Here is a 144,179-nt window from a genome sequence, read left to right as displayed (position 1 = left end):
TTACACTTTGCCTAATATTTTTTGAGACAGTTCTTCATACCCACAACCATTACAAAGTTCACGCATTCTATTTGTAGGTTACTCTGTCGATATTTAGGGGATAAATCGTCGCATCATATGCCATCAAAAACCAATCCTTAAATGTATAAATGAAAGGGAAAATAGATCGAGACGTAAATTTTTGTATTTTTACACAGCTTAACTGACCTACCCATACACCGGCTCAAAAGTCTGATTAGTGTGGGATGAAATAAATAGAGGATATTTGATGGATTCGGTGGATTATCGATTTTAATTCACGAGTGATCATATAGAATATATATTTTCTATGATCACGAGTGAATTAAAAGCGATACTCCACCGAATCCAACAAATTTTCTTTTTATTTTAAGCTTTTTTTTTCACCGTTTATATACATTGTCAAAGAGTATAACTAAAGAAATTCGCTGGGATAATGACGTCATTTCGTCAAAAAATGAAGTCATTTCACAGTAAACAGTGAAAATTATCGACAATTTTCACTGTTAATTTTCACTGTTTGAAACAGTGAAATTATCAGTTTTAATTCAGTGATATTTCTATATAAACCACCGGAAAGCATAAAATAAAAAAATGTATTGAAGTGTTTTATTTTATGTTCCAATAGTTACACATTTGGGATGAGGGGAAATGAATGCACACCATCAATTAATTAAGTTTATAATAGTTAATTGTTTTTTCTTACTGTTATACTTTTTGATGTTTTAGTTAATTTATAGCTAATTTTGACTTATTGCAGTCTTCTTTGGCACCGATGTAACCAATTGACACAACTCAAAAAACGTGCAGATACTAAAGCCTTTTCATTTTATTTTTATTATTTCATTTTTTAGTACGGCCAACTTTCATGCAGATATTATTATCTTGTCTGTGTAAATAATGAGAGGATGTTCAAATACTTTTCCTATATTTATATAAAAGATCACATACCAATGTGTGTGAAAGCTTTCCTGGTGATACACCCCTTGCCAAAAATCGCGAAGTCAAGTGACTCGCAGAATTCCATAACGAGGCTCATGGTGTAGCCATTTCTAAAAGTGCCACGCAATGCCGCATATGATTTCAACCCTTTACACTTTTCAACATTAGACGACGTAAAGATATTGTCAATACAAGATAAAATCGTCAAAATTAGCAGTTTATATATACTTACCGTGTTAAGTGTCAAAACATCAAATTAATTTTCTTGATTACTTGTTTTTATTCAAAAAATTATTGTTTGCACAAATTTTGACACTCTTCGTTTGGGCATTTTTATCGCGGTGTTTAATCAAAGATCTAACAATAATCGTGTTTATTTATTGATCTGTGGTACCGAATAACAACATGGTGTCATAAACCGCAGATGGCAGATGTAATTTATGATACATCCATGTTTTCTCGTGGTGCTATTGCGTAATCATTTCTTAAAGTTATTTTATGTCATACTCAACTGTTGCTTAAATAGGATATGTGACATAAGTAATTTGCCCGAATAGAATGTCAGAAACTGTATAATGTACATATAGTAGCCAGTTTAATCATACTCATAAAGTGCGTGATACAAATACGGTACATTTCTAATATTTTTTTAATGTAATGCTAAACATTAAACGTTTTTAACGGGTATCGGTAAAGTAAAACTCCGTCATTACGCAGTCCAATACAAAGTGTACGGTAGTGTGCGGAACAACATAATTGAAACAAGCATGTTCGTTTTAACAATACAATACATTACAATATAGTTTATTCGTATTTAAGGGCCTCCAGACCAGAATACAGAGATTCAGCATATACATGCATGAAACAGTGATATTATAACTATACACAAAACATCGTGTATTAACATATGATACTACAAATGAGATTAAGAAATAAAGCAACACATATATTGCAATAAAAATCAAATGGTAACAAAATGTATGTATATACATATGCATTATTTTTCCGTTTCGGGGAAAATTATTCACGCGGTATTTGAATAATTATTTCCACTGATAAACGTTTTTCTTAGCATAGTTGCTTTATGCAAAAATTTAGCTAGTGACCATATATTGTCTTCGCTAGAGTCAGACATCATCCTTAAAAAACAATGCGATGCTTCGGACTCTTTCACACCAGTTTCTATCAAAGTGTTCTAACCGGAGAGGTTCATACAAACGGCAGATAACAAGAAAATGAAAATCGTCTTCAATAGTGAAGACATTATGAGTTACACAAAATACACAAAAACTCGATCTCCTATCTATATTTAAGTGTCGCCCTTTCTCAATCATCAGCGCATGCCCAGGGCACCGGAAATTTGACATCGTCCGTTTAAGAAGGAATGTGAGATCTAACAATAAGTATCTCTCAATATTAAGCATCGATTTGTATTCCTTATAGAGAATCAATTTAGGTGAATTATTGATCTTTGATTGAAGTTCCTACAGAGCATAGTCTTTCAGCCTGTTCTTGAATTGTGTAAGAAAGTCACTAGTATTTCCAACTCAAATGGCAAGCCATGCAAAGCCAAATCCGTAGTTAAAAAGCATATGTTTGACATTTGTCAACACAAAGGGGTTAAAGAATATTTTCAAAAAATACAAACAATAAGATTTATGCTATAAAATGCAATATAATTATCACTCATTATCACTTTAATGAAATATCAAAATATATGCATTGAAAGTTCAATTTGCACCACGTCCGTTTTTCCACCTGTATATAATAATTCTTCAATATTGTCATTCACTGGAAAAGAAAATGTATTAAATGTAAAAGAGAATTAAAATATTATTTGAGTTGTGCCATGTATTCCGCTTTGGTAGTGCTTTGTCTTATGATGATTCAACAAACCTCTTCCACGTTCGATCGGTAATGAAAAATTACCCACACCAACATGTATATATATCTTTGATAATTATAGCTACAGTATATAGTACTATGTAGTGTATTATACGGCTAATGTATTTCTTTGTTTTGTGCAATTATCGATGTTTAAGTTTCAGACCACCTTCACTCTGATTCTAATAGGTAACTATATAGTATTTGGATAAAGATGAAATACATAATATTAATATACACCAAAATACTAAATATTCATGTAGTTGAATTATTATTTAGTGTTGTAATGTTTATTTTATAATAACTTTAAAGTTTATTTTATAATAACTTATCAATTTATTATCTAAAACATGAAAAATATGCATAGGTTTGATGTTATTGTAATAAGTTTAAGCGCCCATGGATATCCAGAAATTCTCCGCCATTTGCATAACAAACTAAAGACATTTATAGATTCAGCCTAGTTCTGAAATTCGACTCGTAACATGATATCTAAAAATAGTAGCAGTGTACGTATTATGAAACTAAAAATAGCGTACGAAAGTGTATATCAATAATGCTTTTGCCATATGCGTCATTTGCACATACTGGTCAGGGGCTACTTTGTCCACTGATGAAACCGCGAAACCAGACTGCGCGAATGCTAATTATGGCATAAGACCCATTTTCGCATGGCGCGGGAGAAATTTGTGTTAGTCTCATGGATGGATGTGTTCTACTCAAGGGCGAATGCAGTGAGTATTGGCAATCAACTTTATTTAAATGAAAAGACGATTTGAACCGAAAAATATCATGCAAGATAGAGACACAAGATACTATAATAAAAACATATCGAAACTGAATAGTGGCTTTGAACCATGAGCTTGATATTATAGAAGTGTATCGTTAACATGTTCGACTCATGGACGAGTAACTCTAATGAGATTCTTAGTGATTTCATATGTTTATATTGAAACTCTTTAGACAATAACTTATTAGTGAAGCTTTTTTTAGTAAACTATTACATTCAGCATTCCAATAATGTACTATACACGATTATGATCACCAGATTCAGAATAAAAAAGCATAAAGCACCTTGCATTTCAATGAAAACCAGTTCGATTGGAATTAATATTAACAATGTAACCCATAGAAGTTAGAACATTAAGAATTGTAGGAAAAATAGATGTTCGTCATTCAAATGATATTTGGGGTAGCAAATATTTTGTTAGATTTTCTACTATGTATTGGCCGAGAAGTCCTGGACTCAATCCCCACACAGGCCGACAGAATTGTCGCTTTTATTCGATGCCTTTTCAGACGCCTGTCGTTGCCATGAAGGTACACACACTGTCGCCGTTGAGGGTGCACGTTAAAACCGTCTATACAGAAAACTACGGTATTTAGGTTTTTTTGGGTGAAGTAACGCGCATGTCCAAAATGGCAGCGCCCATGAATTGTAATCGTACACAATACGCTTTATCACATAAACTGACTTAACACGTTCATTAAGCAAAGTTTCCAGTTTCAACAATGCCGCCTGGGGGGAGGTCTAGATCGAGGTCACCTCTTGCCACAGAAACGGAACTGGACAAAGCTGAGCGACGGAAGGAACGTCGTTCAAGATCGCGGTCCCGAGATAGAAAAAACAAAGTTGACAAAAGTGACAAACGGTGAGTGAATGTTTCTCAGTTTTCATGTAAGTTCGTGTTGTTATTCATAAAAAAAATTCTTTGAAGCCAGACAGGAGATTTTTGCCAATAAATCAAATAGCGTGATTATTGGCCGCCGCATTGACTGTGATACAAGATACATATGGAATATTACGCTAGTAAATTTTTCCAAGAGTTTGTATTCAGTCGAGTGGCTTGTTTGATGACTCGAGTGGGATGCGAAATAACACAAGCCACGAGACTGAATACAAACTCTTGGAACATTTGACTAGTGTAATATTCCTTTTATTATATACACCACTAACAAAAACAGTTAACAATTGTATTTTTGCTTTAACAAAACTGACAAAACAATAACTTGAACGGTATGCCATAGTTTATTTAAGACGCGTATGAATACAGTTTATGTAAATTACCATGTAAACATTTGAACCGGGAAAACACAGGATTCCAACACGCTAACCTTAATGTTATCGTTAATCCAACGTTTATAACAATTAAATTGACAATTTTGATTCGATGTTTGTAACAAAAGCGTTGAAACGATATGCACTTTCACTTCTATTCTTCCATGTCTTTATCGAAACTTATTTTAAACCACACTATCGTATTGTATTCCTATCGAAATTTATATTGATGCATGATAAACACACACTCTAAAAAATGTTCTGCATTCGTTCGTTTTAAACAAATAGTTTACTGTTAAAAAACACCACATTCTGATGACTGTCCTTAAATTCAAGAGAGTTTAAATAAAACTATTGTATTTCTTCACAGAGATGACGTCACACGATGTACTACGTAATACATTGCGTAATATGGGGGTTTCCTATTTTCGGTGCGCGTAATGTGACGTCATTAAATGGATCGAAGAAAGTAGTCCCGCTAGTATGGTAATACAGAATTGGAAACAGCGAGTAGCGTAATACGGGATTTTTTATTTTAACGATTGTTACAACCTGTATTTTGTTTAGAGCATTAAACAGGTATATAATAAAAACTTTTATTTAAAGTCGGTTTACAGTAGTAACATTTCAACATTAGCTATGTATAGCTATTTACCGACACATTCAAAGGCATTATGGTTCTGTACAGGGCATATATAAATACAAATCATATTTGGTGTTAGTAAAAGTCCACATGCTAATAATTAATAGCTATATATAAATAAATAATAGATCTATATACACATATGAGATACTACATATTCTAGTAAAAAACAAGGAGCTGGCACTCATAAGTAAAAAAAAACTGACATGCTAAATACAAGTGATGAAGAGATTATTATGTAGTTTTAAAAGTAAGCCATGAGTGTTTTAAAAAAGGAAAGTGATATATATGGATTGAAAAACAGTTACATAATTACTAATTTAAGTAATACAGTTAAAATATTATTATATCATATAATTAACACATTAAAAAATATGTTGAAAGTGTATTTTACTTGATAGTATAACTTACATTAAATATTCAGTTTCCTTACATGAAAAAGTACAATCTCAGTGTGCATGAAGCATAAAAACAAGCAAGCACAAAAAACATAACTTATAAAACAAGCAAGCATCAGAGAGCCAATTTTAGCACCTTACATATTTAATAAAACAGACATATATCACAGTGTGCATGCAAAACATATAAAATTATGATGAAAGTGAATTTTACTTAATATTAATAATAATATTGATATACTTATATGTTTAATAATTATTTTTCTTGCATGAAAGAAAAAGCATATATCACAGTATGCATAAGACATTAAACAAGCAAGCACAAAAAGCATGATCATAAAGACAAGCAAGCAACAGAAAGCCAATTTTAGCAACTTACATATTTAATAAAACAAACATATATCACAGTGTGCATGAAAAACTTATAAAATTATGATAAAAGTAAATTTTTCTTTATATTAATAATAATAATATGTTTAATACATGTAATTATTTTCCTTACATGAAAGAAAAAGCAAATATCACAGTATGCATGAGACATAAAACAAGCAAGCACAAAAAGCATGAATCATAAAACAGGCAAGCAACAAAAAGTCAATTTAAGCAACCTGCATATTTAATTATAATTAGTTGCATGAAAAAAAAAGCATATAACATAGTGTGTGTGATAGCATAAAGCAAGCAAGCAAGAAAAGCAAATTTTAGCGACTATGTTTAGCAACTATGTTGGATCCATGCAATAGGAACAGCAACAACTCTCTCCGTCCTATGAGCCAACCAAACTGGAGAACTGATTGAAATGTACCTGGTCCCTAAAATGTTGGGGCAGAGAGTTCCACAGCTTGGCAGCTCCGAAACGGAAAGAGTTAACGCCGTAACTTGTTGTTCTTACTTGGGGGATTTCGGCAGTTCTGGTGTATCTTAAAGAATAGGAATTAGATTTAAGATTAACAAGGTCATGAAGATAAATGGGAGTTTGATTATTTACTATTTTAAATGTTTCTAAAATAATTCTGGTGTATCTAAAAGAATAGGAATTAGATTTAAGATTAACAAGGTCATGAAGATAAATGGGAGTTTGATTATTTACTATTTTAAATGTTTCTAAAATAATTGATCTTATTCTCCTAATTTTCAATGAAGGTAGTTATGACTTTTTCAATAAATTATCATAATTTGAAACATAATCTTCATACACGAATCTAAATGCTCTTTCTTGATTTTTTCCCATTTTCTTTGTATTAACAAATTTAACTTCTCCACAGTAATGCCATACTATAGGGCAATAGTTAAAACTTGATAGGATAAAAGAATGGTAGATGGTAAGTTTACCTAATTTACAAAGATGTTTTCCAATTCTTTTCAAAACATTTAATTGCCTTGAGGCTTTTTTACAAATGTTAGATATATGGCTATTAAATTTTAGTTGAAAGTCAATTGTAACCCCTAATAATTTTACTTCTTCATCACATGTGAATGTGATAGTATGATTGTTTCCAAAATTGAAAGATATATTTTGTTGTCTAGATTTTTTACCAATGGCATTGCCTTGAAATTTATCCGGGTAAGCTTGCATTCTATTGTTTGAAAACCAAGTTATTAATGTTTTGCTATCTTCTTCAAGAGTATTAACAACCTCTGTTAAATTATGTCCTGAATATGAAAGGGTATTGTCGTCAGCATAGTTATACAAGCTGCTATTTGAAATAAAATAGAAAATGTCTTTAATAAAAATGTTAAATAAGACCGGCCCAAGAATAGATCCTTGAGGGACTCCTTTGTATAAGTGTAAAAACTGACTAGTTAAATTTCCCATATGGACACACTGTTTCCTATTTGAAAGGAAGCTTTTCAATAAATCAGTTTAGTGTTCGGATATACCATATGCTTTAAGTTTTAATAAAATCAAGTCCTGAGGGAGACAATCGAACGCTTTAGAAAGGTCCATTAAAATTGCAGCAACAAATTTATTATCATCCAAGGATTTTTTCCAATCTTCTATTATTAGAAGGCTTTAACAAAATATGGGTCTGTTCCTGGAAACGGACTGATAATTAAGCAGTAAACAGATCTGTTATATTTATTGTAGTAGCTTTTTGTGGGTTGTGTTTATTGCAACTAAATGCAATGACTCTGAATAAGGCACACTTGGGCATTGACTTGAATTCTCATCAGGCTGGCACAAATTGTACTCAGCATACAAACGTTTCTCAATGGGAAACACACATATTCACTTGTCTGGTACAAGCCACAGAATGGCACTAATCCTTCTTTGCATACCCCTCCAGGCAAACACACACACACACAGTCACAGGATAACTAATCTTCTTTGCTATCACTCATCAAGGACACATCCAGACACGTCCACAGCCAGTGAAAAAAGAGATCGGAAATGGTTGCTTGTTCTTAACGATCCGGTGGGTGCCTGTTTCGTGGGCTGCTAATCAAAACTACAGAAAAGAACAAAAGTCCAGATCTGAGTTTTCTTGTCCCAATAAAACGCTTCATTGTAGTTTTTACAAATCAATATTTAATTTTGAATAAGAATGTTGGACATTAGTCAAATTATGTTTAAATTGTATTTGCAATCATCAAACTCCCAGCTTAGTGACCCTCCGGGTTGCATCTCCTGAAGGCTTTTTTCATGTTAACTCGCCAAAAGCAACTGGAACCCAGGCCGCACTACAATCAATAATTTGAGCCACATAAAATGTTTTCTGGTATAAATATAAAACACAAATATATCATAAATATATCCCTAATGCTCACAATAAAACAACTTACATGATCTGTTATGCTTGCAAAATAATTATATATATATATCCAAGTTTTAAAACTGTCAACGGTTCATGCGTGTTTGAATCATCGGTTTTCCTCTATATATAGTTGGTACCGTAAAATGCTACCATTCCGAATGCCACCATCTTCCCCAATTTCAAAATAAAAAATTCCCAATTTACATAAAAACATCACAAGTCGCAGAATAAATCTTTGAAGAATTAAATACGCACATTGTCAAAATATCGAAGTCTACATAATATGTAAGTATACCTGTTCTTTGTGTTTTCACAACACCCAACACTGAATCCAGTTTTGTCCTGATTTTCTGTTTAATCAGTACCGTCTTTAGTACAATTTCTCATCTATAAGACTGTAACATTAAAGATTCAGTTTGATTAGAAATTAATTTATAAGAAATGTCTATTTCAAGTCATTAGCAATATAATTTTGTCAAAATAGCATTTTTTTTTACCAAAATTAATAGATTTCAATGTTCTGTGTGCTACAAAGTGTTCACGCAAAAATCAATACACCCACGCTTTCCATGCCAATACACCCTTGCTTTCCAAGCAGTTGCCATGACAATGAATGAATGTACATGCTGCATAATTTTTGCGAGCTTTTTATTTGGACGAAAATCAACATGAAATAAATGAGTACTGTTTATTTGAAGCTAGAGTTTGATAACGCCGCGTTAACATTAACATTTGTGTTTTGAATTACAAATTAAATTTTGGTCATTTTTGAATGCAACAAAACATAAACAATTGTGTGAAATTAATTCTATAAAAATGTGTTGAATTTTGTTTAAAAAATGCTTTACGTTTAAAATAAATGTTTTAACAATATTAAGCAATAAATGCACAATTATCAGGATTACACCAGGTTGCCATGATCAGTATCCTAAGCACCTGGCTACGGTTTTATTGTTGAGGAGTACACCGTAGGGACCATTTCATGTAGCAAGTATATCGAAGCCAACAAACTGCCTCAAAACCACTGATATTATGCGTTGATAATGGCACTGGGTTATTCAGACATGACTGACTCTCAATCATTCACATCTTCAGGGCTTTGGAGCCATGTACATGTATACTCTTATACTACTCGTTAAGTAGTATGTAACCAATATCAGTGTAAAATGAAAACAGCCAAACAAATTACTGGTAATTATTATCACTCGTGCATTTATACAATTCTGCCTTTTACAAAATGAGGATAATAAATCAAATATTGAGTCCAGTGCATAGTTGTTAGATATTGGTTTTACCACGGTTTCATTGACGGTAGAGTCTGTATGTATGTTACCTGAGGCTCAGAGTTTAGATTTAGACAGTGAATGCTGATACCCTCAAGCATTGCTTCAGTTAAAAGAGTGTTTAATACCGGTATATGTTAATGATCTCAATGTTTACTCTTTATAGAAACAGGAAATCAATCACCACTTTGATATTAATAATTATTTTATGCAACTTATTATCTGTACATATTTTATTAAAATTTTACGATAATAAATAATTTTCTCACATTGAAATGAATGACCCTAATTTTCCTAATTTGACCGGTACCAGTCCCAAAGTGTTAAGGAAAAACCCAGGCCCAGTATTATGACTTTGAAGATGTGCAAAAAATAGAAACCGGTATTCTAAATTTATAAAATAATCTGTGATACATCAACTATTTGCAAAATCCTCCCCATGATAGATCTCATGTCTGATCAACGTGATACATGGACTAAATCTCTGGAATTGTCGTGCAAGAGATTGAATCGTCGACGCAAAACTTCCAATTTAGGCTAGAATTCGATCTGTCCGCATCCGCATATCCGCATCCGCAAAAAATAGAACAAGTTGAAATGCAATGCGCTTATTCCATTCATCCGTATCCGCATGCGCAAAAGGTGTCCGCAAAAGAACGCTTAAGTGAGCATTCTAATGCATATGCGGACAAGATACGGACGGCATTTAGCACGATTAGTGGGCTGTCATCTCTAAAATCAATTGAAAAACTAATCTAATTCGTGAAAAATTACCAGGAATTATTCAACCAACGCAGTTCTGCATATTGGGACTCTGATTTCACTTTAAATGTTTGAAAAAGCATAGCCAAGGCACTAGAAGAAGATGTTTCAGGTATTTACTATTTGTATTCTTTTACAGACAGAATGATGATTTGTACCTTATATCTTCTTAAATTCACGCTTGCCCATCCCAATAATCATCTCAATTATAATTTTCAGTTTTATCCATAAAATAAAAGAAAGATATGTTCAACGTATGCGGATAAATGGAATATAGCGTCCGTATTATGATTTGCGGATATGGACGCGGATACAGATGCGGATAGATAGAATACTAGCCTCAGGCTTGATAACGTTGTTTTTTTCAAGTTTTTGTTATGAACATTTCTCTACAAAAGACATGCAGATTAATGTTAATAGTAACTGGTATTGTGTTTGTTTCGATGTATGAGGTTGATCGAACTCGATTTTACAGACACACATGGAACATTATTTTTAACATGGTTTTTGCCTTTACAAGGAAGAACTTTGAGGTCTATGTGTGTACATGTACTCATAGAGGCTCAAAGCATTGATGAAGAACTGGTTTAAATTGCATCTTCTAAAAATGTTATCCTCAATTTTACTGTTTGCTTGATGTTTACAAATTCCAGCTACTAGTAGTGCTTGTGTATTTTGTGTAAATCCAGATCTAAGGCACACACAAATTACACTGCATGTACTTACAATTAGAGCTCAAACTAAAACCCAAAAACGAATATGATTTGTAGGAACAAAAACACCCTTCTTATCTGGGACAAAGCTTTTGCCAATCATTTCCGGTCAGGTTGCTAATTAACACAAGGATAAAATAAATAGTTGCCACTAAATGGTCTTCTGAATAATTTTAAGTGTGTTTTTAAGGGAATACACTCACAAAAATTCGTGTTGGTGAACGGAACTTGTCTTTAAATTCTATATCAACTTCAAGCTTGAAATGGCAATAAAAGCAAACATTATTAAGTTCTTTCATTGCATTCACATTAAAGTGAGAGGAACTTTATTCCTTGATGAAAAGGTGTATTTTTTTCTGTGATTTATATCATTCTAGCCAAAAGAAGGTGTTAAAAGATGATTAAAAAAAGTTAAACAGGCTTATTCAGCACGTTTACTGGTAACATAGCATTTGAAATTTGGCTGCTGCATGATATTTATGAAGAAAAAACATTGTTTTGATTGTTCACTTGTAGTGCGTGTGACACAATATTGGGGGATATCAGGGCTCCCCATGGCTGAAAACTTTATTGAGCCAAAAGTACCTTAAAACCAAGTAATTGTTTTCATTATTGTGGTTTTATGAGGTTTTATGATGAAAAAGCTTAGCCAAATGTAATTTACTTGAGCCAAGTTTGCTGTTTTTTAGCCATTGGCTGATTTGGCAAATGGCAGCACAAGCCCTGGATCATTGACAACATCAAGAGGAGCTCAGTATTGTTGGCAAAAGCCTTAGCTGTAATGACTCTAAAAAGAGACCTCATCTTTTTGTACCCTATATGTGTATTGAGACTGGTTGTAGGAACACCAGGCTTCATGCCTCTGCGTTAAGTGTCATCTCGGATTAGCCTGTTTGGGCTGCCCACTTTCCGCCTACACTGGCTTCTCATCGAGAATAGACTTTCTTAAAACAAAATAAGAGCAGAAAGTGTCGTCTCTTAAAGCGGAAATCATTGTCTCTGATAAGCCGGTGCAAACTTGGACTATAATTAAGCCCAGTTTTACCAGAAAGCAGATGAATTGTTTGTGTACTTTGTTCTTGCAGCCGTTCTAGAAGCCCTGAAAGACGTAGACGGAGTCGTAGCAAGGACCGCAAAAAGGACGGCAAACATAAGCACAGCAAGCCAAGCAAGAAAGAGAAGTAAGTATGGAATGTTGAGTGTAAAAATGTATTAATCGTTTGCGCTCAAAAGCAAAGTGGAAAAGACACCAAGTACTGGTTCTAGGCCCAGGAAACGGACTCGAGAGCGTTTATATAAGCCTAGGGCTTTCGATGCAATCGAGCTAAAATAAATAGGTTTAAACTAAAGTGGAAATGGCTATATGCAACCAGCAAAAAATCAGAACCGCCTGCCAGTAACTCGTAGGTTATTATGCTGTTTGCTGCTGTATCTAAGGGTTGCAAATGAAGCCTTTATAATTTGAATCTACAGTCAAAACCTGATGGCTTGAACTCGCTTGGCTTGAATTTCCAGTTGGCTCAAACTCTCCTCGAAGCACCGATTTTTTATTTCTATATATTCATATAAGTTTTTTGTCGGATGGCTCGAACTCGCTTGTCTCGAATTATCGGATGGCTCGAACTGTTTTCACAGTCCCGGCCATAGTTTTCACACGTTCTTTTTTTGGTTGGCTCGAACTCGCTTTGGGTTGAATAAAAATTCATCGATTAGGACCTTTTTATTATAGGCAGGCAATAATTGATGTCACACAGGTTGCAAACATGCCATCGACTCACTTGTTAATTGATTTCAGTAAAAGATGGCATTAATATGTATAAATGTATACATATGTATAAAATCTGACTTTCTTGTAAACACTGTATTAGTATGGATGAAACGGATGACTCGCTTCTTGCTTAGCAATTTAGAGATCCGAAGGCCCGGTACCCAATCCGGTTGGATGTCTAAATCAGCACTACACAAAGGGTCAGCTGTAGGATGTAAAGGGTCAAAGAGAAAGTTAAACGTAAAATGTTATACAGAAAAATATTAAGCCATTTGGACAGTAGAAAGAGACAAAAACACCAAAAGCGGACATTGCCGTAGAATTAAGAATGCATGTTTTGTTTTCTAAGTGCGCTGTTACATGTACCCATATACGTGCTACGTAAAACATGCTGATATTATTTACAGTATGATATTTGTTTGATTCAATCTTTAACTGTTTTAGCATATTGGTTAAATAATATTAAGGATATATTTTATTCTTATTAATTCAAAAGTAGAAAGTAGTGTGCAGTAGTACGGAGTTAAGGCAGTATGAATATATGAATACTCTCCAACTGGAGGTGCACATGTATTGCAGACTTATGTTAGTAAATAAAAGTTTATTAGAAATTGGATGGCTCGAATTCCGGATGGCTCGAGCTAATGTTGTCGGTCCCGGCGAGTTCGAGCCATCGGGTTTCGACTGTTGTAAGAAAAGTCTTTAATTTAATATTATTTACTAAGTGACTATTTTTAGTAATGTTGAAATGTTTATATAAGGGTAAAACACATTTAATCTGTATAGTTTCTCTGTAGCAAATCTTACAACTCTGTGACAAGGATGCCAGCAGTGAAGACTTTCATGTGCACAATGGAGATGGAATTCATAGACAGTTTTTATAAATAAGGATACAAGGTTATTAAACAGATTACATAGGCATTGTAACTGTAATCTTACATTTCTGTGACAGGGATGCCTAACACATTACATTTGTATAGTTTCTATAAACCTTTAACTCTGTGACAGGGATGCCGGGGGTGAAGATGGGGAGCTGGATGAGGAGGGCGGGGCCAAGACCAAGGTGCCCCTGTCCCTGGAGGAACTGCTCGCTAAGAAGAAGGCAGAGGAGGAGGCATTTGCAAAGGTTGGGAATATTAGGAATATTTTTGAAGAGCTAGTGTTTTGGCCAATTTTCGAACCAAGTTTGTGATTAAAGTATTTGTTTAAGCTTTGGCTTGAAAAAAAGGCAAGAGAAAAATGTAACCCTGGTCTTATTTATTCCTTTTTACCCAGATATTTCAGCCCAAGTTTCTAATGTTACCCTATTAGTCTGGTATTTCAGCCCAAGTTTCTAATCTACCCTATTAGCCTGGTATTTCAGCCCAAGTTTCCATGTAACTCCTTTAGCCTTCTATTTCAGTCCAAGTTTCTAAATGTGCCACTTTTTCCTGATATTAAAGCCCAATATTGTTATGAAACCCGTTTATTGTGGCATTTCAGCCTAAGCTTTTAATATTACCCCTTTATCATGGTATTTCTACCCAAGTTTCTTATGTAACCCCATTATCTTGGTCTTTCTACCCAAGTTTCTAATGTAACCCCTTTATCCTTGTATTGCAGCCCAAGTTTAGTCTGCTAGTGCAACCCAAGTTTTTAGTTGAACCCTTTTATTCTGGTATTTCAGCAAAAGTTTTAAATGTAACGCCTTAGGCTGGAAAAAGGCCCCCCCCCCTTAAAAAAACAACAACAACACAGCCCCCGCAAAGCATTTTGGCTAAACGATACTTTCAGTTGCTAAAATTGCGAACATTTTGCAATAAGCTACTTGTGCCACCGACAACGGAAGGACTGCCTGATCTAAATTAACTTCTACACACATTTTTTTTCAATAAAACTTATCAAGTCATATATCAAATGAAAGATCTTTTGATGATATAAACACATATGCAAACAGAAAAAAAATTGTAACATTTCTAACAGAGTTATGGCGGCCTGTAATAAAAAATTAATAATTTTTGTCTACCAGGATACCTGAATTGCAAATATGTCTTAGGCTCTAATGTAACCCTTTTATCCTGGTATTTTAGCCCAAGTTTCTCACGAAGGAGGAGAGAGCCGCAGAGGCGATGAAACGCAGACAGGAACAGGTGGATGCACAGAGGAAACGTATCGACGAGGAACGCAAGAAACAGGTCGGGTTCCTGCACAAAGGGAAGGATCCCAGAGGTCTGAAGACAGTACTAAAAGACTTTAATAAATGAGCTGAGCTCAGGGAAACTGGGCTTAATGCACGTGCATAAAGTGTCATCCCAAATAAGCTTGTGTAGTCTGCCTAGCTTATCTTGGACTACACTTTCAGCCAAGAATGGATTTTTTTAGAAGGGACTTACTTTTTTTTTTCCATAAAAGCATATAGCGTTGTCCCTGATTAGCCTGTGGGATGAAATTTAAGGACATGCATTTAGCTCAGTTTTCCCAAAACACTGCTTATTATTACAAAAGAAAGTTGTAATCCCCTTCCAAATCCCTCAATATGTGCATTTTACTACAGATCTGGTAATAATCAAGAACTTAAGAAACCTGTTGTGCAGAATGTTTATGTAATGCCCTATGTAAGCAGTAATTAAAGAGTGTTTAAATTGCCTTGGTGAAAATGGCAAAATGTGCAAAAGAGCTGAAAGCATTTTTGACATAAACATCCATTTTCTTTTGCATTCAATGTTAAAAAAAACAAACTTAACCGCTTCAATAATAGAGGAATTTTAAATGTTTCCAATATCAAAGCCTAGCTATTTTACTTGAGCCACCATCTTGAAGTAAATGCTTTTGGAAAAATTATTGTCCCAGATCAGCCTGTGCATTCTGCACAGGCTAATCATGGACAACACTTTTTGTCTTTATGGCATTGTTCATTTAATGGAAGTCTCTTGTTTGGGCTAATTCAGTTCAGGCCGACTGCGAACTGCACAGGCTTATGTGGGAAAACACTTTATGTACATGCATTAAGCCAAGTTTTACCAGAATTAGACTCATATGGTTTTGATTTATAAATCAGCAACATCAGTTTAATGCTCAACAGTCAACACTCCCCATTCTATTACAGATGATCGTGACAGACGAGACCGATACGACCGAGACAGGGACCGCGATCGCCGTGAAGACTGGAGACAAGGTCGTGGCGACGACGATAGATTTAAAGAACCGGCCGAGCCTGCGCAGAGAGAACGACGCGAGGAACCAGAATCTCGAAAAGAACTTAAGGACAAAGAAAAGGAACTCGAGGCTATCAAGGTTTGTTGGAAAATTGGGCTTAATTCCTGTGCATAAAGGCCTATCACAGATTAGCCTGTGCTAATCAGGGGTGACGCTCTCTGCTTTTATGGTATTTTTCATTTAATGGGAGTCGATTCTTAGGGAAAAATGCCCATTAGGTAAAATGTGTAGCCCCTGATAAGTCTGTGCGAACTGCTAAGGCTAATATGGGACAACATGTTAAGCACATACATTTATCCTTGTTTTCCTGGGCTATATTAGTCTGCGTGAACTGGTGAGGCTAATATGGGACAACATGTTAAGCACATACATTTTTCCTTGATTTCCTGGGCTATATTGGAGTCACTTGGTAAGTCAGTTGGTCTGTCCATTTCTTGAGACGTCTTCAAACTGTTCCTCACATTGAATCACATTGCTCAATTTTGCAGGAAAGGTACCTGGGAATGAAGAAAAAGAAGAAGCGAATTCGCCGACTTAATGACCGCAAGTTTGTGTTTGACTGGGATGCAGGTGATGACACCTCTATCGACTACAATGCCCTCTATAAGGAGAAACATGAAGTCCAGTTCTTTGGGCGTGGCCACATAGCAGGCATAGATATCAAGGTATTGGGTGATGTGTTGCAGTGATTTTTTTTTATCTTCATAAAATACAAATGATAATCATGTTCCCAATCAAAAAATTAAAACGTTCCTAATTGCCGTCTGAAAAATTCCCTAAAGGAGGAAATCTTGTGTTGATTTAGTTCCAAAAGCGCATTATCTGCAAGTGAACACATTAAATGAGCACTGAAACTGAACATTTCAGCTTGTTAGAGTATATTGAAATGGGTTTTAGCGATTAAGTATTTATCAATTAAAGAACACATAATTCCAAGTCTGAAGATTTCACAACACTAAATTTCCCAATATCAGGGTTTAATACGATAACTTTTCCAAATCTTTGGGTACCAGTACTTTTCCATATCGGGTAAAAAAATTGCTGTGTTTAGATATGCCAGTGTTCACCTATGAGTCTATCTGTCCATCTATCAAATTGTTTTTTTGTGTTAAGCAGCTGTCTTTTTATATGATACATTTGAGTTATTATTATAGCTTAAGCATCTGTTCGTAAGGTAATTCATTATTGTATATTTTTTTAAATAAATGATATTTTTCTACAAATGTCAAAACTGTAAAAGTGCTGAATCTGCAATAAAACATGTACATGTTTATTGACATATTTTAGCAACAAAAGAAAGACCAGTCCAAGTTCTATGGTGACCTGTTGGAAAAGAGGAGAACAGATGAAGAGAAAACACAAGAAATGTAAGCAATATCTGTTTGTTTTATTAAACACTGGTTTTGGGTTGATTGTTGCATTACATGGATTAAACATAGCATGTATTCTTGTATATGTTACTGAAAATGGGTAGTCTTATTCACAAGTTGTCAAGTAATTAATGTCTTGAAATACACATATATTGTATAAAAAAATCTTTAAAAAATCAAAAGGGACACTCTCTGGAAAATGGGGCGTATTGCATGTGCATAAAGTATATCATGACTGCGCAGGCAAGTCTTGGGCAACAATTTCTGTCTACGTTGGATTTTGGTTACAAAGAGACTTCCTTAAAATGAAAAATTCCAAACAAGCGAAAAGGGTTGTCCCTAATTAGCCTTTGAAGACTGCACATTCTTATCTGGAACGACACGGAATGTTCATGGATTAAACCCTGGTTTTTCGAGAGATCTGCTCATATACAAAGTGGAATTGTACAAGCATGTAAAAAAAACTTGTTATAGCAAGAGGCCCTTTATTTATGGTAATTGCCAAACAGACTGACATGTCTCAATATCACCAAAAAACTTGACATGACCAAATTGAGGTCACTGCCATGCCATGTTCATATAAACTATAATCAGATGTTCATTTTAAAATAACGAATGATGGTTATTCTTACTTCACACAAAAAAATGAGATATCGAAACTTGTCGGAAAAATCATGAGATTTCAAATCTTTGGTACAATTAGACTGGCATGGAATCTTTATCTTCTTACAGCAAATATTTCACAACAGATATGGAGAAAGAAATTAAACTATGTATCCTGATCTTTAAGAGATTTAAAACTATTGGTCATTAAACAATTTTTAAGCTTTTTTACCTCGTTACATCAAACATTTTACAACAGACAAGTAGACAGAAAACAAATGTAAGGACCATGATCACCCGTTTTAGGAAAAAATCTTAAAGAGATGGCAAATCATTTTACATTTGAAACGCAAATTGGATTTAATGCTTGTGCTTTAAGTGTCGTCCTAGATTAGCCTGTGCAGTCCGCACAGGCTAATCAGGGATGACACTTTCCGCTTTTATGAATTTTTTGTTTAAATGAAGTCTCTTCTTAGCAAAAATCCAATTTAGGCGGAAAGTGTCGTCCCTGATTAGCCTGTGTGGGACTAATTAATCTGGGACGACACTTTACGCACATGCATTATGCCCAGTTTTCTCAGAACCCGACTCATTTGAAAAGCATTGTGACCCTCCTATCTTACAGCAACTGTTTGAAACAGTCATGGAGAAGGAAAACAAACAAGAGAATTACAAATCGACACTTGTTTGAAAACTCATCTTTAAGAGATTATGAATCATTTATCATTGTACAATTTAAAAGCTGTTTAACATTGTTTCTTACTGCAAATGTTTGAAAAACAAATAAGGGAAAAGAGAACAAACTGATGTTCAACATCTGTCACTGGACAGAAAATCATATTTAAGAAATTAGGTTCTTGATACCTGGTTTTTAACAGCAAACATTTATAAAACAGTTGAGGAAAAAGTGAGCACATGTTAATACAACAATTGGTTCTTGTTGGAAAAACATCCTTTAAGAGATGAGAAATTATTGGTCATTTTACAATTTAATATACAATTTACAATTTAAGTATTATTACTTTGTTTTTATAGGGAAATGTCTGAAGACAGTTCAGGTGAAGAAAACAAAATAGAGCACAACAATGACCACTAAACTGAGAAACCTCTTTAAGAGATATCAAATAATTGGTCATTTTAGCATTTTCAATTGAAGAATTATTACCTTATCTTACAGCAAACGTTTGAAGACAGTCAAGGAAAAAGAAAACAAACGTAAGCATGACGATCGCCACTGGATGGAGAAGACACTTGAGGAAATGGCAGAACGAGATTGGCGCATATTCAAGGAGGACTATAACATCAGCTGCAAGGGAGGCCGCATCCCCAACCCCATCAGGAAGTGGAAGGAGGCCAATCTACCCAAGGATCTGCTGGATGCTATTGATACCATCGGGTACAAGGTATGTATACTGGTGCAGAATATATCATATGAATCCTAATATATAAAGGGTCTAAATGCATGTGCGACAAGTGTCATCCCTGATTTGCCTGTGTGGACGACACATGTGCGACAAGTGTCGTCCCTGATTTGCTTGTGTGGACTTGTGTCGTCCCAAATTAAACTGTGTAGTCCACACAGGCAAATCAGGGATGACTCTTTCTATCTTAACTGTATATTTTCTAAGGAGAGATTTAATTTAACAAAAAATACAATAAAAGCAGAAAGTGTAGTCCCTGATCAGCCTGTGGGAAAAGAAAGGCAGAGAGCCTTAATTCTGCCAACTGATCACAACCAAATGTTATTTTATAACTCTTGTTTCGGTTCTAGGAGCCTACACCCATCCAGAGACAGGCCATTCCGATTGGTCTGCAGAACCGTGACATCATCGGTATCGCTGAGACTGGCAGTGGTAAGACGGCAGCATTCCTGATACCGCTGCTGGTCTGGATAACCTCCCTGCCCAAGATAGAGAGGTATGGACTGGAGCTGTCTTTATGGTTGTATAATAGTTTTTAGGGATTTTAATACGTGTTGAAATGAAGGAGTAAAACGACCCAGTGATTTAAATATTCAGAGGTCAATAGAAATTTGCAAGGGGTAAAATACTGATGGCTTGAGTTTTAATGTCATAAGTACGTTACCTGCTATCTTATAGATACTACCTTCCAAGGGGAGTTAACTTATCCTGAAATTTACTCATGCTGGGAACCAGCCACCTCCATACTGAAACTATACTAGGTTAAACATTGTGCAATGCACCCCAGGCAAAAACCAATAACCAGCCCTCAATATTCTTTCCGCATCGACCAGGTGTATACATGCCTTTTATAGCTCTGAATTAAAATTGTTTTTTGATTTATTTCACTTGGTTGAATAGGGTTTTGAATAGATAAATTGTGTTATTTATCTTTCTACTATTCATTCAGTTTATTTGATGTGGATTTAATTGACTTTTGTTTGATTTGTAAAGGTAAGCCATGCTTGCTTTTATTGAACAAAGGTATATTTCTACCATACTGGGTGTTTTCAGGCGCGAACGAGCACGTGCAAAACGTGTTTTTCTAATACATTGCAAGAACGTGAAAAGCGTGCTCTTCTAATACATTGACAGAGTGTTTATCATTTGCTATTGTGTGCAAATAATGATTTTATTGTTCTTTATGACAATCTACTTGATGGTCATTTTATTATTTCATCTGTTTTTAATTAAACTTGTGTTTAATTAATGCTCTACGGCAATGGTATTATACGTATAATTGGCTTCTCTTTTACACTTATAACTGAGAGAATATTAATTATTTTCATTATGGGCAAATAATGATTAAATGACAATCTGGTCTATGACCAGTTTATTGTTGAATATGTTTTGCTCTTGTTTTCAGCTCGACTATTATATATGAAAAATTTATAGTGGAGCTATCCTACTCACCCCGGCGTCTGCGTTAGCGTAAGCGTGCAAATGTTAAAGTTTTCGTACTACCCCAAATATTTTCTTTGTCGCTTGTTGTCTTCTTGATTGCAATGTATTCCAATTCAAATCCTTAATTATATTTGTTACCGTGCCCGGTCTCTTGCTGTAATTATTCGTCACAAATCTGGCAGCTTGACGCCGAACATTTTCAATTTTATCAATATCTTTCTGATGGTAAGGGTCCAACACACTAGAGCAATATTCCAAGGATGGTCTAACAATGCTGTTATATGCCGCTGCCTTAGTTTATATTTTAGTAATGAACTAGGCAGCTCAATAGGGAATAGTCAGGTGATCATTTAGAAATGAAATAATCACCTGACTATTTCACTGGATTCCGGTCTTGCGCAAGTAGGGTATTTTGTCAATTAATTACCGGAAACCAGTCGAATTTTCATCCGGGTTATAAAAGAGCCTAGATGTTAACGTGAAAACAGAAAAAATGTCTCACAATAGGCGTTCATACACGAAAAAAACAACGTTCGGACTCTGCAAATACTAAACTCATGTACACATTTTTTAAGTATGATTCATCAAAAACCGTTGAAACCCAGCAAGATGCGACATCGAACATTGTGAAAGTGAAAGTTGACAATCGGCAGCTGTCGCACTTTCCCCTTCCAATACTGTAGCAGATCTAGATCGTCTACCCATTAATAATGAAACTGAAATATCAAAATTGACATCGCCTTCCGGCCCCAGTACAGAAAAACAGTTTAAAACATTTCCCATAATAAGATCCACCCCTGCAATTTTATTTTCTAAGCCAGACGAAACGCAACCAAAACGTGATAGTCGTTGTTTTAATTCTCAAGTATACGAATCCAAATACCCATGGCTATATCACAGTCTACTAAACATGGGTTTATGTGTAAATATTGCGAGCTATTTTGATCCAGTAGTGGCCCAAACATTTCCTATGTCACAACTGGTGCTGTATTTGGAGACAATCCCTCTAGTGGACTTGAAACTCACAATAATAGTGACAGAGACATGCCTCTGTAGATTAGTTATAGACATTGAAATAAACCATTATTTTTTATTTTTTCCCCAAATATGTCTCTTTCACGCTCTATTTTCCGCTTTTACCCAGCGTCCAGCATCTTCCCCTTTTTCTAAAAAAAACAACCTGACGAGCCTTCCCACCTCAGCTGCAAAATCAGCTATAAAATAGAAGGAAACGTATTTTAGACATTAAAACAAATTTTTCAAGTAAAATTTATTTTAATTATTAAATACTTACCTGCTATCGGTAAGTCCCACCTCCCACCTCGCTATGCGATTAATATCTTTGTATATATATTGAAGGAATATTGAGGGCTGGTTAATGGTTTTTGCTTATGTTGCATTGCACTATGTTTAACCTAGTATAGTTTCAGTATAGAGGTGGCCGGTTCGCAGCGTGAGTAAATTACCGGATGAGTTAACTCTCCTTGGAAGGTAGTAGCTATACGATAGCAGGTAAGTATTTAATAATTAAAATGAATTTTACTTTAAAAATTTGTTTTTCTGCATTTTTGTAAAATGCTCTGCAAATGTTGCTTTGCTTCAAGTTAAGTTAATAACTATGCTTAAATTCAATATGAATGAAATAATTAATAAATTTTAAAAGTGTGATCTGTGCAATATTTGCATCAACACGATGCAAGGCAGATAACTTTCAACAGTCAAAAGTGATAAAATCTGCAAAATGTTTTCATCCCAAAGCATGAAACTGCCTCAGTTGAATCCCTGAGCTTAATAGTGTCTATTGCCATCAAACAGAAAGTTATGTTAAAACTTGCAGAAGCAGGTTTGAAATTTGATTATCAATACATGGTCTTTAATTGCGTGGTATTCTGGGATAACTGGGCTTAATGCATGTGCTCAAGGAAAACAATTTCCGTCTAGACTGCATTTTCATTAAGGAGAGACTTACATCAATACAAAATTCAATTAAAGCAGAAAGTGCTGTCCCAGATTAACCTTAGCGGACTGGACAGACTACTTTCGGACGACAATCTAAGCACGTGCATTTAGCCCAGTTTTTTTCAAGAACGTGGTTTATTTTATGGCAGGTATTAACTTTAAAGTCATGGTTTAGTTCTGTTATATTCAGAATCGCCTTTAACAAATGTACCATTTTATGGTTAGTGTTTAGATGTTGTGCCAGACATCTGATTCTTGCTAAAGAGAGGTGAGGCATGTAGCAATGCCCCAAAACGTATAGGCACGTGAACAGTTGCGTTTTTTTTATACATAAAAATCTTATATTACTACGAGAGAGTACCGGTATGATAAATTTGAGCCTCGTAATGCAAAAAATCATGCATATTGCAAGTGCTTAAAGTGTTCCAGATTAGCCTGTGCAAAATGCACAAAGCTTATCAGTGATGACAATTGCAGCTTTTATTATTTTTTGCTTAAAGGAAGTCTCGTTTAAGCCAAAAACCCAGTAAAGGCACAAAGTAATGTCCTTGTCCAGACTGCACAGGTTAATTAAAGGTGAAGCATATGCATTAATCTAATCTAAATGTGAGTTAACCTAATTGTCATCCCCTGTATTCACACAGAAAGATCGACATCATAGACAAGGGCCCCTACCCCATTATTCTGGCCCCTAATTACTTTTGATCCCCTGTATTCTCACAAGAAGATAGATATCATAGACAAGGGCCCCTATGCCATTATTCTGGCCCCTAATTAATTGTGATGGCCTGCATTCTCGCAGGAAGAAAGACAAGGGCCCCTACCCCATTATTCTGGCCCCTAATTAATTGTGATCGCCTTTATTCTCACAGAAAGATAGACATTACGGACAAGGGCCCCTACGCCATTATTCTGGCCCCTAATTACTTTTGATCCTCTTATTCTCACAGAAAAATAGACATCATAGACAAGGGCCCCTATGCCATTATTCTGACCCCTAATTACTTGTGATGCCCTTTATTCTCACAGAAAGATAGACATCATAGACAAGGGCCCCTACGCCATTATTCTGGCCCCTAATTACTAGTGATCCCCTTTATTCTCACAGAAAGATAGACATCAAAGACAAGGGCCCCTACGCCATGATTGTGACCCCTAATTACTTGTGATCCCCTTTATTCTCACAGAAGATAGACATCATAGACAAGGGCCCCTACGCCATTATTCTGGCCCCTAATTAATTGTGATCGCCTATTTGCTCACAGAAAGATAGACATCATAGACAAGGGCCCCTATGCCATCATTCTGGCCCCTACTCGTGAGTTGGCCCAGCAAATTGAGGAGGAGACTATCAAGTTTGGGAAGCACATTGGGATCCGTACTGTCGCTGTCATCGGTGGCATATCCAGGGAGGAGCAAGGGTTCAAGCTACGACAAGGCTGTGAGGTGAGAAAATGTTGTAAATGAGCTACGCTCTGGGAAAAGGGGGCTTAATGCATGTGTGTAAAATGTTGTCCAAGATTGGTCTGTGCTGTCTGCACAGGCTAATCAGGGTAGGTGCTTTCATCTTGAGTGAATTTTTGCTAAGAAAAGGGGTCTGCACAGGCTGGGTTGACACTAAATGTGCATGAAGCCCAGTACTCACATAATGAGGCTCATTATTTGAAAAGAAAAAAAAAGTGTTAAATACCCTGGAAACTAAGTTTTGATACAAGCTGATTGAGAGAGCTACTAATGGAGTATTATAATAAACATTTACCTTGTGATAAAGCTTTCAGAAGATAAGTTTCTTAAAAAATATATATTTGGGAAAGAAAGCAATTAAATTAATTCGTTTTTAGCTCACCTGAGAACAATGTGCTCATGGTAAGCTTTTGTGATCGCCTTTTGTCCGTCGTGCGTCGTCTGTTGTGCGGTGTCTTTGCCTTGTTAACACTCTAGAGGCCACATTTATTTTCCAATCTTCATGAAATTCGGTCAGAAGATTGGTGTCAATAATTTCTTGGATGAGTTCGAAAATGGTTACGTTTGCTTGAAAAACATGGCTGCTAAGGGGCGGGGCATTTTTCCTTATATGGCTATAAATGGCTATAGTCAAACATTGTTAGCACTCTAGAGGCCACATTTATTGTTCAATCTTCATGAAACTTGGTAAGAAGATTCATCCCAATAATATGTTGGTTGATTTAGAAAATGATGCCAGTTGGTTGAAAAACATGGCCACCAGGGGTGGGGCATTTTTCCTTATATGGCTATAGTAAAACCTTTTTAACACTCGAGAGGCCACATTAATTGTCAAATCTTCATGAAATTTGGTCAGAAGATTGGTCACAATGATATCTTGGATGAGTTAGAAAATGGTTACGTTTGCTAGAAAAACATGGCTGCCAAGGGCGGGGCATTTTTCCTTATATGGCTATATATGGCTTTTGTAAAACCTTGTTAACACTCTAGAGGCCACATTTATTATCCAATCTTAATGAAACTTGGTCAGAAAATTCATCCCAATAATATCTTGGAAGATTTCGAAAATGATGCCAGTTGGTTGAAAAACATGGCCACCAGGGGGCGGGGCATTTTTTTTGCTCCCCGAAAATTTTCGAGGAACATGTAGTTGCCAGTTTGGGGTTCCTTACTTCCGTCACACTTTTGTTACAGTTTCTCATAGCGCCTTCAATATTTTACAGATCTCTTACATATTTGGCGTGTAGGCCTTGCATGGACCTCTACCTTTCGATTATGTTTGAGGTCACTGGGGTCAAGGTCACCAAGGCTAATAATAGATTTTTCCGTCACAATTTTGTTACAGTTTCTCATAGCACCTTCAATATTTTTCTGATCTCTTACATATTTTGCATGTAGGTACCTTTCATGGACCTCTACCTTTTGATGAGGTTTGAGGTCACTGGGGTCAAGGTCAAGGTCACCGAGGCTAATAATAGCTTTTTCTGTCACAATTTTGTTACAGTTTCTCATAGCGCCTTCAATATTTTACCGTTCCCTTTCATATTTGGCATGCAGGTACCTTGCATGGACCTCTTCCTTTTGATGAGGATTGAGGTCACTGGGGTCAAGGTCAAGGTCACCGAGGCTAAAAATAGATTTTTCTGTCACAATTTTGTTACAGTTTCTTATAGCGCCTTCAATAGTTTACCAATCTCTTACATATTTGGCATGTAGGTACCATGCATGGACCTCTACCTTTTGATGTTACTGGGGTCAAGGTCAAGGTCACCGAGGCAAATAATAGATCTTTTTAAGTGGTTATTAACACATCGATTGACAAAGCGCATTATCGGGGAGCATCCATCAGTTTCACTGATATTCTTGTTCCTTATATGGCTATAGTAAAACCTTGTTAACACTCTAGAGGCCACATTTATTTTCCAATCATCATGAAACTTGGTCTGAAGATTTGTCCCATGATATCTTGGACAAGTTTGAAAATGGTTCCTGTTGCTTTAAAAACATGACCACCAGGGAGCGGGACATTTTTTCTTATATGGCTATATATGGCTTTAGTAAAACCTTGTTAACACTCTAGAGACCACATTTATTGTCCGATCTTCATGAAACTTGGTCAGATGATTTGTCCCAATGATATCTTGGATGAGTTTGGAAATGGTTCCGGTTGGTTGAAAAACATGGCCACCAAGGGGGCGGGGCATTTTTCCTTATTTAGCTATAGTAAAACCTTGTTAACACTCTAGAGGCCACATTTCTTGTCCGATCATCATGAAACTTGGTCAGAAGATTTTTCCCAATGATATCTTGGACATGTTTGAAAATGGTTCCAGTTGCTTGAAAAACATTGCCACTAGGGGGCGGGGCATTTTTCCTTATATGGCTTTTGTAAAATCTTGTTAACACTCTAGAGGCCACATTTGTTGTTTAATCTTCATGAAACTTTGTCACAAGATTCATCTTAATTATATCTTGGACGAGTTTGAAAATGGTTTGGGTTGGTTGAAAAACAAGGCCACCAGGGGGCGGGGCATTTTTCCTTATATGGCTTTAGTAAAACCTTGTTTACACTCTAGTTAAATATTCACGAAGTTTAATGTAGTAATATTTATTTCGCAGAAAATTATGTAAGGGAGAAAAAAACTGTTCATAGCTTGAATTGTTTGAATTCCAATCATGAATGCACACTTAATTACTCCAACTGACCCATATCAGCTGCCTGAGCACAAATCAATACACATCTCTGAGTGAACCTTGTTGTTCTATTTTTAGATCAGCAATTTGATATCTTGTTGTGCTATTTCTTTGATGTGTGGCACCAAAGATAAGAGAAGATGTAATTTTTGAGGCACACAGTATATTGATGAGGTCTGAATTTTTTTGTGTGATTATCAAAGATTTGTGTTTTAAACCCGAATTATTGATTTTTTATTTGGAAATATAATTGCAAGGTGAGTCTGAAAATAGTTCATATTTGTTTAAAAACAGGGCTCTCAGGGGGGTGGTAGTTTTTTTGTATGTCTACAGTTGTGTATAGTGACACATTGTGAATACTTTTAGTCACATGTTTAGTTAAATCTGAATGACACTTGCTGAGTACAAATGTTGTTATCATATCTTGATTTAGTTTACTCAATTAGTTTTTATAATATCATCTTCAAACATGGTGACAATCTTTATGAGCATAATATTTTTTGCTCATGGTGAACTTTTGTGATCACCTTTTGTCAATTGTCTGTCTTTCGTTGTGCGTCATGAATATTTGCCTTGTTAACACTGTAGAGGCCACATTTATTGTCGGATCTTTACAAAACTATGTCAGAAGATATGTCCCAATCAAATCTTGGACGAGTTCAAAGATGGTTCAGGTCTGTTGAAAAACATGGCCTTTATGGGGCCAATTGTTTTTTATTCTTCATGAAACTTGGTTAGAACATTTGTTCTGTTGATATCTTGGGCTGCAAAGAACAGGTCATTTCTTTTTATCTTAGGTGAGCAACTTTGGACCTTTCAGGCCCTCTTGTTTGTTGATATTTATTATAACAATGACAAAATAAACAACTCTGAAACACACTACCAGGTAATATTAGTATACCGTAAAAATATGGGTAAATACTACCAAATAGGTTATACTTAAATGATGTTTATATTTTTCAAGACATTGTGCCACATGTGTATTACACAATTATAATTTGAGACATGAACTATTTATCATAACAATCCATGCCTGATCCATTTTCTTTTTTTTTGAGGGGGCAGGGGGGGGGGGGGGGGGGGGGCAAAATATTACAGATTGTCAAAGCAACCCCTGGTCATCTGATTGATGTTTTGGAATAAAATATGTGTTAATGAATATTGGTGAAACATTGCAGATCGTCATAGCAACCCCAGGTCGTCTGATTGACGTCCTGGAGAACCGTTACCTGGTGCTGGCCCAGTGCACGTATGTGGTGATGGATGAGGCAGACCGCATGATAGACATGGGCTTTGAGCCCGACGTGCAGCAGATCCTGGACTACCTGCCGGTCTCAAACATGAAGCCCGACACGGAGGATGCTGAGGATTATGAGAAAATGTTGGCGAACTTTAACACCACGCAGAAATACAGACAGGTATGAGAAAGTGTTGGCAAACTTTAACACAACACAGAAATACAAACAGGTTAGAGAAAATATTGGTGAACTTTTAACACCACGCAGAAATACAGAAAAGTATGAAAACATGTTGGCGAACTTTAACACCACGCAGAAATACAGACAGGTAAGAGAAAATGTTGTCCAACGATAACACTACGCATGAATACAGACAGGTAAGAAAAAATGTTGGTGAACTTTAACACCACGCAGAAATACAAACAGGTAAGAGAATATGTTGTTGAACGTTAACACCATGCAGGAATACAGACAGGTAAGAGAACATGTTGGCGAAGTTTAACACCACGCAGAAATACGGAAAGGTATGAAAACATAATGGCAAACTTTAGTATCTCACAAAAATACAGACAGGTGGGTTGTGTATTATAAGAGTGATTACGAGAAGTTTTTCTAGAAGAAGGCTCATATAATAACAATGAAGGTTTCTTCAACACAAATACCAATTGGCCAGTCAGTCCACTGCTAATGATGCAGTATAAACACGCGAGCTATCAAAGGTCTCGAGTTATAGATGTGTCTTTATTTAGGAACTGGAAATATTAATTCAAATATTTAACATGTTTATTAAAATAGGGAATGAGCAATTAAACTTTTAACTCATCCCTTCAGACGGTCATGTTCACGGCCACTATGCCTCCAACTGTAGAGAAGCTAGCAAGGAAGTACCTGCGCCGTCCCGCGGTCGTGTACATCGGCTCTGTGGGCAAACCCACCGAACGATGTGAACAGATCGTCTACATGGTGGGCCATCAGGACAAGAGGTAGGAAATAGCAGTTATTGTTATATACATATGGGCCGTGCTCTGTGAAAAGGGGGTTTAATGCATGTGCATTAAGTGTCGTCACAGATTGGCCTGTGCAGTCTGCATGACATTTTCGCCTAAACTGGATTTTTGCTTAGAAGAGACTGTCTTTAAATGAAAAATATCATTAAGGCGGAAATTATGGTCCCTGATTAGGGACACTTTACACACATGCATTGAACCCACTTTTCACGGGGCAAGGCCCATATTTATGTCATCTAATAAGATTTCTGTATTTATACCATTTGACCCTCATACCAAATGAATATTGTTTTTATGGACATGCATGCATCCCATGTTTTGGAGATTGGATGCTTAGAATTTATGTGATTAATTTTTGCCGATATTAAAACATTGCATATTTGTAAAAAACTGGTATTGTTGGTATCATAAAGTCTTAGATTTGGTATCAGTGTGAATATTACATAATTGTAAATGAACAACTTGCTGTTGACCAATACTAACATTAGATAATGCCAGGATAACAAGGCCACCAATGTGTAACAACAGGGGAATGAGTTGGATTCAATGGAAACTTATTGTTACCAATAGTTCAATTGCTTTGTACATTTTTTCTTACAAACATCTTTGCAAAAATGTGGTTGCCATCAATCGCAAAATGGAATAATACATTTCTGAATTTACTAACTGCAATGTACGAATGTAGTCACAGTTGCTCACTGGATATTGTTTTTTAGGAAGAAGTTGTTGGAGATCTTGCAGGCGGGCATAGAGCCGCCCATTCTTATCTTTGTCAACCAGAAGAAGGGAGTGGATGTCCTGGCTAAGTCCCTCGAAAAAATGGGAGTAAGTGGATATATCATGAACCAGTGATCCTTGCTCTTGTAAATGGGGTTAAATGAATGTGGCTTTAGTGGTGCCTAATTTAGCCTGTGAAGTCCAATAATCAAGGACTACACTTTCCACTTTTATTGTATTTTTTGTTTAAAAGAGGTCATTTCTTGGTAAAAGTAAATCTTAGGTGTAAAGTGTCCTGGATTTAGCCTTACTTTATGCAAATAAATAAAATCCTGTATACATGCAAGAGTTCTCCAGCAAATTACCACTAGTTATGTTCAGGAGAGCTGGAGCCAAATTCAGTTGTTGTAAAAAATGAACTGTTGCTTGAAGATATGGAGACAAAGCTACGCAAATGTAACCCTGTCCCAATCTGAAGCAAAGTAAAAATGGCTTTATGCAATCAGCATAAAATTTGAACAGCCCGCAAGTAACCCGCAAGTGCAGTTTTATGCTGTTTGCTGTTCATCAGTATCTTTGGGTTGGAAATGAAGCCTTTAAAACATAAAGCTATTGCCAAAGGTCTATATAAAAAAAAATTCTTAAGAGACTTCATATTGATCAAAAAGGGTATCTAAGCAGTAAAATGTTAAATCCATTATTTTTCTGCTCTCGATTTCCAGTTCAGTGCCACCACGCTGCACGGTGGGAAGGGACAGGAGCAGAGAGAGTTTGCCTTGGCCAGTCTTAAGGGCGGGGCCAAGGACATCCTGGTTGCTACGGACGTTGCCGGGCGTGGTATCGACATCAAGGACGTTTCCCTCGTTATCAACTATGACATGGCAAAGAATATTGAAGGTAAAGCGTTTGGTTATAATATGCAGAGCTACAAAGTGTTGTGTCTTCATGGCATTTATACCAAATAGATGAATGAATTGATCAAAAACAAACTCAATTCATGTGTGAAAGTGTCGTTCCAGATTAGTCTCTGCAGTCCACAGGGATTACACTTTTCGCTTTGACTGGGTTTCCGTTTAGACACAAATTTAAAAAAAGCAGAAATTGTCACTGATCATTATACAAGCAGTTTAAATTCAACTACAAATCATTTAATTTAGGCACGCTCTTTGAAAACTTGGCTTTAGGCATGTGCACACACACCGGCTAATCTGGGAGGACACTTTTCCCACATGCATTATGCGAGGTTTTCCCTTTTATATAAATAATACCCGTGCAAACAAGTAGATGAGGGTATACGTTTTCACCATTATAGTCTGTATGTCATTACAGCTTTTGAACATTCCTTAAAAATTAAACATGCTGAAGTTATGCCCCCTATTAAACAAATAATTTCTAATACATGAATGGTTATTCCACCTTGCTTTATATGACAACATGTGGAGTCAGAATCTTACATTTTATGCTGAATTTGCAAAATATAAAGGAGCTGTGCTTTGGGGATACTGGGCCTTTATGCATTTGCATGAACTGTAGTCCCTGATTAGCCTGTGCAGACTGCACATGCCTTAAGCTCAGCTTTTGCAGAGCGCTACAAAATTAAATTGTGTGTTGTTGAATTTAAACTACTTGAGTAATTATCATTTTTTTGGCTTTTTAAACAAATAAATGTTTTGTTAGAGTGTGCAATTCATGAGTCAATAGTGAGGTCTTCAAAATATCATATACATTTGTAATTCTCAACATCATGGTCAAATTATGTACACTTTAGATTGTTTAGACTGAAAGCTTTTGGAGAAACCTTAATAAAAAAGTAAAATACTATGTGAAACAAAATTAACAATATTTATGGTGAATAAAAAATTGCAATTGAATTCACTTCTTACATTAATTTTGCCTGGGTCAAGGGAAACTGGCATAATTCGTTTGCCTAAAGCGTCGTTCCAGAATAGCCTGTGCAGTTTGCAAGGGCTAACCAGTGATGGCACTTTCCGCTTAAACTGGATTTTCTAAACAAAGGGACTTTCTTTAAAGGAAAATAACTATAAAATCAGAAAGTTTTGTTCCTGCTTAGCCTGTGCATTTTTTCAACTACCATGTTTGGCTACATTGCAGACTACACTCATCGTATCGGTCGTACTGGTCGTGCGGGTAAATCTGGATGTGCCATCACGTTCCTTACGAAGGATGACAACCAGGTGTTCTACGACCTCAAGCAAGTGATAGTTGCCAGTCCGGTGTCAGTTTGCCCACCAGAACTCGCGAATCATCCGGACTCACAGAATAAACCCGGGGCGACGGTGTTTAAGAAGCGAAAAGACGAGAAAGTGTTCATACAATGAGTGTTGAATGTTTGTCTGACAGATGATTGAGGAGTTTAACTGCATTAAGAACTGAGCTACGCTTTGGGAAAACAGGTCTTAAGGAATGTGCGTAAAGTATGGTCCCATATAGCCTGTGCAGGCTGTACAGGCTAATCATCACTTTCCGCTTAAAATGGATTTAGAAGAGACTTCTGTTACACAAAAAAATCAAGCAGAAAGTGTCGTCATTGTGGACAATTCTGGGATGATACTTTACACTCATGCCTTAAGCCCTGTTTGCCTGGAGCATGGCTGAAACAGTGTTTGCTGATTATGCAGACAACTCTGTTGCATGATTTGTGTACCATACAAATGACTGTGTCTTTATATAGAAGTTAGTACCGGTAATACAATTTAAGATTTACTGGAATTCACTACAGATTTCTTGGTATTTAATGGTATATGATTTCTTACACAACTGATGTAAACCCTTCTATGGTCACATTATCAAAAAGGAAAGGGTGAAAAAAGGATGTTTGACAAGTGTGAGCAGTTTCTTGAAAGGTGATCCTGCATTTTCTGCAGGTGGCTATGTGCTATATGATATAATTTGTCGCTTAAAATAAACAAGGACAAGTTGTCAAACACTTGAAGGGTAACAATATGAATGCTCAGCTGAAATGATTAGAAAGATGTTACCTATTTAGGAAATCAATGCTGACAGTTTGTTAATTGTTGTGAACAATTGAATTATTGATCTTTGAATATTGCCACTGTGAGTTTAATGTGTGCGGCATGAACCAGTTTTATTATCATCATTTAAACGATTTATAATTTTGCAAAAAAGCTCATAAACACATACAAGTATTCATGTAGTACTTGCAATATCTGGTTTTGTTTACTATTTTGATGACGTACCATCTGCATATTTTAATGATACAAAAATACTTGTGTCTCAATAAATGTTTACTTGTGTTCCTTCTGCTGATGATTGTACAGTAAATTTGCACCATCATCCAATCATTACGCTGTCAAGACATGTTGAGGCTAACGTTGTGAAGTCTTTAAAGTCCCCTCAAAAAAGTTAAATGTCCAGAGAAGAATGGGCTATTTTTAGCTCCACTGGCCAAAAGCCAGCAGAGCTTATGTCATGTTCCTGTGTCCGTCGTGTGTGCGTTAACTTTTTCTTTAAACATCTTTTCCTAAACTACACGTCCAATTCTGATAAAACTTCTCACAAATGTTCCTGGGGTGAACCTCTTTCAAATTTGTTCAAATTATGCCCCTGGGGTCAAATTTGCCCCCGCCCCGGGGGTCAATAAATTGAACATATGCTTATATAAGGCCTATTTTGTGCAAACTTTAAAAATCTTCTTGTCCATAACCATAGAGCCTAGGGCTACCAAATTTGGTATGTAGTAACATCTAATAGTCCTCTACCAAGTTTGTTCAAATTAAGGCCCCGGGATCAAATTTGACCGTTCCCCAGGGGTCACAAAATTAAACATATGCTTATATTGGGCCTATTTTGTGCAAACTTTAAAAATCTTTCTGTCCATAACCATTGAGCCTATATCTACCAAATTTAGTATGTATTAAAATCTTAAAGTTCTCTACCAAGTTTTTTTTAAATTATGCCCCTGGGGTCAAATTTGACCCTGCCCAGGGGTCACAAAAATGAACATATGCTTAAATATGGCCTATTTTGTGCAAACTGTAAAAATCTTCTTGTTCATAATTATAGAGCCTAGGGCTACTAAATTTTGTATGTAGTGACATCTAATTGTCCTCTACCAAATTTGTTCAAATTATGCCCCTGGGCTCAAATTTGACCCTGCCCCGGGGGTCACAAAACTGAACATATGCTTATATAAAGCCTCTTTTGTGCAAACTTTAAAAATCTTCCTGTATATAACCATTGGACCTAGGGCTACCAAATTTGGTATGTAGTGACATCTTATAGTTTTCTACCAATTTTGTTCAAATTAAGCCCCTGGGGCTAAATTTATCCCTTGAAGGCTCCCATTAAATAGTTGTTCAAGAAAATATGATTCGTCAAAAAACATGGCCACAGGAAGTCGCTGAACTTTGCATGTTTATGCGTTTTTGCTATTTATTCATTTTAGGATGAATAAACTATTTTCTTCTCAAACTAAAAGTTTTTCAAAATACACTTGGAATAACTTTTTAATTATAAGAGATAAATGCATACATGTCGAGCGTGAAAGGTAGATCAACATGTTAACTATCCATAAATGTTAACCCTTCACCAAACGACACATTTTGGACTTCCCCAAATTGAAAGAGATTGCAGACGAGAAATAATATTGTAAAGGACTATTTAGAAAATTGGCTGGGTGGGGTAGAAATCATTGTGATAAAAGGAGAAATTGCTCATCATGAGCAATTTCTCTGTTTTGAAACCGGAAGTCCTGTTTTCTAAACGAAAACAAACTCTTCAGAAGAAGTTATGGTCTATTGGAAGGTCGAGAATGGCATTTGGTACTAATTCATCCCATATCTACAAAGAAATTAAATTAATAAGTTTTTTTTGCCGTTAATATGATAACCAATCAGTTCAAAAGCACGATCAAAAACATTACTGCATATGCACGGACCATTCAAAAGCACAATCGAAAACATTTCTGCATATGCGCGGACCTGTCTAAGACATTGTTTACATAATTAGTTCCAAGGTAACACAAAAACAAACCTACATGCATGCATGGGAATCAAGTCTTTTTGCACAACTATTTATTTCATTTTTTGGAAATCAATGTTTATACAGACCATCGGCAATTGGGTCACGAAGCTGTGGGAAAAAATGTCGATTTTGTTGTTTTCTTCTGATTTTCTTGTAAACATGAGATAAAACCCTGTCATTGAGTGCCATTTTTTAGGGATAGAAAGAGAAAGTCACATGCTTGAGTACATTTCAACCCATGCGCATTGCACTCTTTTCAGGCATAAAACAACAGTGGAGCGATACAGGGCCATCATTGCCCTCTTGTTTACATGGACCTTATGACATGAGATGTGAGACCTTTGAGTTAATTTTGGTTGGGTATATATTGATGACATCTTGGAGGCGAACTGTTGAGCTTTGCTCTTGCAAAATGGGGCTTAATGCATGTGCATGGTGTTGTCCCAGATTGAAGTCTGCACAGGGACTATACTTTCGGTTAAGACTATGTGCCTATGCACATACTTTATGCCCTATTTTCCCAGAGCAAGGCTCAGTTGTTATCTGATTTGCTAATTACTGTGCTAACAATATTAGACTGAAAGTGCATATAAATATATTTTTATGTGTCATCGATTTTTAGATAGTAGTTTCTAAGATCTCAAGCACAATTCATCACATTTTTAGCGAGGCTGTTTTCGGAGAAAAACCCGAGCTATTGTCATAGCCAGCTCGTCATGTCGTCCGCCGTAGGCGTCTTGCTTAAACCTTTACATTGGCTCTAAAATCAAAGTGCTTCCACCTGCAACTTTGAAACTTCATATGTAGATGCACCTTGATGAGTTTTACACGCCATACCCATTTTGGGTTACTAGGTCAAAGGTCAAGGTCACTGTGACCTCTAAAAAAAAATATCTGACAAGCTTTTGCAGCCGAACGTGGCACCCATTATGCAGTGCTCTTGTTTGATGAGTAGTACAATTATTATTTAAAGAGAAAACTCTATCTGATTGGAATGACCTGCTAAAATATGAGTTAGGGACTGTACTGCCATATCATATCAGACAATACGGACCAGATTTTTGCACTATATGGACCAATATAGCAGACCATATGACCATGTCTGACTTATATTAATATCATGTTTGTTCAACATTATATTCATAAATTTAATACAAAATTAAGTTGCTGTATATTCACAACATATTTTTTTCTTATTGCGTCATTTAATGACTTCCATGTCATCAGCATTGTAATGACGACAGCGCATGCAAGAAAAAGCAGACAGTGTTTCTTTTGCAAGCTGTGTCATATTCGTCAGTAATCCCCGTATTTGTGCATGGGATATACTGCCGGTTGACACTTGTCAAAGGTGATGGCTCTTCACTTAAAGTAAATAATCATAAAACACAATAAACATGCAGGTGCATGCATTGCTAATTAAAGACTCACTCGAATATCAATCAGTTGTTTTTATAAATAGGGCCTACCCGAGATGCAAACATAAGCTGGTGTTTATTAACACAAGTGTTACACCAAAATTGACATTTTAAAATAACCATTATCTGCGAAACTTCAATAATATTTCTTCAATAAATATAAAGCATGCTATTTAAAGATTAATAAATTGAAATTTAACACATATTTCCAGTTTGAGAAATAATTACTGTTATCACCATGTGACATTGATTCATTTAAAAGTATTATTGGCAATTTGATGAACAGAGCTGTCCTTCATGCAATGCTGGTTAACATGATACAGCCTGCTTAACACGTTAAAATAATTTTTTATATCACAATTAAAATGAGTTTCAAATATGAAAATAACTTTTAATAAGCCTTATACTATGAACACAAAGTGTCTTAAACTATTTTTTATCCTAACAAATACATAGTTAACAGCATACTAATTATTTCTGTTAAAAAAACAAGCTCCATGTCGTTAAAAATTTGGTCATCAATGGTCAAAATATTTGGTCCGTATTATACCATTATATTGTGAGATAAAATGGAACGGGATTTAAAATGCATGTACAGTAGGTGTTAAATTATTTATGGTCCAAACAATAGTAATAGATTGATAAAAAAATCATTTTTTTCGCTCGACCTAGGACAGACACAAGCAATGTAGTTGGCCTAAAATTTCCTGAAATCTGACATTTGATGGCATTTCTTAGGCATGGCTTTGTTTTATGTTATAATAATTGCAAATACATTTTTTAAAAATTCTGGAGGGGATGTCACCCTCTGGGATGCATGACGACCCTGTAATTAGGGCAAAAGGTCAATCAGTGCATTTTGCTTAAAAAATTTAGGTAACATTGCCAAAATTGTGAAATATCAGATACTATTACTGCTGTTACTTCTGAACTGACTTTTATTTGATACTTTAAGGGTTATCTCATTTTTTAAATGATTTTGGCTTTTCATAATAATTCAAAGGTCATCACATGCACTTTTATAAACCGTATGGAACGAAAATTGCAGTGTATGTTGAAACCAACCAAAGATCCATGTATTATATATCTGTAAGTAACTTTTCAATGAGAAATGGATACTTTGATGATGAAAAGAGTATTTCTCTGTTGTATCTTAAGTGAATGTTCCTAACTTGGTAAATAACGTCACCTAAATTCAAAGAAAAAAATGTTTAATTTTAGACTTTTAATACTTATTGCGTTTTATAATATAACACCTTTTTATAGGAATAACCAAAATTATTTCTGCATTATCCTAGCAATATTGATTTATATGCATATTATGCTAAATGCTATTTTAAACAAAATATTTCAGCTCAAATAATATACTCAAATAAAGTTCTTAATACTGTACATCTACAATGTCATATTCATGCAAGACTAGTTATTTTTACTTCGTCAATTTAGTAATAATTGTAATAGATATGAACAATGTAAAACAGAAATTATTTTACCAAAAACAGTGATCTATTTAGTAATATATTTCAAAATCTTGAAATACCATTTATAATATTAAACAAATGTTCATCTGACTTCAATGCACTATTATGACCTACTGTATCATCATGCTGAAGATAATATCGGTCTTGTGTGATAATTTATTTATCATAGGTTACATAAATTCACAGTTTTGTTACAAAACACGAATTACTATGGCAGTATATGTATCTCCTTATCTTTTATCGTTTACAATAATTATCTAGGGTTTAAACAGCCATTCACTTCATATGCGCATTCAAACAAGCATCCTTGGTCAGATCGATAGCACTTACTTCGTGCTGTACCACACTTGGTTTGACAGCCACATGATACTAGATGTAACTGGACACATGCTGCAGGGACCTTTGGTTCCCTCATTCATACTGGTCTCAAAGAATTTTCTTCAAGTTTCCATGCGCCAGTATCAAGAAGATAATCAGGTTGAAAATCCTTATCTGTGGCATTTAGCCATATCTTTGCCTGATTATTTGCCCTTTTAATATGAAGTTCAAGCGCATCATTTGTAGGGGGTTATAAATCCAAACTCTTCATGGCTTTCAAAAATAACCAATACCTACATGTGTCAATATATGGCGGGTGGTCCTGACAGCAGCCATACAGCACACACAGAAATTTAGAAACTGCTAGAGCATCACCATCTCTACCAACACCCTTCAATGTATCAGGGTGTGCGATATACTTCACTCAGGCAGTTTTCTTACTTATTCTATTTAGAGCAGACGTGGTGTCGCATCCTATCAATGCGTGAAACCCGAAATTGTTCCTTCTGACATTGTTACCTAGTTTGTCAGATATTGTGTGCACAGGATAACATTTTCTATGTTTGCCTGTACCAGATATCATATATACTTCGGCGTCAGCTCCTAGGTGGTATATTAACAAGAGCAGAACGTCAGTGTCGCGCGATTGGTTATTGTCGGCTCGGTTACTACTTACATGTACCCCGGGTACTCTTAAGTATACTTAACTTACATGTACCCCGGCCCCGGGTACCGTAAATAAACTAAAACGTACACATTTATGTCAATTTTCTGTAAAATGGCCTCTATATTATTGAAAATCATATTCAAAAAGCATGTTGATGCAGTTTTTATTTAAAGAGAAGTTTGTTTAAGATAATCGGTAGCGCGTTTTACGACATCGGATTTTTTGCGGGAATACAACTCGGTACAGTCTAATATCGACCAGGTACGATTAAGTATATTTACCGTACCCGGGGTACATGTAAGTAGTACCCGAGCCGAAAATCACCAATCGAGCGTCAGTGTCTCTACAGTATACTTCTAAACGCCTGAAGCCTCTATCAATAGCGTCCCTTGAGTGCAATATCATCCGGGTATCTGCCTCCTCATGATTTAAACATAGGTTTGTCGCATCAAAAGGACTTTGAATCAACATCACCTGAAAATCCACCTCCTACAACTATAGTTGATCCTGCTAGGAGATTTTCTGATAGCATTAGCATTTCGTTTGAGAGAAATTCAGCCAAGTCTGTTTTATTGTCATCGTGTGTGATATACTGTTCCCATATTTGCGGAAGAGGAACGTTTAGACTTGTTATGAGCTTCCTAATAGGTCGATGCTTTCCTTTCCTCTTAACTCTCGTTGCTTTTTTTATATATTTACTTCCGATGTATCGATCAAAAGTCACATCAACTCGGGTAGTGTTTGCGCTGAAATGCCTTAAAACAGATGTTACAAAAACAGTTGCATATTGCCCAAATGTTTGACTATCCTTAAGCTTACCTAAATCTGTATTAGCGCGTGTCCATCAATTATTGCACATGTTGCATCAGTCCATGTCGGAACAACTTGAGGCGTCACTATAGCTCGATTGGTCATTGTCGGCTCGGGTACTACTTATATGTACCCCGGGTACTCTTAAGTATACTTACATGTACCCTGGGTACGGTAAATATACTTACACATACCCGGTCGATATTACACTGTACCCAAGTTGTATTCCCGCCCAAAATCCGATGTTGTAAAGCGCGCTCCCGATTACCTTAAAACAATATTGTTTACTTTAAACAAACTTCTCTTTAAAAAAAATGCATCAAAATGCTTTTTGAGTGTGAGTTTCGATAATATAGAGGCAATTTAACAGACATTTGACATAAATGTGAACATCATTAATTAAAAAAAATATTCCCGGTTACTTGTAAGTATATTTACCGTACCCGGGGTACATGTAAGTATACTTAAGAGTACCCGGGGTACATGTTAGTAGTACCCGAGCCGACAATGACCAATCGAGCGTCACGCTCGATTGCACTATAACATTGTCCTTTGTAAGCACTTGGATTATGTTTGATTTCTAGGTTTCATTTTCCCACTAGCCTTTGCAAATGATAATGGCACATCAGAAAGTCCATGTTCCAGTACAGATGCTGTTTCTTCGGCTCTCCCTGAATGAGCTGCATTGAAAGTCTCTGCATTAGCTTTCTGTCAGTCTTTATTTTTTTTGTCACTTTCTGCTTTTCACTGACTGTCTCCTTATAGAGATATGCAAATGTTTTGGACTGTAGCTTTTGAATAGAGGCATAAAATGCAACATTCTTTCAGCCTTTTCTCTGCAAATTTCTTGAGTAGTGTTTTACCTTAACTTTCACAGGTTAATAAATTATCTGTGATATCATTACCGGGTAGTTGCAACGTCCGTAGATGCTTTTGAGAACAGTCTTTATGCCCTCCAAATATATCATATGAACCAAAGAGCTGCATCATTTTCTTGATGCACTCTTCCTCTGAAGAAACTCTGGAACGAATTCCATCTGCTCTATTCTTGAATATTCCAATATCTTCGTCATCATCATTTTGATTGAACAATTTCATGATACTATTGGAAACCGCAGGTCTTACTGACCACGTAATACAAAATCTCTTGCCTTGTTCTGTTTTGTTATTCCAATAATACCCCCTGTCGTTTTTCATATTCTGTTTATCCACTCAGTAGCTTGGTCGACAGGTACTCCGTTGAATGCTTTTTCCTTCAGCCTGACTACAAAAAGTGACCTTCAATAAACTCTTTGAACACTTCAGGTGCTTCATATTCTAATGCTTTTATCTCTGCTAGATATACACGACCCCAACGGGCATAGTTTGTGTTGTCGTACACCATTAGCCACTGTAGCATCTCGGAAAAGACTTCACTATGAAACAGACAATCGCCTATTCTTTGTGCTTTAATGAAATTAATAAGGATGTCAACCAAATGTAGGTAGGATCCCGAATTCCAGTTAGAAAAGTTCTTCACTTCACTTTTCTCTTTGTCGAATTTATCTAGTAGTTCACCAGGGATTAGATCATCAGTATAAGATATATGCAGTTTAAACAGGATGAAGAATGTACCCTTAAAAAATGTAATAAGATACTTAAATACACAAATGAGTTTCAGTCTTTTTTTAAGCGTACGTTGCACTTCATTATATAATGGATCCTTTCAATTTTTCTTTTTACCTTAAAAATATGTTTATAGAGTTAACACAAATTAGCAAAAACTATTCCATTAAAAAAAATACTTTTTGAACATAATATTGTATTCTGTAGATTTTCAATGCCAGTTGTCATGTTTATTTTGTCATAAAAGTGCACTAAATGACCTTTTGACCTATATAAGTGAACACTAGAATAGATAAAATTTTAATTAGATCCAAGCAGGTTCATTTTCAGACAATGTAACTGCCTTTGACTTTTCAATTTTGTCTATATATCACAATAAGATGTATTTCATCTCATAAACAACTGAAAACTGTACCCATTGACCTTTCATCTAATTAAAAGGATGTCAAGAACCTGAGAAGGTGACATTCCCTCTAGATTTTCAGCAGAGAGTATGAAGATACCAAAAATCATTTATAAAAAAAGCCATGCCTAAAAAATGCCAACCAACTTTTTTTCCAGGCACATTTCTCAGATTTTTAGGTTAACTAATGGTATCAAACGGCGCGTGGAGATAAGTGGAAGGCATTTAGTAAGATTTTGCCGGGAAATGCAAACAACAACAACAATTCGTCAATAAAAACCCGCAAAACGGATACATTTCCAAGAAATTGTATATCTTAAATTCATCATCTGCCATAAAGGTTGGACAAGTCAAGTGGTTATTAAGTTTTTTTATCGAAATTAACTTATATGTTTATCGTGTCTTCGTTTTCTTTCTTAAATTTGAAATGTCAAAAGCTTCGGATATTACTAGTATTCGGACATAGCAACAGAATGTGAGGGTTTCATGATGAGATATTTTTACAAGCTCTAGAAAATGTTGTAAGTTCACAAACGTTTCGTGGTGCTGCTAAGATGTGCTATTCTGAAGGCCAGATCATTTCAATAAACCTGCTAAGTATTTTAGAGCGTTTCAAATAAGCCATAGGCCGCTTTGTATGCAATCGAGCTAAAAATAAAAATAGGTTTAGTCTAAATAAAACAAAACTAAGTCTGGATTAGTTGGATCCTAAATATCCTTGATTGCCTTCTTTTAACACCTATAATTCCTTACATCAGTTATGTAGGAATTTGCTGCAATGATACAATAAATTGAGAACAAGGTAGCTTATGTCGCTGTGGCATAGGGGATATGTTTTGTGCCTATCGACTGCGAGGTCATGGACTCAATCCCCACTGTAGGAGCATTCTTTAGACACCAAGAACACCAAGCACTGGTTGAACAGAGGAAACCATCTGCTGTCTAGTAAAAGCCAGAATTGGTATCTTTTACGTATCTATCAAGATTCAGATCCAGTAGGTTACTTGGTAATGGGGAGGCAAGGATTGCATTTAAGGGCATTATAATGTTCAGTTAATAAAATGTTGAATAAAATAAGCATATGTTGTTTAATTTTTGTTAGACAATTCACTGTTGAAGTAACACAATTTGGTGTATTTAGATGTTTCCAATTCTGCGGATATGTTCTATGATTGTCAAAGTAAATTTATCGAGGCTTTATAATATTGAACAAAAGCAATTAGAAGGGAATGTGGATACTATAGGTTGGGTAAGGTTTGGCATTAACCAATATCTTTATAACATTTATGTCATTTTCTATCAATATATGGGTAATACAAAAATATAATTTTGTATTTTAAAGATCTATGAATTTTTTATATCAGATTTTTAAATTGCTATTTATTGATGGATTTTCAAATAATGTGACAAAAGTGTCAAACATAATAAGATATTGTCTGTCATGTAACACCTTCATAAGTCAAGTTTGTAATCAGAGGGCAAAGGCCAAATTGAATAATGAACGGGATTGTTTTAGATAGTGGAGTGCTAAGAAAAAAGTGGGAGCATCTGTGGGCTATTAACTAGTGTTTTACACAAAATTTATTTTAGTTAAGCTATATATTCCTCAAGTTATATAAAGAAACATTTAGAGCTACCAACAAATAATCAGAAACAAAATATCTAGACTTAGGCATTTTGACCCTTGAAAATTTCAAGTAACATGTCATTTAAGTGGTCAGGTGCTTATTTGACCCATGTACATGTATCCCATTCTGATTACAAAGTGGTCATGTGCTTATTTGACCAATGTATCACATTCTGGTTACAAAGTGGTCAGGTGCTCATTTGACCCATCTATAACATTCTGGTTGCAAAGTAGTCAGGCAATTATTTGAGTCATCTATCACATTCTGGTTGCAAAGTGGTCAGGTGCTTATTTGATCCATCTATCACATTCTGGTTGCAAAGTAGCCATGTGCTTATTTGACCCATCTTTTACATTCTGGTTACAAAGTGGTCAGGTGCTTATTTGACCCATCTATCACATTCTGGTTACAAAGTTTCAGGTGCTTATTTGACCCATCTATCACATTCTGGTTGCAAAGTGGTCAGGTGCTTATTTTACCCATCCATCACATTCTGGTTACAAAGTTCTCAGGTTCTTATTTTACCCATATATCACATTCTGGTTACAAAGTGCTCAGGTTTTTATTTTACCCATCTATCACATTCTGGTTACAAAGTGCTCAGGTTCTTATTTTACCCATCTATCACATTCTGGTTACAAAGTGGCCAGGTGCTTATTTTACCCATCTATCACATTCTGGTTGCAAAGTGGTCAGGTGCTTTTTTGACCCATTTATCACTTTCTGGTTACAAAAAGGTCAGCTGTTTATACAAGATTATGATCAAATAAATGATTAGACACTGTTTCAGCTATATTTTGACATCCAGACTCACTGAAAGACCAACTATCTAAATTGTAATGAGCGACACTTTACTAATATATTGACAGTAACATTTTATGTATAAGTTAATTTTGTTTATAAAGAAGCAAAATAAGTGATTATTTATGGATAATAAAGTTAAAAGATCTCCGATAATCTTTGTATTTTCTTTACAGGAAATAATGTCTGCATCAAATTTAACTTCAGAACAGTTAAGGCGCATAGAAGAAAACAAGAGAAAAGCGCTTGCCAAATTAGCTCAGAAAAACAAGCAACCCCACAGTGGTCCTCCAGTTGACCAGCAACCAACCTCAGTATCAAACATTCCAGGACCTCAAAATAGTGTGAAGTCAGTGATAAAACCTCCGTCAAAGCCAATTGCACATGTCCCTTACAATGTCAAGGCTGTTATCAATATCTCTGAGACTTCAAAGTCAAATGAACCGGTAAATGTCGCAGACAGTTTTCAGGCTGTCACTTTTAAGTCTGAGACTTCAAAGTCAAGTGTAAATGTCGCTGACAGTTTTAAGGCTGTCACATTTAATTCTGAGACTTCAAAAACAAGGGTAATTGTTGCTAACAGTTTTAAGTCTGTCACGAATGACTCCGAGACATTGAATAGAGTTTCGGTTTTATGTCGGTATAAAAATGAAAATCTAAGCAACAAAAACATAAATGGTGACACAAACAATACACATGTGCTTGCAGATAACAACAGTCTCAGTTCAGCAGAGAGAATTGAACAGAATAGACTTAAGGCTCTAGCAAAAAGAGCAGAAAAGCATAAGAGTCCAATAAAACAAGCCAGCAATGTGCTCACTAATTCTACAAACAGTATGGGACAGTGTATCATTAACACAAGAGACAAAGGCGGTCAAGTGACACACCCTCAAAACTCATTCACATCATACAACAAAATACCTTCAGCAGGGTCAAATCTCCTAGAGACCAATCAGGCTTCAGCAGGGTCACATCTAGTGACCAATCAGGCTTCAGCAGGGTCACAGCTCCTAGTGACCAATCAGGCTTCAGCAGGGTCAAATCTCATAGTAACCAATCAGGAGACAAAAACTTCTACAAATGTAACATCCTTTCAGAAAGGTGTCAATGTGTTTTCTGCTTGGGAAAGAAGTGATTCACAGTTGAGGACCACAGAGAATGTGTTGCCTGCAGCAACATGTAGTTCTGATCAGACTTTGAAAAGACCCAGTTTTTTTGGGGCACCCTCAAAGGGGGAATGCATCCTGGTATCTAGGGATCGTTTCACAGTGAAAATCGGATATTGTGCCCCATTGATTGAGCTCTTCAAAACCATGAACACAAAGTTGTACGGTAAGGCTATCATCACAATGGGTTGTGGAATAATTATAAGCCTTGTTCTGGGAAAACTGGGCTCAATTCATGTGCGTTAATCTGGGATTGTGTTGTCCCTTTGCAGTCCGTAGAAAATAATCTGGGATTATCCCTGATTAGCCCCTACAGACTTCAAAGGGAAAACAATTTCGCCTAAACAGGATTAATGTCCAGAAGAGATTTCTTTAAAAAGAACAATATCCAAAATGTGGAATGGGATGTCCCTGATTACCTTATGCAAACTGTGAGGGCTAATCTGGGATGACCCTTAACCCACATGTATCAAGCCATTTTCCAAAAACAAGGCTCGTATTTATTGAATGCAGTAATCTGCAGTTATAGTGGTCAAACATTGTTGCTTTTTGTATATTTTGTGGGTGTCTTTGTTAAAGGGTTATTCATTCATAAGTATTGATTTATTTGCTTTTCTTTTACAGATGCACCCGCAAAACAATGGACCATCAGTTTGTCAGAATACAATAAGTTTAGTAAGTGTCTCTCATTCACAATTGTTATTTATGACTGTTTATTTATTATTATAAAATCAGCCACATTCTGTGAAAACTAGGCTTAATGCATGTGTATAAGTTGCATGGGCTAATCAGGAATGTCACTTTCCATCTAAAAACTGGAGTTCCTTAAACAAAAAACTCCATAATTTAAAAAGGGAAAGTGTTGTCCCTGAAAAGTATATGTGGACTGCACAAGCTCATCTGGGATGACACTTTATGCACCTCTATGCGGACTGCACCAGCTCATCTGGGATGACACTTTATGCACCTCTATGCGGACTGCACAAGCTCATCTGGGATGACACTTTATGCACCTCTATGGGGACTGCACAAGCTCATCTGGGATGACACTTTATGCACCTCTATGCGGACTGCACAAGCTCATCTGGGATGACACTTTATGCACCTCTATGCGGACTGCACCAGCTCATCTGGGATGACACTTTATGCACCTCTATGCGGACTGCACAAGCTCATCTGGGATGACACTTTATGCACCTTTATTAAGCATATATTTTTTTTACAAAGCATCCCTCATTTACTCTGAAAGAAACTGAAAAAGACACAGTAACAAAACCTTACTTTTTTTTAGACCATAGTTTGTCATGGATATTTCAAAGGCTTTTGAGCTGTTTCTCAGTTTTGGAGAAAGTATACAAGCATAATCCAGGTCTTATAATGGGCTTAAAAAATAGTATTCAAAACTCTTTCTTTCAACATTCAAAAGGTTGTAAATTAGTCTTCCGGTAATATGATATAATAAATAAATATAATATTGTTAGACCATAAGCATTTAAAGTACATTTATGCCCCGCCTACCCGCCGATTTCACAGTGTACTTATATACTGACTCCAAAATTTCTTCTTATTATTGTAAATATCTGCAGTTGTTTCCATTTCTGGTATTTATAAATTCTAACTTTGGGAAGGGGTTAATGCATATGCTTAGTTTGTTGTCCCAGCGCAGATCAGCCGTCTGCACAGGCTAATCAGGTGCGCCACTTTTTATGGTGTTTTTCATTTCAAGGAAGTGTCTCTTCTTAGGGAAAATTGAGTTTAGTTGGAGTGCACAGGCTTATCTGGGACGGCACTTTATGTACATTCTTTAAACCCTTTTTTCTAGAGCACAACTCAGTGTATAAGAATCGTGTTGTGGTCAATTATTCAGTGACATCGTGCATGAGTCTGAAACCAGCAGTGACTGTGGAGCCATTACCCAAAGCACTGCTGACTGCATTTGCGGTTCAGATCAAAGGAGGCAACCCAAGCAGGGATATTCCGATAGCAGACCTTTCAAGTGTAGAACAGTCGCTGGTTTCCTCCCTTATGTCATTCCAGAGGAAAGGGGTTGAGTACGTACACTTCTATCCCATTTTTAGTAAGCCTTATGTGACAAAAGCAATCTAATATGAAATAGGATTGTTTGTCTATGTACAAAGATTTATGGGCTACCAAATACGGAAAAAAATGTACTCATTTGACCCGTGTCATGCAAAAATATTTTTTTATGCCATGTGCAGCCAAAGTAGCTCCAGACCAGTCTGGGCAGGAGCTACCCTATCTGTTTTTAAGTCATGCAAGGTTTTATAACATTGTTACTCATAATCCTACAGGAGCTGCCCCATCTGTTGTTAAGTCATGCAAGGTTTTATAACATTGTTACTCATAATCCTACAGGAGCTATCCTATCTGTTGTTAAGTCATGCAAGGTTTTATAACATTGTTACTCATAATCCTACAGGAGCTACCCTATCCGTTGTTAAGTCATGCAAGGTTTTATAACATTGTTACTCATAATCCTACAGGAGCTACCCTATCTGTTGTTAAGTTATGCAAGGTTTTATGACATTGTTACTCATAATCCTACAGGAGCTACCCTATCTGTTGTTAAGTCATGCAAGGTTTTATAACATTGTTACTCATAATCCTACAGGAGCTACCCTATCTGTTGTTAAGTCATGCAAGGTTTTATAACATTGTTACTCATATCCTACAGGAGCTACCCTATCTGTTGTTAAGTCATGCAAGGTTTTATAACATTGTTACTCATAATCCTACAGGAGCTACCCTATCTGTTGTTAAGTCATGCAAGGTTTTATAACATTGTTACTCATAATCCTACAGGAGCTACCCAATCTGTTGTTAAGTCATGCAAGGTTTTATAACATTGTTACTCATAATCCTACAGGAGCTACCCTATCTGTTGTTAAGTCATGCAAGGTTTTATAACATTGTTACTCATAATCCTACAGGAGCTACCCTATCTGTTGTTAAGTCATGCAAGGTTTTATAACATTGTTACTCATAATCCTACAGGAGCTACCCTATCTGTTGTTAAGTCATGCAATGTTTTATAACATTGTTACTCATAATCCTACAGGAGCTACCCTATCTGTTGTTAAGTCATGCAAGGTTTTATGACATTGTTACTCATAATCCTACAGGAGCTGCCCTATCCGTTGTTAAGTCATGCAAGGTTTTATAACATTGTTACTCATAATCCTACAGGAGCTACCCTATCTGTTGTTAAGTCATGCAAGGTTTTATAACATTGTTACTCATAATCCTACAGGAGCTACCCTATCTGTTGTTAAGTCATGCAAGGTTTTATGACATTGTTACTCATAATCCTACAGGAGCTGCCCTATCCGTTGTTAAGTCATGCAAGGTTTTATAACATTGTTACTCATAATCCTACAGGAGCTACCCTATCTGTTGTTAAGTCATGCAAGGTTTTATAACATTGTTACTCATAATCCTACAGGAGCTACCCTATCTGTTGTTAAGTCATGCAAGGTTTTATAACATTGTTACTCATAATCCTACAGGAGCTGCCCTATCCGTTGTTAAGTCATGCAAGGTTTTATAACATTGTTACTCATAATCCTACAGGAGCTACCCTATCCGTTGTTAAGTCATGCAAGGTTTTATAACATTGTTACTCATAATCCTACAGGAGCTACCCTATCCGTTGTTAAGTCATGCAAGGTTTTATAACATTGTTACTCATAATCCTACAGGAGCTGCCCTATCTGTTGTTAAGTCATGCAAGGTTTTATGACATTGTTACTCATAATCCTACAGGAGCTGCCCTATCTGTTGTTAAGTCATGCAAGGTTTTATGACATTGTTACTCATAATCCTACAGGAGCTACCCTATCCGTTGTTAAGTCATGCAAGGTTTTATGACATTGTTACTCATAATCCTAGTATTCAGATGCAGATTCCTATCTAGAGCTACAATGCTTGGATATGTACTGAGGCCCATTGTCACATTATGTGGCTCATTAAGCAGCATGATGTCCCTCTAGCTGAATTCTATCTGGTAATCTCATACAACAAAATCAAATTAATCTCTTACAACATACTGTATTCAAAGACTTTTGTCTTGCAGTTTTGGCGTGTCCAAGAATGGGCGTGTGTTGATAGCAGACGACATGGGCCTGGGAAAGACAATACAAGCAATCTGCCTGGCTCGCTATTACAAGGACGAGTGGCCCCTACTTGTGGTAGTTCCCTCGTCAGTCCGCTTTGACTGGTCACAGGTTAGTGGGGAGGAAATTGAGCCACAATCTCTTCAAAACTGGGCTTAATGCATGTGTGTAAAGTGCCATACCAGATTAGCCTCTGCAGTCCGCACAGGCTAATTAGGGATGACACTTTTTGCCCAAACTGGACTTTTGCTAAAAAGAGACAATAAAGGCTGAATGTGTCATCCCTGATTAGCGTGTGTCATCCCTGATTAGCGTGTGCAGACTGCAAAGGCTACTCTGGGATGACACTTTATGCACATGCATTTAGCCTAATTTTCATAGTATGAGGCTTAATTGTGTAAAAACTGTAACCATAGTTCAGTGATTAATGTTCATGTTCAAATATTTTTAGGTTATGATAAAGCAATTGTGTTCAAATATTTATAGGTGTGCCAACTTATATAGGTTATTTTTTGGTTATGGTATGCCAATTTTTATAGGTAATGCTACTACTATGGTGTGCCAATATTTATAGGTTATAAAGCAGCTAAATGTGTAAATAATAGTAGATGGTAATATAAGTTTCTGTTGAGATAATTTTCATTACCTCTGCATTACACCTTACAGTAATTCCTGAGGCTGCAGCTGTGTAGTAGATATGCTGTCTGCCTAGCAATTGGCAGGCCATGTGTTTAATCCCCCTAAAAGACATCAAATACTGGTTTTTATCCCATCATCAGACGTGCATCGTCAAAATAAACCACTGTGGAATAAATTTTCCTCTATTTCGGCAGTGCTGAAATATAGCTGTCACGTGCGGCGGAGAATGGTCATATTACTAGGAATCAACTATAAAGTAATCATTTTTAGTAAAATCGAATCAGATTCAACAAAACAAACAATTTGATAACAAGATGTAATATATTTTTAACACATAATTCAACTCAAAAAGCAAAAAAACATTATTTACAAATATTACATACGCGTAATCGTGACGTCATTATTAACACATCATACGACACAATGCATGTTCTTTTACGCTAAAGCTGTAGTTGTTTAGTGTGTTTTTAACCAGGTTTTCCGAAGGAAAAAACTGGTTATTAGATTGGCGAATGTGGGCGGGCTGGCTGGCTGGCGGGCGGGTGGAACAAGCTTGTCCGGGCCATAACTATGTCGTTCATTGTCAGATTTCAAAATAATTTGGCACATTTGTTCACCATCATTGGACGGTGTGTCGCGCGAAATAATTACATCGCTATCTCCAAGGTCAAGGTCACACTTTGAGTTCAAAGGTCAAAAATGGCCATAAATGAGCTTGTCCTGGCCATAACTATGTCATTCATTGTGAGATTTTAAAATCATTTGGCACATTTGTTCACCATCATGGGACGGTGTGTCGCACGAAAGAATCACGTCAATATATCCAATGTCAAGGTCGCCACGACTAAAAATAGATTTTTTTAAAAACAAACTTACAAAGGGGGTTAATTTTGTTTGTTCATTTCAAAAGTTCAGTTTGAGTTTTCTCCCTTTATCAGATTTTTTTTTCACAATGAAAACCTGGTTTTGTGACAATTTTGTCCCTTGTTTTTCATTATTTCTTTAATATCGGGGACGTAGAGGTATGATAAACAGAAAAACAGGTTAGTTACTGATCTTTTTGTCATGTATTAGGCTCGGCACGATTAAAATAATGAAACAATGTTTGCTTAAAATAACTTTGGGATTTTCCGTTTAGTTCGATTTTCCTATTCTATTTTTAAAGAAATAATTTACGACTAAAGAAATTGATGGGATTAATCGATACTAGGTCGGTGCCGAATAAAGCAAGGTTTATTTTGCTTGGCACGAAAATCTGAACCACTCGCCAAGGCTCGTGGTTCAGATTTTCTAAGCCTCGCAAAATAAACTTTGCTTTATTCAGCACTGACCTAGTATTCTCTATTACCCAGGAAACATAAGCAAGAGTGTTTAAATAAACCTAAGGCTTTTGATGCACTCGTGCTTAAATAATAGGTTTTAATGAACTTACAGCAATTCCAGCGCTGGGTTTCATCTCTGGACCCCCAGTCAGTGAATGTGGTAATGACATTGTCTGTATTACACCTCACAGCAATTCCAGCGCTGGGTTCCATCTCTGGATCCCCAGTCAGTAAATGTGGTGATGACATTGTCTGTATTACATCTTACAGCAATTCCAGTGCTGGGTTCCCTCTCTGGACCCCCAGTCAGTGAATGTGGTGGTGACATTGTCTGTATTACACCTTACAGCAATTTCCAGCACTGGGTTCCCTCTCTGGATCCCCAGTCAGTGAATGCGGTGGTGACATTGTCTGTATTACATCTTACAGCAATTCCAGTGCTGGGTTCCCTCTCTGGACCCCCAGTCAGTGAATGTGGTGGTGACATTGTCTGTATTACATCTTACAGCAATTCCAGCGCTGGGTTCCCTCTCTGGACCCCCAGTCAGTGAATGTGGTGGTGACATTGTCTGTATTACACTCTACAGCAATTCCAGTGCTGGGTTCCCTATCTGGACCCCCAGTCAGTGAATGTGGTGATGACATTGTCTGTATTACACCTTACAGCAATTTCCAGCGCTGGGTTCCCTCTCTGGACCCCCGGTCAGTGAATATGGTGGTGACATTGTCTGTATTACACCTTACAGCAATTACATCGCTTGGTTCCCTCTCTGGACCCCCAGTCAGTGAATGTTGTGGTGACATTGTCTGCATTACACCTTACAGCAATTACAGCGATGGGTTCCCTCTCTGGATCCCCAGTCAGTGAATGTGGTGGTGAGATTGTCTGTATTGCACCTTACAGCAATTCCAGTACTGGGTTCCGTCTCTGGACCCCCAGTCAGTGAATGTGGTGGTGGCATTGTCTGTATTACACCTTACAGCAATTCCAGCGCTTGGTTCCCTCTCTGGATCCCCAGTCAGTGAATGTGGTGATGACATTGTCTGTATTACACCTTACAGCAATTACAATGCTGGGTTCCCTCTCTGTCCCCCCAGTCAGTGAATGTGGTGGTGACATTGTCTGCATTACACCTTACAGCAATTCCAGCGCTTGGTTCCCTCTCAGGACCCTCAGTCAGTAAATGTGGTGATGACATTGTCTGTATTACACCTTACAGCAATTCCAGTGCTGGGTTCCCTCTCAGGACCCTCAGTCAGTGAATGTGATGACATTGTCTGTATTACACCTTACAGCAATTACAGCGCTGGGTTCCCTCTCTGGACCCCCAGTCAGTGAATGTGGTGATGACGTTGTCTGTATTACACCTTACAGCAATTGCAGCGCTGGGTTCCCTCTCAGGACCCTCAGTCAGTGAATGTGATGACATTGTCTGTATTACACCTTACAGCAATTCCAGTGCTGTGTTCCCTCTCTGGACCCCCAGTCAGTGAATGTGGTGATGACATTGTCTGTATTACACCTTACAGCAATTCCAGCGCTGGGTTCCCTCTCTGGATCCCCAGTCAGTGAATGTGGTGATGACATTGTCTGTATTACACCTTACAGCAATTCCAGTGCTGGGTTCCCTCTCTGGACCCCCAGTCAGTGAATGTGGTGGTGACATTGTCTGTATTACACCTTACAGCAATTCCATCGCTGGGTTCCCTCTCTGGATCCCCAGTCAGTAAATGTGGTGATGACATTGTCTGTATTACACCTTACAGCAATTCCAGCGCTGGGTTCCATCTCTGGACCCCCAGTCAGTGAATGTGGTGGTGGCGGGCAAGGACAGCTGTACCTCGGGTCTAATCAACATTCTCAGCTATGACCTCATGGCCAGACAGGCCGAGGCACTGATGAAGAAGAGGTTTCAAGTCATTATAATGGTGGGTATGGGTGGTTTCAAGTCATTATAATGGTGGGTATGGGTGGTTTCAAGTCATTATAATGGTTGATATGGGTGGTTCAGTGAGCACAGTGGCAGTTTGTATGAATTGTGAGTGATATGGCTGTGTTTATTAACCCATTTACACCAGGCGTCTAGAAAAAAGGCCTTGGCAAACAGCGTAGACCCATATGAGACGCCGCATGATGAGGTGTCTCATCTGGGTCTGCACTATTTGCTTAAGGTTAAGGGAATTTCTGTAAGAAATATTCTAAATATAGAAATAAATATACTAGACATCCCTAATTTTGGAAATAAATTGATCCAATTTAGAAGAATGGGAGAGTCCACTAGGCTTAAATGGGTTAATGGTAAATAAATGGCAGAGTTTATAAATTGGGTGTCATATATATGGCACCTTTTATAGAAGTGTTTATCAAACACTTATTACTGTTGAAAATGTCTACAACTGTAGAAGATAATGTTATTCAGTGCTCCAGAGTTTTTTCATCAAAGCCATCTAAAAATTACAGAAATGCTATTTAAGTTTCAAAATACATAGTTAAAACACAAATTGCCATGTCAGAATACAAATTGCAATCACATTTGCTTTTGGTATTTTTTTCGTATCAAACTGGCCTTAGGCCATTTAAGATGTATTTTGTAAAAACCAAACAATTTTTTATGACAGTTTAAAATCGACCGTTTTGACTCTGTTTCAAATTCTGTTGGCTTTCATTAAAAATATTTTTATTTAGATTTTCTGAATAGTTAAATGTCATATTTGTTGTTGTGGTTATTGGCTTCTGCTTATAAGGAATCAGCAATTGAAATAAGTGTTAATAAATACAACACATTTGTTTGACAGTATATAAGAACGTTTGTCAATGATAAAATATTTCTAGAACAAGAATAAATTGAACAGACGATTGACAAGTTAATTTTTTTTGGAAGAAAAAGTTACTCATAAGATGTGCAATTAATGAGATAAAAACGTCGATAAAATGGTTTCATTGATTGAATGTAATTTATATACCGTCGACAACATGGTAACTGCTATTTTAGATATATGATCAACCAGCATAATTAAAATTGTTGTGCTATGTTTTGATTACCTAAAAGATTGATATAAAATAAAAAATTGAATTTTAATTTCAGGACGAATGTCACCTACTGAAGAACTACAAGACAGCCAGGTGCAAGGCTGCCATGCCCTTGTTGCAGGTGTGTGGGGATGTGGGTCTCAATTTTTTTCCAGGACATTTTTGGGGAAAATGAAATTTTTGGATTTTTTTATTTTTGCTCAAAAAGTCCACTGTTTTGGGGAAAACTTATTTAATACAATCAATTGATCTCAATATTATCTTAATTAACACAATACATTTCAAATTTTAGGAAACAATCTTATACATTAGCTTTATTTTCTTTGTAATATGTAATTATAACATTATTGAGTTAAAATAAGCATAAGACACATTTTTTTTTCAAAGTCAGGGGTCTTTTTTATGTCCCCCACTATAGTAGTGGGGGACATATTGTTTTTGCCCTGTCTGTTGGTCTGTTGGTCTGTTTGCGCCAACTTTAACATTTTGCAATAACTTTTGCTATATTGAAGATAGCAACTTCATATTTGGCATGCATGTGTATCTCATGAAGCTGCACATTTTGAGTGGTGAAAGGTCAAGGTCAAGGTCATCCTTCAAGGTCAGAGGTCAAATATATATGGCCAAAATCGCTCATTTTATGAATACTTTTGCAATATTGAAGATAGCAACTTGATATTTGGAATGCATGTGTATCTCATGGAGCTGCACATTTTGAGTGGTGAAAGGTCAAGGTCTAGGTCATTCTTCAAGGTCAGAGGTCAAGTATATGTGGCCAAAATCGCTCATTTTATGAATACTTTTGCAATATTGAAGATAGCAACTTGATATTTGTCATGCATGTGTATCTCATGGAGCTGCACATTTTGAGTGGTGAAAGGTCAAGGTCAAGGTCATTCTTCCAGGTCAGAGGTCAAATATATGTGGCCCAAATCGCTTATTTTATGAATACTTTTGCAATATTGAAGATAGCAACTTGATATTTGTCATGCATGTGTATCTCAAGGAGCTGCACATTTTGAGTGGTGAAAGGTCAAGGTAAAGGTCATCCTTCACAAGGTCAAGGTCATCCTACAAGGTCAAACATCATATAGGGGGACATTGTGTTTCACAAACACATCTTGTTATCCCCTGCCAAAGGCTGATGGATATAGAATTGACATTGTCCCTCTGTCTTGTCAGTCCGCAAGTCTGTGTTTCCAACGGTACGTCCGTCTGTCGCAAAACTTTTCATGGCTATATCTCAGAAACTATATAAAATATCAGCATGAAACTTCATGGGTGTATTGATATCAATAATGAGAAGCGCCATGCACAAGAACCATAACCCTACCCTTTATTATGCAACCCCAAAATTTTATTTTGGGTGGAGCATATAGTTGCTGCTTCGTCTGTCCGTGTGTGTCCGTCCGTCCGTGCACAATTTTTGTCCGGGCTATTTTTCAGCAACTAATAAGAGTTATTGCATTATGTTGTTTTAACCAGGTTTTTCAAAGAAAAAACTGGTTATTAGATTGGCAAATGTCGGCGGGCTAGCGGGCTGGCGGGCGGAACAAGCTTGTCCGGGCCATAACTCTGTCGTTCATTGTCAGATTTTAAAATCATATGGCACATTTGTTCATCATCATTAGACGGTGTGTAGCGCGAAAGAATTACGTCGATATCTCCAAGGTCAAGGTCACAATTTGAGTTTTAAGGTCAAAAATGGCCATAAATGAGCTTGTCCGAGCCATAACTTTGTCTTTCATTTTCAGATTTTAAAATCATTTGGCACATTTGTTAACCAATATTAGACGGTGTGTCGCGCGAAAGAACTCCGTCAATATCTCCAAGGACAAGGTCACAATTTGAGTTTGAAGGTAAAAAATGGCCATAAATGAGCTTTTCGGGGCCATTACTTTGTGATTCATTGTGAGATTTTAAAATCATTTGGCACATTTGTTCACCATCATTAGACGGTGTGTCGCTCGAAAAATCACATGGATATCTCCAAGGTCAAGGTCACAATTTGAGTTTGAAGGTCAAAAATGGCCATAAATGAGTTTGTCTGAGCCATTGCTATGTCATTTATTGTGACATTTTTAAATCATTTGGCACATTTGTTCACCATTATTGGACTGTGTGTCACACGAAAGAATTACATCAATATCTCCAAGGTCAAGGTCCCACAACTCAAAATAGATTGATTTTGAAACAACTGCATGTATGTAACTATGAACAATCAGTAACAATGCACATTTTGATTTTGGGTTGTCTCTCTTTATCAGACATTTTGTGGCGTCTCATCTGGATCCAAACTGTTTGCAAAGGCCTTTAAAATTCGGTTCCAGCACTGAAAGAGTTAACCAGTGATTGCATTTCCAAACAATCTCTCCTAGTCCCTGGTTTGAGTGCATACTAAAATGTTGAGTTCTGAACAAATGTTGTTGAGCCCCAATGTTTGATGTAGTAAAAGATATACATGTACATGTACTAGTATATGATTTTACACGAGGGTCATTTCATACCATATTTTTTTTAATGAGTTCCAGAAATGCGTTAGTAATCAAGCCTTTGTATGCCATATTTTTTTATCACATGCTTTTAAATGAGCAAAGAAAATAAATATTAAAGTTTACATCTTGATGACTAGAAAGTTGTTTACATTTTGTAACTTCATGTGATATTGCATGTGAAGAAAAAACACTCGTGTCACAGTTTATTCTACGATAGCATCAAATTATTTGCTCCATCTATTTGGAGACCTCTATATTGACCCTAATATTGTCATATGCCAGCTTCCAGGCAAAGTGATCCCTATATTGACACCTACATGATCATGCGCAGGGTGCCAGGTGGGATATCCCAATATTGACCCCTATATTATGATGCACAGGCTGCCAGTCGTATGATCCCTATATTGGCCCCAATATTATCATGTACAGGCTTCAAGGCGGATGATCCCTAAATTGACCTATTCATGATCATGTGCAGGCTGCCAGGCGGGTGATCCCTTTATTGACCCCTTTTTAGCTCATCTATGTTTTGAAAAAAATTATGAGCTATTGTCATCACCTTGGCGTCGGCATCGGTGTCCTGTTAAGTTTTGCGTTTAGGTCCACTTTTCTCATAAAGTATCAATGCTATTGCATGCAAACTTGGTACACTTACTTACTATCATGAGGGGACTGGGCACTTACTATCATGAGGGTCTGGGCAGGCAAAGTTAGATAACTCTGGTGTGCATTTTGACAGAATTATGTGCCCTTTTTATACTTAGAAAATTGAAAATTTTGGTTAAGTTTTGTGTTTAGGTCCATGTTATTCCTTAAATATCAAAGCTATTGCTTTCATACTTGCAGCACTTACTAACTATCATAAGGGGACTGTGCAGGCAAAGTTATGTAACTCTGACTGGCATTTTGACAGAATTATGTGCCCTTTTTATACTCAGAAAATTGAAAATTTGGTTAAGTTTTGTGTTTAGGTCTACTTTATACCTTAAGTATCAAAGCTATTTCTTTCATACTTGCAACACTTACTAGCTATCATAAGGGGACTGTGCAGGCAAAGTTATGTAACTCTGACTGGCATTTTGACGGAATAATGGGCTCTCTATACTCAGAAAATTTAAAATTTGGTTAAGTTTTGTGTTTTGGTCCACTTGACCCCTAAAGTATCATAGATATTGCTTTCATACTTGGAACACTCGCAAACTATCATAAGGAGACAGTAAAAGACAAGTTGCATAACTCTGGTTGTCATTTTTACGGAATTATGCCCTTTTTTTTGACTTTAAAGTAACTTTGAATATATGGTTAAATTTTGTGTTTAGATCCACTTTACTTCTAATTTATCACGGCTATTGCTTTCAAACTTCAAATACTTTCATGCTATCATGAGGGTACTTTACCTGGCAAGTTGAATTTTACCTTGACCTTTGAATGACCTTGACTCTCAAGGTCAAATTATTAAATTTTGCTTAAATTGCAATACCTTCTTTAATTATAATTAGATACTTTGACAAAACAACTCTTACCTGACATACCACAATAGACTCCACCCACACCATCCCCCAAGACCCCCCCCCCCCCCCCCCCCCGAATCCCCCCCTCAAAAAAAAGTTTTTTTTCTTTCTTAAAGATCATCTAATAAATGACCATCACACCCTAACACTATACCCCCCCCATCCCCCGGTCGGTTGGTCTGTCTGTCGGTCTGTATTAAGTGTCCGCTCTCTAATTCAAGAAGTTTTCATCCGATCTTCACCAAACTTGGTCAGAAGTTGTATCTACATGATGTCTAGGCCAAGTTCGAACATGGGCCTTGCCGGGTCAAAAACTAGGTCACGGGGTCACTTAGTGCGTTTTGAACATTTAGCATATTGTCCGCTCTCTAATTCAAGAAGTTTTCATCCGATCTTCACCAAACTTGGTCAGAAGTTGTATCTAGATGATCTTAAGGCCAAGCTCGAACATGGGCCTTGCGGGGTCAAAAACTAGGTCACAACATTCAGCATGGTGTCTTCTCTCTTATTCAAGTAGTTTTCATCCGATCTTCACCAAACTTGGTCAGAAGTTTAATCTAGATGATCTGATGGCCAAGTTCATGGGCCATGCCAGATCAGAAACTAGGTCACAGGGTCATTTAGTTCATTTTACACATTGAGCATGGTGTCCGCTCTCTATTTCAAGTAGTTTAAATCGGATCTTCACCACACTTGGTCAGAAGTTGTAACTAGATGATGTGAAGGTCATGTTTAAACATGGTCCATGCAGGGTCAAAAATTTAGGTCACTTAGTGTGTTTTAAACCTCACCATGTTGTCCGATCTGTAATTCAAGTAGTTTTTATTCAATCTTCACCAAAATTGGTCAGAAGATGTATCTTGCTAATGTCAAGGGCAAGTTTGAATATGGGTCATGCCGGGTCAAAAACAAGGTCACGGGGTCACTAAGTGCGTTTTAAACATCACAATGTTGTCCGCTCTCTAGTTCAAGTAGTTTTCATACAATCTTCACCAAACTTGGTCAGAAGTTGTATCTAGATGATGTCTAGGTCAAGTTTGAATATGGGTCATGCCGGGTCAAAAACTAGGTCACGGGGAATCTTAGTGCGTTTTAAACCTCACCATGTTGTCCGCTCTCTAATTATCCCCCGCCAGAGGCGGAGGGATATTGTTTTGGCGTTTTCCGTCCGTCCGGCCGTCCGTCTGTCCGTCCGGCACTTTTGTGTCCAGAGCCATATCTTGGAAGTTCTTTGGTGGATTTCATTTAAACTTGGTATGAGTATATATATGCATAAGAGGATGATGCACGCCAAATGGCATTGTACACCATCTGTTAAAAACAGACTTATGGCCCTTTGTATCTTGAAAAAATGCTTTTTAGTGTCCGGAGCCATATCTTGGAAGTTCTTTGGCGGATTTCATTTAAACTTGGTATGAGTATATATATGCATTTATCCCCTGCCAGAGGCGGAGGGATATTGTTTTTGGCGTTGTCCGTCCGTCCGACTGTCCGTCCGTCCGGCACTTTTGTGTCCGGAGCCATATCTTGGAAGTTCTTTGGTGGATTTCATTTAAACTTGGTATGAGTATATATATGCATAAGAGGATGATGCACGCCAAATGGCATTGTACACCATCTGTTAAAAACAGACTTATGGCCCTTTGTATCTTGAAAAAATGCTTTTTAGTGTCCGGAGCCATATCTTGGAAGTTCTTTGGCGGATTTCATTTACACTTGGTATGAGTATATATATATGCATAAGAGGATGATGCACGCCAAATGGCATTGTACGCCATCTGTTAAAAACAGACTTATGGCCCTTTGTATCTTGAAAAAATGCTTTTTACTATAGGCACTTTTGTGTCCGGAACCATATCTTGGAAGTGCTTTGGGGGATTTCATTTAAACTTGGTATGAGTATATATATGCATAAGAGGATGATGCACGCCAAATGGCATTGTACACCATCTGTTAAAAACAGACTTATGGCCCTTTGTATCTTGAAAAAATGCTTTTTAGTGTCCGGAGCCATATCTTGGAAGTTCTTTGGCGGATTTCATTTACACTTGGTATGAGTATATATATGCATAAGAGGATGATGCACGCCAAATGGCATTGTACACCATCTGTTAAAAACAGACTTATGGCCCTTTGTATCTTGAAAAAATGCTTTTTACTATAGGCACTTTTGTGTCCGGAACCATATCTTGGAAGTGCTTTGGCGGATTTCATTTCAACTTGGTATGAGTATATATATGCATAAGAGGATGATGCACGCCAAATGGCATTGTACACCATCTGTTAAAAACAGACTTATGGCCCTTTGTATCTTGAAAAAATGCTTTTTACTATAGGCATTTTTGTGTCCGGAGCCATATCTTGGAAGCGCTTTGATCATTATGTTCATCCGTCCAATTTGCACCCATCCTCAAACAAAGCATATGTTGCGGGGATACCTTGGGCCTTTCAGGCCCTCTTGTTCAAGTAGTTTTCATCCAATCCTCACCAAACTTGGTCACAAGTTTTATCTAAATGATCTCTAGAACATGATTGAACATGGGCAATTCTGGGCCTAAAACAAGGTCACGGGGTCACTTAGTGCGTTTTTTAACAGTCAGCATGATGTCCGCTCTCTAATTCATGTAGTTTACATCAGATTTTCACCAAACTTGGTCAGAAGTTTTATGGAGATGATCTTAAGGCCAAGTTAGAACATGGGCCTTTTTGGGTCAAAAATTAGGTTAAGGGGTTACTTAGTGCGTTTTAAAAATTGAGCATGGTGTCCGCTGTTTTTTGTGAAGACGACATGCAAAATATTGTGTCAATGCGGCATGTGGGGTTATTCGTCAAGTCTGTGACAAAGCTCTAGTTTTATTTTTGAAATACCGTCCAACCATCCCACCCAAGAATCCCCTCCCCCCCCCAAAAAAATAAATTGCATTTTTGGGGGGATTTTTGGAAGAAAATGTAATAAATGACCACACCCCCACACTATACACCCCCCTCCACTCCACCCCTCCTTCCTTTGTGATTCAAATTGAGACAGGTCCCTTCACCTTTAAAAAGAAAAATAGATGAGCTGTCTGCACCCACAAGGCGGTGCTCTTGTTTATTATATGCAGGCTGCCAGGCAGGTGATACCTATATTAACCCCTATATTATCATGCACAGGCTGCCAGGCATATGATCCCTATATTGACCCCTATATTATCATACACAGGCTGCAAACCATATGATTCCTATATTGACTCTTATATTATAATGGGCAGTCTGCAAGGTGGGTTATCCCTAAATTGACCCCTATATTATCATGCGCAGACTGCCAGGCGGGTGATCCTACTCAGTGGCACACCAGCTCTGTCCCGCCCCTCGGAACTGTACACCCAGATCAACGCAGTGTGCCCGTACTTGTTCAAGTACCACGACTTTGGTGTGCGCTACTGTGATGGGCGCCAGGAGAGATGGGGCTGGGACTATACGGGCTCATCCAATATGGGAGAGCTGCAGATACTCTTGGAGGAAAGGGTGATGATCAGGTGAGATACTGGGACTATACGGGCTCATCCAATATGGAAGAGATCCAGATTGTGTTAGAGGAGAGGGTGATGATCAGGTGAGATACTGGGACTATACGGGCTCATCAAATATGGAAGAGATCCAGATTGTGTTAGAGGAGAGGGTGATGATCAGGTGAGATACTGGGACTATACGGGCTCATCCAATATGGAAGAGATCCAGATTGTGTTAGAGGAAAGGGTGATGATCAGGTGAGATACTGGGACTATACGGGATCATCCAATATGGGAAATCCAGATTGTGTTAGAGGAGAGGGTAATCATCAAGTGAGATACTGGGACTATACAGGGTCATCCAATATGGGAGAGCTGCAGATAGTGTTACAGGAAAGGGTGATGATCAGGTGAGATACTGGGACTATACAGGGTCATCCAATATGGGAGAGCTGCAGATAGTGTTAGAGGAAAGGGTGATGATCAGGTGAGATACTGGGACTATACGGGCTCATCCAATATGGGAGAGATCCAGATTGTGTTAGAGGAAAGGGTGATGATCAGGTGAGATACTGGGACTATACGGGATCATCCAATATGGAAGAGATCCAGATTGTGTTAGAGGAGAGGGTGATGATCAGGTGAGATACTGGGACTATATGGGCTCATCCAATATGGGAGAGATCCAGATTGTGTTGGAGGAGAGGGTGATGATCAGGTGAGATACTGGGACTATACGGGATCATCCAATATGGAAGAGATCCAGATTGTGTTAGAGGAGAGGGTGATGATCAGGTGAGATACTGGGACTATACGGGATCATCCAATATGGAAGAGATCCAGATTGTGTTAGAGGAGAGGGTGATGATCAGGTGAGATACTAGGACTATATGGGCTTATCCAATATGGAAGAGATCCAGATTGTGTTAGAGGAAATGGTGATGATCAGGTGAGATACTGGGACTATACGGGATCATCCAATATGGAAGAGATCCAGATTGTGTTAGAGGAGAGGGTGATGATCAGGTGAGATACTAGGACTTTATGGGCTTATCCAATATGGAAGAGATCCAGATTGTGTTGGAGGAGAGGGTGATGATCAGGTGAGATACTGGGACTATACGGGATCATCCAATATGGAAGAGATCCAGATTGTGTTAGAGGAGAGGGTGATGATCAGGTAAGATACTGGGACTATATGGGCTCATCCAATATGGGAGAGATCCAGATTGTGTTAGAGGAGAGGGTGATGATCAGGTGAGATACCGGGACTATACAGGGTCATCCAATATGGGAGAGCTGCAGATAGTGTTAGAGGAAAGGTTGATGATCAGGTGAGATACTGGGACTATACAGGGTCATCCAATATTGGAGAGCTCCAGATAGTGTTAGAGGAAAGTTTGATGATCAGGTGAGATACTGGGACTATACGGGGTCATCCAATATGGGAGAGCTCCAGATAGTGTTGGAGAAAAGTGTGATGATCAGGTTAGATACTGGGACTATACGGGGTCATCCAATTCGGGAGAGCTGCAGATTGTGTTAGAGGAAAGGGTGATGATCAGGTGCGATCCTGGGACTATACGGGGTCATCCAATATGGGAGAGCTGCAGATAGTATTAGAGGAAAGTGTGAAGATCAGGTGAGATACTGGGACTATATGGGGTCATCCAATATGGGAGAGCTGCATATAGTGTTAGAGGAAAGTGTGATGATCAGGTGAGATACTGGGACAAAAGGGCTCATCCAATATGGGAGAGCTGCAGATTGTGTTAGAGGAAAGGGTGATGATCAGGTGCGATCCTGGGACTATACGGGGTCATCCAATATGGGAGAGCTGCAGATAGTATTAGAGGAAAGTGTGAAGATCAGGTGAGATACTGGGACTATATGGGGTCATCCAATATGGGAGAGCTGCATATAGTGTTACAGGAAAGTGTGATGATCAGGTGAGATACTGGGACTATACGGGCTCATCCAATATGGGAGAGATCCAGATTGTGTTAGAGGAGAGGGTGATGATCAGGTGAGATACTGGGACTATACTAGATCATCCAATATGGAAGAGATCCAGATTGTGTTAGAGGAAAGGGTGATGATCAGGTGAGATTCTAGGACTATATGGGCTCATCCAATATGGGAGAGATCCAGATTGTGTTACAGGAGAGGGTAATGATCAGGTGAGATACTGGGACTATACAGGGTCATCCAATATGGGAGAGCTGCAGATAGTGTTAGAGGAAAGGTTGATGATCAGGTGAGATACTGGGACTATACAGGGTCATCCAATATTGGAGAGCTCCAGATAGTGTTAGAGGAAAGTGTGATGATCAGGTGAGATACTGGGACTATACGGGGTCATCCAATATGGGAGAGCTCCAGATAGTGTTGGAGGAAAGTGTGATGATCAGGTTAGATACTTGGACTATACGGGGCCATCCGATTCGGGAGAGCTGCAGATTGTGTTAGAGGAAAGGGTGATGATCAGGTGAGATCCTGGGACTATACGGGGTCATCCAATATGGGAGAGCTACAGATAGTATTAGAGGAAAGTGTGAAGATCAGGTGAGATACTGGGACTATATGGGGTCATCCAATATGGGAGAGCTGCATATAGTGTTAGAGGAAAGGGTGATGATCAGGTGAGATACTGGGACTATACGGGCTCATCCAATATGGGAGAGCTGCAGATAGTGTTAAAGGAAAGGTCGTTGATCAGGTGCATGAAATTGGTGTTCAATAAGGGTTCATACTCGGTAACATTGTTATGTATTGTATCAGACTTGATTGTGTTATACATATAAGCCACGCTTTGGGGGAAAACTAAATGTGTGTGCGTAGTATCATGAGTGTAGTCCGCACAGGCTAATCTATGACAACTTTTGCCAAGACTAGTTTTTTGTTTACAAGAGACATCTTTAAAAGCAAAATTTTCATTAAAGCAGAAAGTATTGTCCCCCATACGCCTGTGTAGACTGCTAATCTGGGACGATACTTTAAGCACATGCATCAAGCTGTTTTTCCTAGAAACTGGGTCATATGTATTAGGTGTGTAAATTGTTATTAGTATAGTGTAATGCTAAAGAACTTCTTGAATGTTTTGTACTTGACTGGATTGTGTTTTACTCATCTATGACATATTCATCAGGTCTGAAATTTGTGAAAAATATTCTTAACAGTTGATCAAATGTCATGATTTGGGCATGTTTTACTGTACACTTACTTATAATCCAGGTTTTGTGAGCGAAATACAGGTTTGTATTTGTACACTCTAAAAAAACTTAATTTATAACATATATTATATAAAAAGTTCAGGAAGTAAGTGATCATTTACAAATGTTCTATACTATTTTAGATCAGTAAAGATAAATTAAAATATATTTGATGCGAATCAGCCATGAGTATGACACCTTTTTTTCATACAAAAAATACTGATTTTCAATTTTTCTAAACATGCATTGTCCTAAAAAAGGATTCATCCTTAAAGATGTGAACTGACATGACATTATCCAGTTATACAAAATTTGCTTCTTGCAAGTATTTTTAATAGAAACGTCTCTTCTGAGCAATAATCTCATTAAAGTGGAAAGTGTCATCCGTGTTTTACAACTTACCACCACAATTTTCAGGCGCCTCAAAAAGGACGTACTGACAGAGCTGCCAGACAAAATCCGTAAGATGATCCTGCTTGACCCTGGGTCAATCAAGGTCAGCAGGGAGTTGAGGTCAGCATCAAAGGTCATGACCTCTGCTAACCTAAAGGTACTGAGGGACACTTCAATTTGTGTAGTCCATTGAAAATTTCATTTATTAATAAGTTATTTTAGTAGCCTGGCTATTTTCGCAACTGGAAACATCACATGCTTCTACATGAAATTTCAGGTCACAATTCAAGGTTGTTTTCATAAATTTTCTTCTCCGCTCTGTAGCTTTTAAAATCTTTGGAGGATTAAAATTTTCTTCGGATTATTATTTACATATATTTGCAAACAATTGTTTGTGCAAACTAAACTCTGTGCACTTCAATAAAAGTCAAATTTCACAAAGGTCAAAAGTCATACAATCAAATGTTTGTTCTTTAACATTTCAACGCCTATTCCTATCTCTTCTAACTTAAAGGTACTGTGGACACTTGCATGCATACATGCTTGTGTTTCAGACATTACTTCTTCAATGAAAACTAACTGATTCTTTTCAGAAAAAGGATGAGCAAGGTGCTTTGTTGGATTTTTTCCACAAGTCTGGCTTTGCAAAGATGAAGGCTATCAAGTAAGTTCGAGCCTTCACTTGTTGCACAGATTTTACGGCTCTGATACACACTTTGATGTGTTTGTATTAACTTAGAAAATCAAACTAAATATAAAAACTTACTAGGTTCAAGTTTTAAATTCTTCATTTCAAACCCTACGATACTGATGAGTAGCAAATGCTGGTTGCATATTGCAACCCATTCAAAGGGCGTCAACCTCGGACATTTCTGATAAACTTTGCTTAGGTCTGGTATTATTCCCAAAACTGTCGGTCCTTGTGTCTTACAAAAAAACACAAACTTTTTGGTTAAATATGAAAACAAAACTATGAATATTTAAAAAAAGACTGGTTTATGTAAAAAGATTTTATGTTAAAAGATTGTTTAACGTTAAAATAGAATAGATTTTACCAACCAGTCAAATTTACCATATGGTGTATAGAACAGGCTTAAGTTCAGTTGTGATTTTATTAACCAGGTTTTTAACCAGGTTTTCCGAAGGAAAAAACTGGTTATTAGATTGGCAAATGCGGGCGGGCTGGCTGGCTGGCTGGCAGGCGGGCGGAACAAGCTTGTCCAGGCCATAACTTTGTCGTTCATTGTGAGATTTTAAAATCATTTGGCACATTTGTTAACCATCATTAGACGGTGTGTCGCGCGAAAAAATTACGTCAATATCTCCAAGGTCAAGGTCACACTTTGAGTTCAAAGGTAAAAAATAGCCATAAATGAGCTTGTCTGGGCTATAACTATGTCATTCATTTATATGAGATTTTAAAATCATTTGGCACATTTGTTCACCATCATGGGATTGTGTGTCGCACGAAAGAATCACGTCAATATCTCCAATGTCGAGGTCGCCACAACTAAAAATAGATTTATTTTAAAACAAACTTACAAAGGGGGTTAATTTTGTTTGTTCATTTCAAAAGTTCAGTTTGAGTTGTCTCCCTTTATCAGATTTTTTTTCACAATGAAAACCTGGTTTTGTGACAATTTTGTCCCTTGTTGTATTTTAACATAGTGAACATTATTACAATAAAAAAAAACACACCCTATAAATGGTTTATTCTATAGATTGGTGAAAGTCAACTGTTATAATGATAAAAATAAACTCTATAAATGGTATTTTCTATTGTTTGGTTAAAGAAGAACAAGGTCCATTAAAATCTGGTGAGGTACATAAGTTATTGGACCTCATGTCCTGAAAGATTTTTTGTCTTTGGCAAGGGGTTGGCATATAGCTATTTTCAATTTACTCCTGAGCCCACTTGTTAAGCAGGTTTTCAATGTGCGTTGAAAATTATGGTAACAAGATTGGTGTATGTCTGGCGGGCATCATCAAACAGGTTTAGGTTGATAAATTTACTTTTAATCAATTAATTCAACTTAGACTGACCTAAATGGCCAATGGGCTATTTCATTATTAATTTGATTTGATTGTAACAAGTTTTACCAACAGGATTTTCGTTTAGAAGGGACTTCCTTAACATGCACAGGCTTATCTGGGGCGACACTTTAGGTACATGCTCTTGATTATATTCTGCTCCAGGAACTATGTAGAGGAGCTTCTGGAGGGGGAGAACAAGTTCCTAATTTTTGGTCACCATGGCGACATACTGGACGGCATTGAGGAAATCGTGAAAGCAAAAGTAATGCAGTGTTTTTATGCTCCCCATATATATATATCCTTGTTTATCCACCATTTTGGAAATGGGACCAGGGCCCTTTTGATTGGGAAAACTCATGTTTTTTTACTAAAATTGAGAAATTGGTGTATTTTAGTTTTTGCTTAAGATTTAAGTAACAGAGCTGGATGGGAGATGAGATGAATTTTAAGAGTTTTTTTTACCGGAACCTTTAAATCAGAATTGTTAGGTTTCATTTGGGAAAAATATATGCTTTTTTCTATGGGAATTGTGAAAGAAAAAAACACTTTCCACTGACTGAAAACTGATAAAATGCTTTTTGTGTTATCAAATTTTTCCTTTTGTGCTTTACTGACAAAATGATGACTAGCCTCGTTTAATTGGAGGTGAGTGTCCTGCCACTGAATGTATTTTTTACATTTGCTACCAATAATATATCAAAGTGATTTATATCCATCTGTGTAATGTAATGAAAGACTACCTGATAGATATTCTTCCTACATACACCATTTAGAATTTAATATACATACATGTATATATTCATTTACCAGTTAAATATCCTGTGTATATTACATTAATCTTGTGAAAACAGGTGTGTATATTACATTAATCTTGTGTAAACAGGTGTGTATATTACATTAATCTTGTGTAAACAGGTGTGTATATTACATTAATCTTGTGAAACAGGTGCCACACTAAATGTTGAAAAACACCCTAGGAAAAAACAACAGTGTTCACAATATTCTTAATCAAACAAATAAGCCTTGCTCTGTGAAAAGGGGGTTTAATGTATGTATTTATAGCGCAGTTCGCACAGGCTGATTAGGGACATAAACTGCCCTATCTGGGTTTTTGCTAAGAATAGATTTTATCCCACTTTTACAGCGAATTTGGTTGATTAAAGCCCCGTTGATTAAATTTCTGCTATAATCAACGGCACGTCATGACGTCATTGTTTCAACAAAATGACGTCATAAATCAAGCGAAAATATCCAGTTTTGTTTAAATATAAAGGTTTACTGAATGAAAAGTGGGATAAATAGAATAATAGATTAGTGTTGATTATAGATCAGGTTTATCCTGCTCGGCACGAAAACTAAAAAGCACTCGCCAAGGCTCGTGCTTTTTGTTTTCTAAGCCTTGCAGTATAAACCTGATCTATAATCAACACTAACCTATTATTCTCTATGTCTTTAAATGAAAAATACCATAAAAGCGAAAAGCGTTGTCTTGGATAAGCTTCTGAGGACTTCATAGGCTAACCTGGGACAACACTTCCCATGTACATTTAGCCCCGTTTTCCCAGATTGTAGCCCAATTGTTTTATAAATTTATGACTTTCCTGGAAAAAACACACATATCACTTTCCTTAGATTGGTACCCAATATATCCGTATCGATGGCAAGACAAGCTCCGAGCAGCGAAACGTTTTCTGTCAGAAGTTCCAACTCCGTGACGACATACGGGTTGCCATCTTGTCCATCACGGCCTGCAATGCGGGTCTCAACTTGTCTGCTGCTAACCTGGTCGTATTTGCAGAGCTCTTCTGGAACCCAGGGGTAGGATCATGATTCCATTTCCTCTTCTTAACTTACAATAAAAATTTTTTTTCTCCAGTATATGTATCTTGACAATGTTCAGTCGATTTATTCCCCCAACCCCTCCTCTGATCAGCAAGCATAATTGCTTATGGGTCATATGTCACATTTGTTGACAAACATTGTTAAAACTTCTTGTCAGCAGCTTTTCCGGAACCTCGAGGTATGCTCATGTTCCTGATAATTATTATGTTGATTGATTATTCTTTATACACTTGAATGCTGCTCTTTATAAAAACCATTCAATCAACTTTAAGTAAGTCTCAGTGACTAACAAGTGCGCTGTTACAAAATGTTTTTCGTTATTTACTTAAGTATTGGTAATTTGAATTTGTATATAAGCTTTGCTGTTAGAATACTAGGGGGGTTTAAAGCAAGTGTGTAAGGTTTTGTCCCATTTTCTATAGAATGCTTGTGTGAATTTCTAATTGCTTAGCTTTTATTTTGAAGCAACTTCCATGTTAGTTTCTGTGACAATTAAATGTATTGAACCAAATATTTTTCATTAATATCTTCAGTATAAGTAATTTGAATTTCTTTATTAGGTTTGCTTTTTAAAAAGCGTGTATAATGTTAGTGCTTAAAGTATTGTCCCCGATTAGCTGTACTCATCATCGATTAGACCCGATTCAAGTATGAAATCTTCAGGAGTAAAGACACACCTTCGTGTTGGACCAATGAAATCACTCATGTGTTTAAAATGTCGGCCAGTCGAAATGTATGTAAACAAAGGTTTCAAACAGCACTCGACAGTTAGTTTTTATGCATAATGTAACAGCAAAAACAACAAGAATGTTTTTTCATACGTTTTATTGAATTATGGTACTGAGGTCTGAGAACTTTGCAGGAAAAATGCCCTATTTCTGTCTTGGATCTGGTCAGATTGATGACAAGTAGGTCAAACGAGTTGTGTATCTAAATTTTCGGACACAAAATAAAAATAATATATTTTTGATACGTTTTATTGAATTATGGTACTGAGGTCTGAGAACTTTGCAGGAAAAATGCACTTTTTCAGTCTTGGATCGGGTCAGATTGATGACAAGGTCAAACGAGTTGTGTATCTTAATTTTCAGACACAAAATAAAATAATTATTTTAAAGTGTCAGAAAACTTAAGAGTTATTATGGTACCACTGACCTTTGTGCCCTCAGATGCCCCTGAGCTTTGTGTCCTCAGATAATTACCTGTGACCTTCTTTTCCTCAGGCAATAATAACCTCTTACCTTTGTGAACTCAAGTAATAATTTCCCCCTGACCTTTGTGCACTCAGATAATGATTTACCCCTGACATTTTTGAACACACGTAATAATTTTCCCTTGACCTCTGTGTCCTCAGTTAATGATTTGCCTCTGATTTGTGTGCCCTCAGATAATTATTTGCCCCTGACCTTTGTACCTTAAGATAATCTAACATTTGTGCACTCAGATAATGATTTGCCCCTGACTTTGTGCACTCAGATAATAATTTGCCCCTGACCTTTGTGAACTTAGATAATGATTAACCCCTGAATTATTTGTCCTTAGACAATGATTTCTCTCTGGCCTATATGTACTCAGATAATAATTTTCCCCTGACCTTTGTGTCCTCAGATTCTGGTTCAGGCAGAGGATCGCGCCCACCGTATCGGCCAGCAGGACTCTGTGGTTGTGCAGTACCTTGTAGCCACGGGCACATCGGATGACCACATCTGGTATAGCTATGGTGTTCATCATTTTCCGGATGAAAGTGTAGCTCGCTCTGGGAAACAAGGCTAAATGCATATGCACAAAGTGTCGTCCCAGATTAGCCTGTGCAGTGTGATCAGGCTTATCAGGGACGACACTTTCGGTTTTTATTTTGTTTTAAAGAAGTCTCTTCTAAACAAATCTCCAATCTAATTAGAAAGTGTTGTCCCTGATTATCATGTGGGAACTGCACTGGTTTATTTGGGATGACACTTAACGCTAATGAATAGAGCCCTGTTTTCTCAGAGGTAGGTTCATCTGGGTGTAGTGTGTCAGGAAAAGATCCAGGATAATTGAAAGGTAGATTGTGCTGCTGAAAGAGGGGCAGTTTGGAATGCATGGCTAGGAGACATTTTGCCCTTATTTGCTGAATCCAAGGATCTTTTTAGTGTACGACTTGTAATTAAAGGTTTTTAAGCACAGAGTTTGCATTTGGCATTTGATGCTTCCATATCTCGATCGAATTTGAAGTGTTTTTAATCATTTTTGTGTTGACCTTTGCTTTGGTGTATATGAACATTGGTAATAGACTAAAGTCATAACAACACAGTTAGTTAATGGATGATGAACATCTGTGTAATAGGACAGGGGAGTAGTGTAGCCAGCGATTTTTTCCTTATTGGGAAAAGTACAAGAACCAATCAAAATTAGGAAAAATTTGCGCAAAAAAAAACTTAAATTGGGAAAATTTGTGTCATGAAATCTTCAGATTGGGAAATGTGTGTATTGGATTTATTCGCAACAAATACTTTAAAATTGATAAATAAGCGTTGCCAAGTTGTCAATATTATTAAAACTTAGGTCCAAGCCAGAGGTCCAAGCCAGAGAGCTGCATAGGGAAATTAGGTAGTAAGTATTAAGATTTTTGCGAACAGCAAAAGGGAAATTTGTATTTTTTTCCCATTGGGAAACTGATGTTTTCATGTACTTTATAAAGAAGGAAAGAAATTGCTGTGTTGTAGGTTACAACTAGAACATCAGTTGACTGCTGCATAAAGTGTCTTACATTGTGTACAGTCTAGTTGTAAACAGGCTATTTGCAAACTAAACATGTGCAGACAAGCTTTTATTTAAATCAAGAGCAATTTCTGGTTCAATATAAAAGTAAATTGGATTTAATTTGTAACCAATGTCAAGTATTCTTGATACTAGAACATAGGAATTATAGGTTTATGTTGTGATATTTCATTAAAACACAAAAATCAGACAATTAATGTCTTCACCATTGTCAATATAGATTTAGCATATGAAACTCGCTCTGGAAAAATATGGCATAATGCATGTGCTTAAAATGTCATCCTAGATTAGCATTTACAGTCTAATCAGGGACAACCCTTTCTGCTTTAACTGGATTTTCAAAAAGAAGCGACTTCCTTCAAATGAATAATTCCAAACAGCACAAAGTGTTGTTGCTGATTATACTGTGCGGACTTCACAGGCTTATCTGAGACGACACTGCACAATCATGCATTAAGCCCCTTTTTCGCAGCACATGGCTTATATATCTATGCTTTGCTATGACAAAAATTCAGGCCTATGATACAGAAGAAGTTGGATGTTCTGGGTCGGGCGGGGCTGACCAAGGACAACTTCTCCTCCGCAGAGACCACTCAACTCACGGTAGGAATACACTGTGGCATTGTCACTGACCACACAACTCACGGTAGAAATACACTGTGCACATGTCACTGACCACTCAACTCACGGTAGGAATACACTGTGCACATGTCACTGACCACTCAACTCACGGTAGGAATACACTGCACATGTCACTGACCACTCAACTCACGGTAGGAATTCACTGTGCACATGTCACTGACCACTCAACTCACGGTAGGAATACACTGTGGACATGTCACTGACCACTCAACTCACTGTAGTATACACTGTGGACATGTCACTGACCACACAACTCACTGTAGGAATACACTGTGGACATGTCACTGACAACACAACTCACGGTAGGAATACACTGTGGACATGTCTCTGACCACTCAACTCATGGAAGGAATACACTGTGGCAATGTCACTGACAACACAACTCACGGTAGGAATACACTGTGGACATGTCACTGACCACACAACTCACTGTAGGAATACACTATGGACATGTCACTGACACAACTCACGGTAGGAATACACTGTGGACATGTCACTGACGCAACTCACGGTAGGAATACACTGTGGACATGTCACTGACACAACTCACGGTAGGAATACACTGAAGACATGTCACAGACACAACTCACAGTAGAAATACACTGTGGACATGTCACTGACCACACAACTCACTGTAGGAATACACTGTGGACATGTCACTGACGCAACTCACGGTAGGAATACACTGTGGACATGTCACTGACCACACAACTCACGGTAGGAATACACTGTGGACATGTCACTGACCACACAACTCACGGTAGGAATACACTGTGGACATGTCACTGACGCAACTCACGGTAGGAATACACTATGGACATGTCACTGACGCAACTCACGGTAGGAATACACTATGGACATGTCACTGACACAACTCACGGTAGGAATACACTGTGGACATGTCACTGACCACTCAACTCACGGTAGGAATACACTGTGGACATGTCACTGACACAACTCACGGTAGGAATACACTGTGGACATGTCACTGACACAACTCACGGTAGGAATACACTGTGGACATGTCACTGACCACACAACTCACGGTAGGAATACACTGTGGACATGTCACTGACACAACTCACTGTAGGAATACACTGTGGACATGTCACTGACACAACTCACGGTAGGAATACACTGTGGACATGTCACTGACACAACTCACTGTAGGAATACACTGTGGACATGTCACTGACACAACTCACTGTAGGAATACACTATAGACATGTCACAGACACAACTCACTGTAGGAATACACTATAGACATGTCACTGACACAACTCACGGTAGGAATACACTATAGACATGTCACAGACACAACTCACTGTAGGAATACACTATAGACATGTCACTGACACAACTCACGGTAGGAATACACTATAGACATGTCACAGACACAACTCACGGTAGGAATACACTATAGACATGTCACAGACACAACTCACTGTAGGAATACACTATAGACATGTCACAGACACAACTCACTGTAGGAATACACTATAGACATGTCACTGACACAACTCACGGTAGGAATACACTATGGACATGTCACTGACACAACTCACGGTAGGAATACACTGTGGACATGTCACTGACCACTCAACTCACTGTAGGAATACACTGTGGACATGTCACTGACACAACTCACGGTAGGAATACACTATGGACATGTCACTGACGCAACTCACAGTAGAAATACACTGTGGACATGTCACTGACACAACTCACGGTAGGAATACACTGTGGACATGTCACTGACGCAACTCACGGTAGGAATACACTGTGGACATGTCACAGACACAACTCACGGTATGAATACACTGTGGACATGTCACTGACAACACAACTCACGGTAGGAATACACTGTGGACATGTCACTGACACAACTCACGGTAGGAATACACTATGGACATGTCACTGACAACACAACTCACGGTAGGAATACACTATGGACATGTCACTGACGCAACTCACGGTAGGAATACACTGTGGACATGTCACTGACACAACTCACGGTAGGAATACACTGTGGACATGTCACTGACACAACTCACGGTAGGAATACACTGTGGACATGTCACTGACCACACAACTCACGGTAGAAATACACTGAAGACATGTCACTGACACAACTAACGGTAGGAATACACTGTGGACATGTCACTGACACAACTCACGGTAGGAATACACTGTGGACATGTCATTGACACAACTCACGGTAGGAATACACTGTGGACATGTCACTGACACAACTCACTGTATGAATACACTGTGGACATGTCACTGACACAACTCACGGTAGGAATACACTGTGGACATGTCACTGACGCAACTCACGGTAGGAATACACTGTGGACATGTCACTGACACAACTCACGGTAGGAATACACTGTGGACATGTCACTGACACAACTCACTGTATGAATACACTGTGGACATGTCACTGACACAACTCACGGTAGGAATACACTGTGGACATGTCACTGACACAACTCACGGTAGGAATACACTGTGGACATGTCACTGACCACACAACTCACTGTAGGAATACACTGTGGACATGTCACTGACCACACAACTCACGGTAGGAGGAATACACTGTGGACATGTCACTGACACAACTCACTGTAGGAATACACTGTGGACATGTCACTGACACAACTCACGGTAGGAATACACTGTGGACATGTCACTGACCACACAACTCACGGTAGGAGGAATACACTATGGACATGTCACTGACACAACTCACGGTAGGAATACACTGTGGACATGTCACTGACACAACTCACGGTAGGAATACACTATGGACATGTCACTGACCACACAACTCACTGTATGAATACACTGTGGACATGTCACTGACACAACTCACGGTAGGAATACACTGTGGACATGTCACTGACACAACTCACGGTAGGAATACACTATGGACATGTCACTGACCACACAACTCACTGTAGGAATACACTGTGGACATGTCACTGACCACACAACTCACGGTAGGAGGAATACACTGAAGACATGTCACTGACACAACTCACTGTAGGAATACACTGTGGACATGTCACTGACACAACTCACGGTAGGAATACACTGTGGACATGTCACTGACCACACAACTCACTGTAGGAATACACTGTGGACATGTCACTGACCACACAACTCACTGTAGGAATACACTGTGGACATGTCACTGACACAACTCACTGTAGGAATACACTGTGGACATGTCACTGACACAACTCACGGTAGGAATACACTGTGGACATGTCACTGACGCAACTCACGGTAGGAATACACTGAAGACATGTCACTGACACAACTCACGGTAGGAGGAATACACTGTGGACATGTCACTGACACAACTCACGGTAGGAATACACTGTGGACATGTCACTGACGCAACTCACGGTAGGAATACACTGTGGACATGTCACTGACGCAACTCACTGTAGGAATACACTGTGGACATGTCACAGACACAACTCACGGTATGAATACACTGTGGACATGTCACTGACCACACAACTCACGGTATGAATACACTGTGGACATGTCACTGACAACACAACTCACGGTATGAATACACTGTGGACATGTCACTGACCACTCAACTCACGGTAGGAATTCACTGTGGACATGTCACTGACGCAACTCACTGTAGGAATACACTGTGGACATGTCACAGACACAACTCACGGTATGAATACACTGTGGACATGTCACTGACCACACAACTCACTGTAGGAATACACTGTGGACATGTCACAGACACAACTCACGGTAGGAATACACTGTGGACATGTCACTGACCACACAACTCACTGTAGGAATACACTATGGACATGTCACTGACACAACTCACGGTAGGAGGAATACACTGTGGACATGTCACTGACACAACTCACGGTAGGAATACACTGTGGACATGTCACTGACACAACTCACGGTAGGAATACACTGTGGACATGTCACTGACACAACTCACGGTAGGAATACACTGTGGACATGTCACTGACACAACTCACTGTAGGAATACACTGTGGACATGTCACTGACACATCTCACGGTAGGAGGAATACACTGAAGACATGTCACTGACACAACTCACGGTAGGAATACACTGTGGACATGTCACTGACACAACTCACGGTAGGAGGAATACACTATGGACATGTCACTGACACAACTCACGGTAGGAATACACTGTGGACATGTCACTGACACAACTCACGGTAGGAATACACTGTGGACATGTCACTGACACAACTCACGGTAGGAATACACTGTGGACATGTCACTGACACAACTCACGGTAGGAATACACTGTGGACATGTCACTGACACAACTCACGGTAGGAGGAATACACTGAAGACATGTCACTGACACAACTCACGGTAGGAATACACTGTGGACATGTCACTGACACAACTCACGGTAGGAATACACTGTGGACATGTCACTGACACAACTCACGGTAGGAGGAATACACTGTGGACATGTCACTGACGCAACTCACTGTAGGAATACACTGTGGACATGTCACTGACCACTCAACTCACGGTAGGAATACACTGTGGACATGTCACTGACACAACTCACGGTAGGAATACACTGTGGACATGTCACTGACACAACTCACGGTAGGAATACACTATGGACATGTCACTGACACAACTCACGGTAGGAATACACTATGGACATGTCACTGACAACACAACTCACGGTAGGAATACACTGAAGACATGTCACTGACACAACTCACGGTAGGAATACACTATGGACATGTCACTGACACAACTCACGGTAGGAATACACTGTGGACATGTCACTGACAACACAACTCACGGTAGGAATACACTATGGACATGTCACTGACACAACTCACGGTAGGAATACACTGTGGACATGTCACTGACACAACTCACGGTAAGAATACACTGTGGACATGTCACTGACACAACTCACTGTAGGAATACACTATGGACATGTCACTGACGTAACTCACGGTAGGAATACACTGTGGACATGTCACTGACCACACAACTCATGGTAGGAATACACTGTGGACATGTCACTGACACAACTCACTGTAGGAATACACTATGGACATGTCACTGACGCAACTCACGGTAGGAATACACTATGGACATGTCACTGACACAACTCACGGTAGGAATACACTATGGACATGTCACTGACACAACTCACTGTAGGAATACACTATGGACATGTCACTGACACAACTCACTGTAGGAATACACTGTGGACATGTCACTGACCACACAACTCATGGTAGGAATACACTGTGGACATGTCACTGACACAACTCACGGTAGGAATACACTATGGACATGTCACTGACACAACTCACGGTAGGAATACACTGTGGACATGTCACTGACAACACAACTCACGGTAGGAATACACTATGGACATGTCACTGACACAACTCACGGTAGGAATACACTGTGGACATGTCACTGACACAACTCACGGTAAGAATACACTGTGGACATGTCACTGACACAACTCACTGTAGGAATACACTATGGACATGTCACTGACGCAACTCACGGTAGGAATACACTATGGACATGTCACTGACACAACTCACGGTAGGAATACACTATAGACATGTCACTGACACAACTCACGGTAGGAGGAATACACTGAAGACATGTCACTGACACAACTCACGGTAGGAATACACTGTGCACATGTCACTGACACAACTCACGGTAGGAATACACTGTGGACATGTCACTGACACAACTCACTGTAGGAATACACTGTAGACAAGTCACTGACACAACTCACTGTAGGAATACACTGTGGACATGTCACTGACACAACTAACGGTAGGAATACACTGTGGCCATGTCACTGACACAACTCACTGTAGGAATACACTAGGGACATGTCACTGACACAACTCACTGTAGGAATACACTAGGGACATGTCACTGACACAACTCACTGTAGGAATACACTAGGGACATGTCACTGACACAACTCACGGTAGGAATACACTAGGGACATGTCACTGACACAACTCACTGTAGGAATACACTAGGGACATGTCACTGACACAACTCACTGTAGGAATACACTAGGGACATGTCACAGACACAACTCACGGTAGGAATACACTGTGGCCATGTCACTGACACAACTCACGGTAGGAATACACTGTGGCCATGTCACTGACACAACTCACGGTAGGAGGAATACACTGAAGACATGTCACTGACACAACTCACTGTAGGAATACACTGTGGACATGTCACTGACACAACTCACTGTAGGAATACACTATGGACATGTCACTGACACAACTCACTGTAGGAATACACTATGGACATGTCACTGACGCAACTCACGGTATGAATACACTGTGGACATGTCACTGACACAACTCACTGTAGGAATACACTGTGGACATGTCACTGACCACACAACTCACTGTAGGAATACACTGTGGACATGTCACTGACCACACAACTCACTGTAGGAATACACTGTGGACATGTCACTGACACAACTCACGGTAGGAGGAATACACTGAAGACATGTCACTGACACAACTCACGGTAGGAATACACTGTGGACATGTCACTGACACAACTCACGGTAGGAATACACTGTGGACATGTCACTGACACAACTCACGGTAGGAATACACTGTGGACATGTCACTGACACAACTCACTGTAGGAATACACTGTGGACATGTCACTGACACAACTCACTGTAGGAATACACTGTGGACATGTCACTGACACAACTCACGGTAGGAATACACTGTGGACATGTCACTGACCACACAACTCACTGTAGGAATACACTGTGGACATGTCACTGACCACACAACTCACGGTAGGAATACACTGAAGACATGTCACTGACACAACTCACGGTAGGAGGAATACACTGAAGACATGTCACTGACACAACTCACGGTAGGAATACACTGTGGACATGTCACTGACACAACTCACGGTAGGAATACACTGTGGACATGTCACTGACGCAACTCACGGTAGGAGGAATACACTGTGGACATGTCACTGACACAACTCACGGTAGGAATACACTGTGGACATGTCACTGACACAACTCACGGTAGGAATACACTATGGACATGTCACTGACGCAACTCACGGTAGGAATACACTGTGGACATGTCACTGACACAACTCACGGTAGGAATACACTATGGACATGTCACTGACGCAACTCACGGTAGGAATACACTGTGGACATGTCACTGACACAACTCACGGTAGGAATACACTGTGGACATGTCACTGACGCAACTCACGGTAGGAATACACTATGGACATGTCACTGACACAACTTACGGTAGGAATACACTGTGGACATGTCACTGACACAACTCATGGTAGGAATACACTATGGACATGTCACTGACCACACAACTCACGGTAGGAATACACTGAAGACATGTCACTGACCACACAACTCACTGTAGGAATACACTGTGGCCATGTCACTGACACAACTCACGGTAGGAGGAATACACTGAAGACATGTCACTGACCACACAACTCACGGTAGGAATACACTGTGGACATGTCACTGACGCAACTCACGGTAGGAATACACTGAAGACATGTCACTGACCACACAACTCACGGTAGGAATACACTGTGGACATGTCACTGACACAACTCACTGTAGGAATACACTGTGGACATGTCACTGACACAACTCACTGTAGGAATACACTGTGGACATGTCACTGACACAACTCACGGTAGGAATACACTGTGGACATGTCACTGACACAACTCACGGTAGGAATACACTGTGGACATGTCACAGACACAACTCACTGTATGAATACACTGTGGACATGTCACAGACACAACTCACGGTAGAAATACACTGTGGACATGTCACTGACGCAACTCACGGTAGGAATACACTGTGGACATGTCACTGACACAACTCACTGTAGGAATACACTATGGACATGTCACTGACACAACTCACTGTAGGAATACACTATGGACATGTCACTGACACAACTCACTGTAGGAATACACTAGGGACATGTCACTGACACAACTCACTGTAGGAATACACTATGGACATGTCACTGACACAACTCACGGTAGGAATACACTGAAGACATGTCACAGACACAACTCACGGTAGGAATACACTGTGGACATGTCACTGACACAACTCACTGTAGGAATACACTGTGGACATGTCACTGACACAACTCACTGTATGAATACACTGTGGACATGTCACTGACAACACAACTCACGGTAGGAATACACTGTGGACATGTCACTGACACAACTCACGGTAGGAATACACTATGGACATGTCACTGACAACACAACTCACGGTAGGAATACACTATGGACATGTCACTGACGCAACTCACGGTAGGAATACACTGTGGACATGTCACTGACACAACTCACTGTAGGAATACACTGTGGATATGTCACTGACACAACTCACGGTAGGAATACACTATGGACATGTCACTGACGCAACTCACGGTAGGAATACACTGTGGACATGTCACTGACACAACTCACGGTAGGAATACACTGTGGACATGTCACTGACACAACTCACGGTAGGAATACACTGTGGACATGTCACTGACACAACTCACGGTAGGAATACACTGTGGACATGTCACAGACACAACTCACGGTAGGAATACACTATGGACATGTCACTGACACAACTCACGGTAGAAATACACTGTGGACATGTCACTGACACAACTCACGGTAGAAATACACTGTGGACATGTCACTGACACAACTCACGGTAGGAATACACTGTGGACATGTCACTGACACAACTCACTGTAGGAATACACTATGGACATGTCACTGACACAACTCACGGTAGGAATACACTATGGACATGTCACTGACACAACTCACGGTAGGAATACACTATGGACATGTCACTGACACAACTCACGGTAGGAATACACTATGGACATGTCACTGACACAACTCATGGTAGGAATACACTATGGACATGTCACTGACACAACTCACGGTAGGAATACACTATGGACATGTCACTGACACAACTCACGGTAGGAATACACTGTGGACATGTCACTGACCACACAACTCACGGTAGGAATACACTGTGGACATGTCACTGACACAACTCACGGTAGAAATACACTATGGACATGTCACTGACACAACTCACGGTAGGAATACACTGTGGACATGTCACTGACACAACTCACGGTAGGAATACACTATGGACATGTCACTGACACAACTCACTGTATGAAAACACTGTGGCAATGTCACTGACGCTCAATTGGTCATTGTCGGCTCAGTTATACTGAAAGGTACCCCAGGTACTCTTAAGTATTGTGCAAAGTACCCAGGGTGCAGACAATTTACTAAAAAGTAATCTCAAGTATAGCTGAGTGCTTTTAAGTGTACTTTTCATACTTGAGGTACATTGCAGTATACTTAAAAGTACCTGGGTTACTTTTCAGTAGTACTGAGCCGACAATGACCAATTTAGTATCACTGACAAGCACATGGAGCAAGGGAAAGATAAAAATATACTGTTTATTATTGCTCAACTGAGCACATGTGTTCATGTTGAGCTATCCCTCATCCTAACCCTATTGTGGTTTGGGTTAGAATGTTATTAATTGAATCTAAATTTGATATTTGAAATCAGATGGTGGACCTCTACAAATATTCTTTTAAACAAGCCCTTGGGTGCGAAACTATTCCATGCTCCACAACTCAGTGAGCAAACAAGTGCCATCTTGACCTTTTTTCTGTTTTTGAACAGTTTGCAAATGAAAATTGTTTGCATTATTGCAGAAGTAATTTTATCTGCATTGTTTCACCCCTTATATTTTAACCGTAATAATATACGCTATGCTGTCATATGTTTAAGATTGTTTAACTACTGAATATGTCATGATTTATCTTGAGGAAGCACACATACCAGTTTTACCAAAATAATTTTGTTTGGAAAAAAAATGTTTAATTTATGTGAGTAAACACGTTCCATGTATTTTTAGTTTAACCCTTACAGTGCGGGAACCGAGTTGTGAAGGCCTTTGCAAACAGTTTGGATCCAGATGAGACGCCACAGAACGTGGCGTCTCATCTGGATCCAAACTGTTTGCTATTCTGATAGTATTCTTTGAAAAAAAATCGAAGAAAATGCTAATTTTAGAAATTTAGCAGACGACATTTTAGCAGACGACAAATTTCCCAGCATGCAAAGGGTTAAAGACGTCTCTTTTTAGTGAAAATCCAGTTTAAGCAAAAAGTGTCGTCCCTGATAAGCCCGTGGGGACTGCCAGGCTAATCTGTGACGACACATAACACACATGCATTAAGCCATGTTTTGCCATAACGAGGTTTCAATAGATCTTGTTGCTTCAGGACCAGCGTCAGATGGAGATCAGCCAGTTTCTTGACGAGTCATTCCACATTGACTCGAGCAGCATGCTAGAAGATTCAGACAACCGCAGCGTACAAACGTCTCCCAGCAAATGTACGGCTTTATTGAGATAACCCACACACATGTGTTTGTAGACTTTTGAGAATTAAGAACAGAGTTTAATCAATGAAAATACATTTGAGCTCTGGGAAAACGGAGTTAAATGCATGTTCATACAGTGTTGTTTCCATTTAGCATGTGTTGGCTACACAGGCTTATCTAGGACAAAACTCGTAAGCTTTAAGCCCTGTTTCCCCAGGACGAGGCTCATTTCTTGTTCTTCATATATTACTTGACTGGTACCACTGCTGCTTATTTCATAAAAAAATACTGTACAATTATTTAAATTTGTTGTCATGAAATTATGTTGTTTTCAAAAAAATTCTTTCGTTGACACATATATTTGTGGATTTCTGATGTTTGAAAACAAGAGGAATGTGTGTCGTTCACTTTTTAGCTCACCTGATTGCTCAGGTGAGCTTTTGTGACCGGTCTTTGTCCGTCGTCCGTCCGACGTCCGTCCGTCCACATTTGTTCGTAAACACTCTAGAGGCCACATTTATTGTCCGGTCTTCATGAAACTTGGTCAGATTTGTCCCAATGATGTCGATCAAGTTAGAAACTGGGTCATGCTGGGTCAAAAACTAGGTCACTAGGTCAAAAAAAAGAAAAACCTTGTTAACACTGTAGAAGTCACATTTCATGCCCAATCTTCATGTAACTTTGTCAAAATGTTTGCCTTAATGATATGTTGGTTGAGTTCAAAAGTGAGTCGAAAAACATGGCCGCCAGTGGGCGTGGCAGTTTTCCTTATTTGGTTATAGAGAAACCTTGTAAACACTCTAGAAGTCACAATTTTTGCCCAATCATCATGAAAGTTGGTCAAAACATTGGTTTTATTTGATATCTCGGACGAGTTCGAAAATGGTCCAGATGGGTGAAAAAAATGGCCGCCAGTGGGCGGGGCATTTTCCTCTATTTGTATATAATGAAAACATGTGAACACTCTAGAAGTCACATTTTTGGCCCAGTTTTCATGAAATTTGGTCAAAATGTTTGCCTTAATGATATGTTGGTTGAGTTTAAAAGTGGTTCTGGTCCGTTGAAAAACATGGCCGCCAGTGGGCGTGGCAGTTTTCCTTATTTGGCTATAGAGAAACCTTGTAAACATTCTAGAAGTCACAATTTTTGCCCAATCATCATGAAAGTTGGTCAAAACATTGGTTTTTATGATATCTCCGAGATTGAAAATGGTCCAGATCGGTGAAAAAACATGGACACCAGTGGGTGGGGCATTTTTCTCTTTATGTATAACGTGAAAACATGTGAACACCCTAGTAGTCACATTTTTGGCCCAATTTTCATGAAATTTGGTCAGAAAATTTGTTTCCTTGATACAAAAGCTGAGTTCGAAAATGGTTCAGGTCAGTTGAATAACATGTCTATTTATATAGTAAAAAAAGCTTGTGAACACTCTAGAAGTCACATTATTTGCCCAATCATCATGAAACTTGGTGTAAAGATTGGTTTTATATATATCTCAGATGAGTTCGCAAATGGCCCCGATCGGTCAAAAAACATTGCCGCCAGAGGGGTGGGTCAGTTTTTCTTATGTGACTAGAGAGAAACCTTGTGATCGAACACTATAGAAGTCACATTTTTAATCATCGTGGAACTTAGTCAATACATTGGTTTTATTGATTTCTCTGACAATTTGAAAAAAGGCTCAGATGGGTGAAACACACTTTTTAGCTCACCTGATTGCTCAGGTGAGGTGTTAGGATATGTCTTTGTCGGCCGGCCGTCCGTTCACATTTCGTTTGTAAACACTCTAGCATTCACATTTCTCAAGCATTCTTTGTCAAAGTTGCTGAAAGATCTCAGTCAAGTGTGATAATGAGCAAAATCACATAACAAATGCCATAATTATTGCCCTTAGATTGTCCAAATGTTCATTATATTATGCAAAATCCTTGTAAACACTCTAGAGGTCACAATTTTGTTTCAGAATTTATGAATCTTGGTCATATTTATTTTTGTAAGCAGAGTTTTGGTTCAATAATGATGAAACTTGACCAGGATGTTTGTCTGGACAATATCTAGGTAAAGTTTTACATTGGTAAAGATTGAATAAACCAACTTCTCTCAGGTGAGCAAACTAGGGCCATCTTGGTCCTCTTGTTGATGTGCTTGTGATACATGTGTTGATTGGTCAACCTGTGAAATCAATGAAAATTAAGATTTAACAGTAGTTTTTTGCGCACATGTACATGAGCTTCTATTTGGGAAAACTGAGTTTAATTTATGTGCCAAAAGTGTTTTCCCATATTAGCATGTGCAGTCCGCTCAGGCTTATCATGGGGGACACTCCACTTTTGTGGAATTTTTTGCTTAAAAAGTATCCTAAATGAAAATCCAGGCGAGGTAGAAAGTGGTGTCCCATATAAATATGCAATCCCCACAGTATTATCTCTGATGACATTTTGCGAACACACTTTAAGCCCTTTTATATATGTATATATATATATATATATATATATATATTGTTTAACTTAAAATAAAGAAACGATTGAGGATAATTACATGTATTCTGTTTATAACTCGAGAGTTATTATGCCTGAACAGTACACCTCGCTTCACCTCCTTGAAAGCAGATAGATTTACGATCGGTAGTCTTCTTCATGGCAATTTGTGTATGATATAAAGAATGCTGATGTTGGCTGAAAAACATTATCTAAAATTTTAAAATTCTTATTTTTTTTATGCCCCCCTTTGAAGAAGAGAGGGTATATTGCCTTGCTCATGTCGGTTTGTCGGTCGGTCCGTCCACCAGGTGGTTGTCAGACGATAACTCAAGAACGCTTAGGCCTAGGATCATGAAACTTCATAGGTACATTGATCATGACTCACAGATGACCCCTATTGATTTTGAGGTCACAAGGTCAAAGGTCAAGGTCACTGTGACCCAAAATAGTAAAATGGTTTCCGGATGATAATTCAAGAACGCTTATTTTTAGGATCATGAAACATCATAGGTAGATTGATCATGACTAGCGGATGACCCCTATTGATTTTCAGGTCACTAGGTCAAAGGTCAAGGTCACGGTGACCCGAAATAGTAAAATGGTTTCCGGATGATAATTCAAGAACCCTTATGCCTAGGATCATGAAACTTTAAAGGTAGATTGATCATGACTAGCAGATGACCCCTATTGATTTTCAGGTCACTAGGTCAAAGGTCACGGTGACCCGAAATAGTAAAATGGTTTCCGGATGATAACTCAAGAACGCTTATGCCTAGGATCATGAAACTTCATAGGTACATTGATCATGACTTGCAGATGACCCCTATTGATTTTCAGGTCACTAGGTCAAAGGTCAAGGTCACAGTGACAAAAAACATATTTACAAAATGGCTGTCACTACAACTTAGAGCCCATATGGGGGGCATGCATGTTTTACAAACAGCCCTTGTTTACATTTAATTTTCTAAAAAATAATTAATTATTCCAATATTTTGACAGTGTGGTTGCAAGATGCCAATGTGTCTTTATTGTTGGCTATTGTCATGTTAATAAAGAATGATTGTGTATTAAACCATAATAAATAATTAAATAAACATTTAAGCGGTGCTCTGTGAAATGGGGGTTTAATGCTTGTGCTTAAAAAGTCGTCCCCGAATAGCCTGAGCAGTCCACACAGGCTAATCAGGGACAACACTTTCCGCTTTTATGGTATTTTTTGTTTCCAGAAAGTCTCTTCTTTGCAAAAATCTAGTTTAAGGGGAAAGTGTTGTCCCAGATTAGCCTGTGAAGACTGCACAGGCTAATCTGGGACAACACTTTACGTACGTGTATTAAACCCCCTTTTTTACAGAGCACCATTTCTTATTTTGAAGCTTTCAAGCAACAGAGTATTCTAAAGTATACGTCCCCTACGAAGGACCTGCCAGCAACTTCCACCAACAGTTCAGGTAGTTCTCCGCGGAAACGGAATCCAGTTCAGACAACATTGTTCAGCGCTTTTGGCAAAACAAACTTAGTCAAGGCAGCGTCTTCAAGCAATAACAAATCTGCAACAGTAGGGCTGAATTCGGGTTCAGCTCAGAATTGTAAAGGTCAAGTATGCGACCTTGATGGTGAGTTTGATGACCTTGACGAGATTTTGGAAGAGAATGAGAAAAAATGGGAGGAGCCAGTAAATAAAAAACGAAAATCAAGTGTCTAGGCAGAAAGATGTGTTGATACTGTTAGCCTGCGCGGACTGCCCGTCCTCATCTGGGACGACACTTTAATTACATGTAATAAAAATGAAGAATTGTGTGAGTGTGGATGTTGATACCAAGCCAGCAAGTAATAAGATCTGACTTGGTGCTGACAGGGTATATCATGTGCTCACTTAAATTAAATTAAAGACCTTTCTTTATAGATTTAAGGTTGTGATAGGTTGCCAGTAAATAAACAACAGGGCCAAGATGGCCCTAGTTCGCTCACCTGAGAGGAGTCTGTTCATTTAATCTTTACCAAATGTCAAGCTTGACCTAGATATTGTCCAGACAAACATCCTGGTCAAGTTTCATCATTATTTCATCTGCGAGTCATGATCAATGTATCTATGAAGTTTCATGATCCTAGGCGTAAGCATTCTCGAGTTATCATCCAGAAACCATTTTTCTAAGTTGAGTCACCGTGACCTTGACAGCCATTGTGTGAATACATTTTTTGGCACTGTGACCTTGACCTTTGACCTAGTGACCTGATAATCAATAGGGGTCATCTGCGAGTCATGATCAATATACCTATGAAGTTTCATGAACCTAGGCATAAGCGTTCTTGAGTTATCATCTGGAAACCATTTTACTATTTCGGGTCACCGTGACCTTGACCTTTGACCTAGTGACCTGAAAATCAATAGGGGTCATCTAAGAGTCATGATCAATGTACCTATGAAGTTTCATGATCCTAGGCATAAGCGTTCTTGAGTTATCATCCGGAAACCATTTTACTATTTCGGGTCATCGTGACCTTGACCTTTGACCTAGTGACCTGAAAATCAATAGAGGTTATCTGCGAGTCATGATCAATGTATCTATGAAGTTTCATGATCCTTGGCATAAGCGTTCGTGAGTTATCATCCGGAAACCATTTTACTGCTTTGTGCTACCGTGACCTTGATCTTTGACCTAGTGACCTGTAAATCAAAAGGGGTCATCTGCGTGTCATGATCAATGAATCTATGAAGTTTCATGATCCTAGGCATAAGCATTCTTGAGTTATTATCTGGAAACCATTTTACTCTTTCGGGTCATCGTGACCTTGACCTTTGACCTAGTGACCTGAAAATCAATAGGGGTCATCTGCGAGTCATGATCAATGTACATATGAAGTTTCATGATCCTTGGCATAAGCCCTCTTGATTTATCATCCGGAAACCATCTGGTGAACGGACGGACCGACATGAGCAAAACAATATTCCCCCTCTTCTTTGAAGGGGGGGGGGGGGGGGGAGGGCATAATGAAAAAATTGCCCCACTTCCAGCAGCCATGTTATTCAACTGACCAGAACCATTTTTGAACTCAACTCTTGTATCAAGGAAACAAATGTTCTGAGCAAATTTCATGAAAATTGGGCAAAAAATGTGACTTCTTCTGTGTTCACATGTTTTCACTATATACATATAGAGAAAAATGCCCAGCCCACTGGCTGCCATATTTTTTTTACCGATCCAGACCATTTTCAAACTCGTCTGAGATATCAATAAAACCAATGTTTTGACCAACTTTCATGATGATTGGCCAAAAATTGTGACTTCTAGAGTGTTAACAAGGTTTCTCCATAGCCATACAGGGAAAACTGCCACTATATACATATAGAGACCAACTTTCAGGATCATTCGGCAAAAAATGTGACTTCTAGAGTCTTTACAAGGTTTCCCTATAGCCAAATAAGGAAAACTGCCCCGCCCACTGGCGGCCATGTTTTTCAACGGATCGGAACCACTTTTGAACTAAATCAAGATATCATTAAGAAAAACATTTTGACAAAGTTACATGAACATCGGGCATGAAATGTGACTTCTACAGTGTTTACAAGGTTTTTCTTTTTTTTGACCTAGTGACCTAGTTTTTGACCCGGCTTAACCCAGTTTCGAACTCGGCTGAGATATCATTGGGACAAAGCTTCTGACCAAGTTTCATGAAGATGGTACAAGAAATGTGGTCTCTAGAGTGTTTACGAGCAAATGTTAGTGTTTACGAGCAAATGTTAACGGACGAACGGACATACGACGGACAAAGACTGGTCACAAAAGCTCTCCTGAGCAATCAGGTGAGCTAAAAATGAAGATCTGAAGTAAAACTTGGTGGTGATGCTGTATATTAGGTAAATTAAATTAGAAACTTTTCTAAATAGATCCAAGATTGTAATACGAAGCTAGCAAATAAAACAAAAGGTCTTGTGTAAAATTGTTGGTGATTGTAAATCATGTAAACTTTGTTAAATAACTTTGTTAACCCTCAAGCACTCGGATATGTATTTGAACCCTTTTGTAGTCATTTAGAAAATCAATTGAAATTAAAGACCTTTCTTGATATATTTAAGTTTGAATGGCTTCGTACTCTTAGATACTGATGAGCACCAATCAGCAAAGCATTTGATCAGCCTGCGAGTGACTTGAAGCATTTGATCAGCCTGCGAGTGACTTGAAGCATTTGATCAGCCTGCGAGTGACTTGAAGCATTTGATCAGCCTGCGAGTGACTTGCAGGTTGTTCGGGTTTTATTCTGGTTGCCTGCGAGTGACTTGCAGGTTGTTCGGGTTTTATTCTGGTTGCCTGCGAGTGACTTGCAGGTTGTTCGGGTTTTATTCTGGTTGCCTGCGAGTGACTTGCAGGTTGTTCGGGTTTTATTATGGTTGCATATAACCATTTTCTCTTTGCTTCTGAGCCGGAAAAGTTTAAAAGTCACATTAACTGCGTAATTTACTGGACATTGTTTGGGTACATTGTTGTTGTTTAGGCAGTAAATACTGAACTAATTATTATATTATAGTAATATAATTCATGTTATCTGAATCGATTTTCTATTTAACAAGATATTTGATGGACAAAAAGTTTAAAGAAATATCATACATTTTTACCACACAATTTTCAAAACTCAAATATACAGCTCACCTGAGCACAATGTGCTTATGGTGAGCTTTTGTGATCGCCATTTTGTCCATCATGCGGCGTCAATATTTGCCTTGTTAGCACTCTTAGAGGCCACATTTATTGTCCTATCTTCTGAAATTTGGTCAGAAGATTAGTCCAAATGGTATCTTGGACGAGGTCGAAAATGGTGCCAGTTGGTTTAAAAACATGGCCACCAGGGGGTGGGGCATTTTTCCTTGTATGGTAATAGTGAAACATTGTTAATACTCTAGAGATTATATTTTTTGTCAGATCAATATGAAACTTGGATGAAGTTTTGTCCCAATTAAATATGGGACTATTTCGAAAATGGTTACAGTTGGTGGAAAAACATGGCTGCCAGGGGGCGGGGCTTTTTTCCTTATATGACTTGTCTACACTCTAAAAGTCTAAAAGTAAAATCTTGTTAGCCATCTTAGTCACATTTATAGTCTTATCTAAATGAAACATGGTCAGAACATTTGTTCTAGTGATATCTGCGTCTGCCCAGAACAGGTCAGATTGTTTGTATCTCAGGTGAGCGACTTTTGACCTTTCAGGCCCTCTCGTTTATTATTAGGTCAATTTTATTTCTCATTTGCCATTTAACAGATTTTCATAAAACTTGCCCCATATGAGGCAAATGTGCAGAAGGCAAGAGGTAGTCTCCACAAAAGCTGCGTTGTGGGAAAACGGGGCTTAATGCATGTGCACAAGTGTCATCCCAGAATAGCCTGTGCAGTCTGTGCATGGAGAACCCTTTCTGTTAAAGCAGGATTTTTGCTAAGAGGAGACTTTCTTTAAAATTTTAAACAAAAAAAACAAAACAATAAAAAGCGTATTGCACAGGCTAATCTTGGATGGGACTATATGCTGATGCATAAAGTCCAGTTTTCATAGAGTGCGACTCACAAGGTCAAAGTCTCACTTGGAGGTCAAAAGGTTTACAGCAGGATAAAGCCCCAATACAATTAGATTATTATTTGTTACTTGAGTTAATTTATCACACTGAGAATATAAACGAGTATCTTGTGTGTTTTTATGTCCCCCACCACTATAGTGGGGGACATATTGTTTTTGCCCTGTCTGTTGGTTTGTTTGTGTGTTTGCGTCAAACTTTAACATTTGCCATAACTTTTTCAATATTGAAGATAGCAACTTGATCTTTGGCATGCATGTGCATCTCATGGAGCTGCACATTTTGAGTGGTGAAGGTCAAGGTCATCATTCAAGGTCAAAGGTCAAATACAAAGTTTCAAAGCGGCGCAGTAGGGGACATGGTGTTTCTGACAAACACATTTCTTGTTTATTTCAAGAATGATTGTAATTTGCATTGAAGAATGTCAGAAGGTATTGAAACCTCTGTGAGGTTTGCATATCTTTGACTTTGATATGGAAACAAACACAATGCATGTGCTAGTTTCCATAAAAAACTTTGCTAATTCAGAGTTAGTATATGTTTGCCCATTTGTGTTCAGTAAGAACTGGTGCTTATTATTTTGTTGTTATATGTTTGATTGCCCTTTACGAATAAATTTAATAAAAGAGCTATCACATTGTTAATGTTGTATCATATGTCTTCGGTGGAAAATTTCTCCAAATTTTTACTATGGAGACTTCAGCTTGGGCTGTACTACTTTTTTACAGCCATTTTCCCCATGTGCATCATATCCCTATTGTCTATGTTATTTCAATTATATATTTTAATTAACGAGGGCCACGGTGGCCCTGGGGTCACACCTCTGAGTAGAATTTAAGTTAATAAAGGAGCTCTGACATCGGCATTCGGCAAAAAAACGAATATCGAGCTGGGGCGAATGTCCAGCCAGGTCTGACATCGACATTCGGCAAAAAACACGAATATCGAGCTGGGACGAATGTCGAGCCAGGTCTGACATCGACATTCGGGTAAAGTCCCGAATATCGAGCTGGGACGAATGTCGAGCCAGCTCTGACATCGGCATTTGGCAAGAAACCCGAATATTGATCTGGTGCGAATGTCGAGCCAGCTCTTGCATTGACTGTCGGCAAAAAAACGAATATCGAGCTGGGCGAATGTCGAGCCAGATCTGACATCGACATTCGAAAATACTATCGGATATCGAGCTGGGGCGAATGTCGAGCCAGCTCTGACATCGGCATTCGCCAAAAGTCCCGAATATCGAGCTGGGGCAAATGTCGAGCCAGCTCTGACATCGGCATTCGGCGAAAGTCCCGAATCTCGAGCTGGGGCGAATGTCGAGCCAGCTCTGACATCGACATTCGGCAAAAATCCCGAATATCGAACTGGGACGAATGTCGAGCCAGGTCTGACATCGACATTCGGCAAAGTCCCGAATATCGAGCTGGGGCGAATAGTTTTTTATGAGAATCTAGGTTATCATGATAACCTTGGTTTTTCATGAGAACCTAGGTTCTCATTTCTAAACCTTAGTTTACGCTCGAGAACCTAAGTACTCTTGAGAAACTAGGTTTTTCATGAGAACATATTCTCTCATTTGAAAACCTTAGTTCTCGGCTAGACGACGCACATAGACACAGGGTTTTTCATGAGAACCTTGGTTCTCATTCTGAGAACCCAATTCTCGTTTGATATCCAAGGTTTTCACAAGAACCTAGGTTCTCGGCAGCTTTTCGCGTCGTTCTCTCGGATATCTTAAGTTTTCATGAGAACCCAAGATTTCATTTGGGATCATAAGTTCTGGTAAGAACCTATGTTCTCAGAATAAGAACCAAGGTTCTCAGAATGAGAACCTAGGTTCTCATGAAAAACCTAGTTCCTTGGGATTATGCTGGGAACCGCTTGCAATACACTTTGGGGTAAAATTTCATATTTTGATCCCCAAGTGCGTTGACCGCATGGTGTGGTGAGAAGTTCAACCCCGACAGAGTGCGTTGTATCACGCCCGTGTTGTCATGGACAGTTTCCTCTTAAAGCAATGTTCAATCACAGTTCAGTACATCACAGTCTCACTTGTTTGTAAACTATGTAATGAAAAAACAAAAACGAAAAACGTTCAGTTCATTTCTGGCCTTGTGATATTTGATATTTCATCAGCAGTTACACAGCGATCGTCCTGAACTTATTTTTAATTACAGTTCTCAGTTAATGTATAAAACTATCAAATTATTAATCCCGATATGTGTCTTATTTGTTTAAATGACTACTTATATATACACAATCTTTCAGCAATAGGCATATAGTACGTTTCATACCTTGTGTATATATAATACATATACGAGGGTTATTTTTTCATACTGTGTATTTTTGTCAATATTCGTTGTTGAAAAGTAAAACCATACACAATAGGTGTACATTTAACAATCTGGAACCCCTGGGGTAAGCTCGAGGGGGGGGGGGGGGTCCCGGGGGGGGGGGGGGGGCAAATTTATGTTTCTGCTGCCTTTGTATCCCGTCTAAAGGCTTCTAACGCGGAGTGGGGGTAGGCTTAATAAACACTACCTTCGTTCCATCAGACGTGTGCAGAACGTGAAATTGTTTACTGAGGATTCGGTCGATTTTTCGGCGTAGCTGTTTAACGTCACGTTTGACTTTACCTGACCTGTGTAAGTGTCCAATAAAATTACAATAAAATTTCCCGCGGCTAGACACGAATGAATTCACTTCATTTATTCCATTTGCTGATTTGAGCAAATCACCAGAACATTTGAAACATGAACGCGTCTTTGTAACACTGTTTTACTGCATGAAACAATTTGATCTGTAATAAAAAGGCTTAATAGATAGAACAGTTTTACACTCCACTCTCGACATCAATACAGTTTGTACGTGCACCTTTTATTCCAACCCGCGAGGTATCAGGGCCAGTTCGCGGCCAGTGTTTGTGTGAATGTAATTGTTTATTTACAGGTCATCGCTGCGTCTTCACGACTAACTTATGTGCTGACCTGAGTTCGCGGATAGTGAAATAATCGTTATATAATATAGACGCTATCGCATGAACTATGTGAACTGGAATTTTCTTTAGACCAGAAATATGTAAAATGAAGATATTCAGCGATATAACTATGTTATGTCAAAAGATTCTTAATGTGTTTTCAACAATACCATGATAATTTTTTTTAATTAATTTAACAGGAATTATTCCACCATAATGTTTCCACCATAATGTATTAGCGCGATGATTCTCGATACTGTTATTAATGGTCGATTGGTCGTTGTCGGCTCGGGTACTTCTTACATGTACCCCGGATACATTTAAGTATACTTACATGTACCCCGGGTACGGTAAATTTACTTAAACGCACCCGGCCGATATTAGACTATATCCGAGTGCAATTCCCGCCCAAAATCCGATGTCGTAAAACGCGCTACCGATTACTGTCATAACGAAACAAACTTCTATTAAAAAAAAACATGAACATACTCTTTGAATATGAGTTTTGATCACATAGAGGCCATTAAATAGAAAATTGACATAAATATAAACATGATTTTTTAAGCCGACAACGACTGATTTATCGATAAAATTCCCAGATACGTTTAGTGTATTTACCGTACCCGGGGTACCTATAAGTATACTTAAGTGTTCCCATGGTACATGTGAATAGTACCCGAGCCGACAATGACCAATCGAGCGTTAATAATCGCATCAAATAGCAATGCCCGACAAACCACTAAAACAGATTTGTTCGAAGAACGCGTGTATAAATATTTTAATTATGTACGGATACGTCGCGTGTGGCCGGTTGACTCATATGTTTTAATTTCACTTCCATTCTTCTTTTGGTTTTCTGTTTTGTATCTATAGGTTTATGACCAGCAATATGAAATAATGTAAAATACGCCGCGAAAACTCCGCGTAACATCCCGTTCTGCGTGTGATGTTAACTGCACAGAAAAAGACATTCGCTATATTTGATCTCATTTATTGAACGCTTTACTTTTCACCAACTCCAACCACAATAGTAGTAGTAGTAGTAGTAGTAGTAGTAGTAGTAGTAGTAGTAGTATGTTTTGTTATATCAGAACTTGCCTTTAGGACGTTTTCAAATGTTCCCTCCATATAATCCGCGTCTGTGATTGGCCGATTATCTTGTGCGCACAATATAGCGATTGTGTTTTCAAGTCTCAAAAAAAGAGACGGGAAAACAGAACTTGTGTTTTCCGCTCCAAAAAAAGACGTGAAAACAGAACTTTTGTTTACCCATCGCCAAAAAAATAACTCCTGAAAACAGACTTATTTTGTGTTTCCCCGAGTTAATTTTTTTTGGCGACGGGAAAACATAGAACTTGTGTTTTCCCGACTTTTTTTGGAGCGGTGATGTCACCTTAGTGCCACTGTACTTTAATCCTCCGCGATGTAAAAAAATATAATTATGTAGTTTGTTCCGCATTGGATACAACTCAGCTCCGTCCTCCGAGCCAGCGACATGATGTGCATCGGGCTCAACGACGGTTTTGTGGTACATTAAGTTAATAGGCATCGGAACTATGGCCGCATGCGCTGAATCCGCGGACCCAATTTTTTGAATTCCGGATTGTCGTTGAATTTTGCAAAGTTGGGCATATTTCATAGGGATCGAAACTATGGCCGCGTGCGCTGCAGAGCCGGTCGAAATATTTAAAAGAGAAATTGAACCACGAGTTACTTTTCTAATAAAGCCTGGATTCTTCAGGAACGACTGCCGTTAAAATAGCCATGATTCAAGTCTACACATTGTCTTCTACATGTCGTTTTCAATTTTGCGAGGAAAATCTCGTTTATTGTATAAACCAATATCAATGTTTGATCTTTAAGATTGTGCGTCACCCCAAGCAATGTTTCATAAGAGAATTAATATTTATTTCGTATATTATTATCAAAATAAGAATAACATGTTGAAACATTTGATAAAATAAATGTATCTAAATCTTTCATGCAGTTAAAATCGAACGTCTGCTTTCAGTTTGCATTTTGTTATTCTATGCATCTGTGTCACACTAATTATCGCATTCAATCTAGAGATTTGAGTTCACTAATTTAAACGAAAATACATAATCCGAAAAAGTTAGACCATGGTTATTTCAATCGAGAAATGCAACATATCGGTATATACAGACAATACCCGAGCATATCGTGTCGATTTTTTAACGCGCATAATGACTGTTATGTCAAACAGGACGGTTCCTGTTTGAATTATGTTCGCGGTCAACCACGACCCTCCACGATTTTTGATCACATGACAATGGTCTAGTATAAAAAGGCTTGTTCGAAAACAAATCTCCCCCATACAAATTCTTCGGAACGAGTATAACATTTTTCTGACTTTAAGCACGTAAGTGCTTTATACTTAATTTAATAGTTATTTGCGTATCGCATGAAACCACAGGTGGAAGTAACGTACCTTGGATAGTATTTTTTTAGGAGCCCAATATATTCAAATAAATATATAAAATCATGTTTAATGAGAAAAAAATTGACAAAAGCCATGAAAAAAATACCCACCCTCTGATATTGGAATCATAATATGATTCCAATATCAGAGGGTGGGGATTTTTTTTCATTGCTCTTTGTCAATTCTTTTCTCAGTAAACATGATTTAATATATTTATTTGAATATATTGGGCTCCTAAAAATATACTATCCAAGGTACGTTACTTCCACCTGTGATTTTATGCCGATGCCAAGTAACGAAGTTTAATGGTACAAGGTACAGCAGAATGCGAAACCCATCTCCTTGCTTTGATCGCTTACCATCATTATACATGGCACATACCATTAGCGAAACAGTTTGTTAGAAGAGCATGCAAATACCATAAATACGTAAATGGCATTATTTATATTTTGAATATTAATATTTTGTCCATGACTGGCTTGTATTATCTATTCTATTTTGTATTAGTTTGCATGCGTGCATATTTTTGCCTAATACTAATGTTATTTCCATTCACAGTTGTATTACCTATCATTCAAATTGACTGTAGATGGTGGCTTCTTTGATAATCTTTGTCTACAAATGCGCAGGATTTCGGTTGACTTCTGATGATTATGTGTAGGTGAATACATTACCTTCATGACACAACCGAAAATAAAAAATAAAAGACCCTTCAATAACACTAAACATTTAACGAAAAAAATCATATAATGAAGCATTTCAATGTCAAAAAAGAACACTCTAAACAAGAAAAGAAATTACCAATAAAATTTTAAGAAAATTATAACCAATACAATCAGAACAAAATTAAGATAACCATTACATGAATCACTTATCTTTACACCATCAACCCCCAGCAACACCTTCTACAATCAACCACATCACTACAATTGCACAAACCTGCTGAAAATCCTAACTTCAATCATTCCTAACAATACCACCATCACAACTTAACACCCCAGCAATCAAATCCAAAACCAACCAACACCCCAACCATCACCACAACAACAAACCAACACCCAACCATCACCACCACCGCAAACAAATAACACCCTCACTATAACCATCCAACACCCAAACCACAACCAACAACCACCCCAACAGCAGAACTAACCAACACCTCATCATCACTAACACCAACCACCATCACCACCAACCCGACAACCGACAATTACAAACACCATCACAAACCAACTGGTTACCCTAACATCACCATTACAACCTATCACAACCAACCAACACACTCACAATCGAAAAACCACCCCCACCATCACAAGAAAACACCATCCTCACCACCATCAACATCACAACCAACCACCATCCCAGCACTCCACAATACCATCCCAACCAAACACCAAACCCACAAATAACCAGCCACCATACCCAAACATCACCACCATCACAACCGAACACTGCCCCCACCACAACCTGACACCATAACTACATACAACAACCATCTCAACCACAACCAACCAATACATCAACCATCAACAGCACAACCAAGTTCCCTCCCACAATAACCTACTATCATCAACACTATCACAACCAAACACTGACCCCAACCACAGCCTAACACCACCACCCCAACCATTGCCAGCACAACCATCCCCACTAACAACCCAACCATCAACCCTGCAATCAACCAACAACCCCATATTCACCACCACCAACAACAACAAGCAACCAACATCCAACATCATAACCAACCAACACCCCAACCATCACCAACTTACCATCACCTTCACCAACATACGAAGTCCAATCCCTAACCATCACCATCACTTTCTAAGCATCACCAACACCACCAAATACACCATCTTTACATCAATGGTTCTTAACATCACCACCCCCCCATCACCATCAATACAGCAATCATCATCACACTCACAAAGCCCAACCACAAAAACTATCATCATGTAATCAACAAAAGCAAAAAATATAAACGCTGTAAAAAAATCACATCACAACACCACAAAGCACAATCATTACATCCATTATTCTTAACTTCAAAGCCAACAGTTCCACAATAACCATACCCAACAATATCATCAACCACCATCGCAATAACGTCCCCACAACCATCCACCATAATCAACCGAACCAATACCACTATCACAATGACGTCTCACAGCCATCCACCATGATCAACAACTTAACCACTACCACCATCACAATAACGTCTCACAACCATCCAACATCAACAACCACTACCACCTCACCTCCACATTTACTACCACCACCATCACTGCCATCATAATCATCCTAACAATCAACATGCCCTTATCATGATCACTATGTTCATCACTACCACCACAATCATCACAGCACCACCGTAACCGTAACCGCCAGCAACCACTTCCACCACCATCATAATTAAAATCATCACAATCATCCCACCCAACACTCTCATTATCACAAAGTATCTTCAAGCATCAACATTAAAATCAATAAGAAAAGTGTCAAATAATCAATTGTTTTAAAGATGATTTTATATACCTCCCTAATGCGCTGTTTGATTGCACAGAACTAAATCTGGAAATGGACTTTAACAAGAAAACAATTATAATAACTTCATGCGAACACCATAAGCAAAGCAAAACCAAGGTATCAGCCATTATGATTGTTACCAACTTTTTTTTTATTAACAGAGGCAAACTACCAAACTACACTGTCAACAAAACCAAAACTATCATCTTTAAAAGTGTCCTTTTCACAGATTTTGAAGTGTGTCCTTGAATGCTTTATATTGATAAATGTAAACTTTGGATCTAAAAGCTCCAGTAAAAAACAAGAATAAAAAAAGGGTAACCCTCAACTGGGTTCAAATCACTGACCCCTGGAGTAAATGTTTAACACTTAGACCACTCGACCATCTGTGCTTATTCAATGAGTGATGAATTTTATACTTAATATCAGCAATCGTTGTAGTGTCACAAAATTTAACGACAACAAAGGCTCTCAAAATTATTTCGTTTTGCATTGTAACGCTTAAAAATGTTCAGGTGTTTAAATTGTCAAAAGATGAATATAATGGATATTTTAGAGAATGGTAAATGTTCAGTGTTACTGTTTTCGCACAAATATCATAACTACAACAAAAATTTGCGAATCTGAAACATTTTTTTAAATTTTGTCAATTTACCAAAACATGAAAAGGTCCCTTAAAAGAACAACAGCAAATATAGTTAATGCATAACATACATGTAATTCCTAATGCATATGACTATAAAATGTGAATTCACAAAGTAATTCACTATATTAAACAATCCCTTCTATGACCAATATATAAATTTACTGGATTGGAATTCAAAACAATAAAATTAAGCTTGAATATGACAACTTGACTTGTACTACAAGTATTATATTTATTCTTCATAAAGTAATGTAACATTTCTTTGAATAGGCAGTTAAAAAAATATTTGATATGAATAGAACGAAAAACATGGAGCAGCTGTGAAGAGTTAACATCGAAAGAAGATAACACACAAGAGAGAAACTACAAATGTATGGCTGATTTTAAAACCGTTTTTTTATCATATACCAATTGCTGAAAAGTATCTTTTACTTTACAAAATCCAATTCAATAATGACATTTCCATTTTATTTACATTTTTGCGTATAATTTTATATTTCATGTCAGATTTTTCAATAAGTATTTACAAGTTGTTAATCAAATAATATAATAAAAACAGCCAACACAAGGTGCCACAAAATACATGTTACTACCAATAAAGTATTATGAATGAATGATATCAATTTTCTTAAAATAAAATGATACATAATGGGCTTTTAAAGCTTTGTAAAATAAATACAAAAATATTAACTTTACTTATCAGTGGTAAGGTAAGTGTCTCCAAAGAAGTTTTTTTTATAATAGTTAAATTAAAGTTTAATTTCAAAAGACCTTTGTTCAATAAAACTTTACGGTATGTTTGTGGTAAGTTTTCAAATCTGTAGAATTAACAAACAAACGAGGTCATTCTCTGTAAAGGCTGAATCTAATTTAATGCATGCTTGTTCAAGTTATATAGGATGTCTATGCTGTAAATTAGGTTATTCAAAAAATAAGGAAAGCAGAAATCTAATCACTTAAATTTGCATGCATGTGCAGCTCATGGAGCTGCACATTTTGAGTGGTGAAATGTGAAAGTGAAGTTCATTCTTCAAGGTCAAATGTCAAATATATGGCGTCTGTCTTTCCGAAAACTTAAAGATTTGGCATAACTTTTTCAATATTGAAGATAGCAACTTGATATTTGGCATGCATGTGTATCTCATGGAGCTGAACATTTTGAGTGGTGAAAGGTGAAGGTCAAGGTCATCCTTCAAGGTCAAATGTCAAATATATGGCGTCTGTCCGGCCGAAAACTTTAGCATTGGCCATAACTTTTTCAATATTGAAGATAGCAACTTGATATTTGGCATGCGTGTGCATCTCATGGATCTGGATATTTTAAGTCTTGAAAGGTGAAGGTCAAGGTCATCCTTCAAGGTCAAATGTCAAATATATGGTGTCTGTACGTCCGAAAACTTTTAACATTGGCCATTACTTTTTCAATATTGAAGATAGCAACTTGATGTTTGGCATGTATGTGTATCTCATGAAGCTGCACATTTAAGTGGTGAAAGTTCAAGGTCAAGGTCTTCCTTCAAGGTCAAAGGTCAAAAATAAATAAATATTCAAAGTGGCGTTCGCATGAAGCTACACATTGTGAGGTGTGGAAGTTCAAGATCAAGGTCATCCTTGAAGGTCAATGTCATATTTTAAGGACAAAGGTCAATTTTTTATTTTTTTTCAAAGCGGCTTTCTCATGAAGCTACACATTGTGAGTGGTGGAAGTTCAAGGTCAAGGTCATTCTTTAAGGTCAAGGTCATCCTTCAAGGTCAAAGGTAGAAAAAACAAAAAAAAATTCAAAGCGGCGTTCTCATGAAGCTGCACATTGTGAGTGGTGGAAGTTCAAGGTCAAGCTCATCCTTCAAGGTCAAAGATAAAAAAATAATTTCAAAGCGGTGTTCTCATGAAGCTGCACATTGTGAGTGATGGAAGTTGAAGGTCAAGGTCAAGGTCATCCTTCAAGGTCAAAGGTAAAAAAAAAATCAAAGCTGCGTTTTCATGAAGCTGCACATTTTGAGTGGTGAAAGTTCAAGGTCAAGGTCATCCTTCAAGGTCAAAGGTAAAAAAAATATAAAATTTCAAAGCGAGGCAATAGGGGGCATTGTGTTTCTGACAAACACATCTCTTGTTTTTTTATTTTCGGCTTTTTTTTTTTTAATTTTTCATAATGATTTGCAGTCATGTGCCTACACTGCCTACGCACAGCTACACGCCTGCTGCTAATTTGTCAGGAACTTCCAAAAATGGTGGAGCTTTAGCTAGGTTACGCCTTCTTCTTTGTCGTCAGTCTTCCAGACCAGATCTATTGTATTACCATATGGAAGTCAATCGTCTTTCTCTCTTGCATCCGCTATATTGTCATCGTTACTAATAGTCAAGAATCTTTCCATGTTTAAAACCATTAATTCTTAAATGGCTTTCTCAACTAATTTTCTCACAGGCAATGAACTCGATCGATCTGCTTAACACGTTTCTTGACCTCTTAAATACACAAGTGTGAATTCATATCATAACATCAGTATTATTCTCTGAATTCTTAAGGATGCTGTATGTATGGGTTTTCACTGATGTTCTCTTTAAATGGCTTTTGATCAGATTCAGTAGAAAGATCCTGAAACTTTTCACATCCATAAATGATTGCCAACATCTTTTTTTTCTTTTTGCGCATATCTTTGTTCTGCTGGTGACAGCTCACATAAATAAGCCATCTACCTGAATTACAGCTGGTATTAGAGGCGTCAACAGTTAATGTTGTTTTGTTACAGAATAGTACTTCAGCACTTCTGCTGATGTGAGAACGGGTTTGATCTTTTGGAGGATTTCTCCAGCTTTTTTCCTCCACTGCCATTCAGCTTGCTTAATTTCAGGTCAAGCAAATGGGCATTGGGCTCACTCAAGCCCGGAATGCATCTTTGATACATATGACAAAATTCCAAGAATTGTCCGGAGCTTACTATGGTCCTGAGGGTCACTCATTCTAACTATTTGCCTGTACTTGCTTATCTCTGTTTGAGCCCTTCACCTGTGATCTTATGGCATAATTCACTTCTGGCTGCTCAAAAAAACATTTTGATAGTTCAGTTTTAGATTTATTAATTGTCTTTTGAATAACTTCTTAGACGCTTCTGGTGTTCACTTGGCCTGTTTTCCTGGACAAACACATCATTTACCAATATGTCTTCCCCAAGTATTGAACCCCAGTGTGTTTGCATTTCTCCTTCGAAAACTTTGCTTCAGCATATTGCTCCCAAGTGCATTCTTAAGGACTTGTTACATCCAAAAGATGTATTGAATGTCTTCATATAAGAGCTCTCATCTGACAGTTTTATGTGATAATGCCCCAGGTTGGCATCAAGGATTGTAAAGTATCTGCTTGCATGTAGCCTAGGTACTACCTCCTCAATAGCTTGTCATCAGATAATGTTTCCATAAGTATTGCTTTATTGAGATCTGTCTGTCAATGCAAATTTGATGTCTGCCATTTTTCTTTGGAACACACACTAAGCTATTCACACCCATTCAGTTGTTGTTTATTAAGCAATAGTCGCACATTTCTCTAAATCAGGTTCTCCCTCCTTTCTGACTTGTTCACAAATAGCCACAGGAAAGGAACTTGGCGTATGTACAACCAGTTGAAACGGTTAACACTCTAATTAATCACCAAAAATTTGCTAATCTCGTTGTGGATACTTTCTGTTGTGACTTTTTACATTGACTCTCATAATTCATTCTAATTTCAATAAATCCTCTCTGCATGCCTAGCACTTTAATGTTTTTGGTGGTATCTGAAACTTGAAAAGTCAGATTTCTGCGAGTACCTTTACATGGAAGAGTTATCAGTCAGAAGGTCTCTACATGCCTTCCACTTACTCTATTGACCATTGTTTCACTGCACTGTATTTGCAAGTGTTCTCATTGCAAATGTTCAGCATTTCAATTAGAAAGTACATACAAAAGCTGCTCCAATATGCATTTCTAAATCAAGAAAAGAATTTCCTTCCTAGAATTTCACAGTCCTATCTGAATTATTATTTAACTAATAATTGCCTTGAACACCTAAATTGTTAATGCGTATTCTTAAAACATGTTTGTCAGTTTGTCAATGTTAGGCGTTTTGTTATTTCCTGCATAATGCACGTTGGGATTAAATGCTTATCCTCAGTTGGTCTATGTTCCCAACCTTGGCCTCTAACTCTCATTGAGAATAGCCAGTTTGTGCTCTTTTATTCCTTTCACAAAGCTTGAAATCTTTAAATTGTCATTGTTGACCAAAAGTGTAAAAAATCTTGTAATATGCAAGACAGTTTTGCGGATAGCGATGCCTACAATACTTATTGCAATCTAGGTATTTTTATGCCAATTGATCAAATGATCGTTTTATTAAGTTTTTTACCTGATTGTCTGTCATTATATATATGTGTGTGTGTGTGTGTGTCTCAAAACTTTGACCTTGGTCATAACTTTTGCAATATTTAAGATAGCAACTTCATATTTGGCAATCATGTGCATCTCATGGAGCTTCACATTTTGAGTGGTAAAAGGTCAAGGTCAAAGTCATCCTTCAAGGTCAACAGTCTGTTTACGTCCCCCACCACTATAATGGGGGACATATTGTTTTTGCCCTGTCTGTTGGTTGGTCTGTTTGTGCCAACTTTAACATTTTGCAATATGTTTTGCTTTATTGAAGATAGTTACTTCATATTTGGCATGCATGTGTATCTCATGCAGCTGCACATTTTGAGTGGTAAGAGGTCAAGGTCATCCTTCAAGGTCAAAAGTCAAAAATACAAAGTCAAAGCAGCGCAGAAGGGGACATAGTGTTTCTGACAAACACATTTCTTTTTTTTTCTAAAATAGCTGCCGTGCGGCTTTAAAGCGCAGTACGGGGTGCTCTTGTTCTTTCTGGTTTTTACATGGTCATTTTTAGCAAGGCTGTTTTCAGAGAAAACTCGGAAGTATTGTCATAGCCTGCTCGTTGTCCGCCATCTGCCGGAGTCTTGCTAAAACCTTTACATTTGCTCTAAAATCAAAGTGATTCCACCTACAACATTGAAACTTCATATGTAGATGCACCTTGATGAGTTCTACATGCAACACCCATTTTGGGTCACTAGGTCAAAGGTACGAGGTCACTGTGACCTCTAAAACAAATATTCTGACAAGCTTTCGCAGCCAAGCGTGGCAACCGTTATGCGGTGCTCTTGTTTCTAAAATAGCTGACGTGCGGTTTCAACGCGCAGTAGGGGGCATTGTGGTTCACGAACACAGCTCTTGTTCTCTCTGGTTTTGACATGAGCAGATGTTCATTCGACCTGCCTGAGTATTTCAATTACATGTTCTAAATTAAGTTTGAGTGTGGCAATCTCACATCAGTTTCTGTGATCTTCTTTCTATCACCTATTCCATTAGTTATCATGTCTAAAAAAATTCCATCCTGTTGATCACCATCTGTACATTGTTGAGCTTTTTGTTTCCATGATTGACCTATATCCTCTCTTAGTGTTCAAGAACGTTTAACGCTTCATGTTTCTTTTATTATGTGCACCAAGCTGACAATCAAATTAACCATACACAGATCTAGATCCTACTTATCCATGTCAACCTGAGCCAAGATACACAATGCCTTGTTTGCCTCAAACTTTGGATAACAAGTAAAAGAATCATAGATATTCACACAATCGCTTCCCATACTTTACAGAAGAACCCAGACTTTCCTCTTCCCCGGGGCATCATGGATCTCTAGAATGTCCACATGGATGATGAAATCCTGTTTATACATCTCCCATTACTGTGCGCCCCAATTACAGAAATTGAATCCTGGAAACGGCTTTATCCCTTTGTTTGCAATTGTAAAACTACAATATCTCCAAAGATGAACGTGTCAAATTCCTTTGTGCATCACTAACCTGGTTTTTAACTTTCAAGCATCGACAGATTAAACAGATTTATAATACTCCTCTAGACACCATGGAATAACCACGCCATTCACATCTTTCTTAATAAAAATTCAAAAATCTGCTCAATGCTAACATTCAAATAACACTATATAAAGAACAGAAAAATATTTTACTAAAAGTCAAAATATTTCTGGAAAATCAGTAATTCTTTACCAACATATGTAAATGATGATAGTTAATGCTACCAAGGAAACATTATGCCAAATAACAAAATACATTAATCAAAAGATAAAAATCTGCTCTGCTTTGCAATGTTAACACTCTAATGATAACACTACCAACAGTTGTTAAATATACATGTTCACACCTCCATCAAGTCGCCTAATGTGTCGATGTTCACTCTGCCATCAAGTCGCCTAATGGATCTGTATTCACTCTTCCATCAAGTCACCTAATGAATAATGTGTCTTTGTTCACTCTGTCATCAAGTCGCCTAATGAGTAATGTGTCTGTGTTCACTCTGTCATCAAGTCACCTAATGAATAATGTGTCTGTGTTCACTCTGCCATCAAGTCACCTAATGAATAATGTGTCTATGTTCACTCTGCCATCAAGTCACCTAATGAATAATGTGTCTGTGTTCACTCTGCCATCAAGTCACCTAATGAATAATGTGTATGTGTTCACTGTGCCATCAAGTCACCTAATGAATAATGTGTCTATGTTCACTCTGCCATCAAGTCGCCTATTGGATCTGTATTCACTCTTCCATCAAGTCACCTAATGAGTAATGTGTCTTTGTTCACTCTGTCATCAAGTCGCCTAATGAATAATGTGTCTTTGTTCACTCTGTCATCAAGTCACCTAATGAGTAATGTGTCTGTGTTCACTCTGTCATCAAGTCACCTAATGAGTAATGTATCTGTGTTCACTCTGTCATCAAGTCACCTAATGAATAATGTGTCTGTGTTCACTCTGTCATCAAGTCACCTAATGAGTAATGTGTCTGTGTTCACTCTTCCATCAAGTTGCCTAATGAGTAATGTGTATGTGTTCACTCTGTCATCAAGTCACCTAATGAGTAATGTGTCTGTGTTCACTCTGTCATCAAGGCACCTAATGAATAATGTGTCTTTGTTCACTCTGTCATCAAGTCACCTAATGAGTAATGTGTCTGTGTTCACTCTGTCATCAAGTCACCTAATGAATAATGTGTCTTTGTTCACTCTGCCATCAAGTTGCCTAATGTGTAATGTATCTGTGTTCACTCTGTCATCAAGTCACCTAATGAGTAATGTGTCTGTGTTCACTATGCCATCAAGTCACCTAATGAATAATGTGTCTGTGTTCACTATGCCATCAAGTCACCTAATGAGTAATGTGTATGTGTTCACTCTGCCATCAAGTCACCTAATGAATAATGTGTCTGTGTTCACTCTGCCATCAAGTCGCCTAATGTGTTATGTGTCTGTGTTCACTCTGCCATCAAGTCACCTAATGAGTAATGTGTATATGTTCACTGTGCCATCAAGTCACCTAATGAGTAATGTGTCTGTGTTCACTCTGCCATCAAGTCACCTAATGAGTAATGTGTCTGTGTTCACTCTGTCATCAAGTCACCTAATGAGTAATGTATCTGTGTTCACTTTGCCATCACGTCACCTAATGAATAAAGTGTCTGTGTTCACTCTGCCATCAAGTCACCTAATGAGTAATGTGTATGTGTTCACTCTTCCATCAAGTCGCCTTATGTGTATATGTTCACTGTGCCATCAAAATGCCTAATGCGTAATGTATCTACGTTCACTGTGCCATCAAGTCGCCTTATGTGTATATGTTCACTGTGCCATCAAGTCACCTAATGAGTAATGTGTCTATGTCTACTCTGCCATCAAGTCACCTAATGAGTAATGTGTCTATGTTCACTCTGCCATCAAGTCACCTAATGAGTAGTTTGTCTGTGTTCACTCTGCCATCAAGTTGCCTTATGAGTAGTTTGTCTATGTTCACTCTGCCATCAAGTCACCTAATGAGTAGTTTGTCTATGTTTACTCTGCAATCAAGTCACCTAATGAGTAGTTTGTCTGTGTTCACTCTGCCATCAAGTTGCCTTATGTGTATATGTGCACTGTGCCATCAAGTCACCTAATGAGTAATGTGTCTATGTCTACTCTGCCATCAAGTCACCTAATGAGTAATGTGTCTATGTTCACTCTGTCATCAAGTCACCTAATGAGTAATGTGTATATGTTCACTGTGCCATCAAGTCACCTAATGAGTAATGTGTCTGTGTTCACTCTGTCATCAAGTCACCTAATGAGTAATGTGTCTGTGTTCACTCTTCCATCAAGTTGCCTTATGTGTAATGTATCTGTGTTCACTCTGTCATCAAGTCACCTAATGAGTAATGTGTCTTTGTTCACTCTGTCATCAAGTCACCTAATGAGTAATGTATCTGTGTTCACTCTGCCATCAAGTCACCTAATGAATAATGTGTATGTGTTCACTCTGCCATCAAGTCATCTAATGAGTAATGTATCTGTGTTCACTATGCCATCAAGTCACCTAATGAGTAATGTGTCTTTGTTCACTCTGTCATCAAGTCACCTAATGAGTAATGTGTCTTTGTTCACTCTGCCCTCAAGTCACCTAATGAATAATGTGTCTTTGTTCACTCTGCCATCAAGTCACCTAATGAGTAATGTGTCTGTGTTCACTATGCCATCAAGTCACCTTATGAGTAATGTGTCTGTGTTCACTATGCCATCAAGTGGCCTTATGTGTAATGTGTCTGTGTTCACTCTGCCATCAAGTCACCTAATGAGTAATGTGTCTATGTTCACTCTGTCATCAAGTCACCTAATGAGTAATGTATCTGTGCTCACTGTGCCATCAAGTGGCCTAATGTGTAATGTGTCTGTGTTCACTCTGCCATCAAGTCACCTAATGAGTAATGTGTCTATGTTCACTCTGTCATCAAGTCACCTAATGATTAATGTGTCTGTGCTCACTGTGCCATCAAGTGGCCTAATGTGTAATGTGTCTGTGTTCACTCTGCCATCAAGTCACCTAATGAGTAATGTGTCTATGTTCACTCTGTCATCGAGTCACCTAATGAGTAATGTATCTGTGTTCACTCTGTCATCAAGTCACCTAATGAGTAATGTGTCTATGTTCACTCTGTCATCAAGTCACCTAATGAGTAATGTGTTTATGTTCACTCTGTCATCAAGTCGCCTAATGAGTAATGTGTATGTGTTCACTCTGGCATCAAGTCACCTAATGAATAATGTGTCTGTGCTCACTGTGCCATCAATTCACCTAATGAGAAATGTGTCTGTTCTCACTCTGCCATCAAGTCACCTAATGAGTAATGTGTCTGTGTTCACTCTGCCATCAAGTCACCTAATGAGTAATGTGTCTATGTTCACTCTGTCATCAAGTCACCTAATGAGTAATGTATCTGTGTTCACTCTGTCATCAAGTCACCTAATGAGTAATGTGTCTGTGTTCACTCTGTCATCAAGTCGCCTTATGTGTATATGTTCACTGTGCCATCAAGTTGCCTAATGAGCAATGTGTCTATGTTCACTCTGTCATCAAGTCACCTAATGAGTAATGTGTCTATGTTCACTCTGTCATCAAGTCGCCTAATGTGTAATGTATCTGTGTTCACTCTGCCATCACGTCACCTAATGAGTAATGTGTATATGTTCACTGTGCCATCAAGTCACCTTATGAGTAATGTGTCTGTGCTCACTGTGCCATCAAGTCACCTAATGAGTAATGTGTCTATGTTCACTCTGCCATCAAGTCACCTAATGAGTAATGTGTATATGTTCACTGTGCCATCAAGTCACCTAATGAGTAATGTGTCTGTGCTCACTGTGCCATCGAGTCGCCTAATGAGTAATGTGTCTGTGTTCACTGTGCCATCGAGTCGCCTTATGTGTCTGTGTTCACTGTGCCATCAAGCCACCTAATGTGTCTGTGTTCACTGTGCCATCAAGTCACCTAATGTGTCTGTGTTCACTCTGCCATCAAGTCGCCTAATGTGTCTGTGTTCACTCTTCCATCAAGTCACCTAATGGGTCTGTGTTCACTCTGCCTCCATGCCTCCATATATTTCTGTGTTAACTGTGCAACCATATCATGCCATATATTTGTTCACTGTGCAACCATATCACCCAATATGTCTGTGTTCACTATGCAACCATATCATCTCATATGTCTGTTCACTGTGCAACTATATCACCTCATAGGTCTGTGTTCACTGTGCTACCATATCACCCCATTTGTCTGTGTTTACTGTGCAACCATATGATCCCATATGTCTGCATTCACTGTGCAACGATATCACCCCATAGGTCTGTGTCAACTGTGATACCATTTAGACCAATATATCTGTGTTCACTGTGCTATCATATAGACTCATATGTCCGTGTTCACTGTGCTAACATATTGACCCATATATCTGTGTTCACTGTGCTACCATATACGCCCATATAATTGTGTTCACTGTGCTACCATATAGACCCATACACCTGTGTTCAATGTGCTTCCATATCATCCCATATATCTGTGTTCACTGTGCTACCACATTGACCCATATATCTGTGTTCACTGTGCTCCCATGATATCGACCCATATATCTGTGTTCACTGTGCTACCATATAGACCTATATATCTGTGTTCACTGTGCTACCATATAGACCCATATATCTGTGTTCACTGTGCTACCATATAGACCTATATATCTGTGTTCACTGTGCTACCATATAGACCCATATATCTGTGTTCACTGTGCTAACATATATCTGTGTTCACTGTGCTACCATATAAACCCATACATCTGTGTTCACTGCACTACCTTATCGACCCATATATCTGTGTTCACTGTACTACCATATCGACCAATATATCTGTGTTCACTGTGCTATCATATAGACCCATATATATGTGTTCACTTTGCTATCATATAGACCCATATATATGTGTTCACTGTGCTACCATATAGACCCATATATCTGTGTTCACTGTGCTCCCATGATATCGACCCATATATCTGTGTTCACTGTGCTACCATATAGATCTATATATGTGTTCACTGTGCTACCATATAGACCCATATATTTGTGTTCACTGTGCTACCATATAGACTCATATATTTGTGTTCACTGTGCTACCATATAGACCCATATATCTGTGTTCACTGTGCTACCATATATATGTGTTCACTGTGCTACCATATAGACCCATATATCTGTGTTCACTGTGCGACCATATCGACCCCTATATCTTTGTTCACTGTGCTACCATATAGACCCATATATGTGTTCACTGTGCTCACATATAGACCCATATATCTGTATTCACTGTGCTTCCATATTGACCCATATATCTGTGTTCACTGTACTACCATATCGACCAATATATCTGTGTTCACTGTGCTATCATATAGACCCATATATATATGTGTTCACTGTGCTATCATATAGACCCATATATATGTGTTCACTGTGCTACCATATCAACCCATATATCTGTGTTCACTGTGCTACCATATAAACTCATATATCTGAGTTCACTGTGCTACCATATAGACCCATATATCTGTGTTCACTGTGCTACCATATTGACCCATATGTCTGTGTTCACTGTGCTTCCATATTGACCCATATGTCTGTGTTCACTGTGCTACCAGATCGACCCATATATCTGAGTTCATTGTGCTCCCATATAGACCCATATATCTGCTTTCACTGTGCTACCATATCGACCCATATGTCTGTGTTGACTCTGCCTCCATGTCACCTTGTTCATGTATTTCTTTATTCACTGGAAAATAAAATACTGGTAATAATATAATTAGAAATATCTTTTACAAAGATATACAGCGTTGATTGTGGTTGGTGTTTATGAACAATCAATAGTTATATCTATGAGATCAAAAATAGCAAATGCCTTCTTTTATAGGAAGTTCTTAGTTGCATCACAAATCAATTATGGGGTGTTGCGCAAGATTTTGTGGCTTATTTCCCTTGATTAGATTTTATTTCTCGGATATCTTTATTTACATAATAGCAAAATCACAAGAAGCATGAAAATAAATGAAAGCATACAGGTCAGCGGAAACACTCCAATCTTTTTTTTTGATTTTCAATACTTTATTCACCTCGTCCATAGGTATGTGCAGGTCGAGGTCATCCTGCTCCATACCATACATATATTGTTGTGTTAGTATGAAAAAAAAAACAGTGTTTTATCCAAGTGTTAGAATGCAATATTCTTACACATACATATACACTATATAATCTACAAGATCTAAAAAAAGCAAATAAAGTATATTATGAAAAAAAAGAAAGGCAAATGTAGTGTTATGTGAAGCATATGCACAAACTATTTTCATTGTGGATGTATAAAAAGGCTTCGAACTAGTGACAATTTTATCAAGTATTGGTACTAGGAAATGAAATTTCAAATGGTTGATTGTGAAGTTTCTAAAGGATTAATTATATTCATATTATGAAATTGGTTCAGCAAACAAACTTACTTATCGTAGTAATTACAAAATATGAGAACACAGCCTTTTAGTACAAACGCTCTGGTGCTGACATTCTTCTAAATATAAAAGGGCACACACTCTGTATTGATGGCGAGAATTTAGTGTGAAACTGCTCTTTGTCTCGAACCTTATAATTAGAGATACAATTATTTCATGCTGAATACGCAGTTAACATCGTTGCTAAACGAACTGTAGTATCCCTTTTCATATCCTATACTGCCTAAAAATAGAAAGTCGATGGAATATCATATTAATGTTAATGTGAAATCTGTTTGTAGATTGCACGTTTTCTACTGCGAAAAGTTTCAGACTTAAAGGCGGGTTATTTTATATTTAAATCGATTGGAAAGGTCCGGTTAAGGTGAAAAGCTGGCGTATACAGCTACGCAGAAAAAGCAACTGTCTTTTGTAAAGCTTAGTTCAAGGCATTTTTTTTGTAGTTGTGTTTCATTTTTTTACACGTTAATAGCATTTTAAACTTTTCATTTTACATGTTTATTATGTTTTCAGTGTTTTTCATATTAGTAAAATGTGCAGCTATGCATTAAAAAATGTTAATATGAAAGTAAACATTTCAAACAATTTTAGGTTGCTAATTTTGACTTATGTCAATGAAATTAATTACGATACTGTTACAAAGTACACATTCTAGTCAGTACAGAAATAAGCGTACATAAATAATTTTGTTTTTAATGTATTTTACCTTTTACATGTGCATGAATTTAACTAAGAATGCAGTTAATTTGGAAGAGTTCAATTGACTTGTGTCTCAGTGAAATGTTTACAAGCTATGGTACCTTTGCTTAATAGTAAATATTCAACAAGAAATCTCTTTAAAGCTTTAATTGTGATTGGTGTAAAAAAATGTAAATGCGATAGCTGTTAGTAGATTGCATGTTTTCTATGACAAATAGTTTCTGCTTTACAGGCAGGAAATTTCGTTCAAATTTTATTTGAAGCTTACCATGTCCCATAAGGTGAAAAGCTGGTTTGAACAGCCATGCCGAAAAAACATCAATCTTAAGATCAATCTTCTTGCTACCCAGCTGAATTTGGCAAGATTCATTTTGCAGCCTTTATTTTGGATAAAATACTTGCAGAAATTCTAACTCATTATTCTAACAAACAGCTGGTTTTAGTGTTTTGTGCTACTAAATGTTTTGCAAAATTCAATATTGACGACATTTCAAATTACCCTAGTGATAACCCTTTCAGGGCTGGAACCGAATTTTTAAGGCCAGTTTGCAAACAGTTTGGATCCAGATGAGAACGTGGCGTCTCATCAGGATCCAAACTGTTTGCTATTCTGATGGTATTCTTTGAAAAAAAATAGAAGAAAATGCTAATTTTAAAAATTAAGCAGACAACATTTTAGCAGACGACATATTTCCCAGCATGCAAAGGGATAAACTCATGGCCTCCTTGTGCTGAGCATGATTTCATCTGCTAACTGTATACTGTTACTTTTATATACTCCATATTTATCTCAGTTAACACGCTTTACAGAAACACTTGCTCACATCAAATCAAGCATCATACAATGTTTTAAACCTTCTTTTAATGAATTTCTCTCAGTCTTGACCAATCATTAATTAATGTATGGTTATGTTGTGATTTTGGACGTTAGAAGGACCAATGCTGTCTCCTGTTTTAAAACTTTTAAGTAAAAATCATCCCATTAAAAGATAAAAGTTGGCAAGAAAACTGATGGCATGAATTATCAATTCTGAGAATGTGTGTGCTTTTTGGTCTAATGTTTTCTGCCCAAAATAGAAATTGGTGGTCATGTAAAGTTAGAAAATAAAAATATCAAAGAAGAATAGTGTTACCCTGTTAAAATTTAGGGCAGGTTACCATACCATACAATTAAATCTTTACCTTATAGTTGAAATTATTACCTAAGTGCCGGATAACAACCCTTTAATTATCTGGACTTTATGTCTCACACTTTATGAGGCAGGCATACAGTTTTGCCCTTGTACGTCCATATTAACGTCCTTCCATTGATCATTCCGTCCATCGATTTTTAATGTCCAGAGTCTGCATACCAGAGGGGATGTTTGGAGGTTGCCTACTAGAGGCGACATTTTGAGGCTGCAAACCAGAGGCGACATTTGGATCTTGCATACCAGAGGCAACATTTTGAGGCTGCATACCAGAGGCGACATTTCTAGGCTGCATACTATAGGTGGCATTGTGCGGCTGTATACTAGAAGCGATCTTTGGAGGTTGCATACCAGAGATGACATTTGGAGGCTGCTTGCCATAGTTGACATTTGGAGGCTGCATACTAGAGGTGACACTATGCGGCTGTATACTAGGAGCGACGTTTGAAGGCTGTATACCAGAAGCAACGTTTTGCTGTAGACAGGAAGTGGTGTTTAGAAATGGCGTTCTAGAATAGAAGATTGGATTTCCGGAAGCAACTCGTGATGTCTTTGTTCCATTGTTTATGCCATACAGAACCTGTGGATAGGAGCTAGGTCTGTGTATCATCTGCATACCTGGTTGGTGCTTTGCGTGCTGTAGACCATTGATTGACCATGGACCTGGTTGCAACAGGTGGGTGGTGTAAGCTCTACGTGGATGGTAGGTCTCTCTATATGTTGGCTAGGTAATTTTGTTGGTGAATTGAAAATTGTTGGCTGGACGTATCTTACTGGTTCCTGATACACTATCGATGGTTGTGGCACATAGTGTGTTGTAGACTGCTGTACTATTAAGGGGGCTGGTTGCAAGAGATGTGGTTGAGGAACTCACTGCTGACCGGTTGGATTTTGTGCTTCCTCGTATATGTGTTGGGCCATACTATGTTGTTCATTGTTGTGATAATGTATGTTCGATTGCATTCCAGACGATCTTAGCTGGATTAATTCTTTTCAAGAATTTGTATTTGGAACTTTTGATTCTGAGTTTCAAGATGATGTTGGAGCTTAATGTCGTTAATATCCAGCCTATGAATTATGAGTTGATGTGAACTTAGCCCATTTTTGCTACTATCTGGGATATTATAGTTTGACGCATCATTATGTATATTGGTTACTGTTAGAGCTTGCGAATGTTCATGTTTCATTGATGGTCTCTATTCGCTGAATTATGTCTTAATAACATCACTGTGTTCTGCAGGTCCTGATTCTCAGTTTCAAGCATGTGGATACGAGCTTTGCATGCAGCAAGTTGCTGCTGGGCTTGTTCAAGATTAGCTTTTGCAGTCTGTTTATTGGGTTTTGTGTTTACTTTGGATGCGTTTGAATAGTTTTCATTGTGCCCAGTTGCTAGGGGTTCGTTATTTACAACTAGGGCATTTTCATTCACTTTCATTTGCGAAGATTTTCTGGAGTTTACCGATAGTGTTCTTGTAAAAGAAATATCTGTGGGCTCATAATAAAATCATATGGGCCGCATACAATCTAACATAAAATGTATCAAGGTCACGTCACCGGAGTACAGCTACTCCTGCATAAGATTTTTTCTGTTTCTGTATAAAACCTAGAACCAAATTTCACACGATATCAGTGTTCGTAAAATACCTTACGGGATAATACAAGATTAAATGTTCTTGGTCCTATAAAAACTATGTCTATTTATCAAAAAAGCAAGATGGCCAACAATTGGGAGCACATGTTTTTCAACACCCAAACCATGAAAAATCAGTATTTTCTGCTTTCAGACACTTCACACTGGACAGCAACGTGAATATTTACAGTTCCTCAACCAATATGTTAGTTAAAAACTAATTGAAAAAAACGATAAAACTCTAAAAATGTACGTGCACACAAATTTTGCGTCCGTTCTCTACCAATCCCCATCTTGTCCGGGCTATTTATCCCCAACTACTGACTGGACTTCAATAAAGCATTATGGAAAGCTTAACTACCTTGAGGAGGTGCGCATGTTATTAGTATGTTCTGGTTAGATTATTTATTTAAATAGTTATGGCCCTTTGAAATTTTTAAGTTGCTAAACCATCCATCATATTATTTTGTCCAAAGTGATGCCCCTCAAGACGTTTCCTTTTATCTGAATATATAATGCAACATTGTGAGAAAAAAACACTTTGGGGAGCATCACCTGTCTTCGACGTTTTCTTGTTTTAGTATTTCCTCTCATGTATTAAAATTTTGTTTACTGGTTTTCTACATAAGTGTCAAGGTAGCCAATTGTGAAAAAAAAATGAAGTTATGGCCAAAAAAATGTTACATTCTGATGGCCGACGATCTACATGTTAGATGCTATAACAGGATATCTGTATGTCTTTAACTTGCACTATGATCGGCATGTTTGATGATGGTACAGGGCATTTAACATCTGTGACTCATTAAATATGGTAAATTGGTATTTGCAAGTAGTTTTCACAAATGTTTACAGAGGTGCATCTTCATCTTGTTGGTGGTTTTGATGTTGTTGTTGTGATTTGTGGTAACATAAATATAAAAAGAAAAAACATTAACAACAGAATTATGAGCTCACTTGAAAACATAACTGTTAAATAAAATTTAGTCATAGAAAGATACTTTTAATTTTATTAGCTCAGATGTTTTCGGAGAAAACCCAAGGTATCGTCATAGCCAGCTCATTGTCCGCCTCCCAGCGTCTGCCGTCCGCTGTGATTAAACCTTAACATTGGCTCTAAATCAAAGTGCTTCCACCTACAACTTGAAACTTTAAATGTAGATGCACCTTGATGAGTTCTACACTGTCACACCCATTTTGAGTCACTATGTCAAAGGTCAAGGTCACTGTGCATTCTTTAAAAAAAAATCTGACAAGCTTTCATTTATTCACAACTGAATCTGCAGCCGAGCGTTAGCACCCATTATGCGGTGCTCTTGCTTCAAATATTCTGGCAAGTGCAGGAGATGATTATCATAATAGCATTTCAGTTTAAATGAGAAAGATCTGTTTGGTCAGTGTATGGTTTCCTTTCTTAATGTCCATTTATTGGACTGTTTCAGTAAGGTTAGGGGTTTTTTATTCCGAAGGTGTTGGCACTTATTCTTGTGATTTTATGTCAGTTTGCTCTGTGTTGTTTTCTGAATTTCTTCATAATTTTAGCTTTTTCATCAATGTGTTCCCCAGTGGTGGATTGCATGGTCTCTTTCACTAATTATGTGTGTCTTTGATGCTTCATTACTTATAATGGACACTGTGCAGTTATCATACTGTGTCAACAATGTGCGTTTTCTTTTGCAATCAAGCAAATAATTGTTACATTTAAGACTTCCAGATTATGATTTGCATTTTGGAATTCCCCTCTGTTGTTAATTGCAGGTGTTCTTCATAAAATAAACTGCTAGTACAAAACATGTTTATTAATATTCAGTGTTCTTGGAAAATGTTTTGTTCATGTACCATCATTTTTAATTTTTGACCAATGTTATTGTGGGAAGGAATGGAGATTTAAAAATGGTTTTGTGATATTTTTTGATATTTTATTTTATTCATTAAATCAAGTAATGTTCTAAGTATAAACCTTTATAAAATTGTGAAAGTGATTACACTTTAAGGATTAACATGTGAGAGATATTCAGGCATAGGTCACTTACAACTTACTGTATGGCCTGGATATCTCTCACATGTAGCCCAAGACTTATATACACATATATTTGTAGTTGATTATTAACAGCCATTATATATTTAAAGGTGATAAAACTTATGTGATTAATTGATATACTTGTTGTTAACTTATTTTGTAACCTATTTTTCATAATTCCTGTATTTCATTTAATTACACCAAGTGTTACTTTGTATTTTCTTTTCGCTAAAAAGCCATTGTAAGCTGTATGGCATGGATGACATAGATGTCAATTATAACAATGATGTTGATGATCATGACTATGACGCCATAGATGTCGATTATAACAATGATGTTGATGATAATGACTATGATGCCATAGATGTCATTTTATAATAATGTTGATGAGCATGACAATGATGATGATCAAAGATGTCAATTATAACAATGATGTTGACACAGCAGTGTCCGCTCTCTAATTATCCATCGCCAACGGCGGAGGGATATTGTTTGGCATTGTCTGTCCTTCGGTCAGTCCGTCCGTTAGTCCGTCTTTCCCTCCGTCAGACCGTAGCCATATCTTCGAAGTGCTGTGTCGGATTTCATTGAAACTTGGTATGAGTATATATATAGATAATAGGATGATGCACGCCAAATGGCATTGTAAACCATCTGATAATAACAGAGTAATGGCCCTTTGTATCATGAAAAAATGCTTTTTTTAGTGTCAAATTTAACACTTTTGTGTCCAGAAGCATTTTGGCGGGGGATATCAATTAAATGAATTTGCATGTTCAAATAGTTTTCATCCGATCTTCACCAAACTTGGTCAGAAGTTGTGTCTAGACAATATCTAGGTCAAGTTCGAATATGGGTCATGACGGGTCAAAAACTAGGACATGGGGTCACTTAGTGCATTTCAAGGATTAAGCATGGTGTCAGCTCTCTAATTGAAGTAGTTTTCACCCAATCTTCACACAATTTTGGTCAGAAAGTTGTGTCTAGATGATATGTAGCTCAAGTTCAAATATGGGTCATGCCTGGTCAAAAACTAGATTCACGAGGTCACTTAGTGCATTTCAAGCATTTAGCATGGTGTCCGCTCTCTAATTGAAGTAGTTTTAATTTGATCTTCACCTAATTTGGCCAGAAGTTGTGTCTAGATGATATGTATGTCAAGTTCAAATATGGTTCATGCCAGGTGAAAAATAAGGTCACAAGGTCACTTAGTGCATTTCAAGGATTAAGCATGGTGTCCGCTCTCTTATTGAAGTAGTTTTCACCCGATCTTAACAAAATTGGTCGGAAGTTTTGTCTAGATGATATGTAGGTCAAGTTCAAATATGGATAATGCCGGGTCAAAAAGTAGGTCACGGGTCACTAAGTGCATTTCATTGATTAAGCATGGTGTCCGCTCTCTAATTGAAGTAGTTTTCATCTGATCTTCACCAAATTTAGTGAGATGTTTCATCTAAATGATATCTAGGTCAAGTATGGGTCATGCCGGGTCAATAAATAGGTCTCGAGGTCACTTAGTGCATTTCAAAGAGCATTGTGTCCAAAACATTCAAGCGGGCGTATCTTGTGACAGTTTGGCACTCTTGTTCTTTGTTATTTTTGTTCTTTGATTTGATGCGTTGGTCCATATGTGAGAGATATCCAGCCATAGGTCACTTACAGCTTGCTGTATGGCCTGGATATCTCTCGCATATTGACCTTGTCTCATGTATGAATATTTGTAATTTTCTGTTCATTGATTTTACGCGTTGGTCAATATGTGAGAGATATCCAGGCGTAGGTCACTTACAGCTTGCTGTAGGGCCTGGATATCTCTTACATATGGACCATGTCTTGTGTACAAACATATGTTATTTTTTGTATTATTTCTGTTCTGGTCCATATGTTAGGGATATCCAGGCGTAGGTCACTTACAGCTTGCTGTAGGGCCATTATATCTCTCGCATATGGACCATGTCTTGTGTACAAACATATGCTATTTTTTGTTTTATTTCTGTTCATTAACTTGACGCGTTGATTTATATGGGAGGGATATCCAGGCGTAGGTCACTTACAGCTTGCTGTATGGCCTGGATATCTCTTACATATGGACCATGTCTTGTGTACAAACATATATGTTATTTTTGTGTTATCTCTGTTCATTGTTTGGACACTGTGGTTCATATGGAAAGGATATCCAGGCAAAGGTCACTTACAGCTTGCTGTATGGCCTGGATATCTCTCGCATATGGACCATGTCTCATGTATGAATATTTGTATTTTTCTGTTCATTGATTTAGCGTTGGTCCATATGTGAGGGATATCCAGGCAGAGGTCACTTACAGCTTGCTGTAGGGCCAGGATATCTCTCACATATGGACCCTGTCTCATGTACATATGTTTATCATTTTTCTTTGTTATTTTTGTTAATTGAATTGACGCAGCAGTTCATATGTGAGAGATATCTAGGATATTTCCCTCATATGGACCAAGGTTTATTTACAAATATTAATAATGTGTACATTGATTTTAGACTTTGGTTCGTATGTGAGAGATATCTAGGCATAGGTCACTTACAGCTTGCTGTATGGCATGGATATCTCTCACATATTGACCAAAGTATCATATTTGCTCACATTCCAGTGGCTTGTTGTCATTTTGTTAATATTGTTACAGTTATCATTATAATATACTCGTCAGTGTGTATTTTTCTTGTCCTGTGATGTATATGTCAGAGATATCATGGTTAGAAATCTTGTTGGCCTGGAACCTCCATAGAGATTTCTGCCGGTATAACTCTTGACAGTAACCTTACAGACTTTCAAAGTCAACTGACTTTTAATAAATTGTCAAATCTTAAAAACTTTTTTGTTCATATCTTTAAACTTTAACATCAGTCATACATTATTTTTGCAAGTTTGTTTTAAATAAAGCTCTGTTGTTTTTTTTAGGGAATAATCAATCATTTGTTTTGTATGAAATACAAGATTTTGACAAAAAAACAGCTTTTGTTCTTATTTTCATTGCAACAGAATTACTCATACAGATGAACCGCTGTTTTATCCTGTAGTCTAAAAATAGGTGTGACAAAAGAAGTATTTCTATTTACTTGCAGATATATGACTACATTGTAGCTCCAAATGTTGTTATTCGGAACTCTCAAGTCTGGGTTTTTCCAAAATTTTAGCACGCGGGGTATAAGTACAAACAAAAGCTGACTACCAGTAGCATATTCAGTGCTCCAGCTAGGATTTGAAAAGGGCAGTGGGGGGCTTTTTTGTCAAAAGGGCACTTTCGACGCGCAGTATTTTGTCAAAAGGGCACTTTTGACGCGCAGTATTTTGTGAAAAGCACGTACAAGCGCGCGGGTGTTTCTGGAATGCATCCTTGCATGTTAATTTATATGTTATAAATAATTGTATTATTCCCATTATTATTAAACCATTCAAATATAATGTCTACAATGAGGATTAAAGAAATTACAACGTAATAAGAGGTTTTTGAATAATCATATGTAAAAAAAAAGTTTTTTTTGTGGGGGGGGGAGGGGGGGGGGGCAGGGCGGAGGTTTGGGGAGGGGGGCAGGGCGGAGGTTCGGGAGGGCGGCGCCCTTCGATTAAGGCTTAGCTGGTGCACTGATATTTTAAAAGAGAGTGAATCAATAATTTCTATTATCGCTGAATAGTAAACACCACTTTCTTTGCTCTAACGTTCGTTATAATTGATATACATGTAAATGCCATGATTTAATCATTTTAGCTCATCTATTTTTTGAAAAAAAATATGAACTATTGCCATCACCTTGGCTTCCGGTTAAAGTGGCCTTTTAACAGATTTTGGCATTTTTTGAAGTTTTTCATTAAATGCTTTATATTGATAAATGTAAACATTGGATCTTAAAAGCTCCAGTAAAAAATCAAGAATAAAATTAAAAAAAGGAAAAAAAGTAGTCGCTTGAACCAGTGACCCCCGGAGTCCTGGAGTAAGTCTGAAGTAAAAACGCATTAGCCCTCTCGGCTATTCCGCCGTGCATACTCAGGTTAAGTATTTTATACCTTATATAAGCAATATTCGTAGTTTCGTAAATTTAAACGACAACAACAGAACTCTCCAAATTATTCAATCGTTTCGCGTTGCAACGCTTTATGATTTGTAGGGTTTCAAGTCATCAAAAGATACATATAATGGCTATATTGAACTATGGTTAATGTTCAGTAATACTGTTTCCTCAAAAATATCATAACAAAAACGAAAATTTGCGAATATGAAACAACTTTTTTCAATTTTGTCAATTTGCCAATCCGTGAAAAGATTCCTTTAAATTTTGCATTTAGGTCCACTTTTCTCATAAAATGTCAATGCTATTGCATTCAAACTTGGTACACTTACTTACTATCATGAGGGGACTGGGCAAAGCTAGATAACTCTAGGGTGCATTTTGACAGAATTAATGTGCCCTTTTAAACTTAGAAAATTGAAAATTTTGGTGAAGTTTTGTGTTTAGATCCATTTTATTCCTTAAGTATCAAGGCTATTGCTTTCATACTTGCAACACTTACCGGTACTATCATAAGGGGACTGTGCAGGCAAAGTTATATAACTCTGACTGGCATTTTGACAGAATTATGTGCCCTTTTTATTCCCCCGGTAGGGTGGCATATAGCAGTTGAACTGTCCGTAAGTGTATCAGTATGTCAGTATGTGTGTATGTCAGTGTGTCTGTCCGTCCGTCCGAAAAAAACGTTGGCCAAAACTTATGCATTATTGAATATAGAAACTTGATATTTGGCATACATGTGCTTCTCACGGAGCTGCACATTTTGAGTGGTGAAAGGTGAAGGTCAAGGTCATCCTTCAAGGTCAAAGGTCATTTTTTTTATTCAAAGCGGCGTTCTCATGAAGCTACACATTGTGAGTGGTGGAAGGTCAAGGTCATCCTTGAAGGTCAAGGTCATCCTTCAAGTTCAAAGGTCAATTAATAAAAAGCCGCGTCCTCATGAAGTTGCACATTGTGAGTTGTGGAAGTTCAAGGTCAAGGTCATCCTTCAAGGTCAAAAGTAAAAAAAAAATTCAAAGCGGCGTTCTCATGAAGCTGCACATTGTGAGTGGTGGGAGTTGAAGGTCAAGGTCATCCATCAAGGTCAAAGGTCAAAAAATATCATTCAAAGCGGCGTTCTCATGAAGCTGCACATTGGGAGTGGTGGGAGGTCAAGGTCATCCTTCAAGGTCAAAGGTAATTTTTTTTTTTTCAAAGCGGTGTTCTCATGAAGCGGCACATTGTGAGTGGTGGAAGTTCAAGGTCAATGTCATCCTTCAAGGTCAAATGTATACAAATAATAAAATTTTCAAAGCGGCGTTCTCATGAAGCTGCACGTTTTAAAGGGTCGAAGGTCAAGGTCATCCTTCAAGGTCAAAGGTCAAACAAATACAAAAAAAATCAAAGCGGCGCACTAGGGGGCATTGTGTTTCTGAATAACACATCTCTTGTTATACTTAGAAACTTGAAAATTTGGTTAAGTTTGTGTTTATTCCTAAAATATCAAAGCTATTGCTCTCATACTTGCAACACTTACTAACTATGATGCAGGGACTTTGCAGGCAAAGTTATGTAACTCTGACTGGCATTTTGACGGAATTATGGGCCTTTTATATTTAGAAAATTGACAATTTGGTTAAGTTTTGTGCTTTGGTCCACTTTACCCCTAAAGTACCATATATATTGCTTTCATACATGGAACATTTGCAAACTATCATAAGGGGACATTAAAGGACAAGTTGCATAACTCTGGTTGTCATTTTTACGGAATAACTGCCCTTTTCTGACTTAGTAACTTATAGAATATATAGATAAATTTTGTGTTTAGATCCACTTACTTCTAAAGTATCAAGGCTATTGCTTTCAAACTTCAAATTCTTTCATACTATCATGAGTGTTCTGCACCTGGCATGTTGAATTTTACCTTGACCTTTGAATGACCTTGACTCTCAAGGTAATTTTTTTCAATTTTGCTAAAATTGTCATAACTTCTGTATTTATGATTAGTTTTTATTGATACTTTGACAAAACAACTCTTACCTGACATATCACAATAGACTCCAACAAAACCATCCCCAGTTTGTTTTTAAAGATCTAATAAATGACCACCACTACCTCACACTATACCCCCCCCCCCCGCAGAACAAAATAATAAATATTTTTGAAACATGGTAAAAAAACACAAATATTTCTTTTTATTATTTTATTTTTCAAATACTGTCCAACCATCACAACCAAGAATCCCCCCCTCCATTTTTTAATTTTTATTTTTGCATTTTTTTGCATTTTTAGCTCGACTTTTATATATGAAATATATATAGAGGAGCTATCCTTCTCACCCAGGCGTCGGCGTTGTTAGCGTGCCAATGTTAAAATTTTCGTACTACCCCAATTATTTTCATTGTCCCTTGACATATCGCTTTCATATTTTGCGTACTTGTTTACCAACATGACTCCAGCCTATAGACAGTAGCAGACAACTCTATCAAGCATTTTGTCATAATTATGGCCCCTCTTACACTTAGATAATTGAACATTTTGCTTAAATTACCATAACTTCTTTATTTATGACCCCATTTGTTATTACTTTGACAAAACAACCATTACCTGAATACCACAATGGATTCCACCAAATCAATACCCCACGCCCCTACCCAGAATCCCTTCCCCCCCGCAACCTGCCCCCCTCCAATTTTTTTAAACATCTAATAAATTACCCCACCTCACATTATACCCTCCCTCTCACCCATCCCTACCCCCCCCCCCCCCCCCAACCTCCCCCCCTCATTTTTTTGTTTTTGTTTTTCTAATATTATCTAATAAATTACCACACCTAACATTATACCCCCTTCCCCCCTACACCCTCCCCCGACCTCCCCCCCCCCAATTTTTTTTTCAAAACATCATTGTGTAAATTACCACACCCCAAATTATACCCCCCTTTCACTCCCCTACCCCTCCCCCCCAACTTTTTTTTCCCTTTTTTTATTTTGGAAAGATCGTCTAATAAATGACCACACCCCACATTATACTTCCCTCTCCCCCCCCCCCCCAAAAAAAAAAATCCCCATGATGGCTTACGTAGCACTGTCAAGCACTCGAAAAGTCGAGCGCGCTGTCCTCTGACAGCTCTTGTTTGAAGGTAATGTAATAAATGACCACACCGCCATACTATACACCCCTCTCCACTCCACCCTCCCTCCTTTGTGATTGAAATTGAGATAGGTCCCTTCACCTTTAAAAAGAAAAATTGATGAGCGGTCTGCACCCGCAAGGCGGTGCTCTTGTTTTTTAGATGAACTAATCTCGATTGTGTTTAATGAAGAATACTATGTTACACCATATAATGCTGCATGTACATGTAAACAGCTTAGGTGACGTAACTATGTCATTGCATATACCGTGCGTAGACCTAGGCATTCAGTTTTATAGGAATTTTGTCAGAAAACTACCAAGACATTGACTCCATTTTATATATACCATACTATTCTAATATATTTTAAATCATTAAGACAAGTACCAAACAAAAAAGACTTGCTATCCTCAATCCATTCGTAGTACACATGTACTAGAATTAATATATCGTTCCATATCAGTTGGATATTTATATGTCTATTGATATAGCTCTATATGTATATCTATATATATAACTGATATTGTGATGCTTTTATTATGCCACCCTTCGAAGAAGAGGGGGTATATTGCTTTGCACATGTCGGTCGGTCTGTCGGTCTGTCGGTCGGTCGGTCAGTCCACCAGGTGGTTTCCGGATGATAACTCAAGAACGCTTGGGCCTAGGATCATGAAACTTCATAGGTAGATTGATCATGACTCGCAGATGACCCCTATTGATTTTGAGGTCACTAGGTCAAAGGTCAAGGTCACGGTGACCCGAAATAGTAAAATGGTTTCCGGATGATAACTCAAGAACGCTTAGGCCTAGGATCATGAAACTTCATAGGTAGATTGATCATGACTCGCAGATAACCCCTATTGATTTTCAGGTCACTAGGTCAAAGGTCAAGGTCACAGTGATTCGAAATAGTAAAATGGTTTCCGGATGATAACTCAAGAACGCTTAGGCCTAGTTTAATCTAATCTAAAAAGTAAACGAAATAATTGGCTTAAGACTCAGACCTTAAGATTAGAAGCCGCATCACTAACGAGCGTTACCATACATAACCTTTATTTGATATATCTATAAAGCATGTTGAAAAAAACAACGAGAACATAATATTTTTAGTCCCCTACCGGTTTCACCGGAGGCGACTTATGGTCTGTCTTTCTGTCCGTCCATCACACTTTTCTGGATCCTGTGATAACTTTGAAAGTTCTTATTGTTTTTTCATGAAACTTGGAACAAAGATAGATGGCAATATGGACATTATGCACGGCTTTTCATTTTGTTCCTATGTCAAAAATTCTGGTTGCTTTGGCAACAAATAGGCAAGAAACACTTCTGAAAATGGTGGTTCTTAGCGAGGCTGTTTTCGGAGAAAACCCGAGATATTGTCATAGCCAGCTCGTCGTCTGCCATCAGCCATCAGACACCCGCCGTCCGCGTCATGCTAAAACCTTAACATTGGCTCTAATTGCAAAGTGCTTCCACCTACAACTTTGAAACTTCATATGTAGATGCACCTTGATGAGCTATACACGCCACGCCCATTTTGAGGTCACTAGATCAAAGGTCAAGGTCACTGTGACCTCTAATATAAAACTTTAACATAGGATCTAAAATCAAAGAGCTTCCACCGACAACTTTGAAACTTCATATGTAGATGCAATTTGATGAGTTCTACACACCACACTCATTTTGGGGTAACTAGGTCAAAGGTCAAGGTCACTGTGACCTCTTATATAAAACTTAAATCATAGGCTCTAAAATCAAAGCGCTTCCACCTACAACTTTGAAACTTCATATGTAGATGCACCTTGATGAGTTCTACACGCCACACCCATTTTCGGTCACTAGGTCAAAGGTCAAGGTCACTGTGACCTCTAAAAAAATCTGACAAGCTTTCGCAGCCGAACGTTGCATCCGTTATGTGGTGCTCTTGTCTGGATCCTGCGATAACGTTTAAAAGTTCTTAATATTTTTTGATGACATGGATCGATTGCAATGTTTCCCGGGACTTGGCGGAAAGCTTTCTCAATACGTGTTTATGTCAGTGGTATTTCATTAACGGAATATACCGGTACTACTGATATTACATGGTTTCGATATCAATATATCCCTTTTTAGAGAAAATAGTATGACTTGTTATAATGAGTTCTATTATATCACAAAAATTTCTGATTCAGAAATTGATGAATTAAGCAAGTCTCGTTTGTTGCGTTGGAAGAACGGGGATGGACTCCTGCCGATTCATCCACCTAATTTTTTTTTGACAAATTAATTGATCAAGAGGTTTGCTTTGCTGCATCTGACATCAATAGACAACACCAGAAATCGATTCCTCCCGGATCACCCACCTCTGAATACTCGCGCGCGCCTCCAAAACGGTACTGAAGAAAAACACAGGGACTTATATGTTCCCTGAACAAAACAAGAAGGCGAAACGATGTTATCGATTATATTTGAAGATTTAAATAGTCTATGTTATCGATCAGATAATCAAATAATCGTTCGTGTTTTTTTTAAGATAAGGTATTATGTAGTTAGTAGAAATAAGGTTTGTCTGCATTCATTTCAGAGTAATAAAACTCAGCATGAACAGGGTCCTTTTCGTAAAGGTCCCTGGCAAGAATAAGGTCTTGATTGTCATTTAACATTTTATTTAAAGGCGACACGTGATATGTTATCTTAATTACGGTATATACACATGTGGTGTCACGGTCATACACATAAACGCTTTTAATCCACACTTGGAACATCGCCTCCTATTTAGCGGATTCGTTCGCTCTTTTATCGCTGATGTGTTGTTTTTTTCAAGACCTTTATCTTACTGAAATTAATTATCTGTTATAAACGAAGTAACCTCCTTTTTTCGTGTTTTTATTTTTTTATCGTAAATTTAGACTGTATTACGAAAATTCAATAAAGACCCAAGATGAGGAAATTTACAGAACACAATTGGAACTATTTAAGTTTATTTAAGGCTCCAAATTTAATGTTGAACATGTTTATTGTGAATTTAGATGTTATTAAATTCATAAGAAATAATACAGGCTTAACAAGGCAGATATCTACCTTTCAATAAAATTTTCTAAACTTGATTTTTGCTCAAAAGAGACTTTCTGTAAACGAACAATATCATTAAAGCGGAAAGTTCGGACTGCAAAGGCTCACCTGGACAACACTTAACGCACATTCATTAAACCCCCTTTTGCTGGACGACACTTAACGCACATTCATTAAACCCCCTTTTGCTGGACGACACTTAACGCACATTCATTAAACCCCCTTTTGCTGAACGACACTTAACGCACATTCATTAAACCCCCTTTTGAAAGAGCACGGCCCAATATTTCATCCTTATGGGCTTATTCTAAACTGTACACAATTAAAAGGAAAACAAGACACTAACATAACTTTGTATTAATGCTTTTTAGAGGAAGCTGTTCATACAGAACAAATCAAAATGATCTTTCGCATAGCGCAATAATTGAGTCTTAAGAAAACGCGTTATTAAGATTCTTCATTAGCTGCTTATTATGTTCGTTTTAAATCGTATTTAAACATGTCGCTTCTTTCTTTTTTTTGCTGACGATACGCTACAAAATACGAGATTAACTCAGATGTACGAACCTTAGTAAAACGCGATTAAAAGTGAAAAGCGAAAATGGTCATGGCATGCGATTCTGTTGGGCAACATTATGTAGAAACGATTGTATAGGTTGTAAAAACATGTAGGAGCAAATGTTCGGGCTCTCAAACTTTGTAGTATCATGAAAGTGTATGAAACTATTTTAGAATATGACAAAAATAGCGAAGGAACAATAGTCCGTAAGAACCGACGTTCGAGTTTCAAATATAATGCAATGGTTGTATTTGTGGAATTTTACAAACAAAGAAATACATTGTTTAAAATATATACGTGTATTGTGTGTTTCTTGGGATAGCACATGACTACGTGTTAATTGCGTTGTTCATATCAAAATGGTAATGTATTTTCCTTACGTATTTTCATTTAGTATTGACTTTGTGTAAATCTTAGATCTTTGTCTTTGTGAATGAAATATTTGTCTCTAACTGTGACCTTACACTCGTTTATAAATGTCCATCACAAAAAGCTCGTGTTTATTCTGGGTTGCATTATTAACAACTCAGCGGGCTTCGCAGGCCTTTTCATTGAAGACGCGTAATTACCCTTACTAATAAGTAATTTCTTTCCAATCACCGCAGGTGTTTGCTTTTTTTGTGGTTCAGAGGAGCGAAAAAGTGTTTGAAAATATTATAAGCAGCACGCGACAGTGGCGTGATTAACTCATTTCTTATGAATCAATTCATGCTAGAGGGAAATTATCAAATCCCTGATTTCCTTGACATTCTGAGTGACTGCAAAGGCACTGCCAATAGCGTTACAATAAACTCCCATTTGTTCATTTTAATGCTGAGGGAGATATTAGATTTTTAAATCAGAGTCATTATGAAATATCATGTATAATATACCAAGTACATTTTTTCGTTTTATCGCTTTACCGTGTCGCAGTTGTTCTAACGTAAAATCAGTTGATGTTATAAGGTTATTGTTTTTCTGTTGAATTTCAATCTATTCATTCAGTAGACAAAAGTTCAAGCCTCGCCGTAGAAGTCTTTCGGAGTCGAGTTGGATATATTCAAGTACACAAAGAAACTTATCTAACATTTCATAATCCGACAAACATTTTTAAATCTTTTTTTGCTGAAACGATTGTCTTTAATTGTTAAACACAATAGCCCAAACATATAAATTAAAGTGAATATAACCTTGCGAAGTAATACTAAAATTGTTTGCGATCTTTCTTAGTTTCGCCACTCGTAAAAACACACTATCGCTGTATGCAAAAAAGTTTTATTTCAATAAAAAACTAATTTTACAGACTCACGTAGTACACAGAATACATTGTTCAAACTTAAATTTTCGTGTAACAAAAAGGCTCAAGTTTTCAAATTTCAAAATGTAAACTCTGCGTCGAACACGATGCATCATTTATCTCCGCCGATTGAGCTAATTTTAGTCTAAAATCAACTCATGTTAAACTCTTTTGACTTGTCTTTACTAATAAGCATAACAAGAATTTCCCCAACTGACTCTTGCTAGACTGACAAAAGTTTAAAATCACCAATGTTTATTTCGTCAAGTTGTGTTTGCTTACATAATGAGAGATGGATTAAAAGATACATTTATATATCGCCATTCTTCGTTTCCATTTTACAAGAGTACGCGTAACATGGCGTAAGCAGGCAATTCTTCTTTGAGCAAATAAGAAAGGAGCGACATATTCATCAAATAAATTAACCCTTAATTATGCGCCATTTCCTTTCGAAAAGCAAAAACAAAACAAACAATTCACTTAAATTATTTTCAAAACGTCAATTATTCAACAAAACAAGCAATTAACAAAACATCGCGCTGTTCGAGTACATTACACAGTTTAAAGAAGTATAAAATGCAGTCTCACAGGTTTCATTGGAGCAATATATTCTACCTGTTATTCACATTTTATTGTGATAATTCACCATTAACACACAAACATGTTAAAATCATATGAGACTGCGCTTCAAAATGCCCAGACATTTGGGTCATTGAATTGAATCATGCACTATTTTTAAGCAAGTGCGCGCAGTTTGCCGATCGTTTTTAGCTCATCTATTTTTTGAAAAAAAATTATGAGCTATTGTCATCACCTTGGCGTCGGCGTCGGCGCTGGCGTCGGCGTCGGCGTCCGGTTAAGTTTTGCGTTTAGGTCCACTTTTCTCAGAAAGTATCAATGCTATTGCATTCAAACTTGGTACACTTACTTACTATCATGAGGGGACTGGGCAGGCAAAGTTAGATAACTCTGGCGTGCATTTTGACTGAATTATGTGCCCTTTTTATACTAAGAAAATTGAAAACTTTGGTTAAGTTTTGCGTTTAGGTCCACTTTTTTTAGAAAGTATCAATGCTATTGCATTCAAACTTGGTACACTTACTTACTATCACGAGGGGACTGGGCAGGCAAAGTTAGATAACTCTGGCGTGCATTTTGACATAATTATGTGCCCTTTTTATACTTAGAAAATTGAAAATTTTGGTTAAGTTTTGTGTTTAGGTCCATTTTATTCCTACAGTATCAAAGCTATTGCTTTCATACTTGCAACACTTACTAACTATCATAAGGGAGACTGTGCAGGCAAAGTAATGTAACTCTGACTGGCATTTTGACAGAATTATGTGCCTTTTTTATACTTAGAAAATTGAAAATTTGGTTAAGTTTTGTGTTTAGGTCCACTTTATTCCTACAGTATCAAAGCTATTGCTTTCATACTTGCAACACTTATTAACTATCATAAGGGGACTGTGCAGGCAAAGTTATGTAACTCTGACTGGCATTTGGACGGAATTATGGGCTCTTTATACTTAGAAAATTGAAAGTTTGGTTAAGCTTTGTGTTTTGGTCCACTTTACCCCTAAAGTATCAAAGATATTACTTTCATACTTGGAACACTCGCAAACTATCATAAGGGTACAGTAAAAGGACAAGTTGCATAACTCTGGATGTCTTTTTTATGGAATTATGGCCCTTTTTTGACTTAGTAACTTTGAATATATGGTTAAATTCTGTGTTTCGATCCAATTTACTTCTTAAGTATCAAGGCTATTGCTTTTAAACTTCAAATACTTTCATGCTATCATGAGGTTACTGTACCTGGCAAGTTGATTTTTACCTTGACCTTTGAATGACCTTGACTCTCAAGATCAAATTATTAAATTTTGCTAAAATTGCCATAACTTCTTTATTTATGACTAGATTTGATTGGTACTTTGACAAAACTACTCTTACCTGACATACCACAATAGACTCCACCCAAACCATCCCCCGTGTCCCCCCCCCCGAACCACCACCCCTACTTTTTTTTTTTTTTTTTTAAAGATCATCTCACAAATGACCACCACACCCTCACACTATACCCCCCCACCCCCCCTCCCCCAATTTTTTTTTAAACGGTTAAAAAACACAACTATTTATTTTTATTATTTTATGTTTGAAATACCGTCCAACCATCGCACCCAAGAATCCCCCCACCCCCTCCACCCACCCGAATCCCCCCCCAATTTATTTTTTTAAGATCATCTCACGAATTACCACCACACCCTCACACTATACCCCCCCCCCACCTCACCCCCCCCCAAAAAAATTTTGTTTTTGTTTTATTGAAACGGTTGAGAAAACACAAATATTTATTTTTATTATTAGTTTGAAATACCGTCCAACCATCGCACCCAAGCATCCCCCCACCCCAACCGCCGATTTTTTGTGTGCTTTTTTTTCCGCATTTTTGGAAGATAATGTAATAAATGTCCACACCCCCACACTATACACCCCTCCTCACTCCACCCCTACCTCCTTTGTGATTGAAAATGAGAGTCCCTTCACCCTTAAAAATAAAATAGATGAGCGGTCTGCACCCGCAAGGCGGTTCTCTTGTTTTTACTCGTTAAAATACGGAATACCGTTAGGGGCATCGTGGTTACACATTAACATCAAGAGGGCGACACTGCGATAGTGCGATAGTACGACGGCGACAATGCGACAGTACGATGGCGACAATGCGATAGTACGATGGCGACATTGCGATTGTAGGATGGAGACAATACGACAACGCGATAGTACGATGGCGACAATGCGACAGTACGATGACGATAATGCGATAATACGATGGCGACAGTGCGATATCACGATGGCGTCAAAGCGACATTGAGATAGTGCAATGATACGATGACGACAGCGCGACAATACGATGGCGACAATGCGATAATTCGATGACGACTGTGCGAGAATACGATGTCGACAGTTCGATTGTACGATGGCGATAATACGATGACGACATTGCGACAATACGATGGCGACAATGCGATATTATGATTGCGACAATGCAATGATACGATGGCAAGGTACGATATGACTATCGCATTGTCGCCATCGTACTATCGCGTTGTCGCATTGTCGCCATCGTACTAGCGCGTTGTCGCATTGTCGGCATAGTACTATCGCAATGTCGCCATCGTAATATCGCATTACCTAAAAGGTAATTTCGCAACTAAAATATCGAACCTTTGCATCTCGGTTAACGGTCCCATATTTTAGTTACGATATTACCTTGAGGAACATTCCAATTGGTGATCACACTTAAGGTCTACATGCTTTTTTAGTTAATTTATTACGGTAGGAAATTCGACAAAGAATGAATATTTGTTTGCAAAATGTAACATTGCGGTTTGATCGATACCTCGAATATCTTAACAATTAAACTGATGCTGGTAGTTAAAAAATATCTTCGATCCATTGCTTAATCTCAGACATATTTATTTAGTCTCTTCAATCAATTTTATGTCCAGCTTCAACTCAGCTGTTGCAGAAACGTGTTACAATTTACAGTTAATCAAACATAATGTAGTTAAATAGCCTCCTTTGAACTTGGAAAACATTTGTTATGGATTGACTTTTTTAAATTGCATAGTAATTGTTATTATAATAAATCAGTAATCCCGCTAGTTTGATATTATTAAGTTTTACTCGGTTTTGATAAATGCTTTTCAGAATGAAATTTTGTAAACCTATTTATTCGGTTGTTACTGCATATTTAATATTCTGGTATGAGAAATATTCTTGACCAACCGCAAGTTCAATTTTGGGGAAACAATTGAAGAAGCTACTGAAAACGAATCATTGGTATCATCGCGCTGCGGTGAAATTTTCTTTGTTCAAATCATTATTTTATAAGGCTGTTTTTAATCGATCCGTCAGTTTTTATCTTAAGGCAATTGAGTTATGCTGATGTGAACGCATTGGCAATGGATTTGTATACAGCGTAGGGGTTGACACTTTACAAAAAAATAAAATAAATATAAAAAGCACAAATCGTGACCTCCACCTGTCCGTATTGAAAAGTTTGAATAAAGTTTTTTCGTCACAAACATATTATTTGTTGAAGTTCAAGAAGTTTACTTAAACAATTAAATATTTTTTCTGTTCGATATTAACGTTTGAAAGAAACTATACCATGTGTATGCGTTGTTAACAAACAAATTATATGACCACGTAATCACTCAAGCAGTTCTTAATAATGTGAAAACGATTCGTTTAATCTTAATATACGTCTCAAAGCATGTAGGTTATCACAACAAATATCACGACTCGTGCATTCATGTTCGCATGTAGCTATTAAGGCGGCGTCTCCAGTATCCAGATTACATTACCTCATAAGCAGATTATGAATATATTAGTCGTGAACTGTAATAAAGGTCAAAATGATTTTTTAAGAAACCCATTTCTATGACATAAGCGATAAGATTGTGAGATGATAAACCTTATAAAGTTACCGAATACTGAACAAGTACTAATTTAGATGGAAAATCTTTCTTCATATTTAAAATGGGTACATTTAATGAATAGCAAACAGTAAATTGTCAAATTGCCTGATGTGAACATGATTACTGTTAACAAAATTACATTGTATTTAAGCAAGCGAAGTCAGAAATAAGTTGTATTTTTTTCAAAAGATAAATAGATAACAAAAATAAGCGATTTATTTAAAATGCATGGAAAATGCACGTCGTTTAATGTCACGATAATTGTATTATTCGTTTTTCTTATTCTATGGACGAATTAAGAAGTGTAACAGCGACGGGTTCTGGACCATAACATTAAAATTTAAAACACGGAACAAAGACGTAGTCACTACTTGACCTATCTCAGAACATTAAAGAGCGGCTTATTGTCTGATAATCCATAACAACTGTCCATTCTAATATGCTCTCTCACATTTGTCATATTGAAACTGTTTTGCCACACTCCGGAATGGCGTTTATTTTGTATGTTGTAGGGTGTGTGAAAAGGCTCTCTGCAAAATATGCTCATAACTTTCATCATGAGATGCAAAATTCAGCAAAGGGAGACGAATGATTCTAGACGAATCAGCTTGAAGGGAGACAACTGTTCAAATTTTACATTAAACGCAAAAAACAAACGGTTAGACTAAAACAATGGCGTGAACATTCGGGTCAGTGTTTCATTTTGTTAAGGACATTGGATAAGAAATCCTCGTGTTCTTCTTTTGAACATGACAATTCGCCTTTATTGTTATTACTGTGTGCCTAAAAATGAATCTTTCAATAAACAAAATGAGAGACCAATTGATTCAAGTGTTAAAGTGATCTTTTCACGTTTTGGTTAATTGACAAACTTGAAAAAAGTTGTTTCAGATTCTCAAATTTTCGTTTCAGTTATGATATTTGTGAGGAAACAGTAATACTGAACATTCACCATGGTCTAATATAGCCATTATATGCATCTTTTGACGATTAAAAAACCTGAAAATTATGAAGCGTTGCAACGCGAAACGATTGAATAATTTGGAGAGTTCTGGTGTTGTCGTTTAATTTTGTGAAATTTTGTGAAACTACGAAGACTGCTTATATAAAGTATAAAATACATCTAGGTACTTGGCGGGATGGTCGAGCGGTCTAATTGGTTTTTACTCCAAGACTCCGGGGGTCACTGGTTCGAGTCCTGCTGCGGGTTACTGTTTTTTTTCCTTTTTACAATTTTATTCTTGATTTTTTACCTGAGCTTTTTAGATCCAATGTTTACATTTATCAATATAATGCATTTAATCACAAACTTCAAAACATGTCAAAATCTCTGAAAAGGCCCCTTGAACACAGTTAGTAAAGATGAATAAACAAACACGAGAAAAATATAGTATAGTATAGAACTTTATCTATGACAATAAATGATTGTTTTATAATCACTGAGAAGTTATAAAAACGTGTCCCTTATAAAAGCGGAGAAAAGAAACCCCCATATATTCATGTTGCCTGTCTACAGTTTTGAAGAATATTTCGTACCTTTATATGTTTTTTAATTTTATAATTTATAATTAAAATTTACCTGCGAGCAAAGTGTTGCAGTGGACGATCACCAATAGCAACGTAAAGCAAACCAACATTGTGTCCAAAGTGGATTTTTTTTTTGTTTTTTTTTGACACGTGCGGTATAAAACTTCACTCGCGGTTCTTCACCAACGAAAATAAAAAAAATCGAAAGTATCTTTCTCTTAACTACCATTGACAAACATGCATTAATTCATTTTTTTGATCACCTTAAATCAAAAGAATTTACGACAATTTTTTTTTTGAGTAGTATCGTTGACTGCTTTCAAGTTGTAAGCATTAAATAATTGATAGCTCAAGGTTAAAAACATGCAAACTATTACTAATTTGAAATTACATTTGAATTGTCTCCCTTTCAACATAACTGCTAGAAACACAGTGAATACTGCTACGTTATGAAGTATTCTCATGATTTATATATTTAAAGACCTTGTTAAGTGGTACATGTAACTTGTCATAGTGACAGAGAGGGAAAACTTGACAGATTGCGCAGAAACTATCGCAACGAGCAGAAAAAATACGATACAGATAAACCATTAACATGACACCGACTTATTACAATGCTTAGTACCAAACATCTAATGCGAAAAATATCAACGATTTATCAAATATCAAACATTGTACAATGCCAGTGATTTATATGTATTTACACAGAACGTGGCGTCTCATCAGGATCCAAACTGTTTGCTATTCTGATAGCATTCTTTGGAAAAATTGAAGAAAATGCTAATTTGATAAATTCAGCAGACGACATGTTAGCAGACGACACATTTCCCAGCATGAAAAGGGTTAACGCTAAAGCCCAAGTTCAAGCGGATGATTGTACCTAAACATGAACGGTACAATAAATCCGAGGATAGCGGAATCGGTTGAGATCATTTCTACGGCAATTGTGAACGTATTTCAGATTCAAAGATGGCAGAAATAACTTTCTTGCATACGTGTTTACAATTGTTATTTTGTAAAGCAGCTTTCCGAGAGTAGGTGAGTAGGTTAATTTATCACTGGGATGTGAGAGAAATCATGTTGACAAAACAAAAACGGCGAATTGATTAAGCGTTAATATAAGACATTGAAGACAGTTTTCATATAATAGTTTTTAATCGCCGAAAGAAAGGACAATGCACAAACAAATGACTCTTTAAATTGCAATTTATCATTATATCTCCCACTTAGATTCGATTTGATACCTTTAAATAAAATGCGTTGATCTATTCAGCATAGGGCCGTCATCAATATTGTCCTTTATCATGAAGATCTATCACACAAAAAACGGTCGTATTTTTCTGGGTTGCATTTGGAAGAGCTCAAAAGTTTTCTCCAGCGTTTTTTTTTCACGCGATGTAATTACCCTCAAACTAATAGAATTCCAATCTCCGCAGGTGTTTGTTCTTATTCGGTCCATTTATGAATCGAATTTTGTTTTAATATTTCTAAGCAGGAAGCGGCACTGGAGTGATTAATTTAAATCATATGAAACAATTCATTTTTTAGACGTTATGTTGGAAGCAGTTTCTAGAAAACAATTGGCAATAGTGGTAGGTTGGAAAGAAAATGGATCGACGAAAATCCTTCACAAAACATGTATTTGTAAAAAAACTGCGGGTGAGCTGACTTAAAAAATGAGTTAACGTTTTAAAATGTGAGTCTAATGGTACTAAACCGTATTAAGATATACATTAATAACAGAAGTATTACGTTGTATAATTTTTATTATTGTATTTTGAATATCAAAAATGTGTAAGAATGCTTCAGGTTGAGAATGTTATGTATTTTGGTCCATACATTTAGCTCAAGTATCATCAATGCAAATTTTCATCTTGGTCTTTCAGAATAATAATACATTTTTTTCCAAAATAGCTTATGCGTGTTCCATTCACACATCAAACAATACTTTTCTTAAAGGGACATATTCACGTTTTGATAAATTTGCAAAATTGTTTAAAAAAATGTTTCAGATTTGCAAACTTTCGTTGATGTGTTTTTGGCAAGGAATCAGTAATAATGAACAATTAACATTCTCTTAATAATCAATGATATGCATCTTTTGACGATTGAAAAACCTGACCATTATAAAGCGTTACCCGCCAAAACGAGTGTATAATTTGGAAAGTTCTGTTTTCATCGTTATATTTTGTGACATTACGAGGATTGGTTTTATAAAGTATAAAATACTGCCCTTTCGACTGACGCGAACATTCTTTGTATGCACAGTAAAAAGTAAGTCAGCATTACCGCATTTTTATGTTAGACAAATTCATGCAATTATTACGATTCTACGACCTTCGACTATCTCTCTTCGACTTTCTCTCTACGACAAAAAACTGATTCTGGCATAAAACCGGTTAAACGCTTAATCCATGAGTTTTGCCTCCAACATATATGTTGGATAACTAATAAATAATAGTAATAATAATGAGAGTCGAGACGGCGAAAAATCAACCACCGCACAGGAAAACAAATACTTCTATGCGCGTGAATGTGTAACTGTTAAAAGTTAAACAATACAACATCGATATTCAAATATCAAATTAACAAATGATAGTTCAAGTAGTCTTCTCATGTGCGGACCAAATCACAGTTTCCTCCAACATCGCTACTTAGTCTTCTTAATGACTGAAGCTTCATATCATCTGCTGCTGAAACGTGTTGCCGTAAACCGTGTATCAAAAAAATAGTTGAACAACTGCTTTTGAACCGGGAAACCACATTACATGGATTTACTCATATTTTGCGTAATTAATTGTTCGATACCAAATTAATACATGAGAAGCACTGCTTATGATATCTTATTACGTTTAACTCGACCGTATTTGGCCATTTTGTAGTCAAGAGATTCAAATTCCTGATTAACATGAATACATTTTCAATAGCCATGTATGAGAATTATTCTTTAATTCAAAATTGTCATAAAAAACAACAGAAGAAATTGTTAAGACAAACTTACCATTGAATATTCTACCAAAAGTAACTGCAAAACAAATTTAATGGTTCGTATCAGATATTCTTATATCTTATATTATATTTATGTAAAGGTAACGACGCATGCTTCATTCCAACAATTCAAAAGCTAAACACAAGTGTATCAATCGTAAATGAAAGAAAAATGTAGAGCATATTTGATCGTTATAAAGATACCGATGTTTTGGCTGAATGATTGATGAAGACCACTGAACCCTTTTAAATGGATCGTGGTTTTGTTTTCTATGGCATCATTACGCGATACGCATTATAAACTGAACTATTGAAATAACGAACCTCCATAAGCTTTACTATTTGCTAGTTAAATGTTTAACTACGTCTTATAGCCTGTCAGATGCGTTATCTCTTGAATCATCTATGTATTGTTGTTATTCACGGATCGTTTCCAGTTTCCAAATGTAATGAATACATTTGCAGCTTATGAATACCATAGTCGTGAATCGTTGACAAATTAAAAAAAAGAAAATTTGTTGTCACATATTCACTATTAAATTAGAAATTAGATTGCGATATGATAATACTAATTATGTAGCTGAATGCTGTACTTATATCGAAAAAATATTTTCTCATATCTTAAATGGAATCATTGAATGAATGGCACAACGGCCTCACGTGCGCAAACATACTATAACTTAACATCTTAGCACGTGAAGCAGCAAAGCCCATGTTTTCAGAAGTGATAACCCCAAAAAAGGTAAGGGTAAGGGTTAGGGTTAGGGGTCGGGTTAGGGTTGGGTTTAGGCTCACCCAAACCCTAACCCGACCCCTAACACTAACCCAAACCCTAACCCTAACCCTCTAACCCCACCCCCCTTGCGTAATACCATACCATGCCTCGCCCGTTGTATTTTTCCGCCTCCCTATTCAGATAGCAACGCCCCACTCACGACTGACATACCAAAAATATTGACCGTTGTTGACTAAATATTCCCATAAACCTGAACAGTTCTGTAAACAGTTCCTTTAAAATAAATGCTTTTAAAATCAAGTTCAGTAAACTATGAGCTAAATGAAAAGATGAAAAAATCTGTTTTAAAGTGCGGTTAAATCATGAAACAGTGAAAACACTACAATAAATAAAGAGCGTCGTCCGATAAAGTTCAAATTGTTTAAGGCCAACAATAGCACTCCGAACTGGATTTCAAACAGGGTTAAGCTTTTTACCCAATTTTCCTTCTGTATATCGCGTCATAAAACCACGATATTGTGGTTGTTATTGAGGCTAGGTACTTTCACAAAGTTATGAAATGACACACATCTTGCAATTAATTTCCCAGTATGAAAACACACTACAGAGCACAAATAATTGAAATAGACAAGATCAGACCGGTTGTAGTGTAACTTCAGGATTTGCGTAACCATTAATCTAACATGTTATTTTTCAACAGTCTTCATTCATAAAGTCGAGACGTATTTTCATACAACCTTTTCCTATAAATAATCTTGGTTTTCTATAAAATCATTTTATCTAATTCTGTACATGTATTACTATGCAAATTCACGAAAAACATTATGATTTAGCGATTTTAAAGACCTATGTCATCATAAACAAATCTATAACTTTTTTTTGCGTTTTTAAACCATCCTCGTAAGTTTCGTTGAGGAAAGTTAAATGGTTAACCAGTAATAGTAACAGTATAAGAAGATTGTATTAAAGATAAATCTGCTGCGTTCGCCATTATAGGGGTAAGAGCTTCTAACATGAAATAAAAGGCATACATTACTTAGGACGTTTAGGTCAATCTGTAATGGAGAAGCTAAAGTTTGTAAATAAACAATTAGTCTAGAGAAGTTAACTATGGCACAACTAAGAGAACACTAGTATGTCAGTAGGTACATTTTTTGACAATAATAAACTGTTTTGGGATAAAATGTAAAGTTTTAAAAGCAACTTATTTATTAAGGTTTTTTATCACTAAAGAAGATTAAACAAATGATTATTTGTCAAATGCCGAAATGGCTTATAAAGTTACAGTAAAGGTATAAACTACCATTGGTCGCCAACTATGAAATTTGAGCAAAATCCTGGTTTTCATTTACACCGTAAATACTATCTTATTACGCAATGGTTTTTCCAGTGACGCAACACTTTTCTCGCCAGAAAAAGTTATTAATTCGTTTATGTAGAAAAACTGTAATCGGCCGAGATATTAAATTTGCATTAACACGTAACAAATGACCTCTAATTAATGTTGGCTATATTTAGAACATATATTGAACAGTTTCTTCAAACGGTTGTTGAAGATTTTTTAATCGAAAACTAACTATTTTAAACTGAAATAAACAACAGCCATATGAAACGTCAACGGCTGAATAATCGCAAAGCATGTTTGAAAAGGCATTTATTTGACGATATAACGTATTTTGATTGGGTAAGTATGTGTAAATTTTATGAAAAAATCATTATATGTTTAAAACTGAATCAAAATATTGGGACTCAACCCAATCCGTGTAGCATATTGTTTCTTGGCCCTAAGTTAGATAGATAGATTTATTTCGAAGATAGCATACATACTCACAATGCATTGAAACAACACGTACATAAAACAATATGAAGTAAACACAATCATAATTGATAAGTACATGCATAGAATGCACAATGGCATGCACACTGACGCCAACGATTACACAAAAAGAGCAATATCCCTTATTTCCATTGTGGTTCTTGATTGTTGGTGGCACGACATATAGAGACACTAGTAATAAATTAATACTAAATACTATGTTAATCATAATAAATACATGAAATATAATACTGAGATTCAGATCAATGGACATAAATATATCAATTATGATCGTCATATCACAGATAAATTTGGATGGATTAAAAAAAATTAAGGTTACTACAACAAACAGAAATTTAAAAGTCACATTGAGTATGAATGTATTATTAATCCGAAATGATAAGACATTGGGAAAGGAAATTGTAAAAATTTAACAGCATAGCATAGCAACTTAAAATAGATTAAAATACTCTGTATAAAAGATGTTGTTTGATTGCAGATTTAAAACTGGGCAATAATGTCATCTGGGTTATAAAAGATGGTAGTTTATTCCACAATGTGCAACCCAAGTAACTGAAGGACATTTTCCCATTTCCTTTAACCTTTGGTACAGAGAAAGCACCTTTATTACTTAATCTGGTATTATGGGAATGCACAGAATTCTGGGGCATAAACTGGTCTGACAAGTAGTCAGGAGAAAGACCATTTTTGATCTTAAAAACATGTGAGAGCATTATTTGCTCGACACGTTTGTCAAATGGCAACCATTGCAAAGAGGTATAATGTTCCAGGCTAATATGAGTTATAGAATCAAGATTTAGCACAAAACGGATCAATTTATTTTGGGTTACCTGAAGTTTATTCTTCCAAAACTGTGTAAGACCATTGCACCATATAGAACAAGCAAAGTCAAACTGGATTAAAGACATCACAAGAAGTTTCTTGGTATGCTGGGTTGAATACTTGCTTTTACGATATAAAAACTGTAGCCTAGAGTTAGATTTCTTTACAACAGACTGAGCCATATTGACAAATGATAAATTCTGGTCAATATTGGCCCCAAGGTACTTGTCTGCAGTTGTAGGTTCTTTAACTGTGTCATTACATATTATATTTGACCTGGGATTTGACCTTAGCTTATGTTTGGTACCAAAGAAAATTGATTCAGTTTTACCAAGCTGAAGAGATAACTTGTTGTCAATCAACCATTGGCTCACTTCATTAACATCCTGAGAAAGGGCTTGCTCTATTTGACACTTGTTTTGACCTGAAACTAAGATGCAAGAATCATCCGCATACAGTAAACGTTTTTTCTTTGTTGCTGACGACATATCATTGACATAGATCAAGAAAAGGAGAGGTCCGAGAATAGAACCTTGAGGCAACCCACATGTAATGTTGGCCACAGTAGATTTAGTACCTGATACATCAACAAGTTGTTGTCTATCAGATAACTAGGATGAAACCCAATTCAGAATGTCATCCCCCAGACCCAGGGCTTTAAGTTTCATGAGAAGGATAGAGTGATCTACAGTGTCAAAAGCTTTTTGTAGATCTAACAGAATCATACCCACTAGATTACCTTTGTCCATTTCTAGACGGATGAAATCGGTCAAGTGAATTTAGCAAGTGTCCGTGGAAAACCCACATCTAAAACCTGATTGGAATTTATAGAGTAGTTTATTACTTTTGAGATATGACTCAACTTGGTCATAGACAACTCTTTCACAAATTTTGAATATAATACAGAGGATAGATACTGGTCTATAGTTACCAACAGCAGTTTTATCATCTTTCTTGAAAAGGGGGACAACTCTGGCAGATTTCATATCATCAAGTACAGTACCTTGGATAAGGGATAAATTAATGATATGGGCTAAGGGACTGGCAATTATTGGGGCACCATCTCTCACAAACCGAGACGGAATACCATCAAGACCTGTTGAGTTGTTTACCCCTAACCGTGAAAGATACTTTAATACTTTGTTTTCAGAAACAAGAGAAAAGGAAAAACTGTTTGGTACTACACCTTTTTTGGCATAAAATGATGTAACGAAATCCTTTCCAAATTTACATATACTAGTTTGGGGCAATTTTTCAGCAAGCTTTGATGCTACACCTGTATAAAAACAATTGAGGGTTTCAGCTTCAGTCTTCTTATCAAAACATATCTCATTGTCAACCTTTAGACCAATGTTTGATCTTGATGATCTTTTTTTGGAAGGTAAACTAAGATTTTTTAACAACTTTCACAGAGACTTAGAATCGTTTTTATTTTGCTCTAGAGACT

The 144,179-nt window shown here is 37.5% G+C and overlaps 2 protein-coding genes and 1 long non-coding RNA gene across 4 annotated transcripts; all 3 read left to right on the top strand.

Moving 5' to 3' along the window:
* Positions 1-4,246: 4,246 nt before the first annotated feature.
* On the top strand, positions 4,247-33,612 carry LOC127855692 (probable ATP-dependent RNA helicase DDX23). The gene is made up of 15 exons (XM_052391475.1): positions 4,247-4,496; positions 12,544-12,639; positions 14,235-14,352; positions 15,296-15,434; positions 16,312-16,499; positions 16,910-17,086; positions 17,709-17,788; positions 19,572-19,797; positions 20,166-20,311; positions 24,483-24,663; positions 28,554-28,793; positions 29,445-29,596; positions 30,337-30,445; positions 31,060-31,234; positions 32,450-33,612. The coding sequence occupies exons 1-15, from the start codon at positions 4,357-4,359 to the stop codon at positions 32,674-32,676; spliced, it is 2,394 nt and encodes a 797-aa protein (XP_052247435.1). The 5' UTR covers positions 4,247-4,356; the 3' UTR covers positions 32,677-33,612.
* An 8,636-nt stretch (positions 33,613-42,248) lies between these two features.
* On the top strand, positions 42,249-88,144 carry LOC127855532 (SWI/SNF-related matrix-associated actin-dependent regulator of chromatin subfamily A-like protein 1). Of its 2 annotated transcripts, XM_052391250.1 has the most exons (16): positions 42,249-42,383; positions 44,649-45,804; positions 46,263-46,313; positions 47,506-47,689; positions 49,732-49,882; positions 53,500-53,661; positions 54,819-54,884; positions 62,070-62,287; positions 65,890-66,022; positions 66,459-66,529; positions 68,062-68,161; positions 69,532-69,717; positions 71,350-71,450; positions 73,017-73,104; positions 83,590-83,701; positions 87,546-88,144. In XM_052391250.1, exons 2-16 carry the CDS (start codon positions 44,655-44,657, stop codon positions 87,872-87,874), a joined length of 3,102 nt encoding a protein of 1,033 aa, XP_052247210.1. In that variant the 5' UTR covers positions 42,249-42,383; positions 44,649-44,654; the 3' UTR covers positions 87,875-88,144. The 2 variants fall into 2 exon arrangements, with proteins under 2 accessions (XP_052247210.1, XP_052247211.1); XM_052391251.1 differs by lacking the exon at positions 73,017-73,104 and having other exon boundaries at positions 87,546-87,685.
* Positions 88,145-90,420: 2,276 nt separating this feature from the next.
* LOC127855533 (uncharacterized) lies at positions 90,421-92,366 on the top strand. Its single transcript, XR_008037581.1, has 2 exons — positions 90,421-90,496; positions 90,539-92,366. It is a non-coding gene; the product is annotated as an uncharacterized LOC127855533 (long non-coding RNA).
* The last annotated feature ends 51,813 nt before the right edge of the window (positions 92,367-144,179 follow it).

This window comes from Dreissena polymorpha, chromosome 13 (genome assembly GCF_020536995.1).
Source record: "Dreissena polymorpha isolate Duluth1 chromosome 13, UMN_Dpol_1.0, whole genome shotgun sequence".
NCBI classification, from domain to species: Eukaryota; Metazoa; Mollusca; class Bivalvia; order Myida; family Dreissenidae; genus Dreissena; species Dreissena polymorpha.
Note: the sequence above shows the minus strand (reverse complement) of the source record. Positions and strands in the feature narration are given on the sequence as shown.

What these genes read in the sequence shown, in the direction of transcription:
- LOC127855692 (XM_052391475.1), top strand. Translation starts at nt 4,357, where the DNA reads ATGCCGCCTGGGGGGAGGTCTAGATCGAGGTCACCTCTTGCCACAGAA. An exon ending in AAGCCAAGCAAGAAAGAGAA is followed by an intron (nt 12,640 to 14,234) that starts GTAAGTATGGAA and finishes ACTCTGTGACAG; the next exon opens with GGATGCCGGGGGTGAAGATG. An exon ending in CAAAGGGAAGGATCCCAGAG is followed by an intron (nt 15,435 to 16,311) that starts GTCTGAAGACAG and finishes ATTCTATTACAG; the next exon opens with ATGATCGTGACAGACGAGAC.
- LOC127855532 (XM_052391250.1), top strand. Translation starts at nt 44,655, where the DNA reads ATGTCTGCATCAAATTTAACTTCAGAACAGTTAAGGCGCATAGAAGAA. An exon ending in GTCAGAATACAATAAGTTTA is followed by an intron (nt 46,314 to 47,505) that starts GTAAGTGTCTCT and finishes TCAATTATTCAG; the next exon opens with TGACATCGTGCATGAGTCTG. An exon ending in CTGCCATGCCCTTGTTGCAG is followed by an intron (nt 54,885 to 62,069) that starts GTGTGTGGGGAT and finishes TATCATGCGCAG; the next exon opens with ACTGCCAGGCGGGTGATCCT.